This window comes from Electrophorus electricus, chromosome 3 (assembly GCF_041902795.1).
Source record: "Electrophorus electricus isolate QZ-2024a chromosome 3, ASM4190279v1, whole genome shotgun sequence".
Classification (NCBI taxonomy): domain Eukaryota; kingdom Metazoa; phylum Chordata; class Actinopteri; order Gymnotiformes; family Gymnotidae; genus Electrophorus; species Electrophorus electricus.
The window spans coordinates 35,351,762-35,467,727 of record NC_137499.1 but is presented as its reverse complement, the minus strand read 5'-3'; the positions used below and the strand labels follow the sequence as shown (position 1 = coordinate 35,467,727).

The 115,966-nt window shown below is 42.7% G+C and overlaps 3 protein-coding genes and 1 long non-coding RNA gene across 8 annotated transcripts; 2 read left to right on the top strand and 2 right to left on the bottom strand.

Moving 5' to 3' along the window:
- Positions 1–14,264: 14,264 nt before the first annotated feature.
- LOC113569931 (uncharacterized) lies at positions 14,265–19,385 on the bottom strand. Of its 3 annotated transcripts, XR_014122836.1 has the most exons (4): positions 17,097–17,319; positions 16,891–16,955; positions 16,334–16,394; positions 14,265–15,612 (listed from the first exon to the last, which is right to left on the bottom strand). It is a non-coding gene; the product is annotated as an uncharacterized LOC113569931 (long non-coding RNA). The 3 variants fall into 3 exon arrangements; XR_004776306.2 differs by lacking the exons at positions 16,891–16,955; positions 17,097–17,319 and adding an exon at positions 19,247–19,385; XR_004776304.2 differs by lacking the exon at positions 17,097–17,319 and having other exon boundaries at positions 16,334–17,088.
- On the top strand, positions 17,449–39,469 carry col1a1a (collagen, type I, alpha 1a). Its single transcript, XM_026998043.3, has 51 exons — positions 17,449–17,666; positions 19,303–19,494; positions 19,924–19,946; positions 20,319–20,354; positions 20,953–21,045; positions 21,695–21,766; positions 22,290–22,334; positions 22,648–22,701; positions 23,076–23,129; positions 23,533–23,586; positions 23,722–23,775; positions 23,867–23,920; positions 24,015–24,059; positions 24,220–24,273; positions 24,838–24,882; positions 25,036–25,089; positions 25,669–25,767; positions 25,861–25,905; positions 26,013–26,111; positions 26,296–26,349; positions 26,576–26,683; positions 27,130–27,183; positions 27,344–27,442; positions 27,863–27,916; positions 28,266–28,364; positions 28,579–28,632; positions 28,761–28,814; positions 29,826–29,879; positions 29,977–30,030; positions 30,257–30,301; positions 30,432–30,530; positions 30,735–30,842; positions 32,127–32,234; positions 32,352–32,405; positions 32,654–32,707; positions 32,983–33,090; positions 33,385–33,438; positions 33,540–33,593; positions 33,742–33,903; positions 34,109–34,216; positions 34,617–34,724; positions 34,882–34,935; positions 35,102–35,209; positions 35,346–35,399; positions 35,828–35,935; positions 36,178–36,231; positions 36,405–36,512; positions 36,607–36,886; positions 37,090–37,280; positions 37,390–37,632; positions 38,050–39,469. Exons 1-51 carry the CDS (start codon positions 17,585–17,587, stop codon positions 38,194–38,196), a joined length of 4,347 nt encoding a protein of 1,448 aa, XP_026853844.2. The 5' UTR covers positions 17,449–17,584; the 3' UTR covers positions 38,197–39,469.
- A 5,040-nt stretch (positions 39,470–44,509) lies between these two features.
- On the top strand, positions 44,510–77,298 carry ppp1r9ba (protein phosphatase 1, regulatory subunit 9Ba). Its single transcript, XM_026997866.3, has 11 exons — positions 44,510–44,660; positions 45,768–47,228; positions 66,213–66,345; positions 66,901–67,021; positions 68,140–68,244; positions 69,847–69,982; positions 72,288–72,431; positions 72,768–72,821; positions 73,220–73,449; positions 73,646–73,742; positions 73,839–77,298. Exons 2-11 carry the CDS (start codon positions 45,825–45,827, stop codon positions 73,890–73,892), a joined length of 2,478 nt encoding a protein of 825 aa, XP_026853667.2. The 5' UTR covers positions 44,510–44,660; positions 45,768–45,824; the 3' UTR covers positions 73,893–77,298.
- A 306-nt stretch (positions 77,299–77,604) lies between these two features.
- rapgefl1 (Rap guanine nucleotide exchange factor (GEF)-like 1) lies at positions 77,605–105,396 on the bottom strand. Of its 3 annotated transcripts, none has more exons than XM_081711297.1 (16): positions 104,160–105,396; positions 92,868–92,967; positions 90,619–90,775; positions 90,169–90,266; positions 89,425–89,537; positions 88,741–88,908; positions 88,357–88,454; positions 87,626–87,748; positions 87,331–87,509; positions 86,966–87,056; positions 86,486–86,536; positions 86,292–86,379; positions 84,581–84,645; positions 84,332–84,386; positions 82,393–82,533; positions 77,605–79,708 (listed from the first exon to the last, which is right to left on the bottom strand). In XM_081711297.1, exons 1-16 carry the CDS (start codon positions 104,539–104,541, stop codon positions 79,593–79,595), a joined length of 2,025 nt encoding a protein of 674 aa, XP_081567423.1. In that variant the 5' UTR covers positions 104,542–105,396; the 3' UTR covers positions 77,605–79,592. The 3 variants fall into 3 exon arrangements, with proteins under 3 accessions (XP_081567423.1, XP_081567424.1, XP_081567425.1); XM_081711298.1 differs by having other exon boundaries at positions 90,619–90,769; positions 92,889–92,967; XM_081711299.1 differs by lacking the exon at positions 82,393–82,533.
- Between the last annotated feature and the right edge of the window lie 10,570 nt (positions 105,397–115,966).

The window sequence follows — 115,966 nt, the reverse complement described above, 5'->3', positions numbered from 1 at the left end:
GATTGTATCAGTTTATACGTGGAAGGCTGGCTCTGCTTGCACTCAGCTCCCAGACTGCTCACATCAGGCAGCAAATGGCTGACCTCAATGGAAAAGAATTCAAAGCCTCTCTCCTCCCCTCTTCTCCTTTTCACTTAATTCAAGCAATATGTGTCTTGTTCTCACTGCATTGGAGAAGAGCGCTCATTTGAATATGAGCTTTGCTGTGTTTTCGCCTCCTCACCCCCCCCACCGCTGTCTCCTTCTCTCTGTCTCTATTTCTCAGACTTTTTCTTGGTCTCGTCCTGACTCTCTCCCTCTCTGCCCTGTTCCTCCCTCGCTCCCCCCCCCCCATCTCTTTCTCTTTTTTGAATGCTTTTTGGTCTCTTTTTCCCTTTCTTCCTCACTCCCTTTCTCTCTTCCTCCCTCTCTCTTTTCCCCTCACTCACTCTCTCTCCTGCCCCCCTCCCTCTCTCACCCCTCCCTCTGACTCTTCCCATCTGTCTTGTCTGCATTTTCTTCTAGGCTCAGTACGTCACTGTGCCACGTTATTGGAAAGTTACAATTTCAATTGTATTTTTTAGAGGTCCAAACTCAATATGAACAGATCAGATTTACACCATTTGGAAGAGCCATGCCTTGTTTGTAAAGGTCTCAGCCAATGCTCTTCCATGGAGTCAAATGTACAAAATAACATGGGGAGATTCTCTCCTTTGTCTTATGTGTGCATGTGTGAGTATACATGAGTACAACATGCTTGTTTGTGAACCAGTTATCTTCATGCTACATAGACAAATGCTGCATTTGAGTGGTGGAGAGAGTGAGAGAGAGAGAGAGAAAGAGAGAGAGAAAGAGAATAAATGGGGGGGGGGGACTGGCTATTCCAGAGGAATAAGACGTTCCTTACATTTCTGCGGTACGGTCAATGGAAAGTTCTCCCTACTTAAGACACAATTTGCAAAGCCAAGGCAGAAACCTTTTTAGTGATTTTTTTTAACCTTAACTCTCACTATTTATTCCTGGGTTCCTTGCTAAAATACAGGCGTTTAATGGTTTGAAACTGTATTTATTGCTGGGTGCAGTAAGGGTGTGTAAAGGGCAGCCATGATCATGGGTTTATTCATAATTCATGGGATTATTTCTTCTGCTTCTCGAATTTCAGCTTTGAATTTACTCATTCTGTTAGCATTGTTAAATACTGAAAATTAGTTGTCTGCTAGTTACTATGGCTCTATTCTGACTTCATTTGCACAATTTGCACTGTTAATTTGCACAAAGTTCATTTGCATGAACGTTATCATTCAGAGTCATTTACAAAATAACTGTAGATTTTTTGTTTTAGACTGATAGTAAGATACCTAAATTGATTTTCCTTAATTAAATTTACTCATAGAAGTTGTGCGCTATGTTATATTTATTATTTTCCTCCTGTTCACTTGTGGTTATCTAGCTTCTCAGGTGAAATAACTAAATGTATAATTAACATCTGCCCTTCAAACTTCAGCCCTTTCACTCTAAGGCCAAATATGGTCTAGTTTCTTTAATCATGGCACATAAAACAAAACAACTAAAACAATGTAATCCTGCTTTACTGGGGCATTGAATGACCATGTGGTGCCCTTTGCTAGTGCAGCTGGACCATAGAAGTTTAGAGCATGATTATATGACTCCTGCCCTGTGGAGGGTGATCACCCAGAGAGCCAGGCAGGAAGAGATTTGCAGCAGAAAACTAACAGCCCTTTGGTAGGAAATGTCTCCAAATAGAACTTCCTGACTTTGCCCTGATCTTAATGGCTCAGAGTTATGCTATAACTAGACTATGCTAGAACTAAACTAATTTCTTTGTGTGGAGTTTTTGGCTACACATCAAATATATCCAACATTTCTAAAAGAAATAACATTTAAACAGTGAAATACCACAGGGTTAAAGTTATACTTTAGCTTTTCAGTTCGATTTAGTTCAGTACTGCTCATTTCGTCTGTTTGCAGCTCTAGTTTAGAGCCGCCTCAACTTACAATTAACTTCTATAGATGTCTCAGATTTAGGGGGATTACATTTCTGTACACTAAAAACCCGGATTGCCATTCAGGGCTCAGGAGATAATGAATGTATTGACCTTAAAGGTGGTGAACTTTCACCACAGCACAGTTGTGACCAGGAACCAGTGTCTCTCCTCCCCCTCCTCCCTCCAGCCCAGTCTGCCAGGTCTCTCTGAGGCCTGTTTCCCATAATGCTGTGCTGCTCACACAGATGAGATATATTCTTGGCAGTGAAGAGCTAAGTGCTAGCAGATGTTAGTGGAAAATAGACAAGGAAAGAGCATATAACCTGAGGCATTTAGGTGTAATCACAAGAGCCTCCATGCCATGGAAATATACCAAAACCTATACAGATTGTAAAGAGCAACTTTATAAGTTGCTAATCCTTGTGAAGGATAACTGTAACAAGGAGAACTGGATCCCAAGTAATGGAGGAAGCCTGAGTTGCAGTTTAGCAAACCTAACCCTGCTATTGTCAGGCAAAGCTGAGGTGCGTCCAAGAGAGACGTGGCTGTGAAGGGAGTTGAATCCAAAGAGCTACTCCCTGCAAAGTACCTGCCAATGAGAGTGAGGCAGGGATGTGGGCTGTCCATAAGCACAGCGAGTAGGCAGAACTAACCCTGGAGAACATTTCATTGGTTTGATCTTGTGAGTGGGCTGATCCAGGGAATTCCAGTGCAACACGTCTACTTCAACTTTTTCTTCTTCTGTCAATCTTTCAATCTCATTTGGAAGTCATGTGGCTCCTTTGAAACTATTTTTTTCCTTTTTTTTTCTAACAGAATATAGCCAAGAAAGATTGTGAGGTCAGGATGAACCCAGTACATTCGATGGAAGGGTTTGGGACCTCAAGCTAAACCTTCTACAATGCATCTTTGGTAGCATTAGCATTGGGAATAGAATAGAATAGAATAGAATAGAATAGAATAGAATAGAATAGAATAGAGAAAGAAAAAGCTGCACACTTCAACATTTCTTTTCTTGCCCAGTAAGAATTTTGTTTTTCTTTTTCTTTCTTTCTTTCTTTCTTTCTTTCTTTCTTTCTTTCTTTCTTTCTTTCTTTCGCTTAATAACACGTACAACCATGTGCTTGGAGCCAACTCAACAGTCCCTGAATATCTCTGAAAGCAATCTCTCACTGAGCAGCAAAACTGTAGATGTGTATATTTCTGTGTACAAAAAGAGGCAAGAGATGCCAGAAGAGGCAGGGCTTGACAAGTTGAAGGAAATCTAACTTGATAGCTTCCATATGCGCAATACTTTGATAGCTGGTGCGACTGCAGGCTGCTCATGTTGTCTTATTGATTGGGCCTGTGTGTTTGTGTACATGTAGCAGCGCCTATATATGTGCATCTCCTCCTATATATGTGCATCTCCTCCTATATATGTGCATCTCCTCTTTGCTCAGGTTTTTTGTCAGCTTTTAGTGTTTTTCGCCCTTCTCTCCATTTCCTTTAACAGGGCTCCTCAAGTCATGGTCACAACGCAAAGAGGTCAGCCAGGATACAATAGATGTCAAGGGAGCTGCATGTCCTAAGACATAACCATGTGATTTGGCCCTTAGTTCGCAACATGTTGATGGTAAATGTTGGCAATGGGTGAAAATGAAGCAGTTAGCCACCTTCCTTCCCCCTGCAGGCAGATTGTGGTTTTCTTTCTTAGAGTCAATTTACAGTCTGAAAGGGCATAAATCAGATATTATAGAAAGTTTGCATACAGGGACAGAGGATAGCAATCAAAGGGGAAGAAAATGCAGAAAGGTGAAACAGAAGAAAAGATGCTTCCACCTTTGATGATTTAACTACTTAAATACCATTGACCAGTGGTTGCACATGTCACAGATGTTCTCTGTAACCAGCAGTGACCTGAAGACAGTAGTTATGACATTTAAGAGAGCGCTTTCTTACACAAGGCGCCTCATAGACCTGAAGAGACTTTGCGATGAAAAAAGAAACAGTTGGACGAACTAATTAAACACACAGGAAACAGTGGTCTTCTTGGTTTTATGGGACATCATTACTGAGCCCTAACTACCTTAGGACACTTGACACGCTTCATAAATAAAACAAACAAATGCAGATGGGACCTTTAATGCAAACTCCGTCTACTCTACTCTTTTTTTTCCTGAAGGTTTTTTATTGGTTTTAAAGCACATAATAATTGGAACATGGAGACACTGAAAGACTCATCATTCAGAAATAATTCTCGCTGATAATTTTATACATGTCAAAAGTGTAATGCATTCATATAATAATCTACAATAATATATTTTAACAATATACTTCATATAAATGCTAATGTGGCAGTTAATGAAAGCTAGTAGGGAGAGCTATGCTCTTATTTTTTGTCATTCTAATTAGCTCCTACCTTTGATTTTTTTTTTTTAAGTTCTAGCATGTTCGAGTGAAGAATTTATTTAAGAATCAACAGGCTATAAAGGAATGGTATGTCTTCCTGCTCCTTATAGTAGTAGTGAATGTTATTAGTTGTGACTGCACATGTTAACTGTCACATCGACAGCAGAATTTAGCTGACACTTTTATCCAAAGCAACCTACAATTACATCTGAACACAACAGTGGCAACCTGGCCACGATGGGGCTTGAACTGGCAACCTTCCGATTATTAGACAAGTGCCTGACTTACTGCCCCATATTACATTGGTGATGGAAATGCATACTGGATGCTGAAAATATGAGCAACATCAGAAAACCCTGATTGTTGACATATCGCTAGTTAGCAGGTGCTACTCTCTTACTGCTGCCACTATAATGGACTGAATTCACACTTGGCAGGTTTGCTGCTTCCAACTGCATTCCATCCTCTTTACTTTGCAGACTGCTAATGCACATTCCAGCATTTGGCAGCAGTAAGGAGAATGTTCCGAGTATCTAGCTCTGGACAACACCTCCCCTTTTATACACTCATCATTTTGTGCCATCCCCCTTGAACAGAACTTCAAGATAGAGAGAGTTTGTGCGCATAGTCCCAACTTCGTGCATGACTCATGCCGACTCCCCCCTCTAGAGAATGAGGAGGATCTTCATGCTTATCAGATTAACAAACTGAAAAGCAAAATACTTATGGGAAGGGCTTCCAGCAGCAAGCAAGCAAAGGAGGCAGCGGCCATCTGACCGCTAGCTCTTGGGACCGCCTGCTTGCCCTAAAAGATTAGCCTGCCTGAGGCTTCGTGTTCACCCCAGTACTGTTCGTGCAACAATACAGTTTTCCCTATTTCGGAGAAACTATGTGACTGCCACTATTGTTGGTTGATTGTCTCAGACCGTTATGTATATAGCACAGATTTTCCCTCAGACAGAAAAAAAGAATGTTGAATGTTTGTGTTACTAGTTTATTTCTCCATTCTCCTTTCTCTCTCAGTCTTAGTCATTTGTCACTGTCTTTTCCTTCTCCTACCCAGAAAAAGTGGAAACCCAGAAAGAGGGAGGGAGAGAGAAGAGGGAGAGAGAAGAGGGAGAGAGAGGGCTGTAATGTGCTCTGCAGACATGCAGCTGAGCTCACTCTCTGACTAATTTTCCCAACTGGAACACCACAGACAGGGGGAAGGGAGCAGTCGATCACTTTTCTGTGAGAAGTTTTTCCAGCAGAGCACAGGTCTGGGCAAAAAATACTCTGCAGGCCAGAAAAACAAATAGTGTGTGTGTGTGTGTGTGTGTGTGTGTGTGTGTGTGTGTGTGTGTGTGTGTGTGTGTGTGTGTGTGTGTCTGTGTGTGCGCGCGTGCGTGTGCGTGTGTGCATGTGCGCACGAGAGAGAGAGAAATAGATAGGGAGAGTCTGTTTAAAAAACAGTCACATCTGGATAAGCCACGGATATTACAAAAAGTATATTTTCTTACCTGTTCAATCTCTCCAGCTAGCTAAGGTTTTTAAAAATCTAGTAAATGTTTTCATATGGTGAAAAATGTGTGTAATTTGCAAATGTTTTTGTTGTCTCACATTTACCAAATTGTATTATATACCATGTGTTATTGTTTTCTATCTGCATTAAATTTCACTACTATTTGTTTACCTAAGCATGTATAGCTGTCAACTATGTTAAGGAATGTGAATAATAATTTAAACTGTAGATAAAAGAAAGAAATTGAATTAGTGTTACAGTAAGCAAGTGATGCAACTAAAACACAACAGAATAAAAATATTAGCCAGCAGAAACACTAACTATGAAGCTAAGAATACTGATGATTAGACAAAGAGTATTTGTAATCCTTTGGTCATAAGGCATGCTACTGTACCTGACAACCCAAAGCCTAAAGCCTAATTCAGTGGGCCGTGAGAAGAGATTGGAGTGCAAGTTTCATTTTAGTAGTATGGTAAAGATGTTGATGTTTGCTTCCATGGTGTGTGACATTAACCGCTGTCTCAAGAAAAAAAAACGGAAACCCCCTGTAGTATCCTTGAACTAGCCTAAAAGGCTGTCACAATAGATTGAGTCAATTATAAGTAAATCAGGGTGAATCAGTGAGGTTTCACAAGATTTGGGATGCCTTATCTGACTGCATGAAGACATGTGCTCTCAATAATGTAAGTACATCCTGCTGTATATTAGGGTTATATATCTGCTTTGTTCTTTAAGTCATTTCACTACACCGTGTGTCCTGTTCCTCTTGGCCCTGCTCCTCACAGCTGCTTCCTTATAGGTGACTTTAGGTTGATCAAAAGAAAACATTTTGATACATTGATAGTTCACACTATCAGTTCTAGCTTTTAGGAGGAAAAGCTCTCAACATTTTAAAAGCCATTTCTGGTTGGACTGTGAGGTACCTGGGATTCGCTACATTCTAATGTTCCAACTATACACTAAGTGAACACAGTAATGTTGGAGTAGGTTTAAGAGAACTGAACACAGTTATGTTGGAATAGGCTTACGAGCACTGAACACAGTAATGTTGGAGTATGTTTAAGAGCACTGAACACAGTAATGTTGGACTAGGTTTAAGAGAACTGAACACAGTAACGTTGGAATAGGTTTAAGAGAACTGAGCACAGTAATGTTGGAGTAGGTTTAAGAGAACTGAGCACAGTAATGTTGGAGTAGGTTTAAGAGAGTACTGTAGTGCTGTGTAGAACTCTTGACTGCACCAGGTTCTCTTAGGCTTATCCTGCTTTGGAAACCCACTCATTGCTTAGACCTCATGACCATTTTTGCTTTTTGCATCTCATCTTCCAAAAATTTGGATTCTGCCTTTTAATGGGCCTTCCCCCAACTTTAAAAAGTTGCACTAATGTGGCCAGAACACTTTCTCAATGCTCTCTCAACACTCTCTCTCTCTCTCTCTCTCTCTCTCTCTCTCTCTCTCTCTCTCTTCCCTCTCCTCTCTTCTCTATTCCCTCTCTTGCACTGTTGTTCCTGGCAGTTGACGCACAGTCATATTTTCCATAAACTCTATTGCTCTTCCATCTGCTTTATAGCATTCACTGTGCACACTAGGAAAGGCACAGTGAAATGAAGTGAATGAGTGAGTGTGTCTCTGTGTGTGTGTGTGTGTGTGTGTGTGTGTGTGTGTGTGTGTGTGTGAGAGAGAGAGAGAGAGAGAGAGAGAGAGAGAGAGAGAGAGAGAGAGAGAGAGAGAGAGAGAGAGAAAGAGGGAAAGGCAGACTGTGCTACTTTGACGTGTTCAGCGTCAGCACAGAATCATGGGAAAGACACGAATGGCATTAAAAGTGCATGCATACGTGAGGGAGGGGCAGTGGTGGGAAAACAAGGCCCGTAGAGTGTAGTGTATGTTTTCCAAGTCTACAAGCCCAAGCTTTAAACAGCTTTAAACAGCTGTGCAAGCTTTAAACAGCTTTGACCTTGCTTTTCTGCCACCGTTGCTTTTTACACAAGAGAAATAACAACAAGGTTTGTAATGGTGTGGTGCCAGAAGTGTAGACACGTAATGGGTACATTAGGGCACCCATATCCACATCCCAATGTAATATTTCCCTTGGGAGTCAGGCATGGCTATAGTTCAGTTAGCATGCAGAGGACGCTGCTGGGGATGGAGTGGGTTTGGAGTTGTGTCTGTACCTGAAACACATAATCAGACACAGTGGAAACGAAATGATTCTCTTTCCTCCCTTCTGAACTGCCTCAACAAATTACACCCTCTCCGTCTCTCCCGTTCTCTCCCCAGTTCTCTGTCTCTCTTTCTCTAGCTTTGCTGTAAGACTCACCCCACTTTTCTTTTCTTCATTATGTGCTGATAAGCAGAATTACATATAAACACAATGCACTTGCAAACAACATGCAAGTAGATTCACTATTTCTTTTTACCTGGGACAGAATTCCACACATGCCATGGGCCATCTGAGAGCAGGTATAAGACACATTAATGTCTGGATGGTTATTTGCTGCCATCCATTTAACAGGTATGTTAAATAAAGTATTTCAGGGCTGAATGTCCCAGTGATCTTGAGACATTTAGCAGTGCAGACTGGACAATGATTCATAAAAAGAGCTCCCATGCAGCAACAGAAATTCTCCCACACTGGATCCCAGTCCACTCCTGTGTCAAGGGGTAGGAGCTCCAAGGAGCAGGAAGTAAAAACTACCGAGCTGTGCCAAAAAAAAGCACATTTAAAAAACTCTAATATCCTCTACTCCACCAGCGAACTGTGAAGACACCCTGCAACCCTGTAATTGCGCCCCACCCAACCAGCTTATATTCCCCTTTCATTTCACCAAAAACACTGCTTTGGTTGGGTCGTGCTGGCATGGGAAGTGCCTCACTGGTGGCTTTCTCACACACAAACATACACACACACCCACACCCACGGGGAGGCTCCATGGCACTGGTTCAGGGTCCTCGTTAGGCTGATCATTAGAGCTGTCTGTGTTTGTATTGGGTAGTGCAGGAGCTAGTATCTGGAGTGGCGTGTTAAGCAGGTGTGCCAGGCTGGTGGGCACTGCCTACAGGGGACAATACAGGTGTGGCACAGTCCACACAAGGCTTAAGTCATGCTAGTTGTAGGAATTGTGGGTCTTTTGGAGTAAGATGTCACATGGAATCTGACAGGATAAACATAGTTAACAGATATATAAATTTCAAACCTTTAAGACTTTTGATTCCAAAGTAGTCTACCTCACATCCTCAATGTGACATAGTTCTGAATGTGATTTTGTGTCACTTTAGTCTTACACACGTGGCTGTCCCAGCACTCCAAGTCCTTTTCTGCCACACCGCTGTCCTCCAACCAACACAAACATTAAACGAGGCAGAGACAGGCTGGAATTAACCCATACACTCGGTATACTGGAACTCCAACACAGAGCCCTGACTGGCCTCAGACACTCTCTGAATGCTAATGTTAGAATGATTTGCTAGAAGAGTGAAGCTGTAGCTACTGTTACCTTTTCCTAGCATACTGGAGTAAAGGGTTAGGGGCGATGTCTTTTCCTAAATTTCATCGCAGTTTTGATTTCAAAAACCAGTGGTCAGTGACATAACCAAAACTGTAAATAATTTGTAAACATTATCTCGTTATGTCTTCATATAAGCAACATGAGTTAGCTCATTAAGTTGGTTCTAATTCAGCATTTCAAAAATCCTCATCCCCCTTCAAGATCACTAGAAATTAGCAAAATGTGATCGTAGGTTTTAGTTTTATGATCATAGATCAGTCTTAAACCTCTGGTTGTTTTAGTCTATTTCATTCAAGATTACAGAAAGAGTATTGTGCCCTATGAATAATAACTTTTCTTCTTCTTACTCCTTACTCCCCGACTGTTTGAACAGCTCAGAGGAAGGCTTCAATGGGCACCTGTAATTGCTACGGCTGGTTTTACCTCAGCGCTAATGACAGACGTTTCCAGTCATCTCCAGAACCGAGGTGGCTGTGAAGAGAATGATTTTCCCCCCCACTCACCCTGTTATTTGTCTGAAATGTGGGGAGGTTATCAGAGTGGGGCATTGCCATTGCACTGCGGCATCCAGATTTCCCTTCGTGTCTGGCGTGCTTACAGCTGTGCTGGCAACCCTCCACTCAGATTTTGTTTTGTTTGGGGTTTATTTTTTTCATTTACCTGATTATGTATCTATTTTTGTCTTTCCCATTTTTAAATCAATTTCAATTCTAAATACACACACACACACACAAACACTAATGAGGTGGCTTTGCCCCATACAAACTGTGCCAACATTATTGTTCCTGATGCAGAGCACTTATGAATTGCAGAGAGGGAATACATATCATGCCATACTGCAGAACTGAAAATACTTTGCAGAATAATTAAAATACCTCACAAACTCTCAATCATGTTTTACCACAGTGGTTTTCAAAGGTTTTTAGCGGGATACATAGTGCTCCTTGGGTTTGATCTTGAGTAAGTGAGGGCTATTCTATATTATATTATTTTACACAGTACAAAGCTGCATTTAGATGGTATTCATTGAATACTTTGGTGTTACAGTACCTCTTGCAATGAGTATAACCTGTGAACTCCCATCTGTGCTTCACTTCATATTTTATGGCTCATAAAAATGCATAATCTAGTCTCTCTATATGTTTGAGGGGAGATCCCTCACATATATACACACCCAAACACCCACCCACAAAGACCACTCCAATGAAGTTGCAGGCATAGTCTTGGCATGTCCAGTGAGACAGTGTGCGAGTTTGAACCTGCATACTGGAATACTCTGCAAAGGCTCTCTTACCTGCTCACCAATGAACCACTCTGTCATGCTACTTGCAGTTGGCTTCAAGCAAAAAGTAGGTTCATTATTAAGTAAAATACATTCTAGTATTCCAAATTGGAATTATATATGGATAAATTTGTCAACTATTGTTTCCAGTTGGCATTGCAGCAAATAGACAGGCAGGAGTTCCACAGCCTATGATCAACTGTGTGCACCACTAAAGCCAAAGAGGCAGTCACATCAGCGAATGGAAATCACATAAATGAGCTTCTTGACTGATCACACCACAAAAGCCTTGTTTTGCAACCATTCCGCAGGAGCTCTGTAACACAAGCAGTCATGCTTCTTTGATCAGTGTTGTGGGAAATGTTGCTGAGTGTGATTTTGCAGGTTATGCATTTCACTGTGGGTCTGCAGTGAGGCCTGGCACTGTGACTCCTCTCTGTGTGTGTGGGTGTGCCTGTGTGCGTGTGCATGCGTGCATTCATCTGCTCACCTGCTGGGCTACATGAGCGCCTGGGTAAAAGCAGGCGCCAACTAGCTGATCCTCCCCACCCCTTAACTTTCAGCAGGAGCTTGTGAAGTGTGCCTCACAGCTTGGAGCTTACTGCTCAAGCACATACGTGTACACAAACTATAACCACACTCTCACACACACACACACACACACACACAAACTACAGAGCTGGCCCTGCTGCATACAAACTATGCCAACATTACTGTTCCTGATGCAGAGCACTTAGGAATTGCAGAAGATGTGCACACCAAGGAATTGCAGATCATGCCATACTGCAGTAATGCAGAATAATCGGACAGTGCCGTGTCATTTTCAAAAACTTGTTTTTTAGATTTGGCTAATAGTGGTTGACATGCACACTCTAGTCTTGTTTTCCCCTTTTTGGATCTTATTGTACAGGAAATAGCATTTGTCCCACAGTGCTGATAAATGGGGTTGAACTCAGGAACTGGTGAGAGAGAAAGGTATAGCTTTTCAAGTGTTATTCTTACAAAGAAAATCACACATCCTTATAAACCCACATTTGAATGTTGTTTGTGTATTTTGAATGTGGAAGTGAATTAACAGTGTGACACCCTTAATTTGGTTTTACTGGGGAAATGCACATATAAAGATGCATCACACTATAGGGGACTATTGCTTTAACATCACATACTGTAGCTTTAAAGACCCCTCCTAATTAGGTGACTACATCATGCCCAATCTAAACTTGGGCTTTTGCTTCAGGAGTGCCTTGGGCAAATGCCTCATACTGAAACATCTGCACACAAGCTGCCACAAGCAGGGAACTGACACTGGACAGTGTCTACATGCAGATCTGCACACCTAATGATGGTGGGTTTTATATATTGGTCAGTGGAAGCTGAAGACACAGTTAAACATGATGTGATGACCATACTTAACATAATCCATTTAAATTGACTGATATTTGTTGTTTTTAACAGATGGCCTTTGGTTTGAATGCTTGTTTTTAATGTATAAAATATGTTTATTCAAGGTATATTTGACCATAAAATAAAAATATTTGAGATTTTAAAAAATTAATATGTGAATAAATGTTCATAATAATATATAATTCTTAAAAAAACACAGCATTTTAATGTATAGAGTTTTGCCATTCCACCTGTAGTTGACTGCATGCACCAATCATACATCTTTGCTTGTAGAAAAATTTTTGCGTCAGAGTACTTCCTATGGTATCTTCGTCACCAGCAACTCAATTTAAAGACGTATCACAATCTGTTAGCCACATTAGCACGCTCAAAGCCCATGGGAAGCAGGTGTTGGATGTGTCTAAATGATGCTGATGATATATGGCACACTGAGAAACAAAGCCATAAAATGTCATGTTGCACTTTTTTACCCATTAACATTTTTATAAGGCCAAAAGCTACAGCTCTGGTCTAAAACTCATTATAAACCATAGATTAAGAAATGAAGAGATGGGAGAATAAACGGTTCTGTTAGGTGAGGCCTGCTTTATTACATCTGGCCTATAAAGAGAGAGAAACACAAAGTGTCCAATTTAGGGGTGTCTTAGTTCCTGTTTCTCAGATGTGAATAAACTGCATGGTGTGTGCATGTAAGTGTGTGTGTGCATGTATAATGTATGATTATTAGGCATGAGTGTTTTGTTCACCCCCTCCCATCTCACAGTTACTCAGTGCTCTCAGCAAACATATGGCTTCTGAAAACACTTCAAACGACAGGCTTCCGTTCATAAAAGCAGGGTGCTTTAAAACAGCAACCTTTCAGGGCAGGCGGTTTGTGAGCATGGCTAAAATTTACTCATTACACATCTATTAAGAGTGACGAAAAAAAAACAACTGTCATATAGCCATCATCATGTTGTATGTCGTTCACACATACCAATTTGCCTGTAATCCATTGTTTTAGGTCATGGGACAACTCTCATCCAAACCTCAGTTCACGGCTATCAGTAAAATCAGCCCTCATCCTCACTCACGGTTTGTCACTCTTCATTCCAAACTTGCTGCATACACTCTCAATCAGCTTCTACTATTTATTGTGTGACACAAGAAAGTGAAAGACAGACAGAGAAAGAGGATGCAGGAGACGCTTCCTCTTGGTAAAGATAAGTCACTGTTAACCTCTGTCCAGCAGTACTCCACCCATAATCACCAGTCTGGATCCTGTCAGGCAACGACCGCAGAACCGGAGATTACAAACACCAGTCCAAAGAGGAGGTTCTGTAAAATGGCAGTTCCTATTTCCACAGAAAGGCCTTGCTGTCCTGCTCTGCTCCTACATTAGCAGCGCAATCAGCCCATGGGGACTTGCCCAGGTGCACAAGAGGGAATGACCATCCTTACATTTTGAGCAACGTGAGGGTTAAGGTACTTGACTTACAAGTCAAGTACCTTAACCACTGAGCTACCACTACCTTCTTTAATACTTTTCATTAAATAATTGATCATTGACAGGCAAGGCTCAATCAAAGCCTCATCTTAGAGGAACCAAGATGCACTGCGCAAAACTTTATTCCATAAATCCAGGTGCCACAGCCTCTTCTGCTTCAAGTGCCTCAGCAGACACAAGTGACCATCTCTGGACTCCATCTTTGTGCAAGGTGTAGTAAACAAATATCACTTGTAACAGCATATAGATATCACTGGGATAGAGTTTATGGTTCATGAAACATTGCTGGAGGTATGGATACTAAAGTGCAACCTGAAACTAGATTTAGAACAAGGATTTGAATTTCTAAGCAAGTAATACTCCAAGTTAATGATGGTAAGTGAAAAGGTTGTGAGCAATACTTGCTGAAATGCAACATGCCAAATCAGTCATGCTCAGTCAAAGGATTCATATCATCATCAGCAGGAATAACTTCAAACTTCATGGTACTAAGTCAGTGAAGTGCTTTTCAGCTGAATGCAGGTAACTGATCGGAATAAAATTACGGTTGAAGGGGTTTTGTTGCCATTTAAATTTAGGGGATGTCTTCATTGTTGCCCCATCCATCTGGGCAACATTCTGATGGGTTTTTTAATTGCTTCTCATTTCCTATCTATAGCATGGTTTCCATAGCAATAAACAGGTTAATGACCCTGTTTGATGCGCCTCTCAGTAAAGTAACTTTTATTTACATTGCAAAACACAAACCTTCACATATGCCAAATAATGTGATGAAAGCACCATAAAAACATCCAAAATTTCTTCTCTACATGTAACATTGTTTCTCTGATGACTACCAAAAACATACAGTTTTGGAGGCCAGTTGTTTAGTCCTTTAATTGTTTTTGTTTGTTTGTTTTGTCCAGGACATTCCCCACTATGTGTTTGTACTTACTTCTCAGTTTGGGGAGCTGATCTGTGTCGCAGCTGTGTTATATATGCCAGCACCTATGGCTTGCTAACTGTGCACAAAGGAAAAACAAATGTTCCAAATAAACTTGTGAAAACATCATGACGAACAGAGCAAAGATAAAAACCCAGAGTCCTCCAAATAAGGTGAGTCCTTGCCCAACCTGACAACCCCCTCAGAAAGACTAGCACTTTTGCATCTTATATTTCCATTAACACACAACACACGAGGCTCGTTCATTCAGGTTTCTGGTTGTTTTCATCACGTTGTTTTCTGGTGTGGGTGTGAAGCAGATCTGGAGGGCATCACGAGCATGAGCAGCCTCTGGAAAAGCAACAGCTGCAGGAGCTGCTAAGCACTGTGAAGCTGGTATTTTTGTCATGCTGGCCTTCTGCATCTTGAAAGTGCAGGGAGGGTGAGAACACCTGTTTGACGGCCGCCTGCCCATCAAACTCCAGAAGCTCCGGCTATGAAACTGAGTTGATCATCTTAATGACACGATGGTGGGAGAACACATACCTGTATGCTCTGAATGCCAGCGTGTCCGTCAGAGCTCAGGTCAGCCTAGTATTGCACAGGTTAAGACTGGAGATTCTTACATTCATGGCTTCATATTTCAAGAACCACAATGAGCATAATTTCAGACAAACTTTATGGTCATTCAAGGACTCATTTAGCTTAATTTTAGGATTCATCCACATTGGTTTAAGTGGTGCAGAAAACATTAATCTCTGCTTTAATTTTACTTTAGTATTACCACTGGACACTTTACCATCATACATCATCATTACCATCATCCTCATTATCTGACCGTGTGTTCTTGTAGCATTTTATTTGTGCTGTCCTCTGTACTTGATGTGCCTTTGAGGATCAATAAAGTTCTATTTATCTATATATCTATACATCTAGTTATCTAGCAATATATTTATCTATCTGTCCACTTGCTGTCTTGTTACCATACCTTCTGTTTAAAAAACCTGCCACAGTCATTTCAGTGGAGGAGGTCTAGAGCATCCCTCATCCACGCGTTCCCCAGGCTGGAGCTGTCAGGCTGTCTGTGCTGGGTTTCACTTGGCTTCCTCTTTCTCCAACAGCTCAGCCTGCTTTCTGAAAGGCCCCAAAAGGCTTTGCTTACTCTGCCTAAACAACTAACACTCACTAGCACAATTTTGTCAATCTTATTTTCAATCTTATTTTCATTCATTTGTAAGTGCTATCTGACTATTTAACTCAATTCATTTAGTTACAAAAATATACATCTATAATTACAACATATTTCAGCTAACAACATCTCATTAAACTTTCCTTTATCAATGAGTGAGTTCATCAAGTGAACACTGTTAATTCCTTAGAAACAATTGCATGACTGTTCATGTATAACAGAAATAACTTAGAAATAACTGCATGGTTGGTTCAAGCATTACTTTTTTTTTAAAGTCAGAAATCCACTGAGCTGGGAGCTGGGGTTTTTTTCGGAGGGGGGGGGGGTCTATTGCAGATATAAAACTCAAATGTAGAGAGAATAAAAGAAAAAAGAAACTATTTAAAATTCTACAACTCATTCTACTGGTTGTACACTACACAACCACAAATTATACACCTGAATATGATGTTTGATATTACAGCAAGGTACTAAGAAGAAGTTTGTTTTAGGTAAAGCACGTCTGGGCCTATACTTTGTGTTTCCTGTTGATACTAAACATCCTAAAAAGATTAGTTTTAAAATAACTCAATCGAAAACACGGAGCATCCACGTTTGAATATAACGCTAGAGTATCGCCTTTGTCTTCAAAAGAACATCTTTCCTCCAGACTGACCCTAAACGCACCTGAAGGCGGTGAGGTGGCGTTTTCCCCCTGGCAACGGTCCTCACGCTGCTTTCACCTCCTCTGTTTTAAATGAAAAAAAGTAGTTACTCTTTTTTGATGATGAAAACACGTGAAGATGAAAAATAATGAGGGAGAGCGTGAACTGTGATTGAATATTCGTTGAGGTGTGACGTGTCTGCGGAAAAGAGACGGTCTGAAGCCAAATATTTATTTTAACCTTTTTTTTTTGTTTGTTTGTTTTTTTTTTGTTGTTTTTTTTACATCATCTCAACAAGCAGGCGCGCCAAATAGCAGGTCGTGCGTGATGCACGTTGCAGCCTATTTTAAGTGCGCATCTTTTTCAAATTATTAGACCTACATTTTCAAAAGAGCATTTCTGAATAAGATACCCTGCGTTATGATTGCCTTGCAATTACAGTATGATCGCCAGTTAAAACATTTCTATTTGGATTTATTTGCGTACAAATTCCCGTTAAATTAGAAGAAAAGTAATAGACGAAACCTGCAAAGAGTTTGCTTACACCACATCCGTTAAGGGTGATATTAATCCATGTACCTGCATAACAGCTGAGTTCATTTAGGAATCTTGGGGAAGAGCAATCATTTAATGCAGGACATAGTCTAAACAAAAACATCAAATAAGACCAGAGCGTTTGCCCCTTATCCACAACAAATACACACAATAGCTATATCATAGGCACAGAATGGCATTCGAATTAACACAAGAACGGACGCGCATTGAAGCAAATTAAGAACATTAACCTGGTTGGAGAATAAATGCCTTCAAATCTCTTTCCTTTCTGCTGTGTCGTACAATTGTTAAAACTAAAAGCTGAGATATATTCATATTCAGGTTATAGGCCTGGCTTGGGAACAGCTACTTAATGCAATGCTGTCCAGCTGAACCCAAAATGGGTTTTGCACGCTCAACTCTCACCTTTTCTTTAAAAGATCAAGTTTCTTTAGATGTCAGGGTAAAGAAAGAGTTCATGAGACAGCCCCTTCGTCTGAAGGAGGGACTCTTTTTCTGTTAAATGGGAACATGTCTGAGTTATCTGGTGTGCCCGGCACCTCCCCAAAACTTTGGAGTATAAAAGCCTGGGTAAAAAGTTCGCTTAAGCAGTAGGGAGTTTCTGCTGGGGTCTGGATTGGAGTCAGAGAAGACCGGACCCTACTGTGTATGACTGGAGTCTAAAGGAAAAAAAACAACTTCCCTCGCCTCAAAGAGTCTACATGTCTAATATTTAGACATGTTCAGCTTTGTGGATATTCGGCTGGCGCTGTTGCTCAGCGCAACAGTGCTTTTGGCAAGGGGGCAAGGCGAGGACGATCGTAAGTATGAGTTTTCTAAAGGCAACCTTCTGAGCATTTTGTAGTGTGATGGAAAAGAGCGAGTCAGTAACCAGGATGCCGCTGGCAGAGTCCTCAGTGGAAACTGCGTTCTCTGGGCCAGGAATGTTCAAGGTCTTCGGTCTTTTCTACGTTTTGTAGTGACTGTTGCGGTGATGGCGGATTTTTTTCCATTTCGCTCTGAGGGAGATACGGCTCCAGTTTTAATGTGCACTAGCGCTCCTTTGCATGCGCGAGCCTTTGGAGGCAAGTTGGCACAGGTTTCGATACCCATTTCCCCCTCCCCCCCCCCCCCGCCCCGCCCCGCCCCGTGCGCTATTTGATGCCCTGGAGCTACGTTTTAACAGCTGCAAAATCATGTACAAAGAGCCAGGAAAGAGAAGTGGCTAAAATACTGTACTACGTATTTGAAAGTGTCTAACTTAATTGGAAATATTTAAATTTCAAGATGATTAACTGCCCGAGGTAAGCTTGTGACTAGAAATATCAGAAGTTAATTAGGTCGTCATATAGCTTAAGGTGATTTCCATCAGAAGAATTTAATGACATAATCTAATGTTTGTGTACCACCAAAAGTGAAGGGCTTTATTCTTGGAAAAATATAATCATATGATCTCATTTTTGGACTAGTACGTGGAGCATCGTATCTAGTCTAAAGCTGCAAGAGGTCCGCTACATGAAGTAGTAGACCAACACCAGAAGTAGTTCAGTACGCCTAAGGCCAAAAATAACTAAAATCTGCTTTTGAAACTGAAAAATAAATCAATTTGATTTTTCATATTCCTTATTATCGCAAGCGGTTTGTTGGCTGATACAATAGTACCACAGCGCCACCTAATGGTCGTTATTCAAATTGAACGTTTTGGCGATTATTCCCTAAAAGCCCCCACCCACCTCTCAATTTTTATGATGATTTAAAACACATGTTGTCTTTGCAGACGTCCACTAAGGTGGGCATTATGTCGTTATCTAAGGTCGTTATCTAAGGTTATCTTATAACTAAGGTTATCTTATGTCGTTGCCATCCCTCCAGTTTTTAATTCATTTATTATAGACACTAAAGGCCAGAAGGCAATTTTCTCAGAACGCTTCCTTTGCTATCACAATATTGTGTACTGTACCGCCACCTGGAGGCACATGCAGGTGATTACTTAAGAATTTTTCAGTCCGTTTACGTAATGAAATTTGTTCCCTATCGCCGAACCTCTTTGGGTTGTCGGTTCAAGCATAACCTTAGTGTCAACCATGTCGCGACTATTTCAAAACAATATAATGTAACCTATAACATGGCCGCTTGTTGAACAGAGAGCGCTAAGGGAAACAACAACAATTTAGACTATGATTACGCTCTTTTTCCTATTCTGTTATTAGACCTGACGCTTTATTTGTTATCAATATTATTAGCAGGAGTAGTACTACTACGACTAAGAACAACAATAAAAACATACCACCATCAACAACAACAATATTTCGTGCGCGGTATATCGCACTCATTTGGCATTAGGCTAAGATGGAATAATAAACGAAAAATAGACTATGGGTAAGATGTTCGTATAACATACCCAAACTGATCAAATGCGTTAAATCGCAATGTATAGATTGTCCTCTCCGTCTTCAGGCATAGGCAGCAGCTGTACGTTGGACGGCCAGGTCTACAATGACAGAGACGTCTGGAAACCTGAGCCCTGCCAGATCTGCGTGTGCGACAGCGGCACTGTTATGTGCGACGAGGTTATCTGCGAGGACACTTCCGGTTGCACCAATCCCGTGATTCCACCCGACGAGTGTTGCCCCGTTTGCGCTGACGACGGTACGAGGGCTTGACTGTAATGCACCGTCTTGCGTTTACCCTGGGAAAGTTACACAACGACCGACATCTTTTAATGCTTGGGCCTCTGCATTTTGGGTTTGGAGAGATGTAGGCCTATAAGCCAAACAATTTTCAACAATTGACAACAGTTTACCCCCGGATTTCAGATTTTCCTCTCATCCTTCCCTGACTGGAATAAACACTGACTTTCCATAACAGATTTTGTGCAATTTTACCTGTAGGACTAACCTTTGACCTTTGACCCTTTTAGTAAACGGAGAGCAAGTGCAAGGTCACTGACATGCTGTTATTTGTGTGTCGTCAAATATAATGGACTTACCAGGGCAAAATCTTTTCATACGATTTAGAAAGTGAACATTTATGTGATTTTTCTATGTTTTTAATTGTTAATTTTTTCCCATCCTGTAGAATACCAAGAACCCAGAGTTGAGGTAATGGTTTTATTTGAATTTGTGTGTGTGTGTGTGTTGGTTTGTTTGCTTATTCATTCACTCAGTAATCCATTATCTATCTATCTATCTATCTGGCAATACAATTTAGATTTTTAAAAATATTCCTGAAGGTCTATCTATGTATCAACCTATCTGTCTGTTTTTATCTGCATATTTGTTTGTTTGTTTTGCCAGAATGTAGTATCGCATTTATATACATATCTAGAGCAGATTTCGATTTAATATATCAAATGAATCTATAAATGCTTATGTTTTTATTTAATATTATGAGATTATTAATATTATGAGCTCCTTATAGGGGAAAACTACATTTTAGTGTCTCTTGCTTTCATTTTGCTTATTGTTTTCTAGGGACCCAAAGGTGAGCGTGGTGAGAAAGGAGACAGGGTAGGTTTTTCCTTTGATCTTTCCATGATTGATTCTGCACTTTTTAAAATTGATTTATTGTTTCTGCAAAGGAAGATCTTTGTTCACTTAGAGAGAGTTCTTGGTTGCTACTGCAGTACGCCCACAGAGGCCTTTGCTGTATACATTTGTGGAGGGTCATATTTTTGGGCCACTAATGGCAAGATGAAGCATGCTTGCATTCTAAATACTTTCCCTTAAGTAGAATATTGTATTAACCTTAACATGTTAGTTTTATGGAAAAAAAAAAATACTTTTAGGCAACCCTATGAACCATGGAAGACGTTTTGTTATGACACTGTTTACACACTGATGGAATATAGGTCAAAGACTTGCATCCTGCACAAGCTGTACTAAAGGAATTGATACCAGTGTAGCTAGTATAAATAGGCTGAATGGCCAAACAAATACATTTTGAAGGTTTCCACAAGTGTGAACTGAGATAGCTGTTGATGAAAATGTATAAATACATACTATAGAATCTGAGTTTGTAGTTAATGGCACTCATCATAATTTAGACCAGGGCCTTCTCTGTACCAAAGCTTCAATTTCTCACACACTCACCATTTTCTTAATTCAGGGTCCTGCTGGTCCTCCTGGTAATGATGGAATTCCTGGACAGCCTGGACTTCCAGGGCCCCCAGGCCCCCCTGGACCCCCTGGCCTTGGCGGAGTAAGTGGACCAACATGAAGAAGGATACATACAACAGAGAGAGAGAGCAAGAGTGAGAGACAGAGGCAGTTTAATTCCTTTAGGGCTCAAGTATACTATGAGTTACCATTCAAAATGCTGAATGACATAAGCCAAAGAAAATCAGAGAAGCAAGTTTTCTATAGGAGAGCACCCTCAGGGGACCTTACAGGTTAAAATGCAGAGACATTTCAGCACCAGTGGAGTGGACAGCGTCTGTGCACAATGTGGCACTGACAGACCATATCTAAACCTCCATAACATCTTGAGCTAAATGATATCCAGATGCACCTCAGCACCATTTAACTACACTCTCCATCAACTTTGCTCATGTCAGTAATACTTACGAGACCCTTTTTTAGACTTGTTTACAAGCTTGAGTGTTGTCTAACCAATCGCAATGAATTTGTATGCATCAAGCATCTCATACTCTTTCACGTTAAGTGTTTCTCTCTCTATGCTTATGTTGTAACATTTGTTAGCATTCGTTAATTATTATTTGGGACATTCATTTTTATGACCAGGTCCTAATAGATTCTAATGCTCAAGATCATTGTTCACCTGTTTTTTCTAATACAAATGGCTCTATTTAATAATGAATTAAACTTTCTCTGTTTTGCCTTCTCCACAGAACTTTGCTCCTCAGATGTCTGGAGGTTTTGATGAGAAGTCTGGTGGTGGTATGTCCATCCCAGGTCCCATGGTAAGAACACACACACAGACACATATATGCACACACATGTATACACATGCACTCACTTAGATTCAGCCAAAACAAGTGCTGACCATTTCATTAAATGCTACTAGTCTGTAAACTACAGTCAGTCTGGAGCTTCACCAGCTTAGTATGTTTCTCTTTAATGAAATATTTCTTCTTGAAAGCTAACCTGTTTCAGTTTGTTTAAGAAGAGGGAATACTAAGCTGTGCAGTGCTGAGGCCTACGTGACTTTCAGCAGGAACTTTGACATCACTTGTCTAGGACCACTTGTTTATTTTCCTGTTCCTGCTTGGAAACATTTTGGACTGTAATGTCCAATTTAGATGACTGCTTACACTATAATCACAGAGGATCCTCCATGCTGCATTAGCAGATTAAGAATTCCACAAAATAACTCTCACACATTGATCCATTCCTGGATTGTCACACGTACCAGAGTTTCCGGATACAATGTGGCATGGATGTGTGACCTCATTACCCCATGTTCTTCTCTTTCCTGGTTTCCAGGGACCCATGGGTCCTCGTGGTCCCCCAGGACCTCCTGGAGTCTCTGTAAGTATTCTCTACCTCTTTTATTTCTTTTTCTCTTTATACTTGGTTAAGAGGCATAATGGAATTTGAAGTCAGAGTTGTTTTATGTATTAGATCCTGTTTGTACTGTTTGTGCTCTTTGATATGCTTTGTAATGGCAAAGATTAGGTTTGTTATAGTAACCAATCAAAATTGTTTTGAACAAATAACTTTATATTTTACATTAATACCATTTTACGATTTGTATTTGTCTAATGTCTCTCTTCCCATGAATTAGTTATCAGTGTATCAGTCATGATTGTCACCTTTTGGTGATCTCTGTCTCCCTTTGCAGGGACCCCAAGGTTTCACTGGCCCTCCTGGTGAGCCTGGTGAGGCTGGTGCTCCTGTAAGTGTCTTCAGTACACAAACAAATAACAACATAAACACACACGTCTATCAGCATAGAAGCTAATATCTCTAAAACTTTGTTGGGTCTATAAAAACCTTATTCTTTTGATCTTTTCTTTATATTTTAGCTTTCATCCACAACTGAACTGAGATTAACAAATGATTCAAAAATGGTCAAAAAAATATTTGTTTTATGAGCGCTGAAAAAAATGTGTATCTTAATAAAATTCCATTGAAATAATGTATGAATAACGTATACCATATATTTTCATATTTTTCTGAAATATGCTACCAGTTGACCTATGAGAAACCCAGCGTGCGCACACAAGTATACAAATGGCTAACCTGGATTCTCCTGGTTGGTTTTTGTAGGGTGCAATGGGTCCCCGTGGTCCAGCTGGTCCTTCTGGAAAGAATGGAGAAGATGTGAGTGGTTTGGATAATCTCAGATCTGCAGTTCTGCTCTCAAAAGAAATACAATCTCATGAATATCTATTTTACATGGGCATATCCAGCTACCTGTTCCTGCTGCATTTTCATAATTCAAGTTTAGAATGACATGACTACTGATGACTAATGAACTCCAAAAAAAAACATTTATGCTCTTATACATGGATAGAAATGTACGGTGAGATAATGTTGGTTCATCTTCTTTTCTGGGATATTTTACACAGTCAGTCTAAACTGCAAAATATATTTCCATTTTAAATATCATAAATCAGACAATACAATCAGGTTCATTCCTATTAGGTGGAAAAGTCTTTGTTCTTCAGTGGTGTTTCTATCTTCTCTCTTTAACCTTTTCTTTCTGCCTCCCTGTTTTCTCTAGGGGGAGTCTGGCAAGCCTGGTCGCCCGGGTGAGCGTGGCCCCTCTGGCCCTCAGGTGTGTGGCCCGGCACCTAACTGCAGTCTTCAGTGTAGCACAGTGAAATGATACCGCTGCACATATAACTGTGTGGTAGCTTTCAAATGCAAATCGTTCTCCTTACCTTTCGTTTTCTCTTTCTCTCTTCTACAGGGTGCTCGTGGCTTCCCCGGAACCCCTGGACTTCCTGGTATCAAGGGACACAGAGTGAGTGACCATGCTAGTGGAAGGGCCTTTTCTTAGGCCAAGGTGATGTCAGTGTTATCCTGAAGCTCTCATTTCCTTCTCTCTATTGCAGGGCTTCAGTGGTCTAGATGGCACTAAGGGAGATTCAGGCCCTGCTGGACCTAAGGTTAGTGCCACTTTATTTAGTCTGATCATACTTGTTTAAAAAAACTGAGATTTTCATTATGGACTGCTTTATAATTTCCTGATTTGTTCCTTAGGGAGAGGCTGGTGCCCCTGGAGAGAATGGAGTTCCTGGCGCTATGGTGAGTGTTACCAGTCTTATTGGCCGTCATGTTGTAACACGTAGCTGGGCCTTAGGCAGAAGTGCAAGAAGACATTAGGAAGGAGGAACAGGAAAAGAGGGCTTATGATTGCCATGTCAGTGCTGCATGCTGATCTCCTCTCTCTCTAACTTTCCTATAGGGTCCTCGTGGTCTGCCTGGTGAGAGAGGCCGTGCTGGTCCGTCTGGTGCTGCTGTAAGTAAAGGTCCATGACTTCAGCACTCAAAATTAGCCTCGCCCACGTCGCTGCACCTGCACACACCTAAGTGCCTCTCTAGTCTAAGATAACTCAGGTACTCCACTGAAGAGCACAAAAGGCTGTTATTCCAGTCATGCATCAAAACCTCTGATTTCACAAATGATGCGGGGGTTTTTTATTTGTTGTTTTTAAGTGGATGGACCTATAAGAAAAGTCAGGTGGAGCTGTGTAGGGTTAGAACAAGTGTCCTTAGACTTAGGCCTTGATGGTCTGCCCATCTGGCTATATATTGTAGACTTGTCCCATTATTAGATGTTGAAATGTAGGCTAAAACAATCAATGAAAATGTGTGCATTCCTTTCCACAGCTGCTCCGCTAATGCGAAACTGTTCACAGGGTATTGCTGCTTTAACCTGATTTTTAGCAGGCAGGTCATTTGTAAGGAAGCAGGAGTAGAACCTTCTCCTTGGTATAGGATTAGCACTTTGTCCTGCTGAGTTGTAAAATGGATGCTATTTTGGATCCCTGCATCGATTCTTGACCTGTGTTTGTTTCTGCAGGGTGCCCGTGGTAACGATGGTGCAGCTGGGGCTGCTGGTCCTCCTGTGAGTGGCCATTTACTCACATTTAGATTACATGTTATTATGTCTTTATACTTAAAACTAGCTATTTCAGGATCACTACTTTTGTGCATTATACAACCGTATGGGAAAAGATGGGTTTGAGCCTGAACATGATTTTCCGCCCTTCTATTTTAGGGCCCAACTGGCCCTGCTGGTCCTCCTGGATTCCCTGGTGGCCCCGGAGCTAAGGTAAGACTCCTCTTTTACACTTATTATTCGATGGATAACACTGCATCAATTTGCATTTTGAGGTCAATTTTACAAAGCAAATGATCATATCTTTATTAAGACTTTATTAATAGCATATTTTTCTGCAATGTTCAGCATTTCACTTAAGCCCAAAATATAAAACCATGAACCTTTAACTCAAAATAAAAGGTTTTCTGATTTTCCTGAAAAATTATTGCTACATTTTCCATAACACACACACACACACACACACACACACGTGCGCACACACACACACATATATATATACATACATATTTGTTGTTCAATCAATGTCTTCATTAAAACTGTAAAGGCCACATTCTGTATTAGTTAAGGTCAGTTAGTAATAAAAAGCTGTTGCCGTTTCCTCTCACAGAGCACAAAGTTCAGCTTTCATTTAATTGCAAAATACTATATGAAAAAAATTGCATTGATATCAGTGGGTCCTCACTGCAGATTGGTTTTTGACTTAAACATTTGGTCATGTTCATAGCCATTCTGTCCTTAGTAAATATTAGTGCTAGGCTGAACATCATATTCCTGCTTTCTTCCTTTTAGGGAGAGGTTGGTCCTCAGGGAGCTCGTGGTGGTGAGGGACCTCAGGGTTCTCGTGGTGAGCCTGGTAACCCTGGACCTGCTGGTGCGGCCGGACCTGCTGTGCGTGGATGTTCCTTACTGTTTAAATAAAATGAGAACTGTAGGAAACCTGAAACGTTATGATGACCCCTGCATTTTGTTCTTCTGCTCTAGGGTAACAATGGTGCTGATGGTACTCCTGGTGCTAAGGGTGGCCCTGTAAGTTTGATCTTAGCAGATATTTTTAGCAGTCTACATATGACGCACTGTAGTTCCTTTTAACCAGCAAAAAATATTTAGTGCTGACTCTCTTTTGCCCTCTGCAGGGTGCTCCTGGTATTGCTGGTGCTCCTGGCTTCCCTGGACCCCGAGGTCCTCCCGGAGCTGCTGGTACTGCTGGTGCCCCTGGTCCTAAGGGTAATACTGTAAGTACTTTTTTTTTTTTTTTTTTTTTTTAAATACAAAAATGGATCTTTTTGCAACTTTATTTCTGAATTTGTAAAATGAAGAGAATAAACAAGATTATGTTCAGTAATTCAGGGTCCAAGCATCTGGGTAGCCATTTCGTCCTCTCAGAGAAATTATGATTTTCCGTTTCTTGTGTGACAGGGTGAGGCTGGTGCTACTGGACATAAGGGAGAGTCTGGTGCCAAAGGAGAGCCTGTAAGTTCATCATTATCACCTTAATTTATAATCCTAATAAAAATGCTTTTATGACTGACTTGCTGTGCCAAAGAAGTGGAATCAGTGTTCTATCTGGGTAGAAATATTTCTCTAGCACTGTGTCCATTTAGGTTAAATATTTATAAGGTTAACGGCTATACTCAATGCCAGATAGTGACACATCAGATTGTTTGACTGACCATCTCATTTTTCTCTGATTTCCTAGGGAGCACCCGGAGTTCAGGGACCCCCTGGCCCTTCAGGTGAAGAGGGAAAGAGAGGAGCTCGTGGTGAGCCCGGTACTGCCGGCACCCGCGGACCCCCTGGCGAGCGTGTATGTACCCTTATGACTACATTCATCTCGCATTCACCACCTGCCTTTCAGTTCAGGAGTTCACAAAGGGCCATTTAGTGCTGTATGTGGCATCACTGTACTGACTTTCGTTTACATTTACATTTAAGTTTGTCATTTGGCAGATGCTCTTATCCAGAGTGAGTTACAAAACTGGATAGCAACACATAGGAATGCCACAGTAGTTTGCAGTCATCCCTGAGAAGGGCCTTCATGCAAATGTGTACTGGTTTTCACTCGTTCTTATATGTAGCCCCACAGTTAGATGCTAACTGGCAGTTTTGTCTATCTTTTGTCTAATTATTCTGCTCAGTCTGATAATGGTAATGTAGTCAACACACTGTCGATCAATAAATTTGAGCCCACGTTATACAACTAGACGTAAGCACAGAGAGGCTAACCTTGATCCACCTGTCCTCCTCTAACAGGGCGCTCCTGGTGCTCGTGGTTTCCCTGGTGCTGATGGAAGTGCTGGCCCTAAGGTGAGTCTGCCATCTCAGTTGTTTTAGATCATCTCAGTTTGTTCACATGATTACTGATTTAAGTCTACTATCCTAAAATCATTCCTGACATTATGAAACTAATTAGTCACTTGTTGATCATGCTTAGTTAGTTCTCATGTCACACCTACCTTTATGATAGGGTGCCCCTGGTGAGCGTGGAGGCCCTGGAACTGTTGGACCTAAGGGTGCCACTGGTGAGCCTGGCCGCAATGGTGAGCCTGGTATGCCTGGATCCAAGGTAAGAGATCACCTGGTTCTTTGCTTTTTTTTCCTGCCACATAGAAACAAATAGATTGAACACTCACAAAGTGCCATGGCAATTAGAAACAAATAGAAACAAATAGATTGAACACTCACAAAGTGCCATGGCAATTGGAGCTAGGACAGCCAAGATGACTGCTAGGACAATATAATTATGTAATCGAGTTGACAGAAATATTTCTTTAAGAAACCTCTCCCATTTAGTAAAAGTCAAATATTTTTTTACTTTTATTTTTCACTTAAATCATAACTAGCATATATAGCTAGATCTATATAGCAATCATCTTTTCTTGAATGTTTCTGAAGTCGTCTTTTAATTTGCCTAGATGTTTTATTGCTAGCTTGGCGCAAGCATTTCTCTACTTTGCCTGACCTTTGTGCCTTCTATTTATTGCAGGGTATGACTGGTAGCCCTGGCAGCCCTGGACCTGATGGAAAAACTGGATCTGCTGTATGTATCCACTACCTTAGATCTCTATCAAATGTGAACTATCAGCAACAACCTATATCCAACATTACTCTCCAAATGTGGTTCCCTCACCTGCCATTCAATTCAGTTATGAAAAGTACATACTTTTACATTAATGTAAATGGGGAAATCATCTTGGCATCACTCTCTTCATTTGAATACCACTAGCACTACTAGTAGCCTATGCTCAGTAATCAGCTGGGATGATAGCACAGAGACAGTGCTAATTCACAAAGACTGGTGGATTGCTTGTACATAAGCATGTCATATACATAAACATTAATCCCATAAATAAGCAACACATTGGATATCTTTGTTATGCTTCTTTAAGGGTCCTACTGGACAAGATGGCCGCCCTGGACCCCCAGGCCCTGTTGGAGCCAGAGGTCAGCCTGGTGTCATGGGATTCCCTGGACCCAAGGGAGCTGCTGTAAGAATTCTCTCATTATCTCCTTTTGACCAGTGAAAAACATCTGATGTGTACCTTAGGATTAGTCATATTAGGCAACAACGGTGACCAGTATTTAAATTATGAATAATAAAGAAAAAAACAGTAACTGATCACAATTCAAATTCAAAAAGCTCACTGACAATAAACAAATATAAAGGAAAAGCTTCTAAATGCTGATGACATTTTCCTGCAGGGTGAGGCTGGCAAGCCTGGTGAAAGAGGTGTGATGGGCACTGTTGGTGTTCCTGTGAGTAGTGACATCTCTCCTTTTTAAACAGAAAAGATAGACACTTTTGCAATGAGTAGTCATTTTTCTCGTAATTTCTCTTTTATGTTGGTTACAGTAAGAAATAATGTGTTTGTGCCCATATGCAGGGTGCTCCCGGTAAAGACGGTGATGTTGGCGGTCCCGGTGCCCCCGGCCCTGCTGTGAGTATCTCTTACAATATCTCACCAAGAATGAGGCTTTTTCTTACTTGCCCCATAATCATGTTCAATATCAATAATAATATCTAATAGAGCTGAACCCAGACCTAAATGTCCTTATTCACATCAAACTCAAAAGTGTTTCATTGTAGCTAATAGAAAACTTGTTGCTTGCCATTCAAGCCAGGAGTATAGACCCTATGACCCTATACAATCATGTACATAACTATTAATCCCACTATTTCAGATATAGAAGAAGTATAATAATAATAATATTAATAATAATAAGTTCAATTTATATAGCGCCTTTGACAGACACAAGGTCGCTACACAGTGACTGAAAAATATATTAATTAATTAAATTGACAGATAGACACAAGCAACACAATAATTAACAAATACAGATAAGAAAAGGGGTTATGAAGTGTTGGGAAAAGAGGTATGTTTTCAGTTGAGATTTGAAGGAGGAGAGTGTAGAGCAGAGATGGAGAGATTGAAGTAAAGTGTTCCATAGTTTTGGGGCCATGACACTAAAGGATTTGCCTCCTACAGACACCAGTCTAAACTTGGGGATGGAGAGGAGACCTGCGTTAGAGAACCAAAGTGTACGAGTGGGGCAGTAAGGGTGTAAGAGTTGAGCTAGATATGGAGGTGACGGACCGTGCAGAGCTTTGTATGTAAGGAGGAGGATTTTGAAGTGAATGCATTCAGGGACAGAGAGCCAGTGTAGCTGATGTAGACTAGGAGTGATGTGGACTGACTTCCTTATATGAAGGAGGATTCTTGCGGCTGAGTTTTGGACATAATGAAGTGAGCACATGGTTTTGTTAGAGATGCCAATGAAGAGAGAGTTACAGTAGTCAAAACAGGAGGTGATGAAGGCGTCGTGTGTGGAGAGCATGGGCCTGAGTATATGGACAGTGTCACTGAATCTAATATACATCACTGCATGTCACTGTCCTTCACATACCTTCTGCCTATTATTTGCCATGACCTTGTTTCTACTGTCTATAGGGACCTGCTGGTGAGAGAGGTGAGCAAGGACCTTCTGGACCTCCTGGTTTCCAGGTAAGTGCCCACCCTGATAGACAGGACTTTAAAAGTCTCTTCTAAGACGATCTCTAAGATCAGTTCCTTATCATATCACTTTTCCCCACTGTAACAGGGACTGCCTGGACCCCAGGGTGCTACTGGTGAGTCTGGCAAGTCCGGTGAACAGGTAAGACACAAGCCTAGGGGAACCCTTTGAATCTAACCTTGGTTGGTCTATGATTACCTTAATAATTTTTTTCAGAAGTACCTGACAATTAGCATTACAAAGTAGGTTAAAACATAAAAATTGTGTAATTGACAACTGTTAATTCAGCTGGCTATGTTTCTCAAGCTTAAAGAGTTTGTTTTTCTTTAAAACATAAGTAAATCAGACATAATCAATTCTGTTTCAGGGTGTGCCTGGTGAGGCTGGACCTACTGGACCTCCTGGATCCAGAGTGAGTACACACAGCATTCAAGATCTTAAACACAGGATTCTCTAGGGCAAATGTGTAAGGCAACACTAATTGCAGTCAAAAGCTCAGTCTTCACCATGCAGCTCTCCTACTCTTTGTAATCTCTGCTCAGGGTGACAGAGGTTTCCCTGGTGAGCGTGGAGCCCCTGGAGTTACTGGTCCTGCAGGAGGCCGTGGCTCTCCTGGTGCACCTGGTAGCGATGGTGCCAAGGTAAGAGTCAGCAATTACACTTGGTGTCAAAAGCAAATTATTGTTATCTGGATAGTCATTTTTAATCACAGCTGTGTTTTTAAAAGATTCCAGGAAGTACCAACAAGTTGCTCTTTTAATTCAACTCCAGAGTATGTTTTTAGCATGACCATGGCCTTTTGCACAATAATACTAATACTTTTCTTTCTTTCTGGCATTTTGTAGGGTGAGTCTGGAGCCTCAGGTGCTCCTGGTGCTCAGGGCCCTCCCGGTCTTCAGGGTATGCCTGGTGAGCGTGGTGCTGCAGGTCTCCCAGGTCTCAAGGGTGACCGAGTGAGTACCACTAACTATGGATTTCATGCCATTTTCACAATAGTTTCTAATAGACTTTCATTTTAGGAATTTCAATAGCACGTTCAGTGATAGGAACATGCTAAATTTTCCCAGTCGTCACTGGTTTTGCTGGTAAAAACGGTTTAGGATAGTCTGATCCTTAGTACTGGTCTGAAGCCAGTACTTCGATTAACACTTTCATTGTTCCACTTAGACTGGATTATAACTTCTTCTCCCCATCATGCAGTATAATAGGTTACTGCAATGTTATGGCAACTTTCAAATAATTGATATTATGATATATAAAGGATAAGCCAAAAAGGTCAGATAGATTCCATTTTTATAGTGGATGGTATGCTAATAAATACATAAACAGTAGTGAGATTAGTGCCATAATGTAATACTGGTAATAAATGTGGGGCAAAGTGCATTAAATAATTTATTAAATGTGGCAGATTACAAAAGTGGATAGTAAAGTAGGTTTTCATGTAGCCTAGAGTACTTGAAAAGACTACTTAGTATTTATTACATCAGCCATGACACTTAAAGTTCCAGTCTAAGAAATAAAAAATGCTATATATTATATACAGAAATAAAATGCAGTCATCAAGACTGTTAGTAGTGAAGATGAAGGCAGATGTACAAATGGAATAGGCAAACAATAAGGCACAACTTTGAGAAATGGCACTTAGATCAATGATCAATTTATAGATTAATGATATATTGGGTTAGATATGAGAATTTGGAAGAGTATTTATATCTGCATCATGTTATGTTTCTACACTTTACAGTTTCAACACAATACAAAGAACAAAGTTTACAAAGTTATATACATTTCAAAATATCAACAAGCTATGGAATTCTCCTTTTGGCTGATTTGTTCAGTCAAATTCTAACAACCATTTAATTATAAAATTCATTCCATAGAGCACATTTTATTTTCTACTCATGTCCATGTTAATGTTTATCCTCTTGAGATTGAGGATGGCCCACAGTGAATGCAATTTCCAAAATTTCCTCATATAAGGGTGCTGTATTTCATAAGAAAATACCCTGAATAATAGGCACTTGAGTATTTTATTTTTGACAAGATTCTCATAATGCTAATCCTCTTTTGGCATACTATCCAAATACAAGCCCTTGCATTGCATTGTGTACATTACTGTTGTCAAAGAGGTGATAGAAAAGTGTCTGAATTTCAGCCGATTCTTTAAAACTCCAGAAACAATCCATATATCATTATACAACAGCAATAAGATGATGTCATGTTGTCCTTCTTCATAGGGTGACCAAGGTGCAAAGGGCGGTGATGGTACCCCTGGTAAGGATGGCATCCGTGGTATGACTGGACCTATTGGACCTCCTGGACCAGCTGGTCCTCAGGGTGACAAGGTTAGTCTCTTTTTTGCTCTTGCTTCAGTGCCTCAATCTATTATGCTTTATTGTTTATGATACTTTATGCATTATTGCTCTTTGGAGGCTAATTGCATTTGTTCTGTCTTTACCAAGGGAGAGTCTGGTGCTGCTGGGCCTGTTGGACCTACTGGAGTCCGTGGACCCCCTGTGAGTTCCTCTCATCACTGGATAAGATTTAACACACACATTTTGACCGTTTGTGTTGGAGGATCAAGTCTTACCATTGCTTCCTTCAAGAAATGCATGCCTATATACACACAGATGTAGCACTAAAAGACAAATACTGATAATAGACATATCACATGAGAAAACCTGAAATTACTATTGTCTGCCTAGCCAAGAGAGCAAGTCTTATTGTCTTAGATCCTATGAGTGACCCAAATCTGCACTTTTAGGGTGAGCGTGGTGAGACTGGTGCCCCAGGACCAGCTGGATTTGCTGGACCACCTGTGAGTACCTACATAAGTTCACACACATACATTTGACAGAAAATGTACTGTCACACGTCATTTAATTATACCAGAATAAAATACAATCGGTGATCGATAATTGCACCAGCCTTATAAGGATAAAGTCATTGTTAAAATAGAAGTAATTTAGTGAGCCAAACAGTCTTCATTAACCATATTTGGTCAGTGGGCTGCAGTTTGGGCCCCCAAAATAACTTTTATAGTATGATGATTTGTTAACAAGCTGACTAATTATGTTTGTGTTCTTTAAATAGGGTGGTGATGGTCAGCCTGGTGCTAAGGGAGAGTCTGGAGATACCGGTTCTAAGGGTGATGCTGGTGCCCCTGGTCCTGCTGGACCTACTGGAGCGCCAGGACCTCAGGTACACACATCCATCCATGTCTTGTGCAGATTTTGCTCTTTGTCGTAAACAGATGCTATAGAAACCATGCTACACTAAAGTATTCAGTCTAGTTCAAGTTTATTTTCAGTAAACATATACAAAAATGTGTATTTACAGGTTAGTAGCTATTAAACATTATGTATGAACCCTGAATTCATTGACCCCAGAACTTCTATTGTTTAATAATTTCACAAAACTGCCATAACTACAAAATTAAGACTGAATAACCCCTAAAAATATAAAATACAACAAATATCAATGTGTCTACTACAGGGTCCTGTCGGTTCTACTGGACCCAAAGGTGCTCGTGGTGCTGCTGGTCCTCCTGTGAGTATCATTCTTAAATTTCTAGATATAGTAATTATATCCAGTTGCGTCAAAATCAATATAGATGATATTATTTGACAATCTCTTGGTCTTCTGTTAAGGGAGCTACTGGTTTCCCTGGTGCTGCAGGCAGAGTTGGACCTCCTGGCCCTGCTGTAAGTTCTTCATTACAGTTCCAAATCAAATTTGCTTAACTGGCTCTGATCTTCAATGCATTTTATTTGTCTCTACAAGAGACCCTTCAGTAATTATTCTATGGCTCAACAATCGGCTGATGTTCCAACTCTACTATGTTGTTCACAGGGTAATTCTGGCCCCCCTGGACCTCCTGGACCTTCTGGAAAGGAAGGTGCAAAGGGTGTCCGTGGTGAGACTGGACCTGCTGGTCGCCCTGGTGAGATTGGTGCTTCTGGTCCTCCTGGTCCACCTGGTGAGAAGGGAAATCCTGGATCTGAAGGTGCCACCGTAAGTCTCACATATGATCATGAACAATACCACAAGTCTCTCTTTGATATAGACCTTAGCCATACAAGTCAGAAAAAAAGTAATTGATCAAGTAACATGAGCAACACATAGTCCAACACACAGTATGTTTTTTTTGGATCCAAAATATGCAGCCAAAAAAATAAACACAAGAACAAAGTTGTTCAGCACTTGCTTTCCTTTGCAGGGACCCTCTGGTATCCCCGGACCTCAAGGTTTTGCTGGACAGCGTGGTATTGTTGGTCTTCCTGGACAGAGGGGCGAGCGGGGATTCAGTGGTCTCCCTGGCCAATCTGTGAGTGTTCTGAGTAACTAAAATGTCTACCTCTAGCTTTAGTATTCCGACTCATTATATCGACCAACGGCGTTCATCAAATTTATCCTCTCATGGAAAATATCACATTTCACCTAGTCAAGCCCACTGACAAAATATATTTATATATCATAATATCAATTACTCACATGACAAATTTAGATCATAGATGTACCTCTAAATTGAACAATATTTCAATGTTATTTTGCACTTCTGGTTAGATTCTAACTGCATTTTGTTGGGTTGGTACTTGTACTTTGCTCAGTCTAATCAAATCTAATAAAACCTAAACAATCATTAATATAGATGCTTCTCCAGGTATTGTATATGTTGTGGAATTGCTCAGCCATTAATCTAGCCAAATGTTTTTGTTATCTGCTAGGGAGAGCCTGGCAAGCAGGGACCTGGTGGCCCCTCTGGTGAGCGTGGACCTCCTGGACCCATGGGACCTCCTGGACTGGCTGGACCTCCTGGCGAGCCTGGTCGTGAGGTGAGGTCATTCACCTGTGCACCAAACTTGTTGTTCACCTGTTGCAGAGAATGGGTGATTGAACATCACAGTGATGTGTCTTCAGTAACGTGTCTTCAAGGTTTGATTAGGTCCACATAGATAAGACAAGCATAACTGCTGAACATTTTTCTCTTAGGGAACTCCTGGTAATGAGGGTGCTGCTGGCCGGGATGGTGCTGCTGGCCCCAAGGTGAGCTGTACTCATCATATCTTGCCTTCATCATCCACCTGAATACATGTAGTTGCAGCCTTTTCCAATGCTGTCTTCAATTATGCTGAAAAAACTAAGAGAACCACACTGTCTGTTTTGTGATTGTTTTCTTCTTTGTTGACAATCATCTCTTTCTGTTCTATAGGGTGATCGTGGCGAGTCTGGTGCTGCAGGCGCTCCTGGTGCCCCTGGACCCCCAGGCGCTCCTGGACCAATCGGCCCTGCAGGAAAAACTGGTGACCGTGGAGAGTCTGTGAGTCCTCATTCCAAAGCAGATGGCAAATCCAAGCACAAGCAATCAGCCTTGAAGAAATCTTCTTCAGTTCACATATGATGAAAGTTTTCCAAATTACTTTTACTCAGCATCATTTATCTCTTTACTCCCTCAGGGTCCACATGGTCCCGCTGGTGCTGCTGGCCCTGCTGGTCCTCGTGGCCCATCTGTAAGCTCTTGTTGTAATCATTATATTGTCACCACACATTATCTGAGTGGGTTTAGACCCAGTTGGGGCATACATTGCACTTGACAAATTACTTATACCTGCTGCAAAATCAAACTCTGGAGGATCTGAACAAAATTCTGGATTTTTTGCAAACATTTTTATGCATGGACCAAACAATTCCTGAGCTACCACATTAGTGTTTGAACAAACAAAAACAAGAACAGCCAGAGACCAAGTAAATTTGACCAATCACACATACAGTGATGGCTTAAACTTGATCTACTTTCTTTTGCATGGTCAAGAAGTATTTGACTATTACATCTGTGTTTGTGTGACCAGGCAAAACCCACTAAATGAACACCTTGACCAATAACATACCTAAGAAATATAAATTAGACGATAGCCTTAGTTCAAATTTCTCTATGCAGGGACCTGCTGGAGCACGTGGAGACAAAGGTGAGACTGGAGAGGCTGGTGAGAGAGGCATGAAGGGACACAGAGGATTCACCGGAATGCAGGGACCTCCTGGACCTCCTGTAAGTGACTCCCTATTTGCCTGTTGAATTGCACCACGTCTTATTTAAAGCCACCTCTCCAGCATATGATGCTCCTTTATTGTTTTGAATGTGCTCATAAGCCTGAAAGTGCAAAGTCAGAAATATAAGTGGTACTTCCTACCTGATTATACCAACTAACATCTTACAAAAATGACATAGTTTGGCACATCATTGCTCTGTAAAGTGAAGGGACCAAAAAATTTGCTTCATTTTCACTGTAGGGACCTTCTGGTGAATCTGGACCTGCGGGATCTTCTGGCCCTGCTGGACCTAGAGTAAGTATTTTGTATTTAACTCCCTAACCTTTTCATATGTAGTATAAGAAATTGTGCTGGATGTTTTCACCAAGAATTTCCACTAATATCATCATCTTTGAATGCTTGAGTAAAGTTAAATATATTGGTGTTTTGCAGTGTTGATAGCATTTTTTTACTTTCTATAATATTAGGGACCTGCTGGATCTTCTGGGTCTGCTGGTAAGGATGGCATGAGTGGACTTCCTGGACCCATTGGACCCCCTGGACCTCGTGGTCGCACTGGTGAAATTGGACCTTCTGTGAGATACTGTCTTTTTACCTTCCCTTTCAGTTTTAAGTCAATATATCTGACAACCACTTGACACTCCTATTTTGCATCATCCTTTGGTGTAGGGACCTCCTGGACCACCTGGACCTCCCGGAGCCCCTGGACCTTCCGGAGGCGGATTTGACATTGGCTTTATTGCTGCACCCCAAGAGAAGGCCCCAGATCCTTTCCGTCACTTCCGTGCTGATGATGCCAATGTGTTGCGTGACCGTGACCTGGAGGTTGACACTACACTCAAGTCCCTGAGCCAGCAGATTGAGAACATCCGCAGCCCTGATGGCACCAAGAAGAACCCTGCACGCACCTGCCGTGACTTGAAGATGTGCCATCCTGACTGGAAGAGTGGTATGTGAACTGCAGCAATCCTTGCAAAGCATGAAAAATAGAAATATTTGAATTTAACTTTTAAGTGCAAACAGGGCTTTCAGAGTTAATTGTGCCTCACCTTGGAATAATGAAAATAGTACACTTTGGATCTTGAATAATCTGGGTAAATTATTAATTTTCCTGATGCACAGTTTTGTGACACTTTTACTCTAAACAATCAGGTGAGTACTGGATTGACCCTGACCAGGGCTGCAACCTGGATTCCATCAAGGTCTTCTGCAACATGGAGACTGGTGAGACCTGTGTCTACCCAACACAGCCTGAAATTCCCAAGAAGAACTGGTACACAAGCAAGAACATCAAGGAGAAGAAACACGTCTGGTTCGGTGAGGCCATGACTGACGGCTTCCAGGTGAGAGCTCTCTTCGTGTGTGTATTGAGTCAAACACTATAACCCCACAGTAGACTACTAAAGACATTTTTTTTTCACCCATGTTTTGTCTCTCTCCTCTCCCCTTCAGTTCGAGTATGGTGGTGAGGACTCCAAGTCTGAGGATGTCAACATCCAACTCACCTTCCTTCGTCTTATGTCCACCGAGTCCTCCCAGAACATCACATACCACTGCAAGAACAGCATTGCCTACATGGACCAGGCTACAGGCAACCTGAAGAAGGCTCTGCTGCTGCAGGGCTCCAATGAGATTGAGATCAGAGCAGAGGGCAACAGCCGCTTTACCTACAGCGTGATTGAGGATGGCTGCACGGTGAGTCTGTCCTTACTGACAGCACTGAGCAGTAGTCATTTGTCTGATACAAACATATGTTCTAATATAAATCTGAAGGACTGTATTCACATCAACACTCAAGATGAATAGCAAGTGCTTCCTTGGATGGCATATTATTAGTTTTAAATGCTGAACAAACTAACCTGAAAGTAGTTACAACGTATTTTCAAAGCAGAGAGGCAGCAACATGGATTTGCTTGTAAAGGATAAAATGATTAAATAGCTGGTCGTCTTGACACATATAATGCCAATATAATACAAGACAATTACACATTAACAGTGACAATTTGACACTGAAGAACCTTTTCTGACTTGGATTAATATTACTTGTGTGTGATTTATTTGTTATTGTTTTCACTGTCACTGATTTTACTTATTTTTGATTCATCCTTATAGTCACATACTGGTGCATGGGGCAAGACAGTCATCGACTACAAAACAACAAAAACATCTCGCTTGCCTATTATTGACATCGCCCCTATGGACGTTGGTGCACCTGATCAGGAATTTGGCATTGAAGTTGGCCCAGTCTGCTTCTTGTAAAAAAGAAATCTGGACTTGAAATTGTTTGTGTGTTGTGTGTGTTTTTCTAGCAGTCATCTCTAAAATCTTTTCTATGCATTAAAAAGCCCTAGACTTCGATTTGGCTGTCCAAATGGTCCACTTGCTTAGAGCTGCACTTCAGAAGACAGTGGTTGTGTGTTATCAAGCTTCTTTTGGGACCACTATTTTACCACCATCTACATGGAGGATACTTTAGAAGACTCATTTGTTTCACTGGCAACAAGAAAATAATATACTTCTAAAGCATAAAATCCCCCTGGAGTAAAAAAAGGAAAACGTATAAAAACATCACAGATACAGGTGACTTTTTTACCACTGCGGAAGGACAATGAAAAGAGAAACCAAATGCTTTGTACCATGTTCAGGTGTTAAATAAATCTGTAAAATGACATTTAAGTGTCTTTGTGTTCTACCCATCAGATCAAGTGACTGACCAGCATGAATCATCATTGTTCCTTTTAATCGTTGCAGAAAAAAACTGAACTAACAAGAGACAGGGGTTCGATTTCATTTTGATATCTTATGGCTACCTCAGAAAAGAAACCTATATTGTTATCCAGTGTTGACCAACACCAGGTTAGGATTTTAGACTGCAGAGGTATGATTAACCAAGCAAGTAACAGCTGCAAAAGGTGCTATTTCATGAGGTCCTGTTAGTGGGATGTGTTAGAGTTGTGCTTTTTTTAAAAAAGAAAAAAGTAATGTATTGTTTGTCACTCTTGCTCACTGGGCCTTTGGTGCTAAAGATCATATTATCTTGCTGTCCAGTTGTAACAGATGCCTCTCTTGTTGAAGTGTTTTGCTGCAAGCCTTGCAGTAGGCCTTTGATTAGGGAATAACAGGTTTTGATGCACATAGTCTTTTTAAGTGTAGAAATAAGCAGGTGGAGTCTGATTTTTTTAATTTTATGATTTTTATTTTCCAGCACCTTCTGACACTTTTTGGTTGTTGTCTTTTTTGTTGTTTTTGTTTTTACAAGAAATGCCCCAAGTGATGTCCACTGGGTATTTACAATGCCCCTTCTTCCCCATTTTATCAAATTTCTTTCTTGTTTTTGTCTTTTGTTTTGCCCAAGGGTTTGGAAAAGATGATAGCAAGAGAAATAGAGAATCCCCAAAGGCAGAGAGAGAACCAGACACACAATAGGGGTTAAAACAAGAGGATCTGTACCTATTTTGTATATGTATAATAATTTGAGATGTTTTTAATTATTTTGAGTGCTGAAATAAAGCATGTCAAGTGGTCGACCTTATGTTTGTCACAAGTGATCTTGCCTCATCCCTGATTGCCCAATGGACTTGAATGAAGCACAGCTTGCACCTGTTACAGTGGTTTTGACTAAGAGTAAGATTAAAGGAAATATCAGAAATGTCTGTCATATCGTTTTGTTTTGGTTTTTTTTTTTTTTTTTTTTAATATATACGTATACCTATTTTGCAGTGTACAGCGCCTACTCACAGAACTGATTATGTGTAGTTTAAGACTAGCATAGGCTATGCTTAATATTCCTCTCCAACTGGTTTGCGCATACCTGCCAGATCTCCGGAATGCTTCTTCTTTAAATCCAGTCGTACATAATCCAAAATATTATCCACTGCTAATCCCATCCAGTGAAGAAACCGCATTTTAAACTCTTGGTCATAATTCCTCACTCTCAGATTAAAACTCTGTTTTAGAAAAAAATTTACTCCCATTCGATCGAATTCATGCAGCTCCATTCAAAATCACTAGGAAGACAACGCTACGAATCTAGGGAATTCGGTCCGACAAAGGTTTTCCACCACTGGCCATTTATTTTTTGGACCTTCGTGCTGAAGGTAATCTGTATCCCTCGGTGCACTGTCGAATGATTCTCTTGGTAGGGTGAAGTTGGTACTGGTCTTGCTTGATACAAGAGAGCCATTGTCTGGATAGGTATGCGAAGTGTTCCGTAGCGGGGGCTACGTGAAACGCGACCCATATCGCGTACAGTTCCATTTCATTTCCATTTTGCGTTGTGAACTATTTTATGATATCTTACACTAACTAGGGTACTATGCTTACACATACAGCACATTTGTAATTACTTCGCAGTGGAGCTGTATCAGTTTCAGCGCTATAGGGCGGAATACCTTCACCTCTTGTAATAAACTGTGTGTCTTGCATATAAAGGTTCTGTACTTTGAGACAGTTAATTCTTCATACCAAGTCTGGTGACTCTAGCTTTGAATTTCAAGGAATATTAAAATCAACATTTCTATGAATGTTGATTATGTGCAAAACGATTCTTCGAACAGTGATTCAAATGTTTTAGTTCAGCACACTAAAATCCAAGTGTGCTTGGATTCGTTCAAGCACACTTCAGCACACTGAACGAATCCAAGATTCATTCAGTTGCGAGCCAGTTCACTTGCACACTGAGCAAAATCATCTCCGTAAACTCAAACCCAAAATCATATCACTCACCATTAACCTTTCAAATATTGTATCCGTTGATAGCATGCTATGCAGCAAATGTGTAACAAAATGCCAGGAATGTAGTCTGAATGGCAGGCATAGTCGTTGTAGTGGCTATAGTTTCTCTCGTGGAAGTAAATAAAAGCCTGCATTACTCTCATACAACAGAATCATTTTCACATTACAGACAAATATCGACATCTAGTGGTCTTAAAGGCTCAGCAAATCAAGTGATGATTTTAAATGAATGTGCCAGTGCTTAATCAGTTTTGATTCTTTCTCGCTTTTATAACCTTTAGTTAAAACTTGTTACCTTTCGTAACATGCGGATAACATTAATCCTGAAAGGGACACGCTTCGGCTGTTTGTTACAGTAAAAATAAAACTTATTTTAATTCTTTCTACTTTATTTCTGATTATATGGTTAGAGCTACATGTTTTAAACCAGTTCTTGACCTTTACTTTGAAGTCAGCTTTGTACACACTTGGTATTCTTTTAACTAGTTTCATGAGGCAGCCATGTATGATGCTTTTCCATCAATCTGAAAGAAATGTTCATTTTCCTTGTTCCTGAAGTTGCTTTCACTTTGGATTGCTACATCTATCACTACATCCCTCTTCTGCTATTTATCCACCACTACTATGTCTGGCTGGTTAGCCATTTCCATTTTGTCAGTCTGTATTTGGAAGTGCCACTGGATCTTAGCTCGGATCTTATCTCCACCACTTTTGAGGATGTAAGGGTGTACCCACTTTGACCATTAGAACTTCCAGCCTGCACTGGTGATGTTTCATACTATGCATTATCCATCCATTCTTACTAACCATCCATTCTTTCAATCCATCCATTCTTACTATCCATTAGCAGCTGGTTCATTTGTGCTTCCAGGCACTCATAGAGTGCTGTCAGCTTCTTTAGCCAGTAGGTGTGAACCATGTCAGGGCCTGGAGCTGTCCAGCTAGTTATCCTTGAGATGCATTCTTGGACATCTTCTAGTGTGATGGTTATTTGGATCCTGTTCAGGAAGGTTGCTGTGGTCTACTTTTGGATTCAGTAACCACTGGGTATTGTTGTATGATGCCTCCTTTTCCCATAGGCTTATGTTTGTTTGGGATTCAATTCATCTATAGACTATCAGCTTTTAGTATTAGATTTGTCTTAAATTTTGCCATAATGTTTACATTTTATATATTTAGCTGACACTTTTATCTGAAGCAACATACATTTATGAATGTAATACAGCTTGAGCAATTACTCTGAGGCCCAACAGTAGTAACTTAGCAGTGGTGGGGATTGAACTGACAACCTTCTGATTACTAGTCAAGTACCTTAAACACTGAGCTACCCAGTGGTGTTAATAAATAACTAATAATAAATTAAATAATAAATAATAAAATGCATTTAAGACTATGCAAAACTTGTCATCCATCAGGTGTGTCCAGACATTTGAAAGACATATGGACTGTGTTTCATTCTTTCAATTATTTGTTAGCATATTCATTCATTAGTTTGTACATTTAGTACTGTTAAATGGGGGGAATTGCTATATATACAGATTACAACAGAAAAGGCTTTTTGGAATATGACACATCACTTTCATCTTCATGCATAATTGTGTATTGTTCAAATGTTCAATTAGATTTTGTTCAATTTTGTTTAACTAGATTTCTTCTGTTTTGGATAGTTTGGAAAATTTCCTGATACCTGAAGCAAAATGTGTACATGCAGAAATTATCTATAAAACTCTTAGATAATGTATTCAGAACCATGATAAATGATGTGTTCTGAAAACCACTTGAGAAGGTATAACAGAGTGCCTGTTGTTGTGTAGGCATAGCTCATCAGGAGGTCTGCACAGGGCAAAGATACAGGGGAACAACAGATACAGGAAATTTGGGTCACCAAGGCAGCAGTGCAGAGGAGGTGTTGCTATGGCAACTGTACATCTGTGCAAGGAGGGTTTTGCAGTCTTCAGCTGTGTCTGCATTCTCAGAGGAATTATGACGCACAGTGTGAACAGCTCTTTTGTATACAGGCAATTTATATGTCTATATAGTTTGTGTATTTATTTTGTCATGTTTTTTGTTTTGTTTTGTTCTATTTGCACTGTTAATGTTTCAACTGAAAGAAAGCAGGCAAGGTATGTATTTCTGTTGTATTCATTCAGCTATACATGTAAATAGAAAATAGGGGTATCCTGAATCCTGAATTTTTTCCATGAGGGACAGCAACAAGCTTCTATCAGTACACAAGGCACCCTTACAAAAGCCCACTTTTCTTACATGCAAGATTATCCTTAATTTTTATCTTATTATGCTGGCCTGTATTGATTATTTCAAGTAGTCAACCAGATAGGAAAGTAGTGTTCTTCCAACAAAAGTTAATTTAAGGATAATTATTTGTGTGTGTGTGTGTGTGTGTGTGTGTGTGTGTGTGTGCGTGTGTGTGTGTGTGTGTGTGTGTGTGTGTGTGTATATACATGTTCTGGCTCACTTTTTATTATTTTATTTTTTTTTACCTTATATGGTTTCCCTAATGTAAGGATTGTTTAAAATAACAATTCTACTACAACTACAATTTCCAGATACTAGAGCTCTCACATATTAGCCTGTCATCAATTATTTCCATAACGAAAACAAATCCGTTTGCCTTTTGAGAATTACACTGGGAAGGCCTACTAAATTGTGTCGAAATTATCTGTAAATACTGCAGTAGTTCAGCAATAACCAAACGCTGAAGTCGTCTGGATTATTGTACCATAGAAGAAAGTAGAAAATTCTGAACAATTACCAGTGCTGTATTCAGCATTCCATCGGTGAAAAGATGCCACTTGGTTCTAATTTCCATGAACAATTCTCTAAAACACCGCTTCGCGTCGCCATTTTCATTGTACACTAACACACCCTACAATAAACAGATATCGCGAAAACGGGATAGTCTCGTTTGGTCGGGAGATGTCGGGCAATTGATTGATTCTGATTTGACTTATGAACTAAATATAATTTAAGGTCTCAAAACCAAATGGTTGTAGACTTTATAGGACAAGGATGTAAACAAATAAATGATCTGACGACAGATTATGGTCATTTCTTGGCGCCTAAGAGAAATTAAACATTTCTTTGTGAAATGAAGTACCAAAGACTGTATTCGTCCGTAGTAAGCTAAAATGTTTAATTACTATCTTACTATAAATGCACTAGTTTAGTTCATTCCATTATCGTATGTTAATAATCCTATATCATTAGCGTAATCGCCCTTTATAAGGTCAAATAAACCATATGCATGTGTTTGTGCATTCTTTGTGTTTTATGTGTTTAACAGCAAGCAGGCCTCGTCTCTGGTCCAGCTGTGCGATTAAACAGCAACAGTATCGAAGAAAGTCGGCCTAATCTCGTTTTCTCTTTAGTATGCCTCGCGAGGTCGCCAATAGACACAAATGTGATAATGAACACGTTGCATGCGATCCTGAAGCAATCGCTGATAGTTAAAGCCATGTACCATTTCCAAAATATATTATTCTGTCTGCCTGCCTCTCTGTAAGTATAACCCCGGTATCTATCTATCTATCTATCTATCTATCTATCTATCTATCTATCTATCTATCTATCTATCTATCTATCTATCTATCTATCTATCTATCTCTCTCTGTCTGTCTGTCTGTCTGTCTGTCTGTCTGTCTGTCTGTCTATGCTAATCTGGCAATACAATTTAGATTTTTAAAAACATGCTTGAGTTAAGTGTAAATGTATTGAGTAGGTGTGAGGCAAACGCTTATTGCCCAAGAAAAAGTGGAACAGTGGTGGAAGCTCTGATGCCATGTGAGAGGAGGGCACGAGCCTAGCAGTAGCCAGTGCACGAGCGAGCTGGAGACAGGGCAGGCGCGTCACTTCTGTACGCTCGTGGGGAAATCGAGAGGCTGAAAACGAATTGTGGACACAATGGATTCGCAAAGAGACGGAGTTTACTTTGATTAAGCACCGAACCTTTGATGAGCACAAGAAAAAAGGTAATGCCCCGCTGTGACGTCAGGGTAAAACGTTAATTCGACGATCTGTTGTATTTTCCGTGCTATATTTAATTCAGAAAAAAGAAGAGTTATTTTGGACAGCATAAGATGCAGGAAGCGACGTAACCGAGCCTCGGCATCAGGCAAGCAGGGCCTCATGGTCCTACTGTCGTGCGTTGACAACCCGCTGTTCGATAGCTGACACTCACAGACCGCGATTGTTAGTGCAGTGTATCATTATTACATTTGCTTTAGGCTATGGTTACCATTACGGAATTACATTTGGGGGGCGAGAGAATAACGGCATAGGCAATATCCGGCGTTTCGGAGTGGTGGTGTAAAGCTAAGCTCTCCTACACAAATAAGTGGCATCAGTCGCAGACTGGACTCATAACAAAGCGTACCATCCAATGTCAGTCTGGAAGCGGGTGCGTATTATGTTTTATTATGGAATCTTGCACGAAAAAGCTTACTGAATTAAGTTTGCTAAATGCGTCGGTGCTTTAAAACGAACTTAAACATTTTAAAGCAACGCTTTTGGAATTGCACACCTTTTGAGTTTAACGCGATTGTAGCAATTTTGTTCTCCCATACGTGTGACTCCTAAGAATTTTCGACAAATAATACATTTCCACAGCGAATGCCTTAAAATGCTTATAAAATGATTTCGATATAAAATGATTTCGATGTATGTGTGATGATGTATATATGACAACAAAATTGAAAAAAGATGTGAGCGTAACTACTGGATCTATGACTCCCCAGCCTCTCTGGGGTTAGCTGTCGGTAAGCCCCTTAAAACCGCTGGTACACGTAGTACACCGATGGCCTAATAAAGGTAATGAACAAAAAGTGCTATTTTAAGTGCAATAAGAAGTATGTGCTTTCTTTGAAGGTTTCCATTGCATGTTTACCTGATTTTGACACTTACCCTACACCTGCTGCCAATTATATATTTGAGAAGACCCTAATTTGCATGTTTGTAAAAAGTTCCTCTAGTTCTCTCTTTAGTTTTGTTTATTGTTTATTGTGCTGTGACTCACGATGACCCCTGGTTTGTTTATGCCTCCTGTTTGCCTCTGCCACCCTGGATGGGGTTCCTCCCAGGGGGTGAGGCAGGGGGCTATGTCGTTTCAGCTCCTCTCCACTACCATTTGATTAACCATGATGAAGACCGAACCCCCGTCCGCCACCAGCGGTAATGCCGGTGCGCCAATTGGAGCTCGGAGCGCGTCCCCACACCGGAACGCGTACGAGGCGGGAATCCAGGCGCTCCAGCCAGCCAAAGATGCCGGCGCCACCAACGGGGAGGATGGCAAAGAGGGGAAAGTGCGAGGCCTGGGCCGCGGCCGCCGGTACGGCTCCAATGTCCACCGCATCAAGAATATGTTCATGCAGATGGGCTCTCCTGGGGAGGAAGAGGAGCCATTGAAGATGAAGGACCAGGCGGTGCGGCTGTCCCTGCCTCGAGCGAGCAGCCTGAATGAGAATGTTGATCACAGCGCACTGCTCAAGTTAGGTGGTACTGTCTCTGAGCGTGTGAGCCGCTTCGACAGCAGGGGTGAGGGCAGTACCGCTCATGGATCTTCCCCTGGCTACTCCAAGCTGCAGGAGACGCGGAAGATCTTTGAGCAGCGCACCTTGCAGGAGAAGCAGGCTGCCACCAACCGCATCCTGCTGAAGAAGGAACGGGCCTCGGGCTTCCAGGACAGCCGTCTGGATGTGGTTGCAAGGTTCAACGGCAGCACCGAGGCCCTGGACAGGCTGGATGCTGAGGGTGGCCCTGTCGAGGCCGTGTCCCCTACTGTCAGCCAGCTGAGTGCCGTCTTTGAGAAGGCCGAGCTGCGCAACAGTTTCAGTCGGCCGTCCTCGACCTCGCCGCTGCCCCCTCATGCCGCCAGTCCCACCCCAGGGAGAGCAGGTGGCACCAGCTCCAAATTCATCCCCAAAAAGGTGCGAACTTTCCCCAAGGTGGGGAGTCAAGAGAAGGGAGCACAGGCCGAGGGACAGGAGGCTGCACCTGGAAGTCCCAGGAGGACGGGCTGCCAAGCTGATGCCCCCGGGAGCAAACAGTCAGTGAGCACCTCATCCGGCCCACCTGTGGAGCTGGAGAAGGAGTGGCAAAGGGAGCCCTCTGACACCAGCATGGAGAAGGAGCCGAAACAAGGAGAGCGTGATGCCTCCGGCCCTGGCGGCCAGGATGCAGGCAGCAGGCTGGTTCACGCAGAGGTCCATGCATCGCTGGAGAATGGGGACACCGATGGAGCCTGTGAGGATGCCAACCAAAAAGATGAGGGCAGGTCAGCCTTGGGAGACAACTGCCTCCAAGAGGAGGAGGCAGCCGAGGAGTCCCATAAGGAGGATTACTCTGAAGCTGACCTGGTGGACATCAGCGCCTACAGCGGCATTGGTGAGGACTCTGGCGGGAGTCAGCTGGATGAGGATGAGGAGGCAGACGATGATGAAGCCTACGAACCAGAGTCCAGCTGCACAGAGATCTCGGGGCTGCCGACCGAGGATGAGCCTCCAGCCAGCCGGAAGATCCGCTTCAGCACTGGGCCCATAAAGGTGAGCGCTTAAAATCGACTCCCAGCTGGAGCGAAGAATACATTAACCAAACATTTACTGAAGTGATTCATTTAATAGTAGTAATAGTAATAGTAGGATTTTGCCCTCTGGAATCATGAAAGACAGTCAGGGCAGTCTATCTAGTAATCTGCTGTGCAGCAGGAAATACTTTCAGGTAATAAACGGTGCAGCTCAGAAAATCTGGGCTCGCATTTGATGGGAGATTTTTATGCTGACTGATTGCAAATATTTCTGTCAAACCAGTTTTCCTTGCTTCTTGATTCAGAGGCGATCTCCCTCTTTCAAGATCAGCCCTAGTGTATTGTTCACATCATGTCAAGCCTGCATTGTAATAGTGTGACTACATTGTTGTTAACATCTGTGTCGTCGGTGACAGTTCTGAAGTTGAAAGGACACTAGGTGGATAAAATCTCATGGCTGTGATGTACACTAAACCAGCCCTGTACATCAAGTAGGAAGCCATTTCGGCTCCATATTGCCACTAGTGACCGCCAGCATGTGGCATCTTGGGCCAGCAGGTGTGAGCTGCATGCGTGTGCAGCCCTGCTCTGTTGCTGCCAGCTGTGTCCCGCGGCTGCCCGAGCATCTCTGCTTCTTCTGCTTTCTGTGAGGATCCCATGGTCACGCCCCATGCCTTTTCCAAGGCTTGTCACGCTACCATCTGGGTCCTCAAAAAGATTCACGTTATGCTGCTCTTTCCTCTCTGCCAGTCATTTGCTGCAGTGACAGGATATGAAATCGTTATGAAACCAAGCCAGTAATAGATCTGGTTTTTGTTTTTTGTTTTTTTCTATGAAAGGAGAACAAAGTCAGTTTTAAGTGATTGTTTCCCCTCTGTCTTTTCAGAGGGTGTGGGAGAGGGCTGGGTTTGACCTGGCCTCACACTGTCCAGGTCTCTGACACTCTGGCCACCCGTTCTGTCGCGCCAGCACAGCAGCGTTTGGCATTAGTGCACTAGCTGGCGAAATATGTAGCATCGTGCCATGATTGAGCTCTGACAGTGCAGTGAGCTCTTGTGGTGTGCTGGGGCAGCAGCTAAACCTGTGTGCACAGAGGTTTGGCACAAGTAGCTTCCCAATAACTAATTGTTACTAATCACAACTTTTGCAGCCTATTTTTCAAGCTAACACAAGGCAATGTAGCCTAAATGGTCTGTACTGCCTCGAGAGATGGAATGAGATCAAATCTGTATGAAAAGTTGTGAAATAAAGAATATCCTAAATGTTGGATATTCATTAAGTTGTGTAAAAAAATGAAAGCTATTGGAAATGGCTCTTAAAATGTATTATTAAAAGTTATTACGATTTCTGCGCCACGTACAAAATGCCAGTCGTATGATTTGCTGTACTATATATTGTAGCCCACTGAAGAGTATTTTATGTATGTCATTTATATATGTGATTTTTAGTAAGTGGGTGGAATTTAAAAAAGGCTTTGAAATGTTGGAACATTAAATAGTACAGAGAAAATAAAACTAATACACGGGTGTGTGTTTAGAGTGTGTATCCCAATTCTGACCTAACCTAACCTAACCATAGAAACAGAAACAGTAAACTGTTCTCAGAGCCCCAGTCTGATGCTGGTTCTGGTGCCACGTTGCCCTCAGGCAGATGAAGTGCCCTGAATCACTGGCCTGCAATTGTCCTTCCATCTCCGAGCTCAGACTGGTGTGTGCTGCCGTTCCCAGGACACTGCTGGCCCAGGCTGATTAGGCTGTACTGCACAGTGTGATATTGCAATGTATAGATTGCTTGTTCAGTGCGTGTGCAAAAGAGCCTCATGCTTCAGAATTATTTCAGGAAATCTCTGTAAATGAGAATACGTGGTTCATTTAAATGCTTGTGGATCCTCTGATCGCGTATAATGTTAGTTTGGAGAAAGAAATGCTAATATTGTGGTCTCATCCATTCATGCACTGCTAGGCAGTAGTCTATTTCCATGGATACATCAGGGCTGGCATTCTGGTTCTGACGTGTATTGGGCTGAGTCTTGTGCCCAGTGCTGTGTGAATGGCAGAGAGGCTCTGAGCCTGGCAGCAGACGACCCCCCTGAGGGGCACAGTGAATGCATGCTGCAGCTAACGTACATTGAGGAATCACACTGACATGGTGACTATTATCCAAAGGGCCCTGCTCACTGTGCTGGGGTATAAGGACATGGAGTACTTAAATTAAATTGAAACAGACATTCTGTGCTTTTTGGGAAGAGGTCAAATCTATAAGCAGAAGGACCTTCTGCAAAAATGTCTTTACGGCTACTTTTTGGACACTATTTTCTGAACTGTTTCAAGTTATACTTAGGCTGTTCATTCTATACTATCTACACACCCACCGTTTTCCTTGTGACTTTAATGTGACCTCACAGAATATGTAAAGGTACAAGCTGAATTAAGACCTGTTCACCATACACGCATCCTAACCATGAGTCAAATGAGACAGCATCAGCAGGCCGAACAGTCGTAGAGGGCGCCTTCTCCCAACCCCAGCCTTCCAGTTGTTCTCCCTTTCATTTTTGCCTTCTGTCATTCATTAGAACTCCTGGTTGGCTTCTGTTCCATCCCCCGGACATTTCGCACTGTCCCGGGCACATCTGTGAGCTCTTATCTCCCATCTATAAACCAGCAGCAGCAGCAGCATCACTGACCCGCCTCACCGAGAACGCCGCAACAGCCCTGCAGTACCGCTGCAGTCAAACCCCACGTGGAGGAGGAGGAAGAGGAAGAGCGACGCTATACTTTTGCCCCTGTTAGTTGTTCTGGTTTGCAAGTTGTGCAATCATGCGTTCATGTGTCTGCGTGGAGTCCTTGTGTGCGCGCTCAGCTCTGGCGCCAAATTCGCTTTTAACTGCTTCCTGATTCCATACAGCCCTGGGTAAGCGCTCTTATCCTCTCAAAGACAGGAAGCAGTCTGACTGCTGTGGCGAAGGAGGTGGCTGGCCTTGCAGTGTTAGTGAAATGCGTCCTTTTTGTGCAGGTCTGAGAACAGTCTTCTTTGCCCAGCTGCTCAGTTTAAGCTTTAGGGCCTGGGTAGAGATAGAGGAGCCTCACCCTGGAGCTGGCAGGGCCAGCGCAGACTGCACAGGCCACAGGGTCTAATCATCATGGGCCAGGAGCTTTACCTCGCATTCCTGAGAGTGTTCGGAAAAAGGGCCTTATGAGAAAGAACCAGAGTATGGAGGCTAAGGCTCTGTGTCTGCATTAAATTTAGTTTACAGGGCTGAGATTAGATGAATTTTTCTGAGCTTCCATTGGTATGTAGCACATATTGTTATTACTGTTAGCGTAACATTCTTCACAGAAGCGACAACAGCAACAGACATCTTTATTCTGTTTTATATATGAGTGACAGTTGTCCTGTTGTGACTCCATCCTGGTGCTATATAAGTGGGAAAGTGAGAGAAAGTCATGACTCTTGAGTACTAACTATTAACACTGTCACTGTTTGTGTACCGCCGTCCAACCTTTTGGTAGTGTAATGTAAAAATAATATGTAGTTTTTCTTCGACCAGGAGCAGCACTGGTTAGACATGCATGTGAACCCTTCTCATAAACATGCCGTCAGAAGGCAGGTGTGCTTTAACACTGCATCCCCTAAATTAAGAGCATACCTGCTGTTAAAAAGAGAGCATTCGTTTAATCCAGAGAGAAAACCTTAGTTTGTGCAACACATGTGGCATCTAACTGTCCTGATTCATCCTGGGCAAAACAATGAAATATAGTAGTACTGGTGTTGCTTCTGTAGTAATGATGTGGTTTCTGTAGTAATAGTCTTGTGATTGTGTCTGAGTAACTACAGTTATTTCCGATCTTATGAAGCATGGAGGCAAAAACACATTATATATTTACTCGACTGGTTTCATCTTCTCATGTTCACTGATGTTTGTCAAAACTGTACATAGTTTTCATGGTTCAGCAAAGTATCTTCACCTGGAATAAACTAGTCCAGTAAGTCTGCTGTTCTCTACATTAGATGCTTGCATTCCAAGCCAGGCATCATAGAAATTGTCAGAAGCTCTAGAGTATCTCTTGTAGGGAAGATATTTTTGGATTTCTAATATTTTTTATTTTACACTGTAAGCATATACATGCAATAATTCATGTTACACAACATTTTAAAATTGTAACACTGCAGAGACTATTCAGAGTAAGGCTTCTTATTTAGCTCTGCTAAACAAAATCTTATGTAAATTTCATTGAGATCAGGTCTGTATTGTAATTATTAGCACTCATCTTTTACTTTAAACTTTGCTCATGGTTTTCTTTATTGAACAGTGTATTCTTAGTACAAAATGTAAGCAGATTAATAGACACGACTGAAATTGGAAGCTATGAAGTGCAGCGATGTCATTAAAGCAGTGACAAAAAATGTGGGATAATTTTCTTTCCATCTCTACAGCAAACTGAACTGAGTCACACTTAGTCATGGGCATTACAGTTTCAAGTTCATTTTTTCATTATGTTTCTAACTTGTAATAAGAAACTCACTTTTCTCTTTCTCTTTTCACTTTTCTCTGTCCTCAACAATCTTAGCTTACTTTTTTAACATATAGTTATCCATTTATGTGAATATTAGCAGTGTGAGATTGCCCACTAGTGAAATACCAGTGCCTGACATTTGAGGAAAAGAACATGTGTATTTGCAGTGGAACAAATGAGAGGCCCAGTATGATCTCAGCATTTTCATGAGCTGGTCAGTCTGGTTCCAGCCTCGACTACAGCGCTCTGAGTAGTGACATACTCTGGCCTCATCTCAAAGCCATGAAGGGCAGGAAAGCCCACCGAATCAGTGACTGCTTTTCCACAGAAGCCCTGTTAATATCAAAATGATTTCACATACATGTGAATTTTCTTGACTTGATTTTCTTGAGCTGGTGTGTAGCATCATGTTTCCAGACAACTGTGTCAGTGTTGGCTCAGCAATAGTAGTGCAAATGACTACGAAAATCTTGCTAGCCAAGAGCTTGCTTCACATCTACGGAAGTGCTGAACCTTATTAAATGCTTTGCTGTGACCACTGAGAGATGGGGAGCTTTTCAGAGGCACAAATGTTAGCTGAATTTGGCAAGACAATATTGAGTACCGACAACCTTGATTCTGTAGGCCTGGGTAGCTTCAAGAGTTATTACTGATTGATATATGGCTGTATTTTAATAAATAGCTCTATCCAGCCTGTTGAGTGGCAAGACTATAAGGTATCCTTATAAAACAGCAGGTAAAATGCATGAAGCTGTTGTGTGGTATATCTTAAATGGTCTTACTTTTAGCCACTGACAACCAATGTTGGCCTTTCCACACACTTTTAAAATAAGAATGCTTCCTTGCAAGCTTGTTCATAGCCTTGCACAATTACCAAAAAGCTCCAATAGAGTTCTTGTTTTTTAGTGAAACCTTAACTATTGATCAGGTCCCCAAATTTTTTCTCTCTGTTTGACCTTGTATTTTAGGATGTGAGGTCTGATCCAGTAAGCTTTAAAAGTCTGCGGTTACAATCAGGCCTGCATCACCAATTTTTCTATTACATGCGATGCAATTTCCAAATGGCATCAACTGTATGACTAGAAGACTGGAAGTCTCAGTGAGCTTGATGGAATTTGTCCTGTTGTTTATTGTGCATCTACTTGTATTGCTATTTGTAAGTGCAAATCAGAGTTATAACTTATTTGGTCCTACAGTTACCCGAGAGCCTTTGTTCACTACGTGAAGTTTATGTTTTTGTCACAAGGAGAAATCTGTTGTGCTGTTGTGATTAAGTCAGATATTTGGCTTTTTATCATCTCATCTCACTTGCAATGTGGGCTGAAAGGTTTAATTGTTTGGAATGTAATTATCTTTTGTAATTTGCTGGTTACTACATTGCATCTTCAAATGTTGCCTCTGTTACCCTTATGGCATTCCTCTGCTGTCCAGATTCAGCCCAGGTTTTTTGGGGGTTTTTTCGCTCCAACTCTTTTGAATTATGGAGTGAGGAACTATAAAAGGTCAGAGAAGAAATAGATGATGACTGCAGTCAGGAAGACCCAGTGACCAACTAGTGGGCCCTTTGCTTGTCTCCCTCTCGATAAATAACATGCACATTTTTGTTCTCATCCTCACATGGATATTTAGCTAGGGCACTCTGAGCGATGCACTCAGACTTACGTCTTTTACAGGAAGTGATAGAGCAATATCACCCCTTGTCAAGCATTTTGCTGCAGTATGCATTCTTACCGCTTTAACTTCATTTTTTCTTCTTTTCTTAATGAAGTGTAGGACTACGCTTGCGTATTCCACCAACCTTCGTGTGATAGCTTTCCGATCATGAAGACTACAGTCTTAGCCTCAGACACACATCTTAGCTGCCCGCCCCCATGCTTCTGTGATCATACTGGACCCCATGCTGTGCTGTTGTGCTGGTTGGCAGTGCTGGCGTCATGGAGTTTGGGCAACTGCAGAGGAATCACTTCCATGCTAAATATGCCTGCTCTTCTTATTTTCACCATATGCACATGCACATATGCATGTTTTACATTGTGCTTTTACATTGGGCCATTTACTCGTTGTCTCCCTGTTATTACAGACTTCTCTGTAATGTAATAAACATGTGAACCTTTGTTTTGCTTTATATTTTATGCAGTACATTGGTTGATTCTGTCTCTTCATTACTGTGTTTTTGGGAGTCCATGAATGAATTAGCCATCTTTATGAAATCCTCTATATGTTTCCACATGGAGGCCTACAAAAAGAATGCTTGCAGATACTGGAGATGATATACATGGACAATGTATTTTTGATCCTTTTTCTGTATGCTAAGTTCCTACTGTATTTTTTCATTGAGCATGTGTGTATTACCCCTGTGGGTCTGTTAACTGTTGACTCTGGCTTGTTCTTTGAAAACATTTAGGCCTTGACAAAGCTGATGTGACTGTATCATCTATTTAAAAAGTGCTATAAAAATATAATTGATCTAAATTGAATTGGTTTGTCATTGCAGTTTGAAAGAACTAAGGTATGTTCCACAAAACTAGGCCTGGGTTTTGCTATTGAAGGCTTTGGCATCAGCACATCATTTTTGTGCAACTGGCAAAATGACAATCTTCACAAGGATGTCCACAATGTAAACATAGTGGGATGCTCATGTTCTTTATGCCTTCAAAGCAGTTTTGGAAACATTTTCTTCTGCTGAAGTTGAGATCTTAATGCCAAGCACACCAAGGTCAACAGCAGAGGACGGACTCTGTGAAACAAATGTATGAATGTGTGTGTGCTATCCTATCTCTCTCTCTCTCTCTGTCTCTTTTTCTCTCTCTTCTCAGCCTGTCTTGCTGTTATATAAGCACATAAAAAGCCTGGTGACGCGCACACACATGCCAGTCAAAACGAAGGGCAGTGCAGGATTTTTGCATTGTCATTGGCTGCTGTCCTAATGTATTGGCCGCCACTTGCCAGAAGCGTTGGAGTGATTCTTCCTTTCAGTGTCTAGAGTCTCTAATCACGTCTGTCTAGCATAACCAAACCTGAATCCTTCTTAATTGTTTTTGTGCATAGTTAATGTAAGTATTTGATGAAGGGTTCTTAAGCATTAAGTACACTTATACACCCAGGGGCCCATGCAGAACTACGCCACCAGTTTTGAGGTTATTTCAATAATAATTGTAGTAAGGGCTAGTAAGGTACCATTTGTGTTGTGAAGTTCATGCCCACACACACACACACACACACACACACACACACACACACACAGGCAGAAACAGGAAGTTATGACATGCCACCCACTTATCTTTCTCAACAACTCTGACTTTTATGCTTTGACTTTACATGATGATAGAACATCATGCAGTACATTTTTACGACATGCGTACAGAATGCGTATCACAAACAAAGATTTAACTTCATGAGGAGCCTTTTCAATAAGAATGCATCATTAACTGTCATTTAGGCCAGATCACGGCTTTAACCGGTGTCCAGCTTTATGCCATATGATTGAAAGCTAAGCTACTAGATTTAATTTCTACGGCATCCTCCTGGGTGAAGTTAAATGCAAGGGACAATTTGGCTGTTGCATGGGCGGGACTGGCTCTTGGTTTTGTACTTTTTATCTGAATGCCTCTCCAGCTGCCACTGACGCTGTTATTTTGGGGGTAGAATGGCACCCTTTGGCCCCGCCTCCATTACAGAGAGAGCTCTTTGTAATTCAGCGGTAACGAGAGGGCATCCGACGATCACGAAGCTTCTTTTTAGCGGAGGACTTTAATTTGATTTAATGAAAGCTGGTGTCTTTTAATGTGTGTTTTGTGCCGCCTGTGTGGAGTGGGTGTTATCGTGTGCCTGGGTGTTGGGGGAACGCTTACGTGCATGCTTACGGGATCTGAAAGTGTTGACCTCTGTTGATGCACGTTTGCCCAGGCCTTCAAGCTGGCTCGGCCGGGAAGCGATACGGCCGGGGGCCATTTCCGTGCCAGAAAGGGGGGCTGGGTGGGTGAAGAGGCCTTTGTGGCCATGGTCAGGCCGGAGTGTCCTTCACGCTCGTTAACGCCACCCCACCCCGTGCAGTAGTTAGCACACTGCAGTCTCTGTTCTCGCACACCTCCCCTCCTCCGCCAGACTTTCCCACTGCACACTCTCTCCTTAAGCCTCAACAGCTCAGCCTTACGCCTACTACGTCCTCTTGCAGACATGCTCACTGTAATCTTTTCCATCTAAATATATCTCCCCATTTTGACACATTACCTGCAGTCCCTTGTCTTCCATTCGTCTGCAGCGTCTCTCCCTCCAATGCTGTTTCACCTACTCCTCTGTTCATTTTTCCCCTTCGGGATCTTCCTGGCCCACACTGAAATAGCATGCGTTCCAATCTAAGCCTCTTTGTTTCTGTATACCTACAGTATACTGCACATGACCTCAAGAGAGGTCCATATGGGAGAAATGTTATGTACTTCATAGGAAGTACTGAAATCGGCTGCAGAAACCACATCCTCCATCCTTTATCTTTCAACACAAAATTATATAGACCCATCACTTTATTAATTTCCCTTCACACCATTTTATATAAACTGTTATTGCTCTACTATCGTCAGCTTTGACTCACATTAGACCTTAGATTTGAGTTAGTTAATTATTATTATTTAGTTAATAATGATCTAAAATGAATTAAATTACTTGCTATTTAACTTATTAGCATAAATGATTTGATATTTGTGATGGTAATATTTTTGCTGTTATCCTTTTTATTTGTAATATACCAGTTTCACATGTGTTATTTATCCTACCCTTCTGTTTGTTGCTCTGTCTATGCACATAACACTTTTCATACAAAAAGTGGTCAGATCACAAAAGAAATGTCTAGTTTAGCAGCGAACAACGAATGGCAAATGCATGGGGGGAGATATAGACTAGTTATAGACAGTTGGTGCTCACGTGGTCATGTTTTCTCTCATGTGCATGTGTCCTCTCCCTCTAGCCGAATCACCTTCATCACTTTCCCCCTTTTGTAACGCAGCCATTAAAAGGGCAAAGTGCTAACTGGGGAGGCGGGGCTGGCATTGCCCCGGGGAGGAGGGGGAAGGGCATGGGAGGTGTTAACCTGGAAACAGCGTCCTGCTCCTCCATTATTAATTCATGCAGACAATTGTTGTGGACATGTTTCTTTAAATGGACATGTAATAAAGCTGGGCTCCCCCCCCCCCCAGACATACACTCTCTCTCTCTCACACACCCACACACACACACACACACACACAAAACATGCCAAGCCCCATTCCTCTGCTTGCTCCTTGCTCCTATAACAGACTCTGAAATGAGCTTCGTGCCGTGACATGTGCACGGGGGGAGCAGGCCAGAGTGAAGTGCAGGAGATAGCCCTTCTTCCCCAGTGCACACAGAGCCATGGCTGTGCTTCAGTTTGTTGGATGTTGCAGTGCACTGCTTCTCTGGGTTGTGATGCCTCTCAGCTCTTTTCAGAAAGCGCTGCAAGTACTTCAGTGGGAGATGCGTGGAAGGGGCCATGCTGAATCATAAAGCCTACATCACATTAGTCTGAGTGAATGCATGTTTGAAACTAAAGAAGCTGCATATTAGAAAGTATTGATTTTCCTGCAGATCAATAGTAAAGGTAGCGTTAGCAAAAGATAGGCTGTCGCAGTGTGGCTAGGAGCCTGAGACTCGTTGAAACCTGTTTTAGGGCGAAGCCCTCGGTGTGGGTGAGATCACTGCCCCACCGTCCATTCAGAGGACTCAGACAACAGTTATGGAAGCCAGTGCCCTAGTACCTCGATCTTACTTTTGGGCTTCAATGAAAAAGAAGAAAACAAGTATATCCTGACTCTTCCTCACATGAGATTACAGAAATAGAATACATCTTACACACAAACACACGCACACACACAAAACATTCAAAATCTAGAATCAGTTAAGATCAGCATCTAATCCATGTTTTTGGAAACACATGATTTTAAACAATCACCCATGGCACAGACTACCATATAACTACCACATAACTACACACTATGTCTTGTCTAAACAAATGTTACGTGCACTCATTATACAATCAGATCAGGGGTGGTACATGTATGCAATTCCTGAGTGCGATTAAGACAGGAGCTTCTCAAGGATTAGTACCACATCCAGCCAGATTACAGTGCTATAGCTCATTTCCTTCAATCCCTGAGTGCCAGCCTGGGGTACACGTCCAGATGAGTCACAGCGTTTAGACTTCTGCTGTCCATTGACTTTATTGGTTGTGCTGGTGCAGATCTGAGACCAGTTTTTCTCAGGGGATGAGTAAAGTGCAAGCAGGCTCTGATGGCCCTTGGGCAGGTGGAAACAGTCCTCTTAGCTCTGCCTCATAAGACCTGACCACCCTGTTCATGCACCATCAAGCCTGTTCATGGCCTTCTGCTGAACAGCACGTCAGCCTGTGTTGGTTAAAGCTGACTACATGGCTCAGTACGCTATTGTGGTCTGTTTGTGTCACCGCAGTGTGGTTCACTGCTCTGATTGGTGCTGCAGTTCAGCAGGGAGTCCCGCTGGAAGGGCTTGGGATGTCTGAGGTTAAATGAGGGAGGCAGGAAAAGCAGGAGGTGAAAGAGGATGAATAAAGGATAAAGATGGTGCAGTGTGAGGGTTGGAGTCTTGGATGGATATGAGGAGAGAGATTTTAAAGAAAGGAGGTGTGTAGGTGAGAATGGAAGGCAGAGGGACCACATCTGACTCTGAACTCCACCAAGCATCTTTCTTTCTGCACCAGAGGACTCTGTCATGTCCCTGTTGACAAAGATTCTGTATGAACCCCTAAATGAATGATGTCTTCATTGTTAAAAAAATATGCCCATAGTAATGTTCTATGTCTTAGTTTTAATGGAATGCTGAAACATCTGTTCTTTTTATGTATCTTAGACTGTTTTAAAGTTTCAGATTATTATAGCAGTTATTCAAGAAAATGGTCAGAGGTTGGCATGTACAAGAAAGCAACACTGAGTTGCTGTAGTTTAGAGATAAATAAAGTGTTGTGAAAGCCAACTGGCCAGCACGCCTCCTGAGATAAGATGGATGCTTGTTTGGACTGGTATTTTATTGGGTTCTCGGGGATGCAGCTTTTAGGGGCTTGGATCGGTCAGTGTGCGTAAAAATCGATCTCCACTCACTCTGGCCACCTGTACTGTGTCATTCATCTCAGGCATGGAGAAGATAAACACTTTAAGGGCTTTAAACACTACAGACAACATCTCTGTTTTTTCACCTTTTTGGAGAGATAAAGGTATATTATCTTTTCAGTTTTATAATATTGGCTTCATCTCTATGGTGTGTGTGTGTGTGTGTGTGTGTGTGTGTGTGTGTGTGTGTGTGTGTGTGTGTGCGTGCACACTCGAGCCTGAGTTTGTGTATGTGTACATGTGCGCAGGTTTGTCAGGACTCTCCTGTACTCTAATGATGTCATTCTCCAAAACCTCCTCTGTCAGCAGCAATGTGTATGTTGCAGACCAGACTATGCTGGCTATTTTTGTATTCCTACCAACCTGCCATACATGCCACTATGGAACGGCAGACCATCTTTAACATGATTTGGGATAGTGTGTCCTACTACAACCTTTTTTGCTTCTAAACACAGGGCTAATTAATCCACCGATTGGCTTTCACTATAAATAGATGTGAATTGATAGTGTCCACAGAATATTTTCAGCGTGCTTCCATAGATGCTCAAGATCTAAGCCAGACGGTATTAGACAAGAATGCCAAAATGAGAATTTGCATCTTCTGCTGTGTCCAATGTTAACTTGGTTAAATTAAATGTTAAATAATGATGTCTTTATGTAAAGTTGAATTGAGGAATAAAGGGGTGTGTGTGTGTGTGTGTGTGTGTGTTTGTGTATGACTTTGTGCATTTCTTTTCATACCCAAACAGCACAAACATTTAATATATTGTTTTCAGATGCTTCTCTCACAGATATAAACTGTCTCTCTAAAGCATTTTATTTTTACTCTGTAAAATGTGCTATAATACCACAGCCATAACTTTCAATACAGTAGAGACAGTAGAGAATGCAAAAGCTTATAAAATCTGATTCCTGTGAGTGCTCATGAGTTTCCTATGAGTATAGCTTAGTGATAATCAACACTGGAGAATATGTTACTATTTCAAATCCCATCCAGCAGCACTTCTTTGACGTTCTGTTGTCTGTTCTAATTTTTGCTTCACTCTCTGTGACTTGTACAGACATAGCCCATTTGCAGTTTCCCTTGTTGAACATAACGCTGATCATAATCCACAACTTCCTGTTGTGGTAGCTGACTTCCTGTTTCTTCTTTGGTCACAGGCCATATGATTTTGAGAAAGAGCAAGACTGCAGTTCACTATTCAATCTGTTTGGATTCAAAAATCTTTAACCGTAATCTCAAAAGCACCTCTTAGAAGGAATCACAACTATATATGTTTGTTTAAGGTCACTTAAGAGAAGTAGCTCTAGAGAGTTTAAGTCAGTTGCCTGTTAGCAAAGCTGTCTAAAGAAGTTGGAGCTGTGAGCAGACCTAAGGCATTTCTGAGATATCACATGTATGATTACAGGGCTAGAAAATGAATAGGTGTGTAAGAAGATTGAGCACTCTTTCCCTCTCTGTTTTTCTTTCATTCTCCTCCCTGTTTCCCATTTAATTTTTCTTTCATTTTTTATTTTATAAAGCTTTATTTGCATTATCCAATTATCATTCCATTATTTAATTCTTTTTTTGTGCGCCAATGTACTGAACGAAGTGTAATAAACTATTGCATAAATGTCAATATGCATGTATAATAAGTATATGGGTATGTGTAGCTCTCTCTCTCTTCTGTGTGGGAGAGCCAGCAGGCTACAGTGGAATCACGTGCACTCTTTTTCTTCTTTGTTCCCAGAGTTACAAGAGGCTTGTGATTACAGACTGTAATTAATGGACAAAACCCACAGTACTAAGAATAGCTGTTGCATCCTCCTAAAATGCCTAGAGGCTCTCCTTTGAGCTGCGTGCGTGTGTGTGTGCGTGTGTGTATGCGTGTGTGTGTCTGTATTTGCATGTGTTCATTATGGCGTGTCTACTCATATAGGGGATCTCCACAGCAACCAGGCTAGGAGTGTCAAATGGGGCCTGGAGTGCATACTTTTCTGTTTATGAGAAGTGTCTCAGCCATTGCTTCTTCCTAGAGGAAGAGAAACGAAGAGGGCAACACGCACTGATGTGTATGCGTAGGCCTTCAGTGACGTGCACGTTGCTCAGTACACACACTAGCAAACACACACGCAAAAGACAAAATTTGTACGGAATCTACAACTCCTCGCCTTTAGGGGTGCAAATATGACCAATACAAATATGACACCGGTTCATGAATGATATGGTATCTAACGTATTTTGCGTTGCCTCATATTAGTGCCACTTGAAGGGATAGTTCAGCTAACATTTCTAACAAACACTGGATGTCAACAACTTGCTAACGTGACGATGTTTTATTCACTTTTATACTTCACAGTGTCCTAAAGCCTGCTGTTTACACCCTGCGTCAACATGTGTTTCATCCGGATTATATCTGCATTACATTGGCCAGATTCAGTTTACACTTTTCACTAAAATGCGGTTCAGACGAGATCCGATTTTACTTTCCGACGTAAAAAGCACATCGTTTTCGTTTACTTCCTGACACCTATTGTAAATGTATTGCTGCACACTACCAGTGCATTATAAACTATTAAATATGGCAGGAACCGTCGTCTTCGGCGCAGGAGAAGGCTTCGTTTGGCACCTGCCGTAATTTATTCCATCGCATACTATGCCAGATATTCAATTTCATTTATGAGAAAGTGCAAATTTTGTCAGCACTTGGTAAAATTACCGTTTATGCGGAACCGCATGCAACTTCGAAAACACATTCGGTTTATAGACTATTTGTAGCTTTACACTATTAAATGTGGCCAAGATCCGTCTCTCACCACCTCCGAAAGTGATTCGAGTGATGCTGTCGTCTTGGGTGTGTTTACACCTGGCTTTTCATGTGATCAAGGGAGATCCAAATGTGATCCAATCTACAAAAAACGCACGTTGATACGAGGTATGAACAGACTCGACTAGTCTGTGAGGCCTGAATGCGATTTGACGAGTTGAGAGAAGTTTGGTCATCTAAACTATTTATGAAGGATACTTGGGTTACTGTTGACTTCCAGTGTTTTTTAGCTACCAACGTTAACAGTTAGAATCGTTTGTTCTAAACTAACTGAAGAATCAAAATGTGGACTCCAAGCATGTCTTGGCCGATTGACTGCATCTGAGGGTAATTAGAAAGTCATGTAGGCTAAATTTGATTTTCCCCGATGTACTCCTTAGTCAGGCGTAGCAACAGTAACTAACGGGGCAGGACTTAGCGATGTGTTAATTGTGTATTGTAGCCTCTATGTTGTTCCCTTTGATGTTTAACTTTGCCTCAAGAAAAAAAAATGCCGTCGATACTTTTTTAAAGTACCAGTTCAGACGCCGTTTAGTTAAAAGTATCATTTTAGCACTGCTAACAGAAAAAACCCAAACGACACACAAACGTACACACCTTAGCTGGGTATTAGATAAAGCTGACTGTGAATTGTGCTGATTAAGGATGGTCTGTATGTAAGTGTCTATGGATATGGTTGTTCTTCTTAATCCACTTTGGATGTAGACTTGCAGCCCGCTTAGTGTCTGTTACAGCTTTAGTGGAGAAAGCTGATCCAGTTACTGCAGGGGAATAGGATTTGTGTGGCAGTGATGGTGGAATTTTCAAGGTTTTAGATTTCATGTATTTTAACCATTAGTTCCGATGGAGTAATGTGATTGGCCTCATGCCAGTGACCAAATAACAGCCGTGATGTTATTCACTGTAACACACTCCCTCTCATGTTCTGTTGCTTAATTATACATACTGTGAGGTGGCTGTCAACATTGTGTGTGTGTGTGTGTGTGTGTGTGTGTGTGTGTGTGTGTGTGTGTGTGTGTGTGTGTGTGTGTCTACCCTGTTCTTCCCATTTTCTGGTAGCAGCAGGAGTTGGAGGCAGCAAGTAATTAAAGTGTGTGTGTGTGTGTGTGTGTGTGTGTGTGTGTGTGTATGACAGGGTGTTTTTTATCACTCAAGCTCTTCTTTTTCAGAATGTATAAGTGGACATTTGTGTACCTGCGTGTGTGTGAGGAGAATCCATTTACTGTATTGCTAAAACACCATCGTCCTCTATCTTTCCATAGCAGTTGAGGAATGGCTGAGACCGGCAGACCTGGATAAATAACAGCAGTGCATGTCCACAAACACACACACAAAGTCAGAGAAAGTGCTAAGCAGAATAAGCATGGCAGAATGCAGTACTGATTACATGGTAGTCCCGGTTGTGCTGATTTTAGCAACTGAGAGCTATATGACCAGCTTATGTTAGTACTGATTTAAACTGAAATCTCTTTTCTTTTGGTGAATGCTATTTACTGCAGCATGGTTTTCAGTAAAAGACATCAACCACAAAGCTGACATGCATCTTCTGTCCTCTCTTCTCTTCTATCCTCCCCTCTCCCCTCATCTCCAATCTGCTGCTCTCCCCTTTCCTCACCTCCTCTCCCAGTTCCCTTCTTCAGATCAGAGAGGTCATGTGTGTGTCTCTCAGGCACATCTGGAGACAGAGAGAGAGAGTGAGAACCCAGAGAGAGTCCCAGAAGACCTACAGATATCACCAGACACACTGGCTTGTATAAATTGGCCCAGATAGAATGCAGGATGCCAAAATACTAAAACTGAAGTGATCAAGTAGACATTCCTTAGGAGCACTTTTGGAAAATTGAAGTACCAGTTCCAGTTGCCTCATAATACGATGTACCATTGTAGCCAACAACAGCATCTGCAGAAACATGTAGCATGCAGGTGACTGTATTTTAGATGAACTAACACTGGGGATAGACTCATAACGCTGTTATTACACAGTATGTTTGTGTCTGCTTATGTGAGTTGACTTTTGTGTACAACACATTCCTTAATATCAGAGTGAAAGAGTGTGATGCTGACAGTTGAAGACACTCCTCTCATGCCCTGTTATTTCAGCCCGAAGGGGAGAGACAAATCCAGGAAAAGATGTGAGAGGAGAGAGGAGGGAAGACAGGGAGAAAGAGAGAGCGGCAGAGACAGACAAATGGTAGAGTCACAATCGCAAAGCCTGGCGGTTGCCATGGAGATGGATCATGTGATCAGGGCGATGGCATTCACAGTGAGAGGTGATGCCTTTGCCTGCTGCTCTCCACCCGCACACACACACACACACACACACACACGCACACACACACAAAAAAGCTCAGGAGAGCCTCTGTGCATTTGATAGAGGAGAAAGAGAAGGATGACTCGAAGAGTAACTGGAGAGCCACATGAAAGAAAGAACAACAGACTCGAGTGGGAATGTGAAGGGATACGGTAGACAGGCAGGATGGAGGGACGAAAGTATGAAGCCGCTCTCAGCAAGTATGGCCACTGGGGGGCACTAGCAACAGGGGCGTGGGTGCCGGAGAGAGGAGGGTGAAGGGAGCTAGGAAGTGAACTAGCTGAATGACGAAGCTGAAGCAGAGGAAGATAAGCCTGCTATAGTGGTAGTGCATGCTAGTGCACAGATTGGTGCAGGATCCTGGAATAACATTACCTGATGAAATATTAATGCTTCATACTAGTAGTGTCAAAATGGAAGGAGTTAAAGACAAACAGAGAGAGAATTATTTATCAGTACACACCTAATTTAGCACTGAAGAATGTTTTAATGCCCATGTGCTCTATTTCCTGATCTCTCCCATTTACTAGGACAGTGTGTCCCAGGTGGGAATAGTGAGAGGAGAGCCTGGCTTTCTTTTTCCTCCTGTCTTCCTATTGTCCTACCAGTATAGTGACCCTCTGAAACACAAAGATTTAATCTAGCTGCTTGTCTGCTATTTATGGACCCCGACCCAACCTGAAGCTAACAGCTGGGTTCGCATCTTTGAAAGTGCGCTACAACCACGCTTCATCCGTGAGGGCACTTGACAAACTGAGCAAGCCTCAGACTTCATCTCCCCTTGGGGTGCCGCTCTGTGATGCTGCTCTGTGATGCTGCTCTGTGATGCTGCTCTGTGATGCTGCTCTGTGATGCCGCTCTGTGATGCTGCTCTGTGATGCCGCTCTGTGATGCCGCTCTGTGATGCCGCTCTGTGATGCTGCTCTGTGATGCCGCTCTGTGATGCTGCTCTGTGATGCTGCTCTGTGATGCTGCTCTGTGAACAGCTTTTACTGGGGTGGGAAAAAAATGACAAACTAGACTGGGCAGCAAAATGTGAACATTATTTGCCTCTCAGACTATAATAGATGGGCTTTATGGTGCTTCTTATGCTGAATTCAAATCCCTTTTTTCTATCATGTATGTTAAGTGATAGGACAATTAAATGTTACATTAAATATATATAGTTATTCATAGATAAGGCTGTTACTACACTTAAAATATGTACGCACATTAGAAAACTTCAGCATAATCATAAATTGCAGGTTTTGCTATTGACCTGCCAGAGAGATGGATATTCATCTTCTGGCTGTGGTGGTGGTGAGAGAAAGGCTGGGGAGGGATCTCCTTTCTCTCATTGGTTGTAGCTAATGTGATCTAACAATAGCGCAACTTCAAGACACCTCCCCCACAAGTGTTTCTCCACTGCAGATTGGATGACCACACACATGCCCTCTTTATTAGCATGTATTGATGCACTGCACATGAAATCGTTCTGCAGAGACTCACTGTGTGAGATATTTCTTTGACCAGTAGACGAACTCAACTCTCCTGACACGAGCTCTTAATTATCTCATGCTTGTGCCATCCTCTTTTCTCATTCGTGCACTACATGTGGTACTGTAAGTATGCTTCTGTGGCAGGGGCATGTGTAAAGCCAGATGAGGGAACAGTTATTTTAATAAGATGTTGATTAGCATGGTATTTTTGCTAATATGTCTGCTTTATTATAGTCTTCAAATAAATGATTCAAATAATCAGTGTCTCCACATGTGATGGCTTTGTATTTGTAGCTAAACACACACACACACACACACACACACACACACACACACACACACACACACACACACACACACACACGGAGGATAGGGGGATTCAGATTTGATGGTTTATTAGTTTTCCTTCCCTTCATTCCCTTCCAGAGAGCCACGTCCTCGCTCTTGGAGTTGTATCTTCTGCGCTGTCTTGTGACCTGCTGGGATTTGTAGTCTTTTCAGGGACATTTTTATGTCATGAACCTACCATGTGGCTTACAGCTGCCAGTGCACATGCGCATGGTTGAGATGTGTGTCCTCTTACGTCTCCTCTGGTCATCTTACTTTTGGTCCTTCAAGTCAATGAAATGTCAGGGCATCTCATCTGTACTGCTCATTTCCACATCAACCATTATGCTCTTTCCTGAGTATAACATACCCGGTCCACCTGCTCAACCTCTTGACCTCTGATCCCTTCCAGGTGTTCACCACATACTCCAATGAGGATTACGATCGGCGCAATGATGACGTGGACCCGATGGCAGCCTCAGCTGAGTACGAGCTGGAAAAGAGAGTGGAGAGGCTGGACCTTTTCCCTGTGGAGTTGGAGAAAGGTGATGCACAACACCATTTTCCTCAGTTTGTCGTGTTTGATGGCTTAGTTTCTCTGTATGAGAAGTTCTGTTACTTCTGTAGCTCACGTGGTAGCGCAGGTAGCACCAGCGTTGTGGATTCACTTCCCAGGGAGTACATGCATTGTCATACTGATCAATATATAAGACACTGTGGATAGGAGTGTCTGCCAAATGTATGTATATAATTAATGTATGAAGTCTAAAGTTTGACTCAGTAATTGTTAACACTAATTGTCTTGTGTTATTAGTTTTTGCTCAGATCTTACTGATTACTAATGTCTGTTCTCATGTAGAGCTGAAGCTCTAATTGCTACCACTTGCTCCGGAAAAGATGTAGTTTTGAAAGATTACTTAAAACAGTATGCCTGTGGTAGCTTAGTTACTTGTAATTCAGGTGTTTGTAAACGCTATATAACTGAGCATCAAGAACACAATTACTCCTCATGTGCCTATAAAGTACTAAAATCTAACATTGGTTCTTAACATAATGCCTGTAAACTGGCGTAACGGTAAAGTGCAATCCTGTGCCATCAGATGGAGACGGATTGGGCATCAGTATCATCGGAATGGGCGCTGGCGCAGACATGGGCCTGGAGAAACTCGGAATCTTTGTCAAGACTGTCACAGAGGGAGGAGCCGCCCACCGAGATGGAAGGTCAGAAACGGAACAGAACGAAACAAGCCGGATTTCTGCGGCTTTGGCTCAAGCCATGCTGACTTGGAGTGAAATTGACTAGAGAGGCCTTTGATGAAAAAGCAGCAAGGCGTTTATTGGACAGGGGATACCACGAGGCTGTGCATAGTCTCTCAAGGCTATTAGAACATATGGTTTTATTATATTTGACTTCAGAAGAGTTTGAGGATGCAGATCAGGGATCTGCAGTGGCGTTGGACATTGAGCCTGAGGGTGCATTTCATCTTAGCTGCCGATTTAAAGGCTCGCTTGGTGGTTTGCATGATAATCACGCTGCATCCTGGACCCTGATCTGTCATCAGTTACTGAGAGGATTAATTGTAGTGCGGATTTTAGCAGAAATTCAGGTGATGTCAGAAGATGCCAGCATTATATATTTAACATAGCCTAGGAGTCCCAAAATATGTGCATCAAAGGAGGCCCATTTTAGCCATTAGATATAGTGCACAGCGCACTCTGGGTGGTGTATGAGATCAGTTGGTTGCATTCTTTCATTGAGACAGTTGCATTGACAACACACGGTGGGGTTTTCCTTATCGCCTCTTCAGCTAAAATGGGTATCTTAGTGGTCCTCTTTCTGTCAGTCAACTTCATGAGTAATGTGATAGTCCATCTGAGGTGTCTTAAATGAGCCAGGAAGGCAGTGCTTCAAGTAACCTGCAGACAGCACTCTTTAGAGATGGGTTATGATAGCAGGTGTTTATCACTTTAATAGCATGGAATTACAGGAGGGATTTAGCCAAACAGAGTTCTGCATGTGTGTTGGCTGAGGCATGTGTCAGTATGCCGTCCTTAAATCCCATCACGCACCACTCAACGTCATCGGCTCTGTGCCACCTCGTTGGGAATTTACTGAATTTACTGCAGGAGTCAGGCAGTGATTTAATCGAGCAACTATATATCTTATGTTCCTAATTTAATAATGTTTATTAGTGTATAAAGGAATGTGATATTAATAAAGGTAATGAATGACCAAATATACTCCCACTGTGGAAATGTCTTAACACCGATGCTGTAAAAGAGAAGATTCATCATCTTACCTTACCAAATGTATTGTGTCTCCTTCTTTCCCGAGCCAGGATCAAGGTGAATGACCTCATAGTGGAGGTGGATGGCACAAGTCTGGTTGGAGTGACTCAGAACTTCGCAGCATCTGTCCTTAGAAACACTAGCGGCACAGTCAAGTAAGCAAACACCTGACTAACCCTACACTGGGCAGCTATCAGGGCTTTCATGCTATGACCGCTCTTGAGAAGTTTCAGACCAAGGGCCTGCATTATATCTCATTTCAAACACAACAGGCATGGTGTTGTGTTATGGACATGGCATGTTTTCAATTTGGCCCTTTTGGGGTAAAAAATGACTAGTGTAACTGCTCTGAAGGACATAATTTACATATATCTAAAGTGACAGCAGTGAAACTTTGTAATCCTGTTAAATTAAGGCTGATGCTCAGTAGTCAGACATCCCCACAGTTATAAACTCACGAACTGTTGACTAAAGATCTGTAAGTAAGTAGATGGTTTTCCACATTGGCTAGTATCTAGTGTCTCATTTCGCATCACCCTAATGAGGTGTTTTCTCTTTTAAGCCAGCGAGATCTTAAAAATATGATCAGATCCATGCATTTCACACTACCACAGCTGAATCTGCAGTAGACATTAGCATCTTAGTATTCTTTACTTAACTGAAACTAAGTTGCTCTTAAACTATATCTGGATAGTTTCTGTATTTTTGGGTAGTTTGTGTGTAGTTAAAGATTTGGGTTAGTGTGGGAAATCTAGTCTTATATTGTCACAAAAGAAGACGTTATGCAGGGAGATTACTCTCCATTTTCCATGAAATTTTTTTTTTTAATGTTTTGTGCACATTAAACAGCAATCCAGTCTTTAAGCCGATTAGGCTGTTTTATAAGCAAAGAAGTTCCGTTCTCCATTCCACTGTTTTTTTGAATAAAGCAGTCATGCATGAGGTATGTCACACTCAAATGTTTACAGACCCACCTCATGTCAAAGACCCTGTATAATGGGCTGTCTTGCCAGTATGTATGTTTAAATGTTGAACTGTTCATCATTTTTAGACATTGTTGGTGACAAGCTTGATAGAAACATGAGTGCTTCTGTAGAATGTTAATTTGTAGGTGATTTTTATCAAATCAGTGTTCTAACCAGCTAGTTTCACCCTTCACCCAATAACAAGGCTGATGTGGCAGAATCTTTATAAAGCACACAGTTTTTGCATATCCGCCATATTGCTTGACATATCCCCAAGTTCCATCCATGTTTTAGATGTCAAAGATCTCCTTTGTCATACCCCACAACCAGCTGTCTGCTGGGCTGACTACTCCTCCTGTGTTCTCCTCGCACTTTTGGGTCTTTTTTGTGCACTGCTGTTCCAAGCAGGCCCCCCACCAGTTAGAGCATCGCTTAGTGACATGAGAGAGATGCACCCTACCATCCCTCCCACCCAGGGAGAGCATGACTAACCAAACTCTGAGGAATCCCCAGCCAAGGGCGACATATGGCACAGCTAGGGATCAGATCCATCACCAGAGGCTGCACAATGAGACAGTCCATGGGTTGGAAGGTTTTCTGTTGCTCACAGAGAAAACCACTTCAGTTTAACGCAGTTTCGGTTTGTCCTTCTTAAAACACCAGGCGGGTGAAAATACTGTGAGAAAAAAGGGGTGAAAAAAATGCAGCAGAATGACTTCACAGTATATACTGCTTTCCACTGCGGCCATTTTGTTGAGCTGACCAGTTTGAGTGTGTGTGTGTGTGTGGTAGGTTCATAATTGGCCGGGAGAAGCCTGGGGAGCAAAGCGAGGTGGCCCAGCTCATCCAGCAGACCCTGGAGCAGGAGCGCTGGCAGAGGGAGATGATGGAACAGCGCTACAACCAGTACATGGAGGAGGACGAGGAGGTCAGCACACAGACACTCAGTACACATCTCCGCACACTCCACGCGCCCACACGCTCAGCACATTGCCGAGTGCTTTCACACGCAGACTAAACAGGAGGGCGGATATTTTACATCTCATATGTACGCCTAATCTTTAAATTCATACAGTAATGTAACCTTTTGGGCCATGGCACATGATGCATTAAGTCCTTGAGGTGTCAGAAGTATAATCATTGATCAGGCCATGACAAGTTAATAGTTTGGCCACTTGACAGTTAATAGTATACCTACTTTTTCTTATCAGTTTGTGTACCTGTGCACAAAATAAGGACTTTAGTAAGCAAGAGCTTACTTTTTGAGTGGACTATTGTGACTTACATTTTGAGTGGATTATAGAGTGACAAGTATGTATTATTGGCTGCACACACACAATCTTCGCACCTTGGTCCTCCGCGACAGGCTGTCCAGCCAAGCTTTGCCACACTCCTTCCCCCGGCCCAACAGCTCTGAAGGGAAGGTGTGATGAGAAGATGGTAAATAATTCGGTGGTGGACGATTGGCTGTGGCTGGCTTGGCTGGTGCATGGATGTGAAAGTGCGCGCAGGCAAGGTGCCACGGGCCCAGCATCACCCTCAGCCACCCTGAGCCCCAGCTGCTCTGAGGCCCAGCCACTCTGATCCTTAGCTATCCCGAGCCCCAGCTGCCCTGAGGCCCAGCCGCATGGAGCCTCAGCCGTCCCGATCCCAAGCTATCTCGAGCCCCTAGCCATTCAGAGCTGCCCTGGATTCCTAGATCATAGTCCTGGCAAAAGGAAGACTTTGTAATTAACCTAGCAAACAATGACGTTTGATATCATTTTAACTAAAGACTAATTTACATGGACATTCCTAACATCTCAGACATGACTTTTTGCTTTTGATGCTGTGAGATCAGTGTAATAAATATGAATTACAGTACATACTCAGCAAATAGTCCAGGACTGATATGCTAACATCGTGCTAATGTCATACAACATAACAAACATCATCTCAGATAAGCTATTAAGCAGAGCTCCACTTTTGCGTGCTGCTTTACTGCTGTCATTCGAAGTGTGCTAATAGCTCACAGAAGCAGGATGTGACGGTGTGCCATGAATCAGAGGGGAGAGCCATTGTGCTTCTCCGGGACTCTGCCAGCTCCCATCTCCACTCTGCAGCGGAAGTCTATTGTTTGAAGCGCCGGGAATCCTTGCAGGTTTTGGTCCTTTGCCAACAAAGGCCACACTCCAGCACCAACAACACTCCAGGGCCGCACCCTCTGAAATGCAGCAGAGTGTGTGCACGCATGTGTGTTTGTGTGTGTGGGTAGGTGTGTGTGCATGCATGTGTGTTCATGGGGTTGATTAGGCACTGTTTTGCCATTTTCTGCTACGTTTTAATGGATGTCTGCAGTAGACGTTTTAGAATGAGATGTCACATTTGACATCACAGAACAAGCATCTGAAAGGTTTGCAAATGGTCAAGATACTCAGCGCAAAATCAAAATGTTAGTTTTGTTATTGTTGTTTGGATATTGTAGTCATCTACAGTTTGTATCTTACAGTCTTCATATTGCAAAGGCTAATACTGCAATAGTAATTAGCAAACTCCATATTCTGCACCCCAGGTTTGATGTGTTCAGCTTTTTGTTTAACAAAAACAGGCGCTTAAATCTAGAGTTATTCATACTATAGACACTGCAATTGCTGAGCGCATGCAAAATGGTGGGTGCTCGTTTGTACAGTTTTACTGCTGTAACTTAGTTCTCAGCTGGTCTGTACAGACACTGCCATCTTGTGGCCAATCTTGGAATTGTTACAAATGGTTGCACCGAATATAATGCCACCCCCAAACACCCCCCCACACACACACACACACACAAACACACACACACACACACATCACAAACCAGAGTTTTGCACAATTTACATAAACTGTCTGGACATGTGCTTTAAGATTGCAAGTAAAATGACAGTCATAGATCAGGTCTGCAAACGCTCAAATAACTATGAACTGAAAATGCCATCTGCAAAGAACAGTGCATTATAAAATGACTGCAGAACTAGTGACAGCCTTGCATAACTTAGCACAGGGCTCTGGAGCACAGCCCAGTTCTTACTCTCTGCTGATTGCCATAGACTATGTGTCATCGTTAATGGCGAGAACAAAGAACTAGAGGTTTTGAGTCTGTCAGTATTACCAAGTTATTTAATTACACAGCCAAACCAGAGCCAGTCATCTCTCATAATTCCATGGAGAATTGGCAGCAAGCCTCTGTCACTTTCCCTCTCTCTGTCTGGGCTTTTCAGACAGGAGAGTACGGCACTGATGAGGACGAGGAGATGAGCCCCATGTTCCCCAACGCCATTGAGGTGTTCGACCTGGCCGAGAACGAAGACATGCTCTCACCTGCAGAGATGGACCCTGAGAAACTTGCACACAAGTTCAAAGAGGTCAGTGCTGGCTCCCCAGACCTCACCCGCAGTGTGGGTGTTCTACTTCAAACCAGCAGACTGTCAGCACTTATGTTTACTCAATATGGATTTGGAACCTTTGATAGCTTGTTTGCTATGTTCTACCTTGGGTATAAATACATGGATTTCGTTAAACTCAGATAATAAAATATTCATTAAAATCTTCATCTCAAAAGGCAATGATGTGAAGAAAATGTAGCTTTACAAGGAGATGTAGGAGTATTTTGTATACTGAGTTACATGCTACATTCATACTATGTTTCTAACCTTTCGCATGTATTCTTTTTTTCTTTCTCTCCATCATTGTCCCTCCAGCTCCAGATAAAGCATGCTGTTACCCAGGCTGAGATCCATCAGCTGAAGAGGAAGGTAAGAACAACACACCATGTGACAGTTTCAAAACTTACAGTCCTAAGATTACAGAAGACTTGTCTTCCATATTCCTCTCTTCTTTCCAACCCATCTTTCTCTTTCATATCCTTTCGTCCTCTCTCTCCCTCCCTCTCTCTCTCTCCCTCTCTCTCTCTCTCTCCCTCTCTCTCTTCCTCTCTCTCCCTCCCTCCCACTCTCTCTCTCTCTCTCTCTCTCTCTCTCACTCTCACTCTCTCTCTCTCTCCCACTCTCTCTTCCTCTCTCTCCCTCCCTCCCACTCTCTCTCTCTCTCTCTCACTCTCTCTCTCTCTCCCACTCTCTCTCTCTCTCTCTCTCTCTCTCTCTCTCTCACTCTCACTCTCTCTCTCGCTCTCTCTCCACCCCTCACTCCGTAGCTGGCGCATGCCGAGCAGGAGAAACTTCGCTGGCGGATGGAGAAGACTCAGCTGGAGCAGACCGTGCGGGAGAGCAAGGAGCGCATGGAGAAGCTGGAGGGCTACTGGATGGAGGCGCAGAGCCTCTGCCAGGCTGTGGACGAGCACCTGAAGGAGACGCAGGCCCAGTACCAGACGCTGGAGCGCAAGTACAGCAAAGCCAAGCGGCTCATTAAAGAGTACCAGCAGAAGTGAGCGTACCACCTCTTCAGCCCAGTGTGATGTGGGGGAACATGAGATTTTTTGTTTCTGTTTGAGTTGAAAGATTAGCAGATGTCCCAGCAGATGTCCCATATTTTTTTTGTTACTTTTGCATCAGATACATTCTTTTACTCTGTGTGTGTGTGTGTGTGTGTGTGTGTGTGTGTGTGTGTGTACATGATGCAGAGAGATTGAGTACTTGAAGCGGGAGACTGCTCAGCGGCGTACTCAGGAGGAGTCTGAAGCTGGCCACAGGGAGGAGACGGACAGCCTACAGGAGAAGGCACGGCACGAATTTCCTGAGTCGCAGCGCCCAGTTACAGCTCCCGCGAAGGCGGAGCTAATGGCGTCCTCGTTGTTTGTGTGTTTCTCTCCCCAGATTGCAGACCTGGAGACGAAGGTGGGTGCACTGAAGAGCTCGGAGCCCTCCTAACCCTCCACATGTGAGAGGGCAAGAGCGAGAGAGAGAAAGAGAGGGAGAGAAAGGGGGAGAGAGGGAGAGAAATGCCTTTCACACGCCAGCCATCCCTCCCTCCTGCACGCTCTCCCTGGGAGGCATACGACAGCAGCCGACCACCAGACTGCGAGAAACGTTGAAGGGACGTCCCCGGGGAGAGTGGAAGGATGGGCTGGCAACGAAGACTCCATGATGCCCTGCCAGACATCTGCTGCAGACCTGCCCACCTCTCATTCCCGTGACAGCCCACATAATGCAGCTCCCCGCAGCTCTTTGGTTTCACACACTATTCCATGTTCTTTGCTTTGAATGCCCTCGAGAAAAAGCATTACGCCGCTTCCTCTTGGCAGCCTGGCACGGTGCGTCCGAGTGACCCGTGACCGGCCGGGCGTACCGCCAGCGGGAAAACCGCAAAAGCGGATAGCCCAGGTTTTTCCAACGACAACACAATATGACCACTGCCCTCCGCACCGTCACCATTGACTACAGAGCCAGGGTGGTTTGTACAGTATTGACAGTAGAAATCATGACATTTGTATATATAATCTTCAGCTTATTTAAAAATGCTTAAGCAATGATCTGGGGGGTGGGGTTGGGGGGCGGTGAGTGCCTTCACCAATGTAGGTGAAGGACAATAAAATTGAGCAAAAGGCCCAGTACTAGACTGGCAGGCAGAAAGTGTAGTTCTTTCATACCTTTTACATTTTTTTTTTTTTTTTTTTGGCAAAATGGCAAACAGGGTGAGATACTTCTGCAAGCTTGACATTTAAGTGCACATTCTGAGAGTTGCTTACATTTCTCACTTTGCTTTTTTTGTCTAGACAGTATTAATGGAGCAGTGTAATGTGATTCTGGGCTCCGAGTTGTGATCTGCCAAAAAACCTATTACCCTCACCTAACCATTCAACACCACCAGTGCAAGTCACCTATAGCTCAGCTCCTGTAACATACTGTAAGCATGTCAAACCATCCGCATGAGTAAAACACTTTAGAAGAGGCTCTGTAATGTTAGGCCTCATGTCATTGTTGATGTGCAATTCCACCTTTTTCCTTCAGGCACCAAATTACAGTCTTGTGCAGTACTTTTCTCATAGGCAGAATATGTAACAGGGAAGATACATTTTGTGCAGTTAAACACAGAAAGCATCTCATTACTAAGGGAATTGCAGGCATTGTGACTTCAACAGCGCTTAGTTATGCCACTTCATGATGCCTTTTTGACATAATCAGTGGTTCCATTGATGATGCAATATAGCTAATGATCCCATTACAGCTAATCAGTTGTTCCAAGGATAGGAAGGGTTTTACACTGATCTAAGACCAGTTTCCTCTCAAAGTTCTCTTTAATCATTATTTGAGAAATAACAACTTTGGTCTCAGATCACTGTAGTAGATTTTAAATGCTAATTACTGACTTTTAGCCTTTTCTGATGTATTACTGGTGATACTTAAGCAGTTTTTGTTCTGCTCCTGTGACAGAAGTATTTTATACTTGTATTCCCCAAATATTGCATTTGGGAAAAGTAAAGCTTGTGTGAGGACCTGAATGCAGTTTTTAAGTAGAAATTGCCCGTTTATCTAATCTTGGAGCAGCTTTTCCAAACAGTGTATTCTTAAAATCATCATAAACCATTAAAAGGAAACCATGAAACTGGTCTCAGCTCAGCATTAAGATAAGCAGCTTCTCTGGTTGCAATAAAAGGGTCCACATTGACTTTACATTTTTAATCTGGATTTCTTTTGTAAGTATTGAACATTGGTCCTCGTAAGACAGTGGCTGTAGTTGCCATGGCTTTCTCACATATGTATTTTTAATTCAAGCCATTGTCTGCACTTGTGTGCTTTGTGAAGGCGCAGTGTCACTTACAGTGCAGTATTTCAAAACAAAGTCTGCCGTTTTACCTAACCTTTTAACCAATAACTTAGAACAGTATATCACAGCAAAAGTATAAAATGGGCTTCTTTAATATCAGTGGGGTATAAAGAGTTTTTTTTTATTGTGTGGAAATCGATCTTCAATTATTCACTTGCTCAGTTTGCTTCATTTCTAGTTTTGGTCCTTTTGATTTTGCAGTCGTTTTATACAGGGTGCAACAAGTCCCTTAACAGCCCGTGTCTGAGTACTCGTCTAAGTCTGGTCACTCCTAACACTGTGCTAGTCCCGGGCCCACGTTCCGGTGTCCCAGCCGACTTGTGTCCTTATAATCTTACAAGTAAAACTCATCATAGAACAGCAGTCATACTCTTGAGAAATTTAACAGACGTGTACAAGTCCCTGAACTACCTCAGGTTTTTTGGGTTTTTTTTACATTTTCCCTGCTCATCCGAATATTTTTGCACAAAGAATGCGCATAATAGAGCGCCATTAATAACTGGAACTGGTGAAATGCATTATAGATATCTGCATGTTACGTCGTTCAGCCTGAGGACAGTCAGGACGGGAGCTGGTCCCTCTAGTACCTGCACCCTCTCCCAGTCCGTGGGCTTGTCGTACCCGCTGCTGAGGAAGCAGGGTCCATGCCAGTGTACCTTCAAACAGTGGACGCTTGTTCGCTCCATTCATTCCGAATGACCCAGCAGCGGCACGGACTCTGATAAAAACTGGGCAAACGCAAGGCCGTGTTTGTTTGTTTGAGTGCTTTACGGCGTGTGTAGTTGACTGCATCTCCATGGAACCCTGGCGCCGCACGGGAGGACTCGGATCGGGTCAGCTGAAACTAGACCAGCGTCAGCAGCTGTAACTGGGACTTCCGTTAGAACCCTCCACAGCGTCACCGCAGGAAGCACCGGGACCCAGCCCAGGGACAAACTCCATGCACATTGCAGACACTGACCAATGAGCCAGCATCAGAACAGCAGAACAGAGCACATCATGTGCACCAGTCTCGGCGGGGGGGGGGTTCTCCTGTGTCACGGAGCAAGAGAGCTTATTTCCTGTTGATGACTACGATTATTTGAACAGATTTGACCATATATCGTACGTTTTGGGTGGACCAGTTAAGATTGGTAGAAGAGTAGTGCCAGGGTGAAAGATATACTGTTTTCAGCTGAATGACAGAAGGACAAGCAAATTGTTGAGCAATTATCAGAGCAGTGAAACACTGGTCAGACGTTTTAACCTTACATTCCATTTGACTTGCTTCGCAGATGCCATAGCCTTTAATAAGGTTTGCTTGCTTGTGTCTATAGAGAGGAACTGTTTTGCTCATGCTGATGTGAATTTTACTCATTTTAAATGAACTACACGATCATTCCTTCTCTATTAACTTTTTTACCCGCCTTGATTTGCATCCTTATGAATGAGAGGTTTGATTTGAAATGAGCATCATGTTCATCTTGCATAATTTACTGTCATTAACAATAAATACAGAAATGTGTTCAATGGAGAATGCTCTTTTATGTTTAATGTGTGTATTAAGCACACTACAGGTAAAGGATACCAAAGGAAATATTTTAGCCAACCATTTTATTTTGTGTGCGGAAAACAAAACGGCTCACTATGCAATTGTGTCACTGTGGTATGTTACCTTTTACCTTAGGGTGTAAGTCTTGGTAAATGTCACATTAGGCCTGTCACTGGTGAATCACTACTGTCTGCAGGTTACATGTGAAAGCGATTTGAGAAGACTGGAATATAAAAGAAATATAGTTAAAAGCAGTCTTTTGCACACAGAAGCACTGACTCGAGTTCATCAGAAGAGGCTTTATTTGAGATGCGTTTTTGTCTTAGGTGGAGATGAAGGTGGTGCAGTGCCTCCCCCTGCCACACCTTCCTCTCACCTTATTGGACATGTCTGCGTTTCAGAGGAGCGCACTGTAAACACGGACTTCTGTACAAAAACCAAAAACAACACCCAGAGAATACCCGCTTTTAAAAAACTAAAAACAAAATCCAACTAAACCAAATACATGCTGTACAATTTATCAGTCGCAAATATTGAACAAAACCAAGGAAATGCAACAAAACCAGAATATATACACGTCATCCACTACGAACAGGAACAAAATCAAAACCGCAATGCAACAAAACCAAGAAGTTGTACAATTATTCCATTGCGGACAGTAGACTCAGTCTCAATCTTCACTTTTAAAATGTACAGTTTTGTTTCCTCAGATTTACAAAACAAATATTCTCCTTGAGTGTCCATCTCATAGCTCATACATAAAATAGAGTCTTCATATTTATTTAGCTATTTACATCAACTATGTACACCAAGGCCTTGCAGACAGGCCTCTGCAAAGGTCTTTGACCCAGGAAGAAATCCTGAGAGGGTCGGGTTCCGTATGGCTCCATCTCATATGGGGCGGGTCACAGCGGCCTGTCTAAGTTTAGGGTTGCCTTATAGCTTATGATGGTTCAGCTTAGGATTTGTGGAGGGAAATGACCTGACGATCTGTAATTGAGAACACTGTTTACTGCTGCAGTTCGGTCAACTCCTAGTCTAAAAGTAGTAGTGTGTAACCCAATAGTTTAACCGATTAATTAGTTACTTCTGTGTCTGTATATTAACTGATAATTAATCAGTTTGCTCTTTGTTTGCCATTAATAGTTTGGTTAATACAGTGTTTTTTTAAAACTTGAAACAAACCAAAATTGGAAAACAATATTTTCAATGCTTCTCATAGGCTAGAAGTGGAGATCTGAAGATGAATGCTGAACAGAAATTAGAGCCTGTCGTGTGTTAAACGGGTTCTCCTGAAGAATCTGCCATCCCATATCTGTGCGGATGTCTTGCAGCATTAACATGTTGTGCACAAACAGGGAGGCTGAGCAGCTTAGGGCCTGGGGAAGGGCTGAAACTGGCTTGGGGGTGGGCTGAGGCCGGCCCTCGAAGGAGCAGGCCTTGGGGTTAGACCTCTGCTTTGAAAAACCAGCTGGGAGGATGTTCTGAGCAGAGCTGAATGCTGCTGCCCAAGGGGTGTAATCCAGTAAGTGCCTGTGTTGATTGGGGAGAATAGAGGGGAGGGAGAAAGGGGGAGAGGTTCGAGTCCGAGAGGTCAGATTGTCAAATATTTCAGCGGGTCTTTAGTGTGAGGTAAGAGGTGAAGTGAAAACAGGACCCGCGTCTCTATAACATCTGAAGGAAATGCCCGAGCACAAGCAGTGTGATCCGCTCGGATGACCCGATCCGCTCGGATCACACTCAGTTCAGTTCAGCAGATGGCAGTGCAGACTGGACAGACTTCGCCAACATGATGAAAAGCAAAAGATACAAACCAAAAAAATTCCACGAAGGTAAAGGTGAGAGCAAACGCAGCCCATCGGCATGAGGTGCGTCTTATGGAAAGCTTCCTTCACACTAACATAAAGGCTATATTCAGTGGCAGAACAACTGGAACGCTGCACACAGACAGATTATTAATAGAGCATGACAGGTCTCCATATACATTTTAGATGTGGATAGTCGTGTACTGTGACATTTAGCTCTGTTTGAGCATTCCGTAGCATCCTGAACATTGAGGCTCACACAGCAAGAGTTCCTGTCATTTTTTGTGACCAGCTCCATCTGCTCCATTAACATGAGTCAATCCAGACGTCCAGCAGTGATGGAGCAGAAGAGACAGACTATAAGGAACTTGCACACTGGCCAAAGTGCATTTCTGGCTGGGGTTTATGCAGAGGAAGGGAGTGGCTTGGTAGGTATGTTAAGAGAGATGATCATGGCCCATCACGTCTTAGGGCTCCAGCTTGCAGGACATTTCGAAAAGCAGATTCTGATTGTCGATGACCTGCAACTGCCGCACGTATGCCTTCGTCTGGAGGTGAGAGGGGGAGGGCTCAGCTTCCATAACTGAGAGAAAGAGAGAGAGAGAGAGAGAGAGAGAGAGAGAGAGAGCAAGGGAGAACAAGAGAAGGGGAGGAGAAAGGGCTGAAAGATTAATCTACTAGGATGGTGATAAGTGTACACATGTTTTTTGCTAAGTACCTCTGATACCAGTCATCAAACACAGTCTGTAACACGAGGAGAGTCTGCCAGTCTCTAGACTGAGTCAATCACCCCAGAATCACCATTAGGTGGCAGCACTTTACTCACGATCAAATCATCTGCAACGACTGATGAAATGCTGAACCTGACCATGGGGTGGAGGTATTTATGTACAAATGCTCAGAGTTCTTGCACCAACAGACACACACACACACACACACACACACACACACACAAACACAGGTCAAACTGACTGAAGGAGCTCAGCATCCTTTGCTACAACATGCTTAAGAGAGGGAGGGAGAGAGAGAGAGAGAGAGAGAGAGAGAGAGAGAGAGAGAGAGAGAGAGAGAGAGAGAGAGAGAGAGAGAGAGAATGTGCTGACTGAAAGGAACAGGGCACTATGAACACCTCCACACTGTCCTGTCTCATCTGTGAAAAAAAAACAACTCTGCAAATCCAGCTCAGCTCCAGCTCTGCCCCAGACTCTCACAAAAGTTTCTGGTCACAAGGCACCCACCACAGATGTTGCAGTTGTACACTAATCTGGGTCCACCACTGTGTGTGTTGGGGGTTTTGTGTGTGCCATTTCTGTTCTGCCTTTTCAAATCCTCTAGGTTTTGGAATTCCAACCCTAATTTCATTACTGTCTGTGTTTTGTCTGATCTTCCTTGAGTTTGATCCATGGGCCTGTCTGGCAGTGCCAGTACGTGATTCTTCATGGTACAACAACAGGACCTAGGTACATGCTGTTTTCTCAGCCTAGAGCTCACTCACATTGTGACTGGCTGTTGCTGTGATTTCACATTCTGAGATTTGTTTGCCCCTTTTTAGTAGCTCTGTTTAATTTGTATCATTTGTAAATAGTCTTGTCTCCACCCAACATTTATACCCCTTTTTGTATATACTGTATATAATGACACACCAGGTGCAGAGCTGGTTGCCGTTTGTGTTAGAAGTAGGTTTTGTACATGTTTATGTGTAGTCTGGCAGTTAGGAATGCGGCTGTCCTTTGTGTGTATTTTATTTTGGGTAGGAAAGTCAGCAGTTGAGTAATACGTAGTTAGCGGGGGTGTTTGTTTGTTGTTTACAGCACAGGCCAACATGAAGTCCTCACTGGTGTTGTTCCCATGTCTACTTTAATTCACAATATACTTTTCCAATTCATCCTGTGGCCCTGTGCTTTTCTCGTTCTTCATGCTACATACCATCAGCTTTGGCTGTTTACAATAGTGGTCGACCGATGTACCAACCGGCCGATTTTGAGATAATCCGTTAGTGTGGCTGCTGTGGAACAATGTGTCAATGTCGCCATTCTACAGGCACACATAAGTGGGTGTTGTGAGATAGTGCGTGCTAATAAAGGATGTAACGTTTCCAGAGAAAACGGTGAAACTTTAATATCTTTTAAAGCTTAATCTATTTAATTTGTCACGCTTAATGACAGATACAACGTTTACTGTCTATATAATTAGGTTGATTCCAGTAATTTAGTGAGAAAAGGCGAATAATGTTATTTGGGAATTGTAATGTTAACAAGCCTTTAACCAGTTAAACTAGCTAGCTAACTTAGCTATCTTACAGGGCTCAAAATCATTTGTTCTCATCTCAACTCAACAATATGCTGTCATAAGTGACTGATCTGATTGATATAAGATACCCAACGTAAGTTAAATTCGGTTGCATTTGCTAATGTGACATTTAACTTGTTGGATTACGATAACGGGACTATGAAGGCTGGCGTTACCGACTTGTCAACAACGTTTTGGGGAACGAACGTTCTGGACTTCTAGCTAACATATGTTCTTTGTGTGCGTGCGTGTCTGCGCGTGCACCAGCTTGAAATAATTAGCTCAACTATACAAGGGAAAAAATCTCCGTTCTTTCACATTATTGTCACCTCTAGTTACTTATTGGATGATATGAGCTAGCTGTGCAAACAAAGTATTTTTATGTGCTTGATTGCTTAGCGTGGCTATTTGGCTTGTAACCTACTCTGTCAAACAAATATAACAGTATGTGAAAAAGTACTATAACTCACGCACCCTGCTGTTTTTTATTATCTGTGGACATTCCTTTAGTTGATACCTTTTTGTATTTAAAATAAGTGTCCTGCAGACAGAGTGCAGACGATAACTAACTAATGTTCAGCAATTTTGTGTATCATTTATATTATTATCAATTAATTACATTGTATTTTATCATAATATTTTGTGTTATCAGCTTTATAAATCGGCCATCGGTCGCCCTGCTCTCTAAATACCAGCAACGGCATCAGCCTTAAAAACCCATATCGGTCGACCCCTAGTTTACAAACATTTTAACCCATCCACCACTTCTTCATTCTGCTACGGCTCAACCTAGCCTGGCTAACACAAACCATCCATAGACGTTTCAAGGAAAGGCACTTGATGCAACAGTAAAGAGTTCTCTTTCTTAGATTTTGCACACCAAGTGCACATTATAGACAATTACAGAGCTATTAACGCTTACATCTGAGTTACATCTGAAAGTTCAAGGCCATTGAGGGAGAGGTGGGCCTCACTTGCCTGAAATGCCAGTGGCCACAATTGGAGGCTTTTTGCCAGACTGATGCTGTCTGCCTTCCTCACATCCATAATGTGTCATCAGTGAAAGCTGGAAATCTCCCAGAAAGCCAGAGAATGACAGCCTACAACCAGACATGTGCACTGCAAGTGAAATGCAAGGTCTGTTATTTATCTGTTTACTCTGAAACATCCACACAACCAATATTGCCTGGTTTGCGATAGTCTGCTGCAATGAAAAGTCTTCCTCTCCGCACCAGTCCGGAAGTAATTAACTTTAACTCAGTGTTGCTGCCCTCCATGGAAACCAATAAATTCCGTCCACTCAGTTGGATGAAGTGGGAAAAGCTCAGATGATTACATTAAATTAACCCAATACTCAAACCTGAGCTACGCTACACAGCTAAGATTCTTAATGGAGAAAGCTTTCAGTGAGAAGGTATAATGTAAACTGAATTCCCTTTTGAGGAGACTTGATTAAAATATATTGGCATCAGTTTGCAGTCCAACATTATGATCTTGATCCTTTGTGAAGACAAATGACGTTACAGATGTGGGTCTCATTTGACATTACTTCACTCATTTACTGCCACGGGAGATTGGTCTGCTCCTCTAATACATGCATCCCTGATATTGCTGTCTTTCATTAGATGCTGGAAGGTGCAGCTCCCGCCTATCTCTCTGTGCGGCAGAGCAGTAACACGGGTTTCAGGAGCGGAATCACTGGGTTTTCCATCATCTGATTTACAAGACACATGCCCCAGAACGGGACAGAAGGAAATCAGTTACGGATACCAGATGAATCACGCAGTCTAGAACATCACCTATCTGGATTAGAAAGGCACAACCTTGGGGAGCTGTGCTCGACAGCTTTCATTAAGAACACGAGATCATGGCCATCCTCATGTACTCAGGTGTTCAGCAGAGTAAGAGATTTAAGGGCTGAATGATGCAGCACCACTCCATATCAGAGCAAGAGAAGCCCCATGGAATGAAAGCAAATATTTCCTATGGGTGTGAAGATACAAAGATTTGTTATGGTGCAGCAGGTAGTATTAGCAGGTATTATTATCAGAGTAGTGCTTTGCCAGCGTGGGTGTACACGACGAGTTTGGGCATTTCTGCTGCCGGTGATGTCATGGTTGCCATGGCACCTCTGCAGTTGTTTGTCTCATTGGTTTGATCTCAAATGCAGATATGAAAGGAGGAAAATAGGTGTTAAGAGGCGCACAGCTGCACCTGGAGTGGCCCCCTGGATTATCTGGGAAGAGCCTCCTGCTCCTATATCCCAAGATGAATTATCCCAAAAGAGATTGCATACTGGTCTCAGATAAGAATGAATGGAATTCTGTCTACATACACAAGGACCAGAACAACTAGAGATAACAATAAATGCCAAAAACAGATGTGATAGCTGTACCTAAAACATTTGTGTGTACAACTGTTTATGTTGATGGTGTGTATGCACATGCATGCATGCAGCTGCTTCCCTGGCCTTCAGGCCTGTGATGTTCTAGACAGATGGGATTTGGCAGGGTGGGGCAAACTCCCCCTAAATTAACACAGCCAGACAGATGGGTGACTGTATGCACGTGTAGGGGTGTGTGTGTGTGTGTACGTGCATGCATGCATATCTGTATGAAGGTGTTTACCTGGTGGTGAAGGTGTTTACTTGGTGGTGGGAATGGTTTTGTTTTTTGTTTTTTGCAGTAATACTTGACGGGTTTGTATGTCTCTAAGAATGTTAGTCTATGGGTATATTTGTGTATGAGTGGGGAGACATGTGAGTGTGTGTATGTGTTTGTGGAAGCACGCGTGAAAGTGTGAGGGTGTGGGTGTGAGAGTGAGTGTGGGTGTGGATATGTGTGCATGGGTGTGAGTGAGTGTGGGTGTGTGTGTGTGTGTTTGTATGTGTTTGTGTGCGAGGCTGGGATCGTTCTACCTAGCTGAGCGCTCCTGTATCGCCTGATGCTGCGCACCATCTCCGCCACTTTATGCTGGAAGAAAAAATAAAACAAAACTTCAAAATCTGCCTTGTCAGAAAATATGGAGAAAAGATCATCATTAGAGATCTGCTCCTTCCTGTGTGAGGTTTGTATGAACACTGTTTACAAATAATGTAAATGTATGTGGTTATGTGTTTGTGTGACCGTGTGAGAGTGTGTGTACACAAATTGCCTTTGACACTCACCATCTTTTCAAAATTAACCAGTTCCCCATGGAACGTCTTACAGCTCTCATGAAGGAAGGTCAGGTCTACAAAGGAGAGAGGGGGGAGGGAGAGAGAGAGAGAAAGAGAAAAGCAGGCATTACAGTTAAAAGAATGGTTATGTAATGACATGGCAGCAGTGGCTTGTACAAGCGCCTGCTCCCCTGCAGGGGATCAGCAGGGTGCTCACCCACCAGATGAAAAGAGAGAACGAGTGGAGAGAGGCGGACAGAACGAGAGTACGCCTGTTCAGAATGCAAAAGAGGACAAAGAGACAAGACAGGGAGCGGTCCAGCAGGTTCGCCATGGCCAAGGTCATGACCCCGTTACCCCGTGCTAACCACGGGGTTAGAAATACAACAGTAAGCCTTAATATGCATGTTCAACATCTGCAACAGCCGCCAATGATGTATCAGCTTCGCCGAAGGCTCACTGCACAAGACATTCCAAGTCTGCAAAGTTCTAAAATGGACCCAACCATTTATTCTTATTTTTTAAAAATATTGGAGTGGCATTACTGCCCCCCAAATCTGTCGCAGAACCTGAGCTCCATCTGCTCAACAGGAAGATAGCAGCGCATACACACACAGCTTCTGCAGCTCTCTCCTACTCTTCAGTTACGTAACAAAGGAGAAGAAAAGAGCCCCAGGCGACTGCCTTTGCTCCAAGTGTGTGCTCTGGCTCACTCAACTCCAACCCGACGCCATTACCTACACTAGCATAAGCTCTTGAAATTGTCCATACTGCATTATATACAGCAATGTAGTGTCATAGGCTTCAGAAACCCAATGTGGGTGATGAGGAGAGACAACGGGCAGCACTCCCACATCAACAAAACAATAACATCTGCAAAACGAGAGGGGGCAGGTGCCTGGTTGCACAGGCCGGGGTACGGCTGCGCTGAAGAGAAACACCGCAGAGTGTGACGCTCAGGTGACCCTGACAGGGTTCTGGAAGAGAGTTAGAAGGAGCTGAAAGGGAGGTGAACGGAGAGGCGGGGAGAGAGAAAGAGAGAGAGAGAGAGGCGAAGGAGACCGATGTGAAGGTGGTGCCGTAGCTCGGTGAAGGCCAGCACGGAGTTGATCGGCAGGAGAGTTTGGCTCACGTGCAGGAGGAGGTGGAGGAGCAGGAGTGGCCAGAAAAGCTGGAGGAGCGGCCCCCCGTGCATGCAGTGGCGTGATGTGCATCTGTCTAGCACACCACAGGCCGCACAGCTGAGGCGAGGAGGGGTGCGCAGAGGGGAAGGCAATCCTGCCTGTGCAGTGCACCGAGAACAGCAGGGTGTTAATTATACTAGCAGGGCCTGTTTGGTTGCTTTCTAGTCAGGCAGTGGCGGGGAAGCTTTATGGCACTGCATCTGGACAACAGCTGCATTACTGAGGCAGCTCCACGGGAGCACACGGCTTCATGACCTCTGCTCTATGTGTATGCATGTGAATGTGTCTGTGTGTGTGTAGGGAATATGCCTGCATGGTGCCTACAGTATAAAATCAATAGGCTATAGGTATGTGAAAGTATGTGTGTAGGTGTGTTTATGTGGTATGTATGTGAAGAGGTTAACATGATTCAAATGTATATCGAATACATGTGCGTGTTTGAGTGTGCATGAATGTTTTTGAGTGTGTGTGTGTGCGTGTGCGTGTATGTTTGAGTGTGTGTGAATGTATCTGTGTGGGTGTTTTCAGAAGCTCACCTTTGAGCAGCAGTGGGGTAAATGGGATGAGCGGGGCCCTCAGACTGGCTAACAGGTCCCTGTATGACTTGTGGTTCCTGGAGGGGTCCTGAAGCACACACACACATAAACATACACACAAATAAGGTCTTACCATTCTCCTGTGTCTTGAACTCAGAGGAATGTGGTATGGCCTACCGCAACTGAAAACTCACCGCAATGCTCTCAAACTGCTGGAACTGCTTGCGGAACTTTCCTGGCAAGCCCTGTCAAAAATTGCACAGAATTTTCAGGAAAAAAAACCAAAAAAAACAGACCTCACCTCAGCTGAAATAAATATGTGTGTATGTAATGTGAACTGCAGGTAGGAAGGAGAAGCAAGAAAATGATGGATTAAGCAATACGTAGCTTGCTATTGAAATAGAAAGGTACACATGAGAAGTGTTTCCTTTTGAAAGGTACTGCTTAGTCAGATAGGTTGCCATGACAACAGGCCTCTGCCAGAAATAACACTCAGCTCATACAAAAAAAGGCAGAAGTATGTGTATATATGTGTGTGCACCTACTTGAGCGAGTGAGTGAGCAAGTGAGGCAGACGGATGGGCACAGAGAGCAAGAGATAGAGAGTGGCAAAATGAAAGTGAGAAATAAAAAGGGAGGGAGAGAGAGAGAGAGAGCGAGAGATTGATGCTCACCTCCCAGGTAAGGCGTAGGCGGCTAACTGCAGGGTTGTCCAGCCCCAGAACAACGGCAAGAAAAGACAGCAGGTCCTGCTGCTGCTTACACCTACAACCGAACCCAACCAGGGCTGTTAGCACATGCTCTGGAAACCTGACATCCAATAACTTACATTAATGAGTGTGGCTCTCCCCACAAACACACACACACACACACACACACACACACACACACACACAGTATGGCCTGTGGTTTAAATGTATGTATTGAGTACATGTGTGCACACAAAATATATCTGTATGTCCAAAAAATACATCTGCGAGTACATGTGCGTGTACACACACACACACACACACACACACACACAGGCAGAGGTTCTTACAGAGCTGCAATCTTGATGAACTTGCGCAGTAGCTGTACCCTCTTTGGCAGCGACTGGCACTGCAGGATCTCCGTGGCAACCCAGTGTTGTACCTCGCTGCACCGCTGCAATACCAGCTCCAGGTTGAGGGGGCGCCATCGAGCCTCCTCCCCGTGGAACACATAACTCACAAACTCCACCTGTTCAAACGCATGGCCAGCATTCAGGCACACGAAACAAAGTTAGGCACAAACAGTGAGTGTTGAATGTTTACATTCAAATGACTGGACTGGAGTGTGTAGATGCATTTCCTCACCTCATGCACACAGCTGAACAGCTCCCAGTCAAACACCACCAGCTGATTGGCTACTTCCTCTGCACTCATGTCATGGAGCTTGCTGTCGCCCGGTGACCAGTGGATCTCTTCAGGCAGGGGCATCTGATGGACACAACCATACAGAGGGAGATGAGAACCCCACAAACATCCAACATGGTATGCAGCTAGAAGGAAACTGCATGGCTAAGTGTCTAAGCCTGTGTTTATCTGGTTCTTATCAACACAGTCATCGCTCACTGTCTGCCTCCCTGACTGGCAAACAATTAGCCATGAATGTGTTAGGACAGAGAACCGTAGCACATACCAAGCATTTAATCTAACAATAGCAGTGACAAACATGCCTTATCAAATGCCTTATTTTCAACTAAACCCTGAACTTCTCTTAATCCCTAAACTCCCTGAAATACACAGGGCTAGAAAGTCAGTCTGGGACACCTCCTTATCAGAACTTCCCATTGCAGTAGAACAGCCATAGAGAAACAGTTCAATCAAGCATGGCTAATGAGAAGTCCAAACCGTGCAATGTTAATATAGGGGACCTGTGGCCTTCTCTCGCTAGCAGCTACAGTATATTAGCATGTGTATTTTATATTGGTTGATCTGATTTTCATCTTTACATGCATATTTGCATGATATTTGCATGCATATACCCGTTTTCTCAAACCCCTCCCACTGCACTCAGTGAGCTTCCCACCCACGTTGCCTCTCACCAGGCTCTCCAGTTCCGAAGGCTCACATGCAAACAGGTGGGTGTTGACTCCCAGGGTGGTGAAGACAGCCTCGTCACTGGGGCGGAACACAGCCTTCTCTGAATAAGGACACGTGCACAACACACACACACACACACACACACACACACAGCACCACGTGTCATGTGACATTTAGTTGCTCATCGCACGCCGCTAAGTACAGCCCAACACTTCCCACAAACGCTCAACTGCCTGCTGTGCTTCACATGCTGAAAGATACATGCTGTACATGACTGGCGTCCCCTGAGCTTGGCTCTTACAAATGGTTCGAAAGTGGGAGGGAACGAACGCTGAACAGAGGCGGGGTCATGATCAGGCCACGGGCACCCCTGTGTGGGGTCTTACCTCCAGACGAGGTGACGGCCACCAGGATGAGGTTGGCTGGCTGGGTGGGCTGCTCCTCACTGTACTGCAGCTTCTCACGCACCAGGGCCAGGATCTCACCCACGCGACACGACAGACGGCTGCGGATGGTCACGTATGAGTGGTCCGGCGTGTACACCCTGCAGAAGACTGCGAAGAGGAAACACCTGCTGACTCAGACCCCCTGGCCTGTGCTGATAGCCAGCTAACCATCAGCAATCTCCTCACTGCATTCCTATTGCTTACAAGGTAGCTTTGTTAAAGTCTTCTCCATACCACACTGTGTCCTAGGTGATTTTTAATGCAGTTACATTATTTAGAGACTATCAGACCAAGATGACCTCAAAAGAAACTGCTTCAGTACTGGTTCAGTGCAGCAGTTTGCTATTTGTTCCTCTGGTCGTATATCTATGCTAAAAAATAGGCCAGATGAGGTCACTGGCAGTGAGGTCAAGAGCTATTTCCTCTTTTGGATTGCTTATTGATTAGAGTCTGGGAAAGCACCCGGCTTGGTCCTTTGCTTCGATAGCTTTGGACTAATTAAGTGCTGACAGTGTACACCAGAACTCGACCATGAACTAAGAGCCGGAGAAGAGCTCTGTCTTCTTCTGCCGTCTCTGAAGCTTAAGCCATAAACGGTGTTGTGGGTGTCGGAGGTGAACTCACTCTCGTCAGAGCCGCGGAAGGCCTCGCGAGGTTGCAGGCAGGCGTCTATGCGTCGGAAGTGGCGGAAGAGAGGACGCACTTGCTTCCTTCGGCAGTCCTTGTCCTCCTCCGCCCTGGGGACGCAGGACAGCGAGAAAGCAGGGCAATGACAAACCTCTCCAAGGGCGGAGTACGTTTGCTTGGCGATGAGCAGCTCTCAGGTTCGAGTGCTTAACTGCACGTTAAGAAATGCTTCCTGAACCAGTGCCCATGAAACGGCCGAATGCAAACATTTCCCAAGTATATACTCTATGTATAAATATGCCAACCAGCAGAGGGTTTCTGCTTTGTGTTGTTATTATCTCATTTCACTTGTTAAATGTAAAAAATAAAAGAAGGATTTAAAGGCTTCATTAGATGGAAGAGGGGATTTAACAACCCAGTCTAAGCTCAGTCTCATATGGAAAGCATCAAGTATTTTTCCAATTAGCTACTTCAGGTCATAATAGGCTACAGTGTGTTTCCTGGGGGGTTTAGTGCCTGCTACTGTGCTACTACAAAAAGGACTCAGGGATATTTGGCTTGACTGTTCTTTTATAGCCAACCTAGTTATATCCTGAATGGCCCATAAAGGGCTTAACGAACTCCATACGTCTTTGTCTTTTAATGAAGATCTCACAGTATGGCGTGGCCCCTGTGCATCACCCCCTACTCATTCACGCCCAGCTCACAGGCTTCCAACCTGCTCTGGTGTACACCACTCACGGGTTGTGGAGGATCTCGGTCCAGCGCTGGAGCTTCAGGACGTCCTCCACCAGCTCTGGGAAACGGCTGAGGTCTTGCACAGCACACAGGTACAGGTCCTGCAGAAAGAGTGCGATTAGGGCAACAATCCGGAACAACTAGGCAGGCAGGAGAGGCAGGGTGCTGCTAGGAGTCTCACTGGGCATGGCTAACTTGGAGGAGACAGGTGCCTGCCCATCCACATTTACTGGAGAGTTTCAGAAGGCCTGGCCAAAACAATTCCAACCTAGGTGTTGCTTAGTTTTGTTACCATGGCAACCCTGATAGGCTCCTGCCAGGATAAACACTTGAAGCCTCTAGAGTACTTTTCAGTTGGATGTGTTATGTGTGCACGTGTATGTGTGTGAGCATGTGTGCGCGTGTGTCTGTGTATGTGCGTCTGTCCACGTGTGTGTGTGTGTGTGTGTGTACCTTCGGGAAGCTGTTGCAGCCATCGCCCTCCTCCTGGAGTAGTTCTCTGTACGTGTCCAGGTAGCGGAAGGCCACGCTGAGCACAGCCTGTTTCCTTTCTGCGCCGTCCCAGCTGGGCCAGCCTTCACCCTGCCTGGCCTCTGTTCCAAACCTGACCCTGGGGTCAAGGAGTGCAACACTTACACACACAAACTATTGCCTGTATGAATTTTCCATTGTGTGCCATATAAACATATAGACCAGAGGACCTCATAATTACAGACAGATAGCACCTATCACACATGTGCACATGCAGACACTTACAAAACAGGATTCAGCCAGTCTCCAATCACTTAACACACACACAAGCAGGGATGGAAAAACACAAACTGCATGTGGCCAGCACACCAACATAATTACAACCTTGGAGAAGTGCTGAAGCCAAGAGAACACACCCATCATGTCTACACATACACACACACTCTTCTTCTCCTCTTCTATAGTTTGTTATTAACAGGCCTTTGCCACGAGACTGCAAGAAGTACAAAGTTTCCTCCCCCTACAGACAAAGCACTGCAAGTCATTCATTCGTCTTAGTGGCAGGTACTCTATTGTAAGAGCACTAACTCCCAGACATATAGGCCATACTTTATATGGACTTTCCCTAGTGACTCGAACAAACTTCCGCAGATCAATTAGATAAACGGTTTGTGCCCTCTTTTATGATTAGAACATCTGTAGGTCTCTGGAGACAAAGTTGTGTACAAAGGATATCACTCAGAAAATATACACATAGATGCACATACATCCAGTATATTTATACAACAGAAACCTAAATTCAGGCCAAACTAAAGTGGACTAGCCTTAATTTTTTCCTGGTGCGCCCTTCAGGTCTATTTAAAGAGTCACTCCCCAACACCCTGTCCACATTTAAAACCACTATTCCTGTTCATAATGGCCAGGCAGTACACATGCATGAGCTGCCTTTGATGACATTCCAGATCTAGTGACTCTATATTTCTGGCTACTGCCACTTCTGTGCTAGAATGCAGTGGGCAGTGGGTGAGCTATGCTCGCCAGGTTAGAGCTGACCCCCTGGCCCGCAAAGCAGCACACAGCAAGCCGGCTCACCACGGCACAGAGCAGGACTTTGATCTCTCAGTCGCTCAGAGGGGAAGAATGTGTGTGTGTTGAGCTGACAGAGCCATCATTGCTAAGTAAAAGAGAGGGGTTCTTTTTTTTTTTTTTTAGAGCTAATCCAATCAGAGATGGCGAGAGGGAAGTGGGCCGAGGGGGTTTCCCTTTGTCTACGGCCTCAGCAGGAAGCAGACGTGTTCCCACAACAAAAGATCTGATTAGGGCTGGATTATGTCCAGCTCAGACCTGGAGAGACACGTGGAAGAAGTACGATAAGGGGGAGAGAAATGGAGTGAGAGGGCTAGGAAGGAAAAGAGAGAGAGAGAGAGAGAGAGAGAGAGAGAGAAATGATGATAGCAATCAGGGAAGCTTACCAGGGGTGTGATTAGAGCACAAACATGACCCCTCCCACAGCCACACCCACACACTGGGGCTGTCTGAAAAAACAACCCACCCCCCAGTGTGGCTTGGCTTTGTGCTCTGAGACCAGACCCCCCCCCCCCCCCCCGCCTCCCCAAAGTCTTACCGGGGGGGCATCTACACTGTCCTCTCTTCATACATGTAAACACAAGCCCAAACCTCATACTCATACAATGTACCTTTGTCACAAATATTTAGGAATTGTGATAATTAGCCAGCCTCCGCTTGCCAGAGGTTGGTCAAATGAGCGTTTTGCCACAGAGCATAAAGCCTGTGGTGGAGAGAACTATCCTCCCCGTGTCGGCGAGGCGTTAAGAGCTTGTCTGCTCCTGGAATGACTGCTGGTCCCTCCAGGGCTAAGCAGCCTGTTTTTAACCAGCCGGTGTTTTGAGAATTCTCAGCTGCTTTAGATGCTCTGTTCTAACTTCTCAGGCAATTCAGGGTCAAGGCTTGTTTGTTTAAATACTAATACTAGCCGACCTCCCACCTACTAGATTTTCAGATGAGGAAAATCTTGGGCAGTAACAAAGTTATTATACAGATAATCCAACTCCTCACATAATACCAGAAAGAAATGAAACCTGTTGCTACTGGTCCATTACTAAAACGCCCCCAAATTCGTGTGTGCACTGGCTTTTGGCACAGCAAAAACGTCTTGCAGAGGTTTTCTGTTAATATTTCCATGGCTGTAGAGAGGCGGTTGCTAAGCGCACCCACGCCATGGTGAAGGATACTGCTGAAGCAAGACCTGCTGAAACTTGTCAGATGCCAAGAAGATAGGGTGCGTCAACATGAAGTCATCTAGGAGGATTTCTGCAAAATGATGGAGAAAAAGAGAAAGAGAAAGAGAAAGAGAGAGAATTAATCATCCTAAATCACAGAGATGCAAAAGTGTAACTGCATGAGCAGGTGTTCATGATGCAGAGGGAGCTGTCCTGATCCAGGAGCTGCAGAGGGAGCTCTACTGATCCAGGAGCTGCAGAGGGAGCTCTACTGATCCAGGAGCTGCAGAGGGAGGTCTCCTGATCCAGGAGCTGCAGAGGGCGGTCTCCTGATCCAGGAGCTGCAGAGGGCAGTCTCCTGATCCAGGAGCTGCAGAGCTCCTACTGATCCAGGAGCTGCAAAGGGAGGTCTACTGATCCAGGAGCTGCAAAGGGAGGTCTACTGATCCAGGAGCTACAGAGGGAGCTCTCCTGATCCAGGAGCTGCAGAGGGAGCTCTCCTGAACCCAGGTCTAGCGCATACTCAGAGCTGCACTGTGCACAAGCACACACCTCCGCACCGCTGCACCTGCTTGGCTAGTCGTGAAATCAAATGGCAGCATGCCAACGCAGTCTGGGACTGTGAAAGAGGTTGGATCTCACCTTCACTACTGTCACAGATTGTTTTCAAAACCCCAAGGACAGAAGGATTCATGAGTGAACTCCTGCGATTGCATGTATAATAACGAAGGACGCGCCTCCATCCCCTTCTGTAGCAGCACTGCCCTTCACAGACCCAGCAGCAGACAGATACCATCATAGACACTTTATATACAACAATTAAATGTTACATGGGATCCACTTTATAGTAACATTAGTAACTAACTGAATTGACCATTGGCTTTTGAGCTAGCACACATTTACCGTGTCAGTAAGGTCTAACAGTCTCTCCAAGCTGTCAGAATTATGCATATGTATCTGGGTTAGATGGCATATTCATCATCAATTAAAAGAACACATGCCTACCACTTAGAAAATGAACAAAACAAAAAAAAAAAGGCAGGCAGGAAATGAACACATCAGCTTGGGAAAAGTAGGTCGCAGGTGAGAGAAGTGGAACCTTCCCAGAGTACACAAAAACCTGCAGAGAAAGCGACCAGGAAGGGACAAGCTCCTGTCCACTACTCAAGGAACAGCATGCCGTTAGAGAGCTTTCGATCCGAGCTGCCTCGAACCAGCCCATCGTAAAAACACGATCAGCCACTGCACTCCACCAACTATTAGATTTGTCATAAACATCAGATCAGCGAAACAGACATGTAACATTTTGTCAAAATCAAAGAAATCACGACTTGGCTACTAATTTGTTTCCTTTCTGGTTCTCTGGTCTGGTGCTGGTAGAAAGGCGGGTGCGCAGGCTGGGCGAGGCGTGTCCTGGAGGAGGGCGCTGGCAGGTGTGTGAGGTTGCTAGATGTTCCCAACATGCTCAGACTTGCCTTCTGAATTGACTAGAAGCTCCTTTGACGTCAAAAGACTTCAGCCATACAGGTGAGAGGAGACCTGTGAGTGAGTGTGTGTGTGTGTGTGCGTGTGTGTGTGTGTGTGTGTGTGTGTGTGTATTTGAGCAGGGGTGATAGAGGTTGATTTGTGAATACCAAAAGCTGTGAGCATTTCCACTGATTTTATATAAAGAGTAAAGGCATTTCAGCGTTAACATTTAAGTGCAAACTGAAAGAGTTTTGCAAATTCCTATTCTGTCTCTGTGCCTGCTTGTATAGCTGACCAAACATGCATTCTGTATGTGTGTGTGTGTGTGTGTTTGTGTGTGTGCGCATGTGCGTGAGTGTATGCACACTTGTGTGCGAGTGTCATGGTGGGCGTGTCGGCTGGGGCCCTGTCCACATCTTTGCAGCTGCAAATTTCCCACGGTTGCCAAGGCGACATTGCCTTAAATGGCTACAGGATGACAGAACGAAAGATGGAGTGAGTGAAAGTAAGTACAGACTGTAGAGTACAGATGCAGCATAACTTAAAGTGCACACAACAATATCCAAAGGAGATGCAAAGTTTGAAGTCAGTAGAAAAGTGCCAGAGAGGGTGAGAATGACTAGGACAGAGTGAGTGCAGAGTGGATGAGGTGAATTAACACCTCTGATAGTGTCTAGTCCCTCAGATTTGAGCCAGCATGTGTGTGTGTGTGCGTGTGTATACCCAAAAAAGTTTTTTTTTAATTCCTTCTGGTCCCAAAATTAACTGTCACTTACAATTCAGTAATAATGACAGTTCATGCATTATAAAAGTAGTGTGCCACTGAGGAACACTAAGAATCTGACTATGTATGTTTTTTGTTGTTTTTGTTTACGTACATGTGTGAAGAGATATTTTTAGCTTCTTTTCATGAACAGACTCATGTCAGGTAAGCAAATGCAATGAGCCCAGCACACACACTAAATAAATTTGCACAAAGGTTCGGTCCTGCTCTACCATCAAAATCAAAAACCAGTTAACAAATATGTGAAGTTTGCATGGCACGTAAAAATACTGCCTCTGCTTTCAAAGACTATTTTATATACAGTCATATAGTTCTGAGAAGCCTAATTATCGCTGACTGACTAATACATTTCAGCCTGGCAACGTGAATAAGGTAAGCAACAAAGTTCTGATGAAATGAAATGAGGGAATGAGGGGCTTCTGCCTGTCTCTGAGAGAAAAGCCCGTCGTCTGGCCCGCACTCTCCATCTCGCTCTGTCATCCGCGGCTCTTTCCCTCTGCCCATCTGCCTCCATTATGACAGCGCTTTAAGTGCAGTGAACCTCTTATGCCCACGCATTCACACACACTTACAGACACACACACACACACACACACAGACACATGCGGCGCACTCCCACGCATTCACACACACTTACAGACACACACACACACACACACACACTCACACACACACACTCAAAAAGACGCACATGCACACACACACACACACACTCACAAAGACGCACATGCACACAAACGGACACACAAGCACACTCAGACAGATGCACACACGCTTACACGGAAGCCAAAGCATATATCAGCACATACCGCGTCTGCATTTGCATGCAGGTGCCGCATGCGTACATGCATATATACACACGTACCGAGCCCACTTCTGAAACGAGAAAAATGCACATCTGCGAGGGAGGAGGTCAACTCTGCCAACACAACACAGAGCCAAAGCGGTTCCCGCTCCTTTAGTCGTGGCTCGAGAATACCAGCGCCAACATACAGCCCTCCGAGGATGAGGAGAAGGGAAGGCTTTGGACAAGACCAAGCACACGACACGTGACGCACCTCAAACCATAACCGCACACCTGCCAGTGGCCTGTGTGTGGGTGGTGGAGAAGGGGGGTGGGGAGTCACGTCACTCCGCTAACAAAATCTCGCAGATCCCCCTTTCAGCCTGGAGGACAGTAAGTTTACCATTGCATGATGGGAAAACGGTGACCGCCGTAAACCAAGACTGGAATCAGCAGGATATCCAAAGCGGAGATTTCAGCAGTGCAGGGTTATACAAAAGTGTGATAGAAAAGCCGTTACCATGGAGGCCTTATCATATGTGAACCCTGTTACTCACACTCTTGCTCCTTCCTCCATATCTCTCTTTCTCTCTCTATTTCTTTCTCTCTCTCTCTCTCTCTCTCTCTCTCTCTCTTTTCTTCATCTCTCCCTCGTTTGCATTGCACCTCACATGAGGCAGTGAGACATGGAGACGGTGTGGGAGAGTGTGTTCGTGTGTGCCTGGGAAAGAGAGAGAATGTGCGTGCGAGATCTCCAGAGCGTCACATATCGGTTTCATCTCGAGCCGCCAAATTCTTCCCTTCTGGCTGTTCTCATTTGGCTGTTCTCTTCGGCCGTTCGAGCTCCACGTCCTGTCACCTGGGCATGTGACACGATTTAACGAAAACACAGCTAGTGGTGACGACTACTTCTCCACAGTCTCTGGAGGACATGAAAGGGCCTCTTATTCATTACAGTCCGAGTCTGGAACCAAACACGTTACGCAGCTTGTGTCTGTGCAGGGTGGATGTACGTCAGGATCCTTCAGATAACGGAAGACGTGAGTGTAAATATCATGCAAACTTTTGGAAATTCCTAAAATACCCTCCAGCATAAATAGCACTGCTATTTCCCTAATATAGTAGCAGCCTGGGTTTTGGCCTAACCCAGTTCATTTATGTCTGGGCGCAGACCCACCCACCAGCTCCCAGGACACGCCCATAGACCCGACCCCTGCACACCCTGATCACCACTACAGCCTTCTGTCTGCTGCAAGCAAGCCATGACTTGGCAACTCACTATCTCATTAGATAAGAACAATATATATAATATATATTTATTTGTATACTATACAATCTTACTATTCAGTTCTATACTTACAAATACCATAGAGTGTGCAGCATTAGTGCATCAATACCACACAGAAAACACAATACCATACATTGAAAATAAACACACACACGCACACAGACACAACAGGCAACACCCATGCAAACCAGCCACAGATGACTAAATGAATCTGCTTTCACACACATTTGCCTACAGTGGGCACACACTAATACTGCAGTCTGTAGGTCACAATTGACTGCACTCTCAGAGATAAGTGAGAATTGTCTGCTTTAAATTGTTCAGTATTTGCATTGTACTTTACATCACAAGCGCCAATAAAATTAATCAAGCACTTCCTCTAAAAGAGCAACAGGCATGAAAACCCAGCATTCAAGTACCTCATCCCAGTCTTCCCTGAAACACTTCACAAAAACTACTTAACACACGGAGCACACAGAAACCAAAATCACCTTGGACCTTATCTAATCGCTTCTGCTAAATATGTCATCTGAACCTCCCAGCTTTAAACATGCTCTGACGCTACGCGGCACACACGGCCCAAACGTCTCCGTGTGTACATGTGTCCTACTTTCCACTTTGCCTCTCTCCAAGGACATACATGTGGCCTCAACCATAGCCTATCTGTAGAGAGCGAGAGTGGCCCCAGTGTTTCAGAATCAACATCAACACTAACATGGGCAAAGTGGTGTCTGGAATCAGCACATAACATCTCATTCTGGACCATTTGTCTTCTACCATGCCAATCCAAAAGGAGGAGTTTTAAATGAAACACTCCACTTACGTATCCATGTGGAGCCATGTTGTGTTCTATGGTAAATGTACATAACTTGCCCTGCCTCATAAACATCCCTGAACCACGTCTAGAGGTAACGACACCCTATTAGCTAAAGGCAGCTTAAGAAAAACGTTTCACTCCACCACCCTCACAATATTAGATATTAGTTAATAATATATTAGTTTTGTTTTATCTTAAAGTCACTTTGTGCTAACACAATGACTCTTAAAACACTGTATACCAACAATAAATGATCTGGCAAAGTTACCATGTCTCTTTAAACAACATCGATTTAAAAAATGAACTGGTATCTAAGCAGAGCTATCATTAATTATTCATTGCTGCCTCTTAAAGTGACCGGATAACTCAACACAACGATGGCCTAGTCAGTCAGTACCAGTGAGTCAGTGCCAGCTCAGGGTAAGGGATTCACTCAGGCAGAAGTTTAAGATTCCATGATGGATGAGAGACCAACCTTCTGGTTATGATTAAGATTTGGCCTGTGGTAGACGATTATAAAAGGACACCTGTAGACTAACGCAGGGCTCATACTGTAATGGACCTAATCGAGTGTTTTATGATAATGCACTGGCCCATCACTTACCAAGTCACTTAACAAGACCTCCGGACAACACTGTTGGTAAAAAAACAGTTCCTGACAAGTTTCCGAGATTCGCATGCATCCATTTAGACATGAGAACCCTTCCTCGATTCTTTTAACTGTTCCTTGGGGATCTTTGCACCAAACACATCACTGCCATCTTTATAACAACACTATACCTGTTTGATAATGAAAATATAAGCATATGACTATGTTATGTAGTATGTATAATTAAGAGGTGGCTGATTACTAAAAATAATGATTATAATAAGGAAATAAGGAGTAAGGCTGCACAAGAGCACTGAACAGTTGCAAGCTGTTTTTGGCTTCTACAGTAACCGCACTTCTGCTACAGGTCTCATTACACCCAGATATGTCTGACACAAGCTTGGGTTACAAATGATTTCCAAAACGTAGCCCTGTGTTCCTTAGGAAAATAATAATGGGCATTTTTGGACTCTGAGAGGGTTCATTTGAGCTCTCTGATCTTCGATCAGTATTTTTTGAGCCAAACTGCTGTTTACACTCGGGTTTATTGCCCTCAGTGAGCTTTGACCTTAAGCCGTTCCTTTTTCCTAACGCGTTTTTTCTACGCTATTATAATTTTGTATAGTATCAAGTAACATGATAAATCTGGTTCATTTGTTCTGTGACAGGTGCAAGATGGAATGTCAGAGCCCTGAAGGTGTTTGGATGAAAGGATGATATAACATACAAGTTCTCACTTTTGCTTTTGAGTTTGGAAACTCTAAGAAAAGCTTGCTGACACTGAAAATGGCTCCCTTACAGAACGCAACTGAAGAAACAAATTGCTTCTATCTGGAGTGTCTGCTCTTAAGAAAGGATATATACCAAACTTTTCACCCAAAGATTAGGCTACTCCCTTGTTCAGCAGAAGAACCACTCTGCTTGCAGTATTTGGTGTTTGTGAATTCAAAACCCTTCTGTCCTAGCAAGCCTGAATCACAGAGATGGAGTTCTTTTTCACAGTGCACACATTCGACTGTTTCTTCCGATGACTGCGTGCTAATCACATCCCTCTCTCCCACACAGAGCAGGGAGGCGGCTTTGCTATGCTATAGGCTGTTATTAGGGCTGTCGGTCTCGGCACTGATCCGGGAGCTGAGGGCCATCTGCGTGTATGTATGTGTGCGTGCGTGTGTGTGCATATGTGTGTGTGTTTGTGTATGTGGATGTGCGCTAAATGTGGCTATGGGGTGGCAAAAAGAGTGCAACCGCTGCTGTCACTTCAAAGGGCCATCACGTGGTCTATTTGCCATGGTGGAGGACTGGCTCATCCCCACTGCAGTGCTGTTTTAGCACAGTGTGTGTGTGTGTGTGTGTGTGTGTGTGTGTGTGTGTGGGAAAAAGAGTTTATCGAGGTGGGTGAAAGTGCCCTCCTTTCTGATATATTAACCCAATCTCCATGTTTGAGAGAGCACATGAGTGAGAGCGAGTTGGAGGAAGCTGGAACAGGGGCGCATGCGCTTTTGGGGCTGGCCTCTTTCCGACTTTAGCTAAGCACGGTCCCACCATGCCCAGAGGGCCAGACCTGTCCCCAGGGAGCACGCTCCCCTCACTGCTCAGCCTCCCTTCCTTCCTGTTCCCTCTTCCTCCTCTTCCTCCTCCTCCCTAGGAAAGAGAGCTGGTTGCCATGTGAACAGGTGCTGTGTCTAAAGGGAAGCTCTTTTGCACACAGGCACATTTGAGAAACACACATATGCACATGCATGCACGCACACACACACACACACACACACACACACACTCACACTGGAGCATGCAGCACTCATGAAGGCAAGTATCCACAAACAACAAGAAAACACCTTGCAAAAAACAACAATCATACATGTGAGAAAGAGCACCCAAAATAAACCCCCTCCCCAATAAATAAATAAATAATACTCTCACATATGTCAAGAAAAAGCACTGACACATACACACAAACACTACAGAAGTGACACATATTCATATTGCGCACGGTCAGGAGAAGTGGCCCAGGGAGCCTCCATTCCATCTTTTTGGCAAAATGCAGCCCAGGTGCGTAGGTAGGAAGAGAGTGAGTGGGCACAACCAGGGAGAAAAAGGGAGAGAAGGAGAGAGAGAAAGAGAAAGAAAGACTGACATTATGTAAAGCCCTCCAAAGAGAGGCCAGAGAGTGGGCAGCCATTTCTTCCTAATCCCTCACGCTTCTGTGAAAAAAGCAACATTCCTCCCACACAGAGCCATGCGACCGCTCTCTCACGCTGGCACTTGCATCCCTCCACTTCTCTCTCTCTGTCCGTCTTCCTCACTTTCCAAGCTTGCCAAAGGCTCCTCAGGAATCCATCTGAAGATCATTCTACATTCTGAAAAGTGCTGCAAAGAGAGTTTGGTGGGGCTCAACCGAATGGTTCTTAGGCCAGCGGAGACTCACGTTATTTAGGCTGATTAGGCAAGCATGACTCAGCTCGTTGTCATAAAGCACAGGTGAGTGTCATCTAAGCACACCTGATTAGCATCATCCATTAGCCTGGTCTCACAGAACCGCTGAGTGCACTGTAGCTGTACCAAGTAAGCGGCAAGTTAATTTAGCACACAGGCTTGTCGGAGTTGAGCCGTTTCCGAAGCACCAGCACATAGGTGTTCACTCTTTAAATGCAGTGGTCAGGGACACGGAAAATCCGCAGACAAATAAAAATGCATGGGAGCAGGAGACAAAATGGCTTCCCGATGTCACGGCTGCCAATCACAAACACCTCCAGTCTGAATCACACCTGAACTGGAAGAATGACGCACAGCAATCTAGGTCTTTCCCAGAAAGCAGGAAAACAGGATAAGATAAACCCCCCCATGCCAGCCAACTCAAATGAAGTAACCAATACCCTGGGAAAGCAATTAAGGTTATTACAACTCACACAGATAATAGTAAATGTGCAAGCTTCTACTGTAAAGCACCCAGGTTCGCATGGACTTGCCTCAGCCAAAGCATGCCGCTTCCTACACATGAAGTGTGCGGGGGCAAAACACTCCTCTTACTGCACACGCTGGCGGGAAAGTCCGAGTGCAGTCCCAGCTGGCGCTGCCAAGCCAAGGGACTTGCCCCCTGTCAAAGGGCTGCGTGCACTGTTGTGTATTTTTTTTCTCAAGTCGTCCTCTGAAAACCTGCCCCAACATGTTAGCTGCAGACACGTCTTCTGCTTTCTGATGGCACTGGGAGTGCAAAAGGTAGTGATTGCACAACAACCTGCCACATGCGACCTGATGTGAACCTCATAACTTTTTGCCCCATCGCTGGCTGGCGACGTGGCTGGTCTGCAGAATTGCACCACTTGTCACTATTGTGAGAGCTAGTTTATGCCCCAGTATAATGGTTAAAGATGTAACTCTAGGGCATCACATAATGTAGCATTCCCATGTATATACTAAGAAAATTTTGAAACAAAGTTTAAAAAAATGCCACCACAGTAATGTGTACAGTTGATTGGAAAGCAGTTTAAGGCATGTGGTTTGGATAAGTGCATTATCCTCTTTAATATCTAATCCAAAGATTCACTGCAGCAGATCTGGATGAGAGAGCCAATCTAGGAGTCTTGAGCTAATCTGGGATTAGTGGCACTTTTTCAAATGTTCTCAGACCTCCATAATAACAGACAGCACTGCAAATGACAGCCATGCCTGGAGGCTATTAAGGCTTAAGATTCCAAGGAACAGGCTAGACAGGAGACGTTTACAACTCAACCGTCAAATACACAGTATAGTAAGTCTTCAAATGTCTCTGGATAGAGAAAGGTGAATTATTTTTTAAAAGGACACTAAAGACAATTATTTATCTTTGACACTTATTATAGTCACGTGAACAAGAAAAACAACAAACTTTTATGAGTAATCTTTTTTTTATTCTATTTTCTATTTTTCAGCCACTGGATGACAGTTATGGCCCACATCAACAAATCAGTTGAGTACTTGGCAAAAGCAAATGGCAGAAAGGGAGCGTGAGTGGGGCAGAGCAAGAATGTTAATTTCCTGACACGTATCTTGAGCTGACCTGAAAAAACAAAGACACCTCATGCACAACACCCCAGGTCAAAGCGTGATTCTAGAACGGGTTTACTGGAAAACACCAAGACAGGATCACAGTCAAGACTGCACGCAGGACAACATGTTTCCCCAGCTGAAACAGAATGAGGCAAACTCTGCATCACTGATGACCTATGCAAATGCTTCAGGCCTTTTCTGTCCTTTCTCCATTGGTTATATTATGAAGCCCTGTGACAAGCAGGCACCTTGGCCCTAAAGTACATTTTGCATGAGTCATTTATAATAGTAGCCCAAGTCATGGTAGAGGAATTTCAAACTGAGCATTTCTTTTTACATCCTCATTAAGAGCAGCAAAAGTAATCTGTGATAGAAGGCTACAATACCGCAGAGCTCAGGAAATTACTTGTCAGTCTATTGGATTCACATACAGTACCATTCCCACACACTGGCTCTTATGCACAGCCATACTTCTCAGGGCCCTGTAGTTTCCATGGTTACTTCACAATAACACTTCACTGCACATGTGCACTAGTCCTGCTGCAGCACAGCAGACTAGAATTATTATTAGAAAATAAAATATATATATATTGATAGTGTTACGAAATATAAACCTTGCTGAGGTGCATGCAACATGCTCATACCTACCTGATGACATTTTTCAAACCACAGATGTCATATGCCATATTACACGAAGTTGTGGTTGAGTGGGCTCACAGATTGACAGCTATTAAAGGAAACGCGATAGGAAAGCACCTTGGAAATCCTCAGTTATTTTCTCATATACACTGGTGAAACTGCCTTCTAGCCCAGGCAAGGTCTGAGAAAGGAATGTCCCGGCTAAAAGAGTTCCCCCTGTATACCCGACAAAGGTATGCACACAGGTAATAAAAAGCAATGACGACAGAAGTTATTTAATGACAATATCAAGTGAACTGGTAGCTGTGGACCTGAACATAAGATAAATGGCTTTCAAAGAAAAACCATGCAGGCCTACATGCCAAGGAAATTTGCCCTACTTCAGAAAGGCAATTTTAATCTAAATCTAGCAGCTCTAGATAGGCCTATCGTTAATTACTACTATGGGTTGCAATTGAAAGCGAGTATCGCCACGTTAACTCGCACACTCATATGAATGTTATTTTTCCATAATCGCTCAGCAATAGCTGAATAACTAGTATTATTATGTAACATCCAGAGAAGCGTAGTGGTCCAATGAGGAGTAATTCGCCTTGGGCAAATTGTTCTTTACTACTCGTGTTCTGATTTGGTCTTCGACATCATTTCAGACCTTATTATACGTTAGAGTTACGCTCTACTTTGATCTTTTACGCATTAAAGTTGTCATTACACAATTACACAAGGAGGGGTAAAACGGATAGAACGTGTAGGCTACAGCATGCAGATGCTCATTACATCCTAGGAAATATTGGGGAATCATGGTCATTTTACCAATGCACCAGACTTATCAGTAACGCGCGACACTGGCGGGAAATGGTATATTTTTTAAATGATTGAATCTTACCTGTGCAGTTGCCAAATCGCTTTCCCGCCACACTATCCAGAAGCGCCAGCGCAAGATTCTCCGGAGTGTCAGCGGGGAGTGGGGTCCAACTCGTGTCCAAACTCGCCTCAGAGCTCTGTTCATCGCTGGACAGAGATGGGCTCCTGATGTCCGCAGTGGCAGAGGGCCAACACGGCGCCTCTTCGCTTTCGGGGCTGAACACCTCGCGGGCCGGGCCGCTTTCGGGAGAGGTCTCCCTGAAAAATGGCACCACACGGGACAGACTGGCTCGCCGCCGCGAAGCCCCTGTGCCAGTTGCCTTATCCCCAAAGCCACCAGCCCGAGTCAGCGCGTTGGTCTGTTTCTTTAAAAACTTTTCAAGAGGCTTCATTCCGGCCGGCATTTTGATAGAATACCGCAATAAGGCCTTGTGTTTATCCTAATTAATAATGAATAAGGAATTGTGGGAATAAATAAAACAGCGAGTTTACATTTTAGCTGAGCTGCATAAAGCACAAAATAGATATACTGGTTTTACTCCTTGCTGCAATAGTGTCATGAAAATGCAGCCATCAGCAAAATGTAAATATTCCGACCAAAGATTAAACTGTCTCAGAAGATGCTCTATGATTCAACTGACAGTGATCCACAGTCTTGTAACAGTCCACAGCTACCGTCAAAAACCAAAATGTGTCCCGATGCAACCGCTCCCAGTCTTGCCGTAGCCGTATTCACTGCAGTCCTCCGGATTTTGTCTGAGAGACAATTTTCAGTTGCAGTAAACGAACACAAGACATACCATAAAACAGCGCTGAAGCCTGGGTCGAAGAGGTAATCTGCTTGGTGAGGATAAAACGTGGTTCAAACCAGAAATGCAGATAAGAGCAGCAGCAGCAGTAGATCAACACGGCTCCGTTGTACACCGCGTTGAACGCGATCAGTCTGTTAAGATGCTCAGCAGTGACACCGACGAATGGTGCGCTCGCTGCGGACGACTATGCCACCTAACGAAGTCGGCTTCTGTCGCAAAAGGACGAGGGTGGATTGTTCAAATGTGCTGTATAGGCCACATATCTGTTCGGTCCAGCGACTCCCCTTCCTTCCTTCTCTCTCTTTCCATTAACGCGGCCCACCGTCCAGTTCTATAAAGTCGAAGGACTCCTAACACGGCGCTTTCTCCTGCCTACACACACTATACACACCCTATGGGGGTGTGTGGATGTGTTGTAAACGCGACGGCGGCTCGGTTTCTCTCCTCTCCACCTCCTCCCCCGTTTTTTTCCCCCGCCCTCCTCTGCAGTTGCGCGTGCTATTGGCGGTGTGCGTGCGTCGGTAGTCTACTGGTTTAGTTACTGGTTTAGTAGCAATTCCAGACTCCAGTAGCCGTCAAACTGGGGACGTGATCACAAGTGCGTGTGGGACACATAGAGGCGCTATTTAAACAAACATATTTGCATATATTTATCAGGTGTTTTGTTTTGTTTATATATATATATATATATATATATATATATATATATATATATATATATATATATATATATATATATATATATATATATAAAGAGCTCTAAGAGCTGGCCAACCTTATCTAGCTACACATTTTAGTGTCTCCTGCTTTAAAAGTCAGGTAATCATATAAATGAAATTGCTTACACCTTCGCATTTTACTAAAGGGGACGTGTAACTCTTAGCCAGTTTAGGTATGATCATTGATTTTTACGGAAACATTTCTGTGTGATAGGTTAGCGTTCTGTGAGACACGTCGTTATTAGACGTGTCTCAGAACGCTAACCTAACTTATCACACAGAAATGGCGTAAACGAATAAATAACGACGTGTCTCACAGAACGTTAATCTAACTTATCACACAGAAATGGCGTAAACGAATAAATAAGAGACTTAGGCTACAACTGGAACTAAGACCCATGCCATATAAACATCCAATTGTTTATTCATTGTGTGATAACATACAAAGTAACTTGATAATTGGTGTTAGGTTGCCCCTTCACCTTCTGTCCTCATTTCAGGTTCCCTTGGAAACAAACACGCAGAGCGTTTCAAGAGTAAACCCCTTTACTTAAAGTAAGTACAGCTAACATTTGTAATGCGTCTTGTTACATTCCTATAAATACCCAACGGTTCCAGAGTATTCATGCAGTTTAGTTTTAGCACTGTGACAGCATGGGTTAAAATACACGTGGTCCACCTTGAAATACATGAGGATTCTTATTTCAAGTTTGGTTTATTTGTCACATACATAGTCATACACAGTATAACTCCCAGTAAAATTTAGTAACTGTTTCTAAATATCCTGTTCCATATCCAAAGATTAGGAATACTTTCTAAACATGTATAAATATAAGTCTAAATGTGCACAAGTTTAAGTAAGTAAACTATCAGTTTAAAAAGGGAAAGTTGTAGTTTTAGTTTGCTTTAAAATGAATTAATTAATATGCTAAATTCTGTGCAGAGTCATAGGGAAAATATGGATAGAGTGTAGTGCAAAGACAACCAATGATCTCGTGTGTGAAAAATGGTTATCAGGATAGCTTGGTACAGTTCACTGCCACAAAAAGAGCTCATTTATCTTCAGTGCATGCATAATCCACAGACAATCCACAGACATTCATTAAATGAGACCCTACTGGCCCTCAAACCCTGACAGTTTATGATTAAAATGAGTGAGCCCAGCAGGCTCTTTCGCAGCTGTGTGGGTATGTGACTTCACGGCATCTCAGAGTCCACGTGCTGAGCTCTGTGGCACTGAGCACTGGGTCAGTCGGATTCCGAGTGTGTGAAATAAGATAGCATTTACTGTGAATGAAAAACGAGTTATTAAACTTATTAATAAGTAATTTTGTTTACTTATGACAAAGTGGCAGACCATTATGCATGTAAGCAAGGCCAGTTGCTGACAAAACTATAAAGAGGTGCGTGAGAGAGAAACCCATTAAAAGTGCTGCTGTAATGCCCCTGGAATGACTGTAGGTCACAGTGGACCTCTGGACAAAGATTGCCTGTGACAGAAACCTTGACCTCCTGAAGGAGAGGGTAGTGTGACGTAGACTGTCACTCAGAGGGAAATATGTTTTCTAGCTGCCATGCCAGTGAGCTTGCTCTTTGGTCATGTTTATCATCTGCAAACCTGGGCTTGAAACTAGCTGTGGTCACTGCCCTAAATTTAAACATATAAAAGGACACTTTCAAAATACTGTGATCTTAGCAGGCTGGTGAAGAGCCTCTTAAAAGGTGTGCTCAGTAGATGTATTGTGTTTTATAGGTCATGCTCCTAACAGAATGAAGAAGGCTGAAGCTTTCATACATAGAATAAGTTGTGACCTTAAACTAATATCTGACTGCATGTCATAGCTGTTTGCTATGCTCTGTAAGAAATCCATAAAAGCCTTAAATGCCATTTTTAAAGCCATAGATTAAATAATAAGAAATGTTTTACACACACACACACACACACACACACACACACACACACACACACACACACATATAAGAATTCCCCAGTGTTTGAATGGAAATAACATTTTGAGAGAGAAACCATGATACAGGAAGGTGTTACATAACCCTGACTCTGTGGTTGACCCTAAAATAAGTTGACCTGTACTGTCATTGCATTTTGAAACCACTGACCCAGACACATGGACAAGTCACTTATTCTCGCTCTACCCACTGACACACATGGACATGGACACATTATTATACTTTAAACCCACTGACACCAACACACATGCATATTTATGCGCTATACCCACAGACACACGTGGACATGTAAACGCTATAATACTCTGTAGCGACTGACACACACATACACACACAAACATCTAGACTCCTACTCCGGATGTGTCACTTTTCTATTCTAATCATTTGTAACTGACAGTGTAGGTAAGAGTGACAAGGAGCTGGGTGATAATGTATTTCATTGGACTTGTTACTGATTTGGCCAGCTCTCATGTCAGATGCTGTCAAGTCACAAGACAACCTTTGAGCTGAAAAATGACACTCTTTCAGATTAAAGTCCTTTTAAGGCAATTTTTTACTGAGCCTTAAACAATGACCCAAAGTGTTAGCTGCTGCTGTAGGTTCAAGCAATGTAGTGCTTTCAGATTTCTATATGTTGTATTCAAGTCATTATAGAAACAAAATCTAGCATTAATAAAGTACAATGCTAAGTCAAAGTCTAAGGCCTCTATTAGATTTGTTGTTTTGGCAGTTGTATAATGACCATATATAATTATTTCTTTGTCTCTTTATTAGAACACAACCAGAAAATACAGGAAATGTGTATGCAGTCTTAAAAACCATGAAAAAACAGCTTTATAGACTACAGTGGCTGCCTTAAACATAAATGGAATGGATCATGAATTAAATGGTACCAGAAGATTACTTCAGGACAGTATCCCCAAAAGAATTTAAGATGTTTTTATTGCCAAGGGAGGACACTCTAAATAGTGACTTTTGCCTGTAGAAGCCATTTTGTTCTGAAAATTGTGTTGTTGGGTTTTTTTGTTTGTTTAGGGGTTTTTTTGGTACATATTCCCTGTATTTTCTGTTTGTATCTTAATATAGAGACTGAGAAATAATTAAATATTTTCATTATACCATAGCTAAAACAGCACATCAAATGGTGGCCTAAGCCTTTTCCACAGTACTGTAGTCTAAAAATATATTTATAATAAATGTTTAATGCTAATAAAATCAATAGTTGTAAATCTGATAGAATTAAGGATTTGGTGGGCAACAGCACATTATATTGCTTAACTACTATTTATGACATCAGTCTGGGTTTATTCCTAAAGTTGACCACTATGGGATTATCCCTAAGGATAATAATTTTCCTTCTTTACGTAACGATGAATGTATTAAAACAAATGCCTAATCCATATTTCTTTGGCTGTCAGATTTTTTGAAAGAATTGATGAGTTTTCAATTATGGCCTTTCCTGTAAAGAAATTCTATGTGATATGGGAAGTGTTAGGAAACTTTTAAAATTGATTTCACTTCAGATTACAAAATCCATGCCCTTAAATGTAATTTATAACATGTTGTTTTACATTACTCAAAGTGAGTAACATTTGATCTACTTTCGATTACTTCAATATTACCCATTGTGTTACTTACATTGATTACACTTAATCTGCATTTATTAGGATGTATATCCGTATTAAAATATATCGTAAAAGTAACCTTCCCAACACAGGATCTGGGTGAGTAAGCATTTCAGGGTGGAGTACTTTCACTGTATTGGCACCACACATTCTGTTCACTGCAACACATACATGTACGGCATTGCATTCCCTTATTTTAGTGGTTATTTCCAAGCATTTCACACTGCAGATAACTTTCTCTTTCATTCTGGAAACTACACCCTAGGCATTTTTCCAAAAAAGGAGGTTTTTGTTTTACCAAATTGTACATGTGTGATGTTTACCAAAGGTATGTGCAACACATTAGGAGCAGATTACACTACAACTACAACAGTGCTTGGGTTTTATTATGAGTGCAGGTATGCAACCACAACCAAACAGGTCTTCTCTGGCCTTTTGGTTTACTGTTAAACTAAACCACTGCGTTGTTCACCAACAATCTGTGGGGTTAGGTGAAAGATACATGGTTTCCATGGTGACCGCAGAGTGAGAGTTATCCTGCTGTTTATCTTGGATCTTGGCTACTGCCTGTGAGCAATGTATGTGATTCATTTCTCCCACTGTAAAGGAGGTGTTAGTGTAGATCTCAAACTGAAGGAAAGCAAGTAAGGAACAGGGAAGAAAAGTCTTTGCACATCACTGAGCTGTTGTCTTGGTGATTATGTAACCATATCTCTTCTTGTATTGAATGTGACTCTTGATAATGCGTGTGCACGGCTAAGGCAACGCTGACTTCACACACAGACACACACACACACACACACACACACAGATGACGAATGACCTCATGGGTGTAATGCACTAGCCCTGGAGTGACAGGGCTAGAGCAGGCATCTGTGATGACTCATGGAATAACCCCCCTCCCCCACTTCCAATGCGCACCCCGACCACACTCCTGACACTCACTCCTCCACTCCCCCATAAAAGCTGTGACAGAGCTGTTCTTATATGCCCTGCCAACCCCCACAACACATACAAACAAACAAGTACACAGCTTAGTGTGGTCACATGCAAGTAAAGACAAGTGCAGTGTCCTCATGCATAGCATGTTGTCATTTATTACTGCTACAGTGAATTCTGTATTGTTATTTTTGCAGTAATATTCAGGCATTCTGTATTAAATATAAAAATGAGTGACAAGAAATTACCTTTGATTTCCACAGGGCATAATTACTATATTTTAAATACAAATTTGACAAAAACATACTAAAAATATTTTAAAGTAGTTCTCAAAACTTTAATGCTTGTAGTATTTTAATATTCCTTTACTGAATGTAAAATGAACCCATTGATCAGTCACGTCCTATAGTATCTTTTCACCTAGACTTTCAGTTGGTTCGTACTTTTGTATACCCAAAGGGGCAGTTTCCCAAAGGGGCAGTTTCGTTAGGGATTTCTTCGCATCTCTGGTCATCTTCTGTTACCAAATGTTGCTATTTACATATGGCAACTTCACTGCAATTTTACCTCTATCTACAAACTGCCATGAAGTAATTTTAATTTGTTGGTCTACTAGAATAGATTTACATGCTTCAAAGGATCAAAGACACATTATTTTCCTCATCCTGTTCACGTCTTTAAATGAGAATCAGTTGTCATAAAAATCCACTACTCACTAGATACTTTTCGGTAATTCTGATGTACCCAGGTATACTTTCATGAAGATCAACCTGTGGGAATACAGATTTCCACACAAACTCAGATTTGTTTTTAATCTCTGTTTTATTAGACTTATAAGGCAAAAGGTTATTTAATCAGAGTGTAGGTGGTGTGATGTGAGTGTAAGGAGACTGATTTATGTCAAATCATTTTGTCAGATTCTATGCTGTACACAGACAAATTGGACATTGCAAAAAAAACAAGCCCAACTCTCAGAATTTCACACTCAACTGTCTTTGGCCATTTTAGGTCATATTAAGGCCCCATGCAAATAATCACATAAAAAGTAAGCTTCATGCACCTCCCTGGCATCATGCTTCAGTGAATAGATACAAAAACACTCTGAGGAACAGTCAGACAAATTGTTGAATGCAGCTCCTGTACATGACTGACCAATTATGTCGAATGAGAAGGGGGGACCTATAAAGAATGGTCAAAGCAAGGCACAAAATAGTGGACAGTGCATGATTGTAGAAAACAAATGTCAACATGAAACAAAAGCCAAATCCCGGATGTTTTAGGCATTTTAGAAATCCCGGTCGGACACATTTTTAGGTCCCAAAAAGAGGACATCCAGGAAAAAGAGGACACATGGTTACCCTAGGAGTAAGTGATATGAAAATCCAGCATTGAACTGCACACAGTTTTTGAAGCAGTCTTCCATGAAGTTCCACAGTAAAATAATTGGGACATTGGTAAAAATGAATTTCAACCATTGACCTCTTTGTGGTTCTACCAGAACACACAAAAAAGATTTCACCTCACAATGAAGTGTCTTCTCAACATAGCTACAAAATGAATAAACCTTTCTCGGTGTCCAGTACTTGCTATGCATTGTGTGAGTGTGTATCAAGCTTGCAGGAAGGCGGGCAAGATGGAAGGTGTTACGAGATAATGTCATCTTGTAACAAAAAAAAAAATGGCTGAAATTTCATAAAAAGTTGTTTCTTTAGCAGCTGAGAAAAGTTGTTACTCTGGCATGTATTTTGGGCTTTGTAACCTTTCACGTTGTTTACATGTACAAAAAGCTATATAACACACTAAAAGAAGAACAAAATGGAAAAACATAATAGGTCCCCTTTATGCTACCCTCTCACCAACACACTGCATTTACAATGCAATGACAATGCATGAGGAAAACATATACAACTACACAAAAGTAGCCAAGCAGAAATTGTTTATTGTTATATTTCTACCCCCTCAGATGAAGATAAATTTGTTTGGCTGTCCTGTGTACAGGATCATTGTTTGCATTCAGCTCAACCACTCAGCTCTGTGTATGTGTGTCTCTGTGTGTGTGGGGGGGGGGCTGTTGCACTCATAAGGGAGATGATCTTTAACTCGTTACCCATACTCAGCTTCCAGCGTTGTGATGTATGGAGCTCTCATCCCCATCCCCAACCCAGCCATGTCTGCTGCCCATAAGGCGAATGCATCACACCCAATGCAAGGAAACAGCTTATGTCAGCTAGACTGGGTCCACTAGACAAAAGCAATACTCTTCCTATAGCCAGAATAAAACATTAAATGCATATATTAACCCTTTGGCCAATATATCCAAAAAGCACTCCAAATGGATTGTGGATTACTGTTGTCCTGGGGCAAAGCACATAATTTAGCTCAATGCCTTCTGAGAGGTGTCATAACTAATTGGTTGGCTGATAGATGTCTTAATATAGCTTGCATTAGCCAAGGCCTTGATCCATATGGGATCTACTCATTTAAAGGTAGACAGACTTGACTACAGACACACCAGACAAGTAATCCCCAAACATAAGTCACAAATGCAAGTGGTCTGCAGTCAGCAGTGTGTGAGGTGCTCAGCCATATAGACTAAGTGAGCAGAGGAGGTGTGAGAGAAAGATGAACTGTGGTGGAGAGAGAGGCAAAGAGAAAATCGCTTTTATAATGGAGCCGAAAAGTTCAAGTGCTCAAGTGCATTTGCTGCTATCTGCTCACACACACACACACACACACACACACACACACACACAAACAGGAGTTAGTGCAGTGGATTAGGTGAAGTAAAACTCAGTATGAAACATGAATCTGCTTTTTGAAACACAGAAGCAGTTGAAACACAAGCAGTTGAAAGTGAAACCCATTGAGGTGTCTGTCTTTTTTTGGGTTTTTTTTTTGGGGGGGGGGGGTGTTTTTTTGTTTGTTTTATGGTTGGTAACTGCATCAATCTTGGGAAGTCTTTTCACATGCTTGACCAGGCTTGAGTGCATCTGTGTTAGTGCAGCGCACATGTTCATTTCACATTTGCCTCATACGTCTCTCTTTGGGTGGCTGCTCACAAACAGCTATCATGAATCATGCTTGCATCTAATGACTGTCAAATGCATGTACACGCACACACACACTCACAGAATCTGGGGGATGGGGTGACATGGTGATATCATCCTTCGTGGCACGGTGCTTTGTTTGGTGGCCGTCGCCTCATGACAACGCCGGAGGGGTCAGCCCCTCCTCGGCAATGTGCCTCTCTGGAGGGGAACAATAGCTGAGAGAGGGGATGCAGATAAATATGCAGAACGCAGCACCATCCCTTATTAAAAATGCAGAATTGATAGAAGCTGTAAAATCAAGCTGCATAGTTGTACTTGTACTTCAGTAGTTCTGAAATGAGAGTCTGATCGGGCCCAAGACCATATTCAGTATTTAAGACTTGGGGCAAATTTATCTTATTCTTCGGTCATTTCCTAGCAATGTTTGCAGGCCAGTTTCCTGGGCACAGTAACTACAATAGCATATTCCAAAGAGATGCCACTAACAATGACATTTAGCTTTGGACAAGACCTATTCTCTGGGGAAGGCTTTTTGAAACAGATTCTTTGTCATAAAACATTTTAATACTTGACTAAAAGGCAATGTAATTGACTTCTCCAGTGAATATTATTTTTAGTTTCGTCCAAGATTAATTATATTATGAGCTTACACCTTGTTTTAGCCTAAGGATTTTCAAGGGAATATCTCATTTAAAAATATAATTTAGGAAAAATGTATGCTTAATTATTAGTTTAGGATTATGAACTGTGCTTGGGAAAAACTGTAACAGTGTTTAGTTCCATAAGACTTGGAGGTGAAAGTACGCTATTATGATGAAAACTGACACTATGATAGGTCTGCCTGAGGCATGTAAGGCATGCAAGGGGCTCAAAAAGCCAACTTTGTATCTGAATGTCTTCATTACAAAATGAACGACAAAAACTGATTCAATATGAGCACTCTTCCTATGAGAAGTGTGATGCACACAGTGCTGGGTCATCCAGAGCTGAGAGTCATAAATCACACCCATGTTTCGCTGATCATATACAGGACGCGCAAACAAACCCGTGCAGCCAACACGCTTCACATGTCATGGTGGATGTGTGGTCACTGGGAGGACAGCAAGCGTGAACATGCCTCTGCTCTCCAGATGAAACATATATTGGGAGCCGTGTGTTCTACTGAGCTACACTGTTACTGCCACAGGGAGAGGGAGAGGGAGAGGCTTTTAGCACACCAGTCCATCAGAGAGTCAGAGAGGCAGTATCAAAGTGAGTTAGTGAAAAAGAGACACAGAGTGAGGTGTCGCCACTAAACGGGTAGGAGTGGCAGGGAAGAGTGAGACAGAGAGAGTGGCAGGGAGGAGAGGTGGAGAAGTGGACAAGCGGCTCCGTAGAGGGAGAAAGCCTGAGGGAAAGAGACAAGAAAGATTAGAATGATGCCACAGAATGTGCCAGCAGGAGAGGGAGTTTTTTTAAACACATTTCACAGTGTGAAATCTCTTTCAGCAAGACAGGAAACTGAAGAATTGCTTTTTTATTTAATTATTTGCTTTTTTTTTTTGGTCCAAATGAATCTGATTGTATAACAAGCTTGGATCCTACTTTAGCCTTTTGCTAGTTTAATGCAAACAGTAATGCATCACAGAGGCCAGAACATCGCAGTGGCCTCGGCAGCCCCTCCAGCTGCCACCTCTATGAATATTCATTGACGGGCAGGCTTAAGAATTATTCGTCTGATTGGTCAAAGAAATAATTTTTCGCAGAATGACCACTGTACCCACCAATGCAATTGCTCAGTGCCTCTCACTCTGAATTAGATGAATATTCATTACGTTTTTCGGCTTTGCTGTGAATAAGGTGTTTGTGCTGCAGACAGATGACAGGCGTTTAGCCCCGGAGGCATGTTCCGTCAGAAACACAAAAAAAAAGCAGAGGGAGGAAATGTAACCAAGCAACTAGACTGAAGTCATGGTAAAGGTGATGAGTCTATTTCAAGCTATTCACTTGAATATTTGTGCTAAGGTGGCATTGATTGCTGTGCTTGCATGCATGGCATGGTGCAACAAGGAATGACAATGAAGGAAATCATAGGAGCTCTAACAGTAGTTAAAAACATGTAAAAAAAAAAAACCAACACATCCCAGAACTGACACTCGGTCAAGAAACTCCTTTATTTAAAGGTTATTTCAACTGAAAAATTTGTGTAATTATGTGCAGCCTAATATTGAGTAATTAAACAAGTCCAAGACCACGCGTAATCTGAATTTAGAACACAAGCCCAATAGCAAGCGTCTATTACAAAAATTAGCTCTCACAAAGATACAAATTAAATTTAATGAAAAGTGTACCATTTGCCTTCTAATTATGGTAAATAGCATCTGCACAAGCTTGTCTTCTATGTGAATGAACAAAATAATTAAACCATTTGAAAGTCTCATTTGAATTTGGGTTACAGTGGCCTTGTACCCATTCATCTGTTGTCTGAAAAGTAATGTTTAATAAGGTTAATGAGCACCATTTCAGTAGCAGGATTAATGTGCAGGTGGGCATCCTTAAGTGGCCATTCGCCATCTGTTAAAATATTTCGCCTTTCCGTGGCTATACCCAGCCACTAATGAATATTACTGTGCATTGAACCGATGAATGCTGCAACAAAAAAAACAAACAAACCAAAAAAACAAAACAGGAAAAGCACTGAGAATGAAAACGGATGATGTGGATTAATGTGTATGCA

Coding starts and splice junctions, on each gene's coding strand:
- ppp1r9ba (XM_026997866.3), top strand. CDS start 45,825: ATGATGAAGACCGAACCCCCGTCCGCCACCAGCGGTAATGCCGGTGCG. Junction 72,432..72,767: donor TTGCACACAAGTTCAAAGAG/GTCAGTGCTGGC, acceptor TTGTCCCTCCAG/CTCCAGATAAAGCATGCTGT. Junction 73,743..73,838: donor CGGACAGCCTACAGGAGAAG/GCACGGCACGAA, acceptor TTCTCTCCCCAG/ATTGCAGACCTGGAGACGAA.
- col1a1a (XM_026998043.3), top strand. CDS start 17,585: ATGTTCAGCTTTGTGGATATTCGGCTGGCGCTGTTGCTCAGCGCAACA. Junction 30,031..30,256: donor CTGGCAAGTCCGGTGAACAG/GTAAGACACAAG, acceptor ATTCTGTTTCAG/GGTGTGCCTGGTGAGGCTGG. Junction 37,633..38,049: donor TGATTGAGGATGGCTGCACG/GTGAGTCTGTCC, acceptor TCATCCTTATAG/TCACATACTGGTGCATGGGG.
- rapgefl1 (XM_081711297.1), bottom strand. CDS start 104,541: ATGCCGGCCGGAATGAAGCCTCTTGAAAAGTTTTTAAAGAAACAGACC. Junction 90,776..92,867: donor TATCCTTCACCATGGCGTGG/GTGCGCTTAGCA, acceptor CCTTGACCCCAG/GGTCAGGTTTGGAACAGAGG. Junction 86,537..86,965: donor GCCTACGCCTTACCTGGGAG/GTGAGCATCAAT, acceptor AATTTTTGACAG/GGCTTGCCAGGAAAGTTCCG.